Source organism: Gopherus flavomarginatus, chromosome 7, assembly GCF_025201925.1.
Source record: "Gopherus flavomarginatus isolate rGopFla2 chromosome 7, rGopFla2.mat.asm, whole genome shotgun sequence".
NCBI lineage: Eukaryota > Metazoa > Chordata > Testudines > Testudinidae > Gopherus > Gopherus flavomarginatus.
Genome location: NC_066623.1, coordinates 35,605,007 through 35,749,185, shown reverse-complemented (window position 1 = coordinate 35,749,185; position 144,179 = coordinate 35,605,007). Strand labels below are relative to the sequence as shown.

The 144,179-nt window shown below is 47.0% G+C and overlaps 1 protein-coding gene and 1 long non-coding RNA gene across 3 annotated transcripts; one reads left to right on the top strand and one right to left on the bottom strand.

Moving 5' to 3' along the window:
• Window positions 1-59,783: 59,783 nt before the first annotated feature.
• On the bottom strand, window positions 59,784-117,243 carry UBE2D2 (ubiquitin conjugating enzyme E2 D2). Its single transcript, XM_050962886.1, has 7 exons — window positions 117,012-117,243; window positions 101,032-101,095; window positions 92,177-92,208; window positions 92,018-92,095; window positions 91,540-91,645; window positions 63,568-63,661; window positions 59,784-61,422 (listed from the first exon to the last, which is right to left on the bottom strand). The coding sequence occupies exons 1-7, from the start codon at window positions 117,033-117,035 to the stop codon at window positions 61,377-61,379; spliced, it is 444 nt and encodes a 147-aa protein (XP_050818843.1). The 5' UTR covers window positions 117,036-117,243; the 3' UTR covers window positions 59,784-61,376.
• An 84-nt stretch (window positions 117,244-117,327) lies between these two features.
• Window positions 117,328-137,072, top strand: LOC127055682 (uncharacterized). Of its 2 annotated transcripts, XR_007775551.1 has the most exons (3): window positions 117,328-117,514; window positions 119,543-135,536; window positions 135,608-137,072. It is a non-coding gene; the product is annotated as an uncharacterized LOC127055682 (long non-coding RNA). The 2 variants fall into 2 exon arrangements; XR_007775550.1 differs by having other exon boundaries at window positions 119,543-137,072.
• The last annotated feature ends 7,107 nt before the right edge of the window (window positions 137,073-144,179 follow it).

The following is a 144,179-nucleotide window of genomic DNA, read 5'->3' as shown; positions in this document are numbered from 1 at the left end:
CTCCAGCCATGGCTCCACAAACTGGGGTGCCGGCTGTGGATCTGTGCGTTCTCCTGGATGCTGTTACTGGGACCCTTCAGACATGCCGCTGAGCCAGTTCAGGGACTGGCCTTGCTGCAGATATGGCCACAGCAGCCAAGAACTCAAGTGGAACTGGAGATGCTGCTGTCTCAGTGATGAACACGGCTATTATGCCAAATAGTTGTGTCTGCCTCCATCTCTCAGAACTGGGCCTCATGCATTTTTTGCCTGCAAATTCTGCTGGCTACAGCTAAAACGTCCTGCTGTGATAGGTCACAAGGGATGTCATTCAGACAGCTCCGCTCTTTGCGGCTCCCAGAAGATCACCCTTGCCTTGGTCAGCTGCTGTTCCAGGCATCTTAGCTTGTTTGGGCAACATCCCCATTGTAAGATTGCCAGCTCTTTGGGGCAGGGACCATATCTGGGTGGTGTTTGTACAGTGCCTAACGTAACGGAGCCCATAACAGGGGCTCCCAGGTGCTTCCTCACCACATGTAAGAAATAAAACAACACTAATGTCCAAGATCCGGACTCCTGACACGTGGCTAGGGCATGATGATGGCCCAGCTCAGGTGACTGGGACCCAGGTCGGTCCCACAGTGGCATCCTCATGGCTCCCACTCGTATGGCAATCAGCCTCCATTGGGTACCCAGTGCTGCGTGACTGAAGATGGTGCTGATGTGATATGTCCATAGCTATCCTCGTGGGTTCTGAGGTCTCCACAGCTGGGCGCCAGCCTGGACACCTTGCTTTCCAGGGGCTTCCTGCTGGGCCTGCAAGTCTTCCACATCGAACCCCCAAACCAGGCCACTGCAGTGCAAACCCAGAGCTCTAGAAGGTCTGGTGACCCTCACGGAGATTAGGTCCTTCCTCTCCCCCATCAGCCCCACCCCACTTTAGGGTATTCGGGGCCACGCGGCCTGCAAATCCCCATCCCATCTCTGAGTGGCCATTGGTGATGGGCAGCTGTCCCCATGCCAGCTCAGCAGGGCATGTCCTGCACCACAACCCCTGTGTTTCAAGGTTGGGCACTGAGCCCAGAGCCCCCCAGATCTACAGCAGTATTTTCAGAGAGCTCCTTCCCAGCCCCTCAGCAGCAGCATAACCAGGAGCTGGTCCTCTGGCTTACTGAGGGCACTTAACCCATTGTGCCCCGCAATGCCACATGCAGGAAGGGAATAGCCCTGGGTGGGGGGCTGAGTCATGGAGCCGGAACGTTACAGCCCATTGAAAACCTCTGCCCAACACTCCCGTGCAAGGGACACAACGTGATAGATAGCAGGATCCCAGGCCTGCCATTTTGTCTTCCTGTCTGTCCAGGGTGGTACAGTACCTGCAGGCAACACCATGCACCCAGCCACCCAGTTCTGCCTGCTGACATGCCCCCAGCTGCGCCACGCAGGGTGTGCATGGGTAACCCCCCCCCCCAGCATTGTGGGTGTGTTTGGAGTGGACAGTGCAGTACCTCTCACACTGGCAGCCACTGGGAACAGGACTGAGACAAGGACATCAGATCATCCTGTGTTTGGGCCCCACACGGCTGCTGACAGCAGACCTTATCCTCCATCTATGGGGAATTGCTGCAGCCCCCACGGGCCCTTCCCCACCCCTTGTCAGTACACACACTCCTGGCCAGTGCTTACGAGCGATGCTCCATGCGGCGTGATGCCACAGCACCTGGAGACATGGAGGGGCCCCGGGGTGGTGTATGATCTGCTCCTCACAGTGTTCTCCACGACAGACTCCTTCCAGCCCACCTGTATGGCTGTACCATACTCCCAAACTTCCCAACGCTCTCGCCACCACCACCAGAGGAACAGGGGAGAGGAGCAGTTCAGGGCTGGGTGCTGAAGCAACCTTCAGTTCAGCTTCCATTCCCCAGGCAAGCTTCCACGCCCCCGTTCCTCAGCCTCCAGCACCTTCCTCTTCATCTGCTGAGGCTGGCTCATCATCGGGCCAGTGCTCTCGCACTGTGCATTCAACACACCTCCCTGCTCTCCCTTCCCCATGCTCAGCCCTGTGCACCTCACAGCCCCCGACAAAGCCACGGTCAAAACAGCAGGCGCCTCTCCTGGCCTCCGCAAATGGGGCCCAGCAACTTTCTAAGCAGTGGTGCCAAGTGCCACAGCATGCAAACAGCTCCACGCCCAGCCCCTCAAAGGCTTCCCGGTCCTCCTGTTAGTGGGTTGAGTGAATGCTGTCCAGACCACTAGCTGCGAGAGAGCGACCAGAGCTCCCTGACACCACTTCATGCCTGGCCACAGGGCCTGGGGTGACCTGACAGGATCCAAGCGAGACCATCTTGGCTTGGGGACCAGGAAGCCACTTTTGACACTTGACTCCTGGAACAATTTGAGCTGCAGAGGGAGGGAAATGTTCTGTTTATAGTTCCCGTCAGCCGGCTCCTGTTTCAGGGCTAGCCAGCATGGGGCCAGGGGTCACAGAACAGCTCCTGTTTCAATGCTGAACATGTGGTGGCGGGTCAGAGTTCACAGTGCTCTCTGGGAAGGGTGGGTAGCAGAGCCAGGGAGCTGGCAGCTTCCACAGAGCAGTCGATTGTGCTGGTTTTACCTCCTATACCACAATGGGGAGCAGAGAGGCAAAGCAGTTATGCAAATATGTGTGTGAACAAAGAGACAGCACACTGTGATGCTGACCACAAATAGCAGGACAAACTACACCCCACAGACACAATCACTGACACTACAATGTGCACTCATCACAGACACAACCCCACGCCCACCACGGAGACAGACACATGCCACAAACAACACACCAGACCTCACGCACATGGATACCACACGCACACACCCCAGACACCCACTGCAGACACTAGAACTCACATACACATATCACACACACACACAGATCCCACCGACACAAGAACCCACACACACATAGACACAACAATGCGCATGCTTCCCAGACTGTAGAATTCACACACAGATATCACACACACAAATAACACTCTGGCAGACACTAGAACTCACACATCGCACACACACCTCAGACACACACCATAGACACTGGAAGTCACAGACACAACACACACACACACACACTGCAGATGCACACTGCTGACACTAGCATTCACCCCCTCCAGACCCTTCCATTCAGCAAGTGCCAACACCAAGCACAAAGGCACCTGCCCAGCAGCTCGGCTACCCCCACACACCACAAACCCGCCCTCCACAGACACTCACGAGAGCACACACAGCTCTGAACAGGATCCTCGCTCGCCCACTTGTGGCAGGGACAGGGTGAGAGAAGCCAGGCGCTCCGTGGCTCAGTGCTCAGGTGCACCACAGCCCACTCGGTCGGTGTGCCAGAGGGGACCCTTTGGTGCCCGGTGTAACTTAGAGCAGCCTTGGGCCTGCTGTACACTTTACTAGCATGTAATGGTCCCTAAGGCATCATTACATTGATAAGGGATTGCACTGTGCTCTGGTCATTGTCCCTCCCTGCCCCACCCTCAGCACACTCCTTGCCCCAGTGGTATGAGGAACGCAGGGGTACCACTCAGGACAGCATCAAGGCCCCATGACACCTGCAGAGCAATACAAAGGGACTTTAATATGGGCAGGATCCGGCCCTGTGTGTTCACTTTGGAGGTGCCCAGATACTACGGTGATGGGCATCAAATTATCTAGCTAGCTAGAGAAACAGACAATATAAACACAAATGTGCACAAATTCTACAGATGCAAAAGGGACACACACACACACACACACCCCTGAACCATACAGGTTCTTCAGTAGTTCTGTAAGCCGGGCTAGCAGCACAAGGACTTAAGGAGTTCTCTGCTGATAAAGAATCTCTGCATTCATTAACTTCTCTTGCGAACTTTTTGTTCTCTAGAAACCCTGTAATTTTTCCCTATCCTATGTAGCTGGCTGTACTGCACTCACACACAATCCTCGTATGACAGGGTGATCGCATTCTCTCACACACAGCCATATGTGACAGGCTGCATTGCATTCAGATACACTCTCCACGGTCACTGATGCTAGCTCTGATCTGAGGAGATATGGAAGCTGATAACCAACCAGCTGGGGCCTTGGGACTCCCCAACTCTGCTTAGGGGTGTCAGGCTGTGCCTGTGCAGTTCCAGGAGGTGGGCATGTTCCCGCTGCAGGCTCCTGTGGGCTGCCTCCTGAGTACCCAGGGCTGGACTGTGAGAGGTCCCTTGTGTGCCCTGCCTCTGCACCCCCATCACCCTCATAAGGTACAATCACCACTCAGCTGGGGGCCCAACATGCATTGCAGAGAAGTAATGCAAAGCCTGGCTGTGCTGGGCGAATTCCACTGCCACAGACTCGTCAGGGTTGGGTTTTATCCTCACGCCACTTCGCCGACACACTTCAGACTGGAACATCTGTGCTTTCTCCAGTCCTGACCTCGCCCGGAACAGCGCCTGCTGCAGCCACCGCCTAATTGCGCTGCAGTTTAGTGAAGAGGAAAAATGTCAGATAAGGGCTAAGCTGAGAGCACCAGCTCCTGTCGTTTGTAGCCTGCGCCAAATTCAAAGCAAGGCCTGGTAGAGATGAAAGGCTATTGTGTGAGCCGCCCAGCCCCTGTGGCAAGCAGGCTTCTAAAATATTAACCAGGCCCCAAGCCTGCAAGGTGCTGAGCTCTCCTGAGATTGTTTGAACCAGTCAGCGCAGACAACCCCGGGATTCCACCCTGGGAGACTGAATCTCTGTGAGCATTTTTTGCTGTTTGCTAATTTTATTCTCTGGTTTGTACCAGGAAACACTTCCCCCCATTAATAGGTTGCAGTTTCTCACGCGGAGAGCAAAAGGTTGGGGAATTACAGCTTTGACACTAGGTTAGCATTTTAGAAAGCGCGAATCACTTCTCCTGGTGCCAGCAGGGTGAGTGGAGCCACACAACGGGGAGAAGTGCGTCAGCGCTGAAAGTTAGCAGGTTTTACAGCCAGTTGCTTGGGGCTTGTCCATGAAGCAGGGCATGGGGCCAACTATTAAGATAAAATAACCCTAGCTCTGGCCTCACGTATCTGTGCACCTCACCCTCATTAATGCATTTATCTCCCTTCCCCGGGAGATAGGGTAGCGCTGTTACCCCATTAGTAAAACTACAGCACAGAGGGTCTGGCTACACTGCGGCTGAATGGATCCTTCCAGCCCAGGCACACAGATGCATGCTAGCTATGCTTGAGCTAGTGCACTGAAAACAGCAGTGTGGATCTTGCCACATAGGTGGTGGCTCGGGCTAGTCCACAGAACTTGGACCCAGAGGGTCAGGCAGGTTTGGACTCAGGCATCTCCAGTCCAGGTCTAGCATCATAAGAATGGCCATGCTGGATCAGACCAGTGGTCCATCTAGCCCAATATCCTGTCTTCCAACAGTGGCCAATGCCAGATGCTTCAGAGGGAATGAACAGAACAGGGTAATTACTGAGTGATCCCCTGTCATCCAGTCCCAGCATCTGGCTGTCAGAGATTTAGGGACACCCGGAGCATGGGGTTGCCTCCCTGACCAGCTTGGCTAAGAGCCACTGACGGACCTATATTCCAGGAACTTATACAATTCTGTTTTGAACTCAGTTATACTTTTGGCCTTCACATCATCCCCAGGCAAGGAGTTCCCCAGGTTGTCTGTTCATTGTGGGAAGAAGTCCTTCCTTTCGTTTGTTTTTACACCAAGATCTTGGGGACAACTGGCCCCCTTGCCCTTCAGCACATGATGGCCCTCCTGCCCCTCATCCTTTGAGAAGCACATGGGAGGGAAAGATCCTTGGCATCTGCAGATGAGTGAGCATGAGCACTCTGCTACACAGGCTAGGCCTGCAGGAGGTCACCCCTCGGGGCTCTTGCTCCTAGCCTGCCAGGCAAACATGCCAGATTAAGCTGGTGGCTGAATTGCCCTATGCTCGTCACCACCCATTCACTTCAGCATGAGATCTGACTGGACAAACCCCGGTCTGGTAACAAAGGCCCATCAGCAGGGAGCCTGATCTTGCACAGTGCAGCACCTATGGCCTGGAGCCCCCCACCAGCTGGTCCCGGTTCAGGTGCCGGTGATTGGGTGCTGTGACTATGCCAAGTCTCATGCTTCATCTCCCTGATCAGTGGCATGGCAGTGGGCTCTATCCCCGAGCCACCCCTGGCCATTATTGGGAGGCACAAAGATATGTTGGGGTCTATGGACTAACACAGGAGAGGGCAGAGACCCTGGGAGGTGTCTACCGCCTATTGCCTTGTTGTCCTGCCACCCATGGGAGCCGCCCCCGAGGACACATTAACAACAGGAGCTTTGTGCAAAGAAGGATTTCATGCTGCGGAAAGGTGCTGGCTTGCCAGCCCTGCAGACCACTGTCCCTGCTCTACCACCCTGCCTCCCCTCCGACCCTGAGACACCACTTCTGGGTCAGCCCCTGTGCCGGGTCAGCCCTTGGGCTCTGCGCCAAGGCTGCTGGCAGAGTGAGGGGTCTTGGGCTGCTAGGCCATGTGCTCAGATCCCCCAACTCGCTGCACATGGGCCACTCCACAGCTCAGCGCTAACTGCAGCAGGACCAGAAGCAGGATGTTCTGCCCTAGAGTTCAAGGGGGTGCAGACCCCACATTTGGAGCCTAGCAGCTGCTCTTAGACCAGCAGCCTGGAGGTGCTAGTCCCCTGCCCTGTCCCCACCCCCGCACCCACCAGTCCCCTGGCCCCAGCGTCTGTGCAACCCAGGCAGCCTCACTTCTCCGCGGCCTAGAGAGAGGTTTATATTTTAATGCCGCTTGGCACTTTCAATTGCCTCCCACCCCTCCTGGCGCTGCAAGAGAAAGAACAAGATAATAACAGCTCCTGTCGCCGGGTCCGGAAGCAGGTCCACACGCAGCCGTCAAATTGAGGTATTTGCATAACCCAGATGGCAGCCCAGGAATTTCAAAGAATTCCCTCGTGATGAAACAGCTGAGCCTCTCCCCAGCTCCGCTGCGCAGCTGCTGAAGGCGAGAGAGACACGCCGCACTCGCAGCTGCAGCGGGGAAGCCCGGGAGAAGGGCGCGGAGGGGCACGGCTCTGCAGACGGCTCCATGCTGCGGGGGGGTAGGGGGAGAGGGCAGGGAAAGGGACGCGCTGCCTTTGACGGCTGGATCCAGCGCTGGGGAGAAAAACTAGAGCTGCCCTGCCCGAGGCGCTGGATTCACTGCACGTGCGTCCCATGGGAGGGAATCAGGCCGTGGGACCGGGCAGATCACACGGGGGTGTGTGGGGAGATGACCCCTGAGTGGCTCTGACCTCTGGCACCACTGTGGGGAGGAGAGAGATGGGGCCAGGGCACCACTTTGCCCCATCTAGAGCAGTTTGGGGTGGATGGGGGTCACCGAATGTGGGGGTCAGGCTGCATGGTGCCTCCCCATCTGGGCCCCCTGCAAGGGAGCAGGAGGCCAGGCCCCTGAGCAGCTGCTCGCCCGGCCAGCCCTGGTCCTACATGTCCCATTTGTCAGTGCAGTGTCAGGGGGCAGAGTTGCAGGGGGAGGCAGCAGCTGAGGGGTGGGGGTGGACATTCCTGCTTGGCATCGCAGGCCTTTGTGTCCCATCCCCCTGCCGGGCTCTGGGGTGCTGACGACAGTGGCTGCCCCTTCCCCACGTGCCTCTGCGTGGCTGAGAGCAGGCTGGCCGCCCAGCCGACAGGAGGGCTACCGACTTGGGAGAGGGGGTGTTGCATGCTGAGCCACTCGCCCAGGGAGGGAGGGCTCCATACACCAGAGCTTTGGTGGGGGATGCACCCCCCAGCCAGCCCACCTGCTGTGCACCCATTGAAGGGCTGTGCTAGGACCCTGCAGCCTGCCCCAGGTTTGTGTGATGAGTGGGAGGGAGGAGGGGCTGGCTTAGGCCCTGTCCAGCTCTGCCTAGAGCAGCAGCATAGGTCCACTGGTGGGGAAGCAGGAATGGCACCCCTGGCACACGGCTTTCTGCACAGAGGGGCGTCCCTCCCTCTTCCTGCGAGCCCTGGTTACAGCAGTGACTCCCCCCTGGTGGAGCAAGGCACAGCTGGGGTTCCCAGGGGAGAGGAGGCCGGTCCGGGCCAGGCCTAGGCCCATGACTGCTGGATTGGGGGGCTCAGACTGGGGCTCCCATGACAGTGCACCAGGACTCCAGCCGAGGGGCTAGCTGAGCATGGGAGCGCAGCTAAGAGCCTGTCTCTGCAGTGAACCAGAGTCCTCGTGGAACCAGGCCCCCGGCTGCGGTGCAGATGGGTCTGCACAATGGCTCGCACCCCGAGGACTGCAGGCCCAGAGCTGTGTAGCGCACAAGGGCGTGCGTAGGACTCAGGGCTGATGAGGGTAAATGGCCCTGGTGTGTGAACCCCATCCCAGCCCCTATGGGGCCCCTTGGGATCTGAGCCCCCTCAGCTAGGGGCTCCACACACCCAGCAACACCTAGTCTTTGTGCCAAAAGCTTACAGTGAAAACAGACATGCCAGCCAAAGTGGGGAGGGGAAGCAACTCACCCCATGTCACCAGCAGGGCCAGGAGCAGAGCCCAGCTCACCTGCTGCCCCTCTGCAGGGGAGCTGTAATAATTTGCAAAGTGGGGGTGCTGAGAGCCATTGAACCAAACTGTAAACACTGCGTATGATGGAAACAACTTCAAATCAGGGGGTGCTGCAGCACCCCTTGTTCCAGCACCTATGCCCCTCTGGGGAATACCCATTTCTCTACAGAGCTGTGTCCTTTGCCAGGCCTGCCCTTCCGCCACACAAGATCAGGCTCTTCCCTTCTGCACCCACTCCAACCAATCTGACGGTGAGGGGAGCAGGGCAGCTCTGCCCTCCCCTGCTCAAGGCAGAGAAATTACAAGAACTGACCTGAAGCCAAACCTAAGCTGCCACCCCCAGTGCATTCCCAGGTTCACCACATTTCACCAGATGCATCCCGGAGGCACCTCCAGGCTAATCACAGGGCTAGATTAATTATGCTAATCAACCTTCCCAGCCTGACACCATTAAGACTAATTAGCTGGTATCTTCCTTTCCAACCCTCCTCCACCCCTCCCCCCAGGGAGCCAGTACCTTTGGGATTTTAGGCTAGTTAAAGCAGCCAAGGCCTGTTGCAGCCTTCACGGGTTAGGGGGCCCAGGCCAGTTTCCCCAGCTATCCCTGCAGCCAGCATGATCGCAGCACCGGCAACTCAGAGCCCCTCTTGCCTTCCGGGGGAGGTACCACCCACCCAGCCTGCCAAGACCTAGTGTGCAGGGCAGGCAGCCGATCCCCTCTCTAGCGTGGCAATGCAGCCTGCAGTCTCCTTCTGGCGGGCCCTGCTGTGCCATGCTCCGTGCTGTGCCCTGCAGAGGAAAGGCTGTATCTCTGGGGGCTGGACAGGCCACCCCACACTGAGCCTGCGAAGCCCAGGGACTGTGTCCTAGGAGTTTATGGGCCCCCCCTTTAACTACAAAAGGCCCAGCCCCACTGCTATATCCCCAGCCCAGCCCTGTGGCATTCAGAGGGCAAAGGTCACCTTAGGGGCTTCACAGGGAGCTTCTGCCAGGGCTGGGGCTGCCCCCAGGAAACTGGAGCCGGGGAGGGGAGCCCAGTGCAGGAGGCCACAAAGACACTTACCCATGAGAAGTGGCCACTGGCTTTTGTACTGCACTGCCTATAGTCTGGCTTGACAGGACTCCCACTCCATGCCCATTGCCCTCACCCCAGCAGGCATCTCTGGGCTCCCGGTACCCAGATGCACCCAGCATGGAGGATAATATTGGGGGTGCCTGTGGTGCTGCCCAGGCCCAGGATCTGCATGCACAACCCTGCCAGCAATGCCACGCAGCCTGGGGAACATGCATACCCTGGCACAAGGCATTGATTTCTTGCACCGTTTTTTAAAGGTACAGCTGGAGAAGGAGGATGGGCACACTGCTGGGCACCAGCCCAAGACCCATGTTTAGTGCCTGGCTCTGCCCCACACTCCCATCTGACCTGGGGCCCAGCCACAAAGGGGCTGAGATCCCTGCCCAGCCTCCCAGGGACACAGGGAGGAGAAATACCTCAGACACCGCGAGGCACCAGCCCCTATGGAAATGGGGCTGGGCATATACCTAGCATAGGTGCCCAACCAGTGCACTGGGTACCTATTCTATAAGAACGGCCATACTGGGTCGGACCAAAGGTCCATTGTGATGGGTTGGATCACAGAAACCTCCTTGGGAACTGCCAACTGATGTGCCAAGACTACTTCTGCCCCTGCCTTCCCTGCCAGCCTGGGACTCCAGCATCTAGTCTTGTTGAGCCAGACATTCCAGTCTGCTTCAACACAGACCCAGGGTCTGAACCATGTACCCCAAAGCTGCAGACTTAACTGAAAGCAACTTAAGAAGTGTTCCTGTCTTTAACACTCAGATGCCCAGCTCCCAATGGGGTCCAAACCCCAAATAAATCCGGTTTACCCTGTATAAAGCTTCACCCTCTAGAACACTTATAGAGAGATATGCACAGCTGTTTACCCCTCGCCCACCGCCCCAGGTATTAATACATACTCTGGGTTAATTAATAAGTAAAAAGTGATTTTATTAAATACAGAAAGTAGGATTTAAGTGGTTCCAAGTAGTAACAGACACAACAAAGTGAATTACCAAGCAAAATAAAATGAAACATGCAAGTCTAAGCCTAGTACAGTAATAACACTGAATGCAGATAAAGTCTCACCCTCAGAGATGTTTCAATAAGTTTCTTTCACAGACTGGATGCCTTCCTAATCTGGGCACAATCCTTTTCCCTTGTTCCAGCCCATTGATGGACCTATCCTCCATGAATTTATCTAGTTCTTTTTTGAACCCTGTTATAGTCTTGGCCTTCACAACATCCTCTGGCCAAGAGTTCCACAGGTTGACTGTGCATTGTGTGAAGAAATACTTCCTTTTGTTTGTTTTAAACCTGCTGCCTATTAATTTCATTTGGTGACCCCTAATGCTTGTGTTATGAGAAGCAGTAAATAACACTTCCTTATTTACTTTCTCCACACTAGTCATGATTTTACAGATCTCTATCCTATCCCCCCTTAGTCTTCTCTTTTCCAAGCTGAAAAATCCCAGTCTTATTAATCTCTCTTCATACGGAAGACGTTCCATACCCCTAATCATTTTTGTTGCCCGAAGGGCTTCATCTGGGCATGAAAGCTCCCTGAATACAGACCTGGGGCTCTTATTACAGTCACACTTAGAAGCACTAGCCAACCAATAGCCCCACTGCGCTGGGTGCTGTGCAGCTACAGGCCAAGAGATCCCCGCTGGGTGCTGGCAGCCTGAGCAGACAGCGGAAAGGTTCTTGTCCCATTTCACAGATGGAGAATGGAGGCACAGATCCACCAGTGTATTTAGGCTCCTAACTCCCCCTGAAATCAATGGTTTGAGGGTCTGGGTCTCACAGGGCATCTGATGCCAAGCAGCATTGCACCCAACTCTCCTAAACCCCACGTCAGGGCCATAACCCCAAGCCATGCTGCCTGTACTGTTGTCATCCCACAGAGCCACAGGCTCCAGAAAGGAGCTGTGACCCCTTCACGGCAGGGTATGGTTTGAATGGTGAGTATTGGGCACTACAGCTGAGCTCTCAGCCCCGGTCCTGCTCTGATCCATGTGGGTTCCTCTCCTTGAGCAGTGTCCAGCCCATTCCACACAGCACACACAGCCCGCAGCTCCCCTGGTGCTGAGTGTGTCATGGCAACCTGGATCAATGTTGCATGGTCCCCTCAGCTCCAGGGCTGGGGTGAGCGGATACCACATCTTTGGGCAGCTCCTTCCATTTCTGTGGCTCAAGGTCCCGATCCTGTCGGCCTGCACAGAGCCCTGCTAGCGGCTGCTCGTCAGCCAGCCTGTGAGGCAATGCTCTCAGTCACCTTCCTGACACACTATAAAAACCAGCTCCCCCAGTAGCAGCATCCAGAGGCCAAAACCCCAGCGGACTTTGAGCGGGAGCCGGTCTGCTGAGCTCTAGAGCCAGGGTACCTCTAAGGCTCAGCTTCTCCAAGGTTTTGAGGTACCTAACTCCCATTGGCATCAGTGGGAATTGGCACCTATATCCCTTTGAGGATCTGGGCCTGAGTGAATCAATAGAGCAAGGATACACCTGTGCCTGTGCTGGGCACTCTACATTAGTCTGGTCAGTCAGCCAGAGCCTGCCAGCATTTTGGCCCTCAATCCGGCACCTTTCACTTGTACTAAACTCACCTACGTTTTTCTCCAACTTGTTTGCGTTACAGCTGGGAAGCAGTTGCCAAGTGTTTCCAGTTTTCCCCCCTCTCAATTCAGGCCATAATGCCGAAATCTCAGACATCGTCATGACCCCAGACGTTTTTGTTTGGCTTTTTTGGTTTGCGAATATTTTCAAGAGCTCAGCTCTTCATCCTAATTCGAGAGGTTCCATTTCAACAAAAAAATGATTGGTCGAAAAAGTCCCGCTCAGCGCTCGTTACCCCAAACGTGCTGTGCAGAGAAGGCTTTCCACCCACAGAGCCCAGAACACTTCTGAAAGGGGAGGGACAGCTTTATGAACCCATCTTATGGGTGGGGAAACTGAGGCACAGTACAGGGCAGCTCCCATCCCAAGTCTGTGCCACCTGTGGAATGGAAGGCAGCTGTTGTAATGCCCAGGCTGGCCACACTGTCCCCTGCAAACCAGGCCTGAGCCCTGCTGGTAATGACAGCTTTTGGATGGGACACCCCCTCAAGGGCCTGTGCACTGGGCTCATTAACAATCACTTGGCACTTTTTTCACAAAAGAGATTTCAATTTGGGTAGCTACATTCGCCCAGCTAGCTTTCCCCATTAATTTAATTGGCTATTCATCACTTCCTGTCCCACACTGTCCTGGGAATGTTAAACAGCTGCTTTGTTCCACCCCAGAAGTGGCTGCATTTCAGTTAGAACTGGGAAAATATGTTTATTTGTCCAATTGCCCCTCCCCTTTCTGTCGGCGAATTGTCTGTGAACAGATTGCGAATTTCTCAGATTCATTCAAAGTTCTCTGGTGACTTTCTTCAGCGAATCATTCTTATTCCACAGCTTGTTAGCCAGCAGCTCGTGGCAAATATTCACAACTGCCACCCGGTCGGCCAGGTACGTCTGTCACTGGTATTATTTATGTTCCTGGATAGGGAGATGTATAGGACTGGCCAATGAGAGCAGAAATGACTTAGCGGACTGTGAAATTCTCAATTTGTTGGACATTCACACTGAAAAGGAGCTTTTTGTGAATATTCGCACTAGTAACGTTTGCCCACTAGAATATGCACGGGAAGGGAACGCATGACTGGTGTGAACAAAGGCTGGGCTGTGACTGCGCTGCCGATCTGACGCATTACTCAGTGCTAGAGCCCCAGACTCAATGCTGTCCTTGCCCTCTGGCCCTACTGGCTGGGAAGGCCACAGGGAAGCCAAAGGCAAATACAAAGAAGGACAAAAAACCCCGCTGCAAGGACTAGAGGGTAAGGCATGTGAGAGACTGCGGGAGCTAAATTTACTCCACCTAAGAGAGCACCGCAGAGGAGACATGATCACAGGCTATAAATACCTGCAAGGAAACAGCCTGGCCAGAGGGAGTGAATTATTCACAGCCTCGGAAGATGACAGGCCACAGAGCTAGCCAGGCCAGTGGGAGAGAGTTTAGGAAGAGGGCAGCAAGTGGGCGGTGGGACAAATTCCCAAGGACAGGGTTCGGGAGAGGCAGCTGTCACTGCTCTCCAGGATCAGGCTCCCTGGGGCAGAGGGAATGTGGGCGTGGGCAACACCGTGCCAGGCTCAGAGACGTGCTTTAGAAGGCTTCCCAGACCCCGTTGCTCATGCTGCTTTTCCCTAGAGGATGCTTTTGTGTCCTCAGCTCCATGGAGCTGCAATGAGGTGCTCTGGTCAGTAGATGAGGCTGAACCAAAAACAGGAAATCCAGTCTCACCCCCTACCTGCCGCCCTGCAGCCATCTTACAGGAGAAGCCCTAACACAGCTCAGTTTCACTGCCCTTGTGGGCCCCTCACTCTCCTTCCAGGAAGCGAGCTCTTCCCTCTTCCTTCTCCCCGCCTAAAAGGAAACAGCTAAACTGGCAGAGCATGGAGGGAGGAAAGCCACAGCCCACGTATGCGATTGCCCTGCTGCAAAGGCCTGTGAGGGCGGTGGGAGAGGAATTGTCTGCCCAGAACGTCCTTGCACCAAGAGATGGACCCACTGCACAGACTGGGAAAGAGCCAGTGATGAGCCTGGAGGGAGGACCGAAGGGCACAGAAATGAATGGCAACCTCCCCCTACTACCATCACCACTCTAGGGCAAACCACCCCCTGCCCCAGAGCCACGCTCACCCACCTCAAGTCCACACCCTTTCCGGAGCCACACTCACAAGAGGAGGAGCCAGGGAAAGCAGCATGCCAGCCAAACCTTTCGCTAGCTGGCCAGTTGTAGGCAGCCTGGTTGCGTCAGTCATCATTAAAGCAGGCAGCACCATGAGCCACATAGAGAGAGGCATGTCATGAGACAGCACAGTAAGTAGTCCCAACAGGAGAGGGAGACGCATGCACGCCCACAGGGATGGCCTGGTGGAAAATGGTTTTTGGCCTCCACCAACCAAGCAGGCCGGCCAAGCAAAAACCAACCACCCAATAAACAGCAGCTGAGGCATGCGACTCCCACCCCACCCCCAGATTCTGATCTGGTGCCCCTGGAAGCTGGTGCCCCGGTGACCCCCCTGATGGTCCACCCCGAGCCTGGCTCTGGACACACACAGAAGGCACAATGGGCCTTTGCCTTTAGCCTAAGGGTGAGGCCAGCTACTATCATGGAACATGAGTGTGAGCTTCACCCATAGGGTTGGCAGGTGTCCGGTTTTCAATCAGAACTCCTGGACAAAAAGGGACCCTGGGGGCTCCAGGCAGCAGCACTGCTTCCTGTGGCGCCGTGAAGCTCCTGGAAGCAGCCAGCACATCCGGCTCCTAGGTGCAGTTGCCATCAGGGAAGCTCTGCTCGCTGCCCCTGCCCTGAGCGCCACCTCTGCAGCTTCCATTGACTGGGAACCGCAGCCACTGGGAGCTGCGGGGGCAGCGGATTCGGGGGCAGCGCCTGCGGGTGTGAGCAGCACATATCGCGCAGAACCAGCTGGCCATCCTGCCGCCTAGGGTCTGGATATGCCGGATGTTTCTGGGAGCCTTGTGGAGCCAGGGCAGGCAGGCAGGCTGGGAGTCTGCCTTAGCCCTGCTGTGCTGCGCCGGGGAGCCGCCTGAGGTAAGCGCCGCCTGGCCAGAGCCCACACCCCGAATGCCCTGCCCCAGGTCAGAAGCCCCTTCCACACCCAAACATCCTCCCAGAGCCTGCACAGCAAACCCCCTTCTGCACCCCAACCCCCTGTCCCAGCCCTGAGCCTTTTCTTCACCCTGAACCCCTCATTTCTAGCCCCACCCTGGGGCACAGAGCCCCAGCTGGAGCCCTCGCCCCTCCTACATCCCAATCCCCTGCCCTAGCCCAGTGAAAGTGAGTGAGGGTGGGGGAGAGCAAACAACAGAGGGAGGGGGGCCGCAGTGAGTGTGGGCGGGCCCTCAGGGAAGGGGCACAGCAGGGAATGGGTGCTCAGTTTTGTGCAATTAGGAAGTTGGCAGCCCTATGGCAGGGAATCAATAGCACTGCCCCAACCTTCCCCAAGGCTGGCTCTGGCTTGTTGCCCTTCTGGGCAAGGGCTGGATGAAATCAGGCCTGCTGTAACCCAGAGGAGGACAGTGTAGGGTGTCCCCCTCTCCAGTGGGCAGGCCCGTGAGGGGTCGTTGTCCATAGTGTGAGTGGTAGCGGCTCATGTCTTTTACTTCCCAGGTGCCAGCATTCAAACCCCAGGGCTGGCCCTAGCTGGGCTGGTTTTACCAGTACCTGCCCTCAAACCAGTCTGTTCCCACGGCTCAGGAATCGCCACTTACCATTTTCCCAGCCCGTTACTTTTCATTTTCCTGCGTCTCTGGCCCTTGGGTTCCCTCCCCTCTGACTCTGGGGAGAACAGCAGCATCGTTGCCCTGCTTGATGACGCCAAGTCATGCCACATTTCCTAGCGGGAGAGCTGAGCTATTATTATTCCCTGCTTCGATGCTGCATGTGCAGCTACAAATACGCCCAGAAGCCAGGCTGGGAGGCAGACAACTCAAACAGCACAGAACCACACTGCCACTGCCCGAGCCCCACTTTGCTCTCCTGCTGGACCATGGGGTCAGCTAGTCCCACTACATGGCAAAGGGACCTGCCAGCTGCGCAGCAGGAATGCCAGCAGGCTGGTCCATCAGGGCCTGGGGGTGTGAGCTGGCCGGGGCACCCACCCGCTCCAGCAGGGAACCTAGTGGGTTTCAAACCCCAAGATGAGCCTGTTGTGAACTGCAGTGAGAGCCCTGCCCTGCCCATGGGGAATATTTCCCAGATCCCAGCCAAATGGCTCAGAAGCTGCACCCAGCCCTGTCAGCCCCATTCCTGGCTCTCTCAGGACACCAGCTAGTGCCCAGGTGTTTGGGGATTGGCCAGTTCTCAAGGGCTGCAGCGTCCAGAGGAGAGCGCTGTTCTGGGAAGGACGGAGTGTTTCTGGCCCGGGAAGGTGGCATCAGGTGAAAGCTGGGCTTGGAGGACATCCCAGCATACCCAGCGTGTCTTGGCTGTTGGAGCTACCTGGATGGGGGAGATCTTGCCCTCAAGTGGCAGGTAAGGGCCCTGGGGCTGCTAACAGGCTGCGGTTTGGGGAGTGAAGGCCCAGGGCTGCAATGCACATCCCCAATGCAATTTACAGAGGGCCCATGTGCTGTGGTTTGGCTGCATGTGATCCATTCTATGCCATCTGTCACAAGCTTCCTCCTCCGCCAGCCTCTCTTCCTGCCTTGCCTCCTGCCACCCCGTCGAGGCAGGAGGCAGACCAGCACTGATGTCAATGGGAGCCGGCCCATCATTGGCACTAAGATGCCCCATGCAGGTGGCATTCAGGAACACTGGGTGCCTGGAACTGCTGCTTCCAAATGGGACCAAAACAGAGACCCTGCCCACCTGTGGGTATTAAACAGCTCCTGTTCATTACTGCATATGCAGGGGATCTGCTCCACTGTGCTGGGTAATGAGATTTAGCCTGCCTAAATGTGCACTGCAATCCAGGCACACCACAGTGTCCTGAATGGAGCATTGCTGGGAGCTGTTAAACAGCTGCCAGGTTCCACTGCTGAGGAGGCTGCATTTCAGTGGTAGGTCAATTGTGCATGTCACCATTTTTAAGCTGTATAGGGAGAACTGGAGCTCCCCCAAGTCAGAACTGTACATGGCACCTTACCTCCGCCCCCTGGCATCTGACTGTTATCCACCAGCACTCAATTCCAGCATACATGCTACACCTCATTTAACAGGAACTTACCAGTTTTAAAGCTGCGCGTGAGGTGCCCCACTGCGAGTGAGGTGGACTGCACCTGCACAATGCACAGAGCTTGCAGCTGCCTCTCTTCTGCCCCCACAAGCCCTATAGGGTCTATAGGAGACCTTTCTGCAGGCCTGTGTCCCTGGCTGCCCTGGATGTTTCAATGTACAGCTAAGTCAGTTACGGCTGCACAGGCAGCGGATCCATTGGTGCAAGCTTCATAAGCCAAGGCCCACTGACCTCAGAGGAAATCTTGACCTGGACTTCAGTGGGCATTGGATCTGGCCACTGGAAACCTCTAGCATGCAGGCTAAGCCCACAAGTTGCCAAGGTTCATCCCTCAGTCAAACAAAACCAGTTTCCTCTGGAGCGAAGCTGCAGCCTGCTCCTCACTCAGGACTAATTCAACTCCAAGTGGCACCTTTCAAACCCAGCCTGCTCAGGCAGGTCGCTGGTCACCATGGCAGGCTGCAAGCATTTCATTTGTGTAATAGGGTTAGGGTTGGGATTTGTTTGTTGGGGTTGGTCCTGCTTTGAGCCAGGGCTGCCCAGAGGATTCAGGGGGGGCTATGGTCTTCGGTGCACTTCGGTGGCAGGTCCCAGAGTGGAAGGAGCCCCGCCGCTGAATTGCTGCCGAAGACCTGGAGCAGAAGAAGCTCCGGGTCTTTGGCAGAGGGTCCTTCACTCTCATGGGAGCCCCTGAAAAATCTCATGGGGGCCTTTGCGGGGCCTGGGGCAAATTGCCCCACTTGCCCTCCCCACCTCTGGGTGGCCCTGCTTTGAGCAGGGGATAGGACTAGAGGACCTCCTGAGGTCTCTTCCAACCCTAATCTATGATTCTATGACTAGGCAGAATGTATCCTCCCCCCCGCCCCGTTCTTCTCCTTTGCAAAAAAAAGAAATGGCAGAGCCTGGGCCACATCGCCCCCCAATGTGAGTGGAGCAGGGCAGGAGGAGAGCTCTAGCGTGGAAGCTCCCATGCACTGTGTGATCAGAGGAGCGGTGCCCATGCTGGCTGGACCGTGATCCTGCCATTGGACTGCTGCTGTGGTGGGCAGCCCTGCATCCTCTGAGATACCAGGCAGGCTTCAAGCATAGCTGAATCACCATTGCATTTACCCCATGGGCTGGTGAACAAAGTCACACCCATCTCACCCCAGCCCAGCTCCAGCACCTACAGTGGAGTCACTCTGAATCACAGCTGAGGTAGCAGAGCCACTAACAGCCCAGCGGGCTTATAGCGCTGCATAAACATTGCTCCCTGCTATTTCGCCAGTAGACCCCTCCTGAGCAATCTTCAGCTGACCTTTCTAGTTCTGGCCACGTCAGCTCAGCTCCCCACCCCCCTTGCCTTGTTTTCTGTGACTCCCTTGGCCTTTGCATCCCTCTGCTGGGAGTAAAACAAACAGCTTTTCCCTGTGAAGGGATCAGTCCTGCAGTTGCATGTGCTGGGTAAGGGGACCGAATAAGAGGCGGATTGTATCTTCATTGTCCTAGTGTCCTGATCCACAGGAGGATGTTGGAGTACAGCTCATGCGCCCACTCTCCTAGACCTCGCCTTACAGCTGGTGGATCCCACAGTCATGGGCCACATTGTCAAACAGCTGGGAGCAAAGTGTAGCCCCCTGGCCAATGGAAACACTCAGCCCCACCTGAGTACACAGTTCAGGGGACACATGCACACCTAGCTTGAAGGCTGCCCTGCAGCCACCTCTGAGCTGGCACGCAGGGGAGCTATAACAGCTGACAGGAACACAGGAAGTGAGAGGAGGTAAAAGGAAAATGCAGGTGTAGCTGAAAGTGCAGGGAGGCAGAATGTGACAACAACAGCCGGGCTGCCTGCGTGTGACTGACACTGCGGGCTGGAAGCAGCAGGCTCTTCACCTTTCAAAAGGGAATCTTCAGCAAATGCAACATGAACCAGGGCTGGGAACTTTTCCCAGCCTTAAATAGAGAGACGCTTTTAATTTGGGGCGCTGCTGCCACCATGTGGGGCCCGTTAGAATGACACATGGGCTGAGGCCTGTCATTTGCCATGGCTGGCTGGGCAGTCAAAGTGGTCTCAGGCTCCAGGAAACTGAGACTAGCAGGATACCGGCCTCCCTGCACGTCCACTGATCCAAACTGACAGGCAGGACTGGGCTGGGGCTGAGGCCCAGTCACCTGGAAGAGCCAGCAGCCAAGTGTTTGCAGAAACCCCGGGCTCTAGCATATCCGTGCTCTGACGTTGCCAGAGCTCACCCTGCGGGCCCGGTCTGGGTCCACCCTGCATTCCAGCCCATTAGAGCCAGTCCTGGCTCCCAGAGAACAGCTGAGGCCAGCAACGCCTGTCAGCCTGAGCTTGGAGGCAAGGCCTCTCCTCGCTACCCCCATCACTCTCATGGCTTGTGAGCCAGTCTCCTCCACCCGCCCTTTGAGCCCCCTCCCTTCGGCTAGGAGAAGACGGTTACTCACCTTTGTAACTGTTGTTCTTCGAGTGATTGCTCACATCCATTCCAGTTAGGTGTGCGCGCCGCGCGTGCACGTTCGTTGGAAACTTTTTACCCTAGCAACTCCAGTGGGCCGGCAGGTCGCCCCCTGGAGTGGCGCCGCCATGGCGCTCAATATATATCCCTGCCGGCCCACCCGCTCCTCAGTTCCTTCTCGCCGGCTACTCCGACAGTGGGGAAGGAGGGCGGGTGTGGAATGGATGTGAGCAACACATCTCGAAGAACAACAGTTACAAAGGTGAGTAACCGTCTTTTCTTCTTCGAGTGATTGCTCACATCCATTCCAGTTAGGTGAATCCCAAGCCATACCTAGGCGGTGGGGTCGGAGTGAGAAGTCGCGGCATGGAGCACTGCAGATCCGAAGGCCGCATCCTCTCTTGACTGCTGGCCCAGGGCGTAGTGGGAAGCAAAGGTGTGGACCGATGACCAGGTCGCTGCCCGACAGATTTCCTGGATGGGCACACGGGCGAGGAAAGCCAGCGACGACGCCTGCGCCCTGGTAGAATGCGCAGTCACACGGCCCGTAGGGACGTGGGCCAAGTCATAGCAGGTCCTGATACAGGACGTTACCCATGAGGATAACCTCTGGGAGGAGATAGGAAGCCCCTTCATGCGGTCCGCTACTGCCACGAAAAGCTGGGGGGATTTGCGGAAGGGCTTGGTCCTCTCCACGTAGAACGCGAGAGCCCTACGGACATCAAGTGAGTGGAGCTGCTGCTCCCTGCCTGAGGAGTGAGGTTTCGGGAAAAAAAACCGGAAGGAATATCTCTTGGCTGATGTGGAAGGACGAGACTACCTTGGGGAGAAAGGCAGGGTGTGGCCTCAGCTGCACCTTATCTTTGTGGAAGACTGTATACGGGGGGTCTACCACAAGAGCCCGGAGTTCCGACACCCGCCTAGCTGAGGTGATAGCTACTAAAAAGGCAGTCTTCCAAGAGAGGTAAAGCAGGGAGCAAGTAGCTAACGGCTCAAAGGGGGGTCCCATGAGCCGAGACAACACCAAGTTAAGATCCCAGGTTGGAGCAGGGAGTCGGACGTTAGGGTATAAACGTTCCAGTCCCTTAAAGAATCTAGACACCGTCGGGTGAGAAAAAACAGAGCGACCATCCGCACCCGGGTGAAAGATGGAGATAGCTGCCAGGTGGCCTCGCAACGACGATATCGCCAGACCCTGCTGTTTGAGGGACCAAACGTAGTCTAAGATATTGGCCACCGAAACTTCCATAGGGCGGAGATTTCTCTCCACGCACCAACAGGAGAAACGCTTCCACTTGGCCGAATATGTCGCTCTCGTGGAAGGCTTCCTGCTGCCCAAAAGCACCTCCCTCACCGGTGTGGAGCAGCGCAGCTCAGAGCCGGTCAGCCACGCAGGAACCACGCCGCTAGGTGCAGCGACTGCAGGTCCGGGTGACAGAGGGTCCCGTGCTCCTGGGTAATCAGGTCCGGGTGAAGGGGCAGGGGAACTGGGTCGGCTATGGCCAGGTCCAGCAGCATGGGGTACCAATGTTGCCTGGGCCACGCCGGGGCTACCATGATCACGCGAGCCCTGTCCCTGCACACCTTCAGAAGGACCCTGTGGACCAGTGGGAACGGGGGAAACGCGTAGTACAAGTGGGTCGACCACGGAATAAGGAAGGCATCCGCTATCGACCCGGGCTCCCTGCCCTGAAAGGAGCAGAACGCCTGGCACTTCTTGTTCCCCCCGGACGCGAAGAGGTCCACACGGGGATAACCCCACCTCTGGAAGATGGAGAGGGCGACGTCCGGGCGAAGGGACCACTCGTGCGACAGGAAGGATCTGCTCAAGCGATCCGCCAGCGTGTTCCGTACTCCGGGGAGGAAGGAAGCCGTGAGGTGAATGGAGTGGGCTACACAAAAGTCCCAGAGTCGCATCGCCTCGTGACACAGGGGAGAGGATCTGGTGCCGCCTTGCTTGTTGATATAGTACATGGTCGTCGTGTTGTCGGTAAACACCGCGACACAACGACCTTGAAGCTGATGGCAGAACGTTTGACAAGCAAGGCGGACCGCTCTCAACTCCCGCATGTTGATGTGCAACCCCACCTCCTTCGGGGACCACAGGCCCTGCGTTCTCAGGGTTCCCAGGTGGGCCCCCCAGCCTAAATCTGAGGCATCCGTTGTCAGGGACACCGAGGGCTGAGGTGGGTGGAAAGGGAGCCCCGCACATAGCACGGACTGGTCTAGCCACCAGTCGAGAGAATCTAACACCCCTTGGGGGATCGTGACCAGCATGTCTAGCGGCTGTCTTGCCGGCCGGTAATGATCGATGAGCCACAACTGGAGGGGCCTCATGCGGAGCCGCGCGTAACCGGTCACAAAGGTGCAAGCCGCCATGTGGCCTAACAGGGTTAGACATGTCCGCACTGATGTCAAGGGGGCTGCCCGCAGTCGTTGAACGATCGCCGACAATGCCTGGAACCTCTGCAACGGCAGCAGAGCCCTGGCCACAGTGGTGTCCAGGACGGCCCCGATGAACTCCACCCTCTGCGTGGGGATCAGGGTGGACTTGTCCATGTTTATCAAGAGGCCCAAAGTAGCAAACAGGCCGGTGATCACGCGGACATGGCTGCAAACTTGCCGTTCCGACGTGCCCCGAATTAACCAATCGTCTAGGTAAGGGAACACGTGGATACGACTGCGTCCAAGATGTGCCACAACAACTGCCATGCATTTTGTAAATACCCTCGGGGCCGTAGAAAGGCCAAATGGGAGGACTGCAAACTGGTAATGAAGGGGGCCCACCACGAAACGAAGGAAACGTCTGTGGTGTGGCCAAATGGCAATGTGAAAATACGCGTCCTGCATGTCGAGGGCGGCGTACCAGTCTCCCGGATCCAGGGATGGGATAATGGTCCCCAGGGATACCATGCGGAACTTCAACTTCACCAGGTACTTGTTGAGCTCTCGCAAGTCGAGGATAGGCCTGAGGCCTCCCTTGGCCTTGGGGATCAGAAAGTAACGGGAATAAAACCCCTTGCCTTTCTCGTTTTCCGGAACCGCCTCTATAGCTCCTTTGCTGAGGAGCGTCTGTACCTCCTGCCGAAGGAATTGCTCGTGAGAGGGGTCCCTGAAGAGGGACGAGGAAGGGGGGCGGGAAGGAGGAAATGATACAAACTGCAGGCGGTATCCCGTCTGCACCGTGCGTAAGACCCAGCGGTCCGATGTTATTTGGGTCCACGCCGGGAGGAAAACGAAAGGCGGTTGGAAAACGGGGGGGAAGGATCCGTGGGGGAAACTGTTACTGCGCCCTCGGGCGCACCTTCAAAATGAAGGCTTGGGTCCAGGCGGGGGCTTAGAGGAGCCTTGGTTCTGCCCCCCTTGGTTCCCCGAATGCCTGCGCCTTCCATTCCTGCCACGGCGCCTATTAAGGTCCTGCCGTTGGCGGAACTGGGAATATGGCCTGCGCTGCTGTTGTTGCTGTGGCCGGAAGGGTCTGCGTTGCGTTCCCGGTGTGTGCATCCCGAGGGAGCGCATAATGACCCGATTGTCCTTCAGACTCTTAAGTCTGGGGTCTGTCTTTTCGGAAAACAGGCCCTGGCCTTCACATGGGAGGTCCTGGATGGTATGTTGGAGCTCCGGAGGAAGGCCAGAGACCTGCAGCCAGGAGATGCGGCGCATCGTTACCCCCGACGCGAGGGTGCGGGCAGCCGAGTCTGCAGCGTCCAAAGAAGCTTGCAAAGATGTACGTGCAACCTTCTTGCCCTCATCTAAGATGGCTGCAAATTCCTGGCGGGCGTCTTGCGGCAGCAGCTCTTTAAATTTGTCTGCTGCCACCCAGGAGTTGAAAGCGTACCTGCTGAGCAGGGCTTGCTGGTTCGAAACCCTGAGCTGCAGCGCCCCAGCCGAGTATACTTTACGTCCGAGGAGGTCCATTAGCCTGGCCTCCCTGGATTTGGGGGCTGGAGCTTCCTGCCCATGACGCTCTCTGTCATTTACCGATTGTACCACCAGGGAACACGGTGTCGGGTGTATATGGAGGTACTCATAGCCTTTAGAGGGGGCCATGTACTTCCTCTCGACGCCCCTCGCCGTAGGGGGGATGGAGGCCGGTGACTGCCAGATGGTATTGGCGTTGGCCTGGATGGTCCTTATGAAGGGTAGGGCGACCCTGGTGGGAGCATCGGATGAGAGGATGGTAACAATCGGATCCTCTATTTCCGAGACCTCCTCGGCTTGTAGGCTCAGATTCTGAGCTACTCGCCTGAGGAGGTCTTGGTGCGCCCTGAGATCCAGCGGGGGGGGGGCTACTGGAGGAGGTACCAGCCACCGCTTCATCAGGGGAGGAGGATGAGGAGACCCCCGGCAAGAGAGTGTCTAATGGGGGGTCTCCCTAGGCCCTCGCCTCTGTCTCAGGAGCCAGAGCGGAGTCTTGCTGCTTGGACCCTTCCTCCCCATCCGGGGAGGGAGGGGGGCGAGACAACGAGGCTTCCGGCACCCTGTGCTCCGCCGTCGCAGGCCTAGCAGGAAGCTGTTGGGGCCCCTGGGCTTGATGGTATGCCCAGGGTGTCCAAAACCCCCACTGCTGCGGGCCTTGGTCGTGTTGTGGCGGGTCGTGAAAGAGCGCCGCCTGCCGGTCGGTGCCCAGCGCATACCCGCTGTCCGTTTGTGAGGAGACCGACGGCTGTCTAGAAGGCCACGGCGGGGCCAACCCTGGCTGGTAAGGGTCTGCTCGGGTCGGCAGGGACGATCTTCTCGGTGCCGGGGATCGGTACCGGGAGTCATAGCGGTGCCGGGATCGGGACCGGGACCGGCCGCCGCTTCAGTGCCGGGATCGGGACCTGCCACCAGCTCGGTGCCGGGAGGTCGACCGGGACCGGGACCTGCCACCAGCTCGGTGCCGGGAGGTCGACCGGGACCGGGACCTGCCACCAGCTCGGTGCCGGGAGGTCGACCGGTGCGGCGAGTGACGGCGGGACTGGCTCCTGGAGTCACGGTGCCGGTATCGGCGGCTGGAGTCCGACCGCGACCGCCTTGAGGTCGACCGGTGCCACGAGTACGACCGGTACCGCCGAGGAAAGCGGTGCCGGGACTGCGAGCGGCGATGAGATCTCGACCTGCCGTGACGTCAGGACCTGGACCGCGAGCGCGAGTCCCGAGACGGTGCCGACATCATGGGCTTGCCTCTAGACGCGACCCGCACCGGAGGTACCGGGGGTGGCAGCTGAGTAGGCTCAGTCAAGGCAATGAGGTCCCGTGCCGAGGCGAAGGTCTCCGGCGTGGATGGGACCAATATCTCAACCCCAGATCTCATGGGGGAGCTTGGCGGCACCGGACTCGACGGACCCGCCGGGCCCGGAGTCGACGGTGCCGGCGGCGCCGCGGCCGATGTTGAGGCCGGGCGCTCCAGTCGGGTCTGCCTGGCCGGAGTAGCAGACTTCGACGGTCTTGGTTCTGCCCCCGGTGCCGGAGAAGGTCGGTGCCGGGGAGTCTTTTCGGTGCCGGTGCGATCCGGTGCCGGCGCCGAGATCACGGCCTGCGAAGCCGCCGGGTCAAGTGCCGCCTCCATAAGGAGAGTCCGGAGTCTTTGATCTCTCTCCTTTTTTGTCCTTGGCTTAAAAGCCTTGCAGATGCGGCACTTGTCCGATCTGTGCGATTCCCCCAGGCACTTCAGGCACGCGTCGTGGGGGTCGCTGGTAGGCATAGGCTTCTTGCAGGCCGCACACTGCTTGAAGCCCGGCGAACCAGGCATGAGCCCGGTGCCGGGTGCCGGGAAGGGCTAAAGCCCCCGGCGAACAACTATTTACAACCTATTTACACTTAATTACTACTATCTATACTTAACAATCTAACTAACAACTATAACAATAACGAGAGATAACGAGAGATAACAAGGAGAGCTAGGGACGTGGAGGACAGCTATGCCGCGCTCCACAGTTCCAACGACCGACACGGCGGTAAGAAGGAACTGAGGAGCGGGTGGGCCGGCAGGGATATATATTGAGCGCCATGGCGGCGCCACTCCAGGGGGCGACCTGCCGGCCCACTGGAGTTGCTAGGGTAAAAAGTTTCCGACGAACGTGCACGCACGGCGCGCACACCTAACTGGAATGGATGTGAGCAATCACTCGAAGAAGAACCATCAGCTCTCTCCCACATTCCCACACAGATCTGGAGTCCCCACCCTGCATCACTGCTCCTCATCCTGCCAAAGAGGGAAAAGGCTCCTCTGCATTCATAGCTAGGTGGGTGCTTTTTTCCCCAGGGGGCCCAATCCTAGGCATGGGCAAAACCAGGGCAAAACTGTCCTTGGTGGAACTGGTGCAGGAGCAGAGCCCCTACACAGAAGGGCTGAAACACACCCTGGCAGCAGGAGACCTTCCAGGTACTCGGTGTTATGGCTTCTGGCGCAGGGGAATAAAGAAGGGATGCCAACTTTCTCATTGCAGAAAACCCACTGCCACACCCTTTCCCTGAAGCCCTATCCCTTCTGAGGCCCCACCTCCACTCACTTCATCCCCCTCCCTCCATTACTTACTCTCCTCCACACTCACTCATTTGCACCAAACTGGGATGTGGCAGTTGGGGTGCAGCAGGGGGTGAGGGCTCTGGCTGGGGATCGGGGACTGTGACTCCTAAGCACAAGGGCAGCCAGGGAGGCTCCGTGCGCAACCCTTGCTCACAGGCACCACCCCTGCAGCTCCCTTGGTTGCTGTTCCCAGCCAATGGAAGCTGTGGAGCCAGCACTCAGGATGAGGGTAGCACACAGAGTCCCCGTGGCCACCCTTGTGCCTAGAAGCTGACATGCCAGCTGCTTCCGGGAGCCACAGGGAGCCTGCTTTAGCCCCACTGACCAGAATTTTAGCAGTCTGGTCAGCGGTCCTGACTGAAGCCACCAGGGTCCCTTTTCGACCTGGCATTCTGGTTGAAAACAGGACGCCAAGCAACCCTAGGACAGAGGCTAATCCGAGCATGCCACTAACCCATCAGGGGGAGGCGGAGGGAGCACATGGAGCAGCCCAGCTCGCTGGCAGGGGCAGGGAGATCGGGCCCACTTTCAATAAGTGGTTGAATCAGAGACACAAGATGAGTGAGGTAATTAGTGGACCAGCTTCTGGTGGTGAGAGAGACAAGTCTTCAAGCTTATACAGAGCTCTACCATTTCCTCAGAGTGTCCCAGCTAAATCCAAGGTGGAACAGGATGGTTAGCATAAGCAGAGACCATCCAAGGTGAAGTAGTCTATTAGTATGCCTCCAGGTGTAGGGAAGAAATGGGGGGAGGGGAAGCAGCTTGGGGGCTGTTAGTGTTATACATTGTTGTAGGAAGCCATAGAGCCATTGCCTCTATTATTTATTAGTGTATGGAGCTGTGATGCTGAGGATGTTTCTCAGGCCTGGAGAAGAGCCCTGTGGGGCTTGACAGCTCCTCTCCCCACAACAGAAATTGCTCCCATAAAAGCTATTACCTCACCCACCCAATTTCTCTAACAGCCTGGGACAGCTACACCACCACATACAATTTTTGAATCATGTCTTTTTTTAGTGCAAGTCAGCCTGCCTGCAGCCGGGGAGATGGGCTGGTTTCCACTGCCTGGAGGGGAGAGCAGGGTATGAATCAAGAGAGCCAAGGAGTCAGCCGATGCGTGGCGATGAATACAAAACTGCTTCCAGGTTATTGGGTCCTGCAGGGCCAGCCCACAACATTTTGGCACTTGAGGTGGGCAGCTCAAATGAGGCCCTCAGGCCCCATCGCTTAAGCCAAAAATTTGAAAGGTCTCAATTCTGCCTTCTTCCTGTTCTACTCCTCTCATGGTACTGCTCTGCTACTTACCCCAATAAAGGAGAACTAACAACTTAAAATGCCTTGTTCAAAAATTTTAAGTAACACTTAACTTTCAAACACCTGAACAGCAAATGTAACTTTTGTCTGCATAGTAAACACTGGCATTTTTATCTGTTTGATTATTCAAAGTGGTGCTTTCCGTGCCTTCTTTGTTGCAAAGATTTGAACTGCTTCCTGAAGGTCCACAGTTGGGGCCAGCTCATGCTCTGTTGAGATGGTTGCAAGGCTGACCAGCCTCTCCTGTGTCATTGTGAAGCGTCAATGTGTTTTTATTAACTTCACCTTGGAGAAACTGCATTCTCCACTGGCAACTGTTACAGGAAGTGTTAGAAGTATGCACAGAGCAACAAAAGCATTTGGAAAGAGGGTGGTCATCTTATTTCCGCACATATATTCCAGAACAGCCTTTGGAGTTGATCCTGCTGATATGTATCTTGAAAGGGCTTTCAGTTCATCACCTAAATCACTCTCATCAATATCGCGCATGTCAGCATGTGTCAACACTGTCCCTAGTGCCCTGCATTGCTGGTGTAGGTCTTCTCCAGGTATAGTGAGGAGTTTTGGAATATCATACAACATCGCAAATATACTGCTGTGTTCCTTTCTTCAACTGACTGTATTGCACAATCTAGCACCTAGTTAAAGAATTCAACTTTGAATTGTTGTTTGGGGTCTCTTATGGGATTATCTCGTGCCTTGTAATCAAAATGTCGTCTTCTTCAGTGACTCTTGTATTCTTGAATGGGTGGGAAAATAGCTTCAGTGTGAAGTTCCTCTGTCAACTTCCGTGCACTTTTCCAAACATTTTGAAATCCCTCATCTGACCGGTAAGACTGTAGGTATGACTTTGCTTTGTCCAGTTCTTCCATTGCTCCAGATATATCAAGGTCAACACCTTGGAGTCTCTTGATTGCAACATTTATTTCAAACAGTATGTAATGCCACAAACACTAAGCCACACAGACATTTGAAGTTATGGATGTTTCTGGTGATTCCATTTCCCTCTTCCACTGTTCTTCCATGAACAGTTCCTGTCATAGCATTATTCTCCATAATGGCAACTATGGCATCATCTATCTTCCCAATTTGGTGTTTGATAGGCTTTATCACCTCCACTCGACTTTCCCATCATGTGGCACTCAGTGGTTTCAGTGTCAGAGAGGATGTTCTCAGATGTTGCTTCAAAATTTGCCATCAATGAGTTGATGCAGAGAAAAATACGTAGGTGCTTTGAATTATATTAAAAAATTCAGCAGCCTCACTAGAAGCTGATGCTGCATCACTGACCAACATGTTCAATGAATGAGAACTGTATGGGACAAGAAGAGCTCAAGGATTTAACTCTCAGATCCGTGTCTGCACTCTTCTGTTCTTTCCTCTCATGTTGGCACCATTATCGTAGCCCTGACCTCTCATGTCAGCTATCGCAATTCCCGTATCTTCCAGCTTTTTAAGAAGCACATTTGTCATACCAGCTCCTGTAGTATCATCAGTGTCAATAAATTCTAGAAAATGCTCTCCGACAGTCACCATTGCATGGACATTTTCACTAGGTTCTGTTGTTGTTACAAAACACACCATTAAAGTCATTTGTTCCATATGGTTGATGTCAGGTGTGCAGTCCAGAATAACAGTAATATCTTGCTGACTTCAGATCTGCCACAGGTCTTCTGTTTGACTTTTGTTGCCAGTAACTGTATGATCTCATTTTGAATTGTTTTTCCAAGGTAGTGGTGTGTGTACATTTCTTGAGTGGTGACTCTTCTTAGATGCTCCTGGAGTACAGCATCAAAGTCAGCCATCAGCTCCACAATTTTAAGGAAGTTTCCATTGTTTGGCACATACAGCTGATCTGAAGTGCCATGCAGTGCTAGGTTTTGGGTAGCAAGCATTCTCACAATGGCAATGAGCCTTTTCAAAACATTTTACCAGTAAAGAGACTCTGATGCAATCTTGATGCTGATCATCTATGGTGGCCTTTAACCTTAGTCTCATCTCAAGCTCTTTCCACCTATGGAATGCTGTCTGGTGATTTGCTGCCTTCTCATGGCATGCCAGATTTCTAGCCAGATTTTTCCAGTCCCCTGTTCCTGTATAGCCCAATGTGGCTGGAACATTAGACTGGAACAAAAACAGTATGCAGCATTCTGGGTTTTTGAATACACATAAGCCATGGCCTCTCCACTTTGTCACCATTGGGGATTTCACGCCAGTAATGTGTTGGGATGGAAACTTCTATTTTCATTGTCTTTGGGGAACATGAAGTTTTTCACTTGCTGTGGCCCTTGCAGTACAAAGAAGTCCCTCAGGCTACTGCTCAAGTGGGTCCACAGTCCTGGATGATCTAGACTTAAGGAACTAAACTCAGCAGCAGCTGTTTCGTGTGCTTCCACCACACTCTTCTCTGATCTACACTTTTCTTCAGGAATGTGCATGGTTACATCCATTTGAGATGGAGATATGGATACTGCTGCAGCTGCCAGGTCACCTGCACTCTGACTAACTGGAAGATCAGGCATCTCCTCACCACTCACATCCTCAGTGGGGCTGGAAAGCTCACTGTGAACATTTGTGTCTATGTATCTCAGGAGAGCTCCTTCCTGCTTAGATAGAAAAGCTTCCTTTGCTTTCTTTCTCTGAATGCTGCCCTAGAGGGAAGATTTCTTCTTTCACTCATGATTGCTGTTCTGTGCCAGCTATAATGACTCTCAACACTCAGTTAAGGGAACAAATAAGCAGGCTGGTAGCAGGGCCTGAGCGAGGGAAGCTATCTGTGTCTCTTAAGGGCCTAACTAGCTCCTACTACTTCTGTTGACTGCCCCGTTCTCAAGTGGGTTCAGGGAAGCGGCAGGAAACAGGAAGCTCCCTGAGAAGCTGGTGTTAATCAGTCCAGTCTCCTGGAGGTTCTAGAGAGGTACATAAGAGGCTCCTCCTCCTCTCTCTCCCTGCAGCTCCTGCTGCTTTTTGTTATTCCCTCTCACCTTTTCTCCTGCCTGCCTGTTAATGTCTCTTGTGTGCTGCTTCCTCCAGCACAGGACTCCACTGTCTCTGTGCATCTAGAGCAAAGAATACATATGTACCAGCAGCAGACACAATTTTCTACACTCTGGGTCCTAGTGGCACGCCTCTTGCCCCATCATCTGGGATCTGAGGCGGCCGCCTCAGTTCATCTCATGGTAAGGCCAGCCCTGGGATCCTGTTCCCCTTCCCTATCTCCGGGGCAGATTCCTGAGCCTAAACCATAAGGACCCCAATAGCTGGAGTTCTCTCTCTCTCTTTCTTTGGATAACAATCCAAAGCAGTGCAAACCAATGAATGTTCATTTTCATCATCTGAGTCATGCTACCAGCAGATTGATTTTCTTTTTTGGTGGTTTGGGTTCTGTAGTTTGCACAGCAGAGTGTTGCTCTTTTAACTCTTCTAAAAGCATGTTCCACACCTCGTCCCTCTCAGATTTTGGACAGCATTTTAGATTCTTAAACCTTCGGTCGAGTGCTGTAGCTATCTTTAGAAATCTCACATTGGTACCTTCTTTGTGTTTTGTCAGATCTAGTGTGAAAGTGTTCTTAAAACGAACAACATGTGCTGGGTCATCATCCGAGATTGCTATAACATGAAGTATATGGCAGAATGCGGGTAAAACTGCAGGAGACGTACAATTCTCCCCCAAGGAGTTCAGTTACAAATTTAATTAATGCTTTTTTTTTTTTTTTAAACAAGCATCATCAGCATGGATGCATGTCCCCTGGAATGGTGGCCAAAGCATGAAGGGGCATATGAATGTTCAGCACATCTGGCATGTAAATACCTTGCCATGCCAGCTACGAAAGTGCCATGCAAATACCAGTTCTCACTTTCAGGTGACATTGTAAATAAATGGACAGTATTGTCTCCCCTAAATGTAAACAAACTTGAAGCAGGACTGAATGAACTTGTAGGCTCTCAAGTTTTACACTGTATTGTTTTTGAATGCAGTTATGTAATAAAAAATTCTACATTCGTAAATTGCACTTTCATGGTAAAGAGATTGCACTACAGTACTTGTATGAAGTGAGTTGAAAAATATTTCTTTTATCATTTTTACAGTGCAAATATTTGTAATAAAAATATAAGGCAAGCAGTATACACTTCATATGTAATTGAAATCAATATATTTGAAAATGTAGAAAAACATCCAAAATATTTAATAAATTTCAATTGGTATTCTATTGTTTAGCAGTGTGATTAATCGCAATTAATTTTTTTAATTGAGATTAATTTGAGAATTAATCACGAGTTAACTGCAAGATTAATCGACAGCCCTATTTATGAGCATTAAAAATATCATCATGCAAGCATGTGGATGATATGATTGTTATTTGCATCACTACAGCACCCAGGTAGCACCAGTCTCCTGGTCACAGCCCAGTTGGGTAGCTACGGGTGATCACCTTCCATCTACTTTAATGCCCCAACAGCATCAGCTGCCTGTAGTGTTCACTGAGGGTGAGCCAACTTGACCAGGGAGCATGGAATGCACTTGGCCTAGCGCATGCAGTCAAATCTCGCTTTCGTGGCTGGTCTCTGCAAGTAACTGGTTTACAAATATCGCACTGAGCCCAAGTTTGCAGCTGTTCACTGCTGCGCCTTTAGGTGCCCAGCTGAAGACCCCAACACTCAAAAACTGGGAGGCAGGCCCTCTTAAAAATCACAAGACTTAAATAATATAGCATGGGTTCACCTTCAGGTGGTTGAGCTTTTAGGGCACACACTGGCTGCAGTTTCAAGCTTTTCTCCACAATCAATTTCCTTTAATAGCAAAAGTCATGATTCTCACCTAAGCACAGCCCCCTGGGAGCTGGGACTTCAAGAAAAACATCAAATATCACAAGACTTGCAATAAAAATCACAAACGTTAGGAACACTGCCCTTTGGCCTATTCATTCAGAGCTGCTGAGCGCTCCCAGCCCCCATTGACTTCATCTGGAGCTACTGCTCTGCACCTCTAGAAACCAGCTGCTGGGTGGTATAAGGTGGGCACCCAGACTGTGTGGGCTCTTTTGAAAACATGTCTTCTGTGTCTCCCCTTTCCCCTCTATAACGTGTGGATAACATGGATTACATGAGGTTCTTCTGAGCTTTAATTGTAAATCACTTGGGGACCTTAGATGTGAAATGTTATATACATATCCAATAGTATTTACTTGTGCGGCAGTGACTTCTTGCTTGTTGTGCTTATGAGCCCCAGTAGTTGAAGTCCACAGATGCTTGAGGCCAAGTCACTTAAAAGTAGAGACCTTGTTACCCAGAAATGCCTTATGTCTGGGCACACTTAGACAATGGAATGGCCAGGTGTTTGGCCATCATACGGTCTGGAGAGCCCCGGAGCTGCCAGGGGCTCTAATTCCCACTCACACCAGCAACCAATGAGAGCAATACAGTGGTACATGTACAGCAAAAACGTTGAGCTGTCTGCCACTCCTGCTTGTCTGAGAACTCTGAGCGCTAGCCCTCTTGCGGGATAAACTCCTTCTCCTTCCTAGCAATGACTCATCCTAGCAGAAAAACTCCATGAGATCCAGACCCTAAAAAGCATTCCTTTCCTGCTGCTCATTGATCATACTACCTCAGCCAAGAGGATTTGCAGGTGTTTCAGCTCCATCTGCTGGTGGTTACAAATCCCATTGCCTTAAGGTGACCTGAAAAGGAAGGAAAGTGTTTATGCTGTGTGTACACACTCTTGGTTTTGATGTATCAAGGAGGACTGCAAGTTTGGCATTCTGCTTCCTTCTTTACACCCTCCCATCCCCCAGGTTTCATTCTTTTACTGCTTGGTTTTTAATGTTAGAAAAATAAAGCCAATTTCCCAATCTTTGCTGGAGTCTGTGGGAGACCAAGTGTGAGATTATGACATCACAAGAGATTGAAAATTTAAGAAAAGAGATTTTAGTCATACTGCTTAAAACTCATTGAAAGTGGTTAATGAAAACAAAGAAAACAATCAGCTGCACACAGAGAGGAGAAAAGCTCTCTGTGAAAGGTTCAGCAAGGGCTAAGGGAGCTCCCACTTCAATTCCTCTAAAAGGAGTCTTCCAGCAAGAACAGGAAAGAATAGACGTAGTATTCCTGAGCTTGGGAAAAAATACCAAAATAACATTTCAGATATTCATGAAATGGGGGTGGGTGAAGGGGAGGGGAAGGAGGTGAGGAAGGAACAAACAGATTTTGCTCCTTAGCAGGTCACCTGCTGGACAACTGATGGCTTAATTCTAGAGCTGTATTTCTCTTTGCCTGTGGCTGGATCCATCATTTTTTGCTTTGGAATGTAAGGTTCAAATTTTGAACCCGAATCTCAAAGCACCAAAAACTGCAGAATTTCCTTTTACTTTCCACTGAAAACCACAAGCCAGCAAAGCACATGAATGTGTGAGTGTATACACGCACTCCCTCTCTGGGTTCCATTACAGAAAGGTCCTCGCTGTTCTACTTGAAATAGCCTGGGAACAGTAGAAGACAGAGCTTTAGGCTTCAATTCAGCATGAGAAAGTTGAGGGGTGACTTGATCACAGTTTAGAAGCACCTGCATGTGGAAGAGAAAATTGATAAGGGGCTTTTCAAAGGTCTGCTAGGATCCAATGACTGGAAGTTGAAGCTAGACAAATACAGACCAAAAAAATTTATGTTATTTCTAAACAGTGCTGGTAATTAACTACTGGAACAGTTTACCACAGGTCTTCATGGATTCTCCATTGCTGGCAATTTTTAAATGAAGATAGGATACTTTTCTGAAATATCTGCTCTAGTTCAAACAGGAATCAATTCATGAAAGGTCTATATTATGCAGGAAGTCAGATTAAATGATCACAATGGTCCTTTCTGGCCTCACCTGTGAATAAGATACTTAAGATCTCAAACAGCTTTAAAAGACAGGGCTATTAAGAGCACAGCCCTGGGATTCACACCATCATCTATTGTTAAATAAGGCCCCAATTCAGCAAATAAACTTAAGCATCTGCTGAACTCCAAGCACAAATCCCATTGAACACTACTCACATGCTTAAAGTTAGGCACATACTTGTCAGTTTCTCCTTGGACCCATTCCTGAGCCACTACAACTCCTTTGAGGCTAGTTGCTGCTCTTCTACTTAAGGTTCAGCTGAAATGAGCATTAATCAAATCTCTTTCACATCCTCTTTTTGGTATTTCCCAGGGAAGATGTGAGCACTTGAGACACTTACCCTCCTAAATGTAAATGTAAGATAACTTCTCTCCCCAGCCAGCTGAGGGATTTGTTCCTCCCCTTCCACACAGTTTAAGTTTAGACTCCTATGGGGAGAGAGCTGGCCTCAAACTGCTCAGGGAACAAAAGGTCCTGTGGTGGCTTCTGCTCTTACCTAACCCTACTACAGCAATTAATCTGCCAAGCCTGAGCTCTCCATGCTGGTGTTGCTCCCACTGAACCCTAAATCAGGACAGGAAGCATCACTCCTCAGCCCCAGGAGGAGTTGCGGGCACTCATGTAGAAAGGACAGTGTCCCTATTTAAATTTAAAGACATGTCCCGTATATTTATACTTAGCAGATAGGAGGGGTCTTTGGCCTGGCACCTGGGCAACTCCCATCCAAACACAGAGTGACTCAGGCCAGTATTAGATGTGATACTGAAGAGAGTGAGTAGAAGAGCCTGACACTGCATCCTGAATGTAGCCATGAGTGGACTGTCCAAGCACTGGGCAGTGCAACTCCAGGCACGAACACGGCACTCCAGCAAGCATCCATTCTTGGGATGGAGGGAGGAAGAGAAGTGCTGTCTGTTACCAGGGCTCAGAGTAGGTAGAGGCTCACAGGCTCTGGCCAATACCTTACATTACACCCTGACATGCAGTGCCTGGAGCCCTGGCATTATGTGCTGCTTCTAGCTCGCTCTGCCCCAAAGGCAAGCAGATACGGTTTCCCTGACACTTCAGTGGTAGCCAGAGGTGTAGCCAAAGGTGGAACACAGTGCAGTGACCCAGCTGCAGGGGTAACAGACATGGGTAACTGCAGCAGAGAGGAAGGAGCACTGCCTCCTTGGCCCCCACCCCCACCCCGAGAGAAAGTAGGCATCTTGGCCACTGTCAATACAGAGTCCTGTGGCTGAGAGCTATACCAAAAAGGGAAGCCATACAACCCCCAAAGCCAGTGCAGATCCAGCTCTTGCCCATCCCTCTAGATACTCCCTCAAACAAGTAGCATCACTTCTATCTCCTCTAGGCTGGGCACCTGTCATGGTGTTCTGTTCCCAGTGCCCAGTCATGTCACTAGGAAAGCACAGAGACCACATCCTATGGGTTTGGTGAAACATCTTCCCATTACACCCCCATAACCTTACCTATATATTGGGCAGGAAGGGGCGGTAAGATCAGACCTAGTGAATAGTCACACCAAAGTCTAGGGGAACCAGCCTTCTAGGTTGTCCCTGAGATGGAGGCAGGTGCTGTGTTCTCCCTGAAGAGCAGCGGTGTCAGCTCAAGAGCTTATCTCTTTTCACCAACAGCAGTTGGTCCAATAAGAGATATTACCTCACCCACCTTGTGTGTCTCTGATATTCCAGGGACTAACACAGCTACAACACTGCAAACTCCTCAGCAACCTCAGGTGAGTTAAACTCCCAGCTAGTCACATAACAATGAGTGGCTACTTAAACAATGTCTCAATTGAAGCAAGACAAGCCCTGAACTTGGTCTTGGTAGGTAGATAAAGGAAGTGACTTTTCCCCTTTTCCAATTCTGTTGTGAAGATGTATGTATTTAGAAGCAATGTCCAGTTCTATCACGCTACGTATGTACATGTTATGCTTTGGGATATTAAATAGTCAATGTTGATTATTACGAGAGAGCATTGGGATGGCAACTGACCTCATCAGTTCCAATCTTCTATCTACATGACTGGTGTGCGGCTCTCAACCCCGAGGATGCTTATCTTCACATATTTCAGAGTGGTAGGTGTGTCAGGCTGTATCAGCAAAAACAACAAGGAGTTCTTGGGGCACCTTAGAGATTAACAAATCTATTTGGGTATAAGCTTTTGTGGGCTAAAACCCACTTCATCAGATGCATGCAGTGAAAAATACAGAATACACACATACATACACACACAGCACATGAAAAGATGGGAGTTGCCTTACCAAGTGGGGGGACCAGTGCTAATGAGGCCAATTCAATTAAGGTTGAAGTGGTCTAGTCTCAACAGTTGACAAGAAGGTGTGAGTATCAGCAGAGGGAAAATCACTCTTTGTAGTGACCCATCCACTCCCAGGCTTTATTCAGACCTAATTTGATGGTGTCCAGTTTGCAAATTAATTCTAGTTCTGCAGTTTCTCATTGAAGTCTGTTTCTGAAGTTTTTTTGTTGAAGAACTGCCACTTTTAAGTCTGTTATTGAGTGCCCAAGGAGATTAAAAAAACAGTAGGAGAGCACTCCAATCTTACAATTCTTGACGTCTGATTTGTGTCCATTTATTCTTTTGCATACAGACTGTCTAGTTTGGCCAATGTACATGGCAGAAAGGCATTGCTGGCACATGATGGCATATATCACATTGGTAGATGTGCAGATGAATGAGCCCGATAGTGTGGCTGATGTGGTTAGGTCCTGTGATGGTGTCCCTTGAATAGATATGTGGACAGAATTGGCAACAGGATTTGTTGCAGGGATTGGTTCCTGGGTTAGTGTTTTTGTTGTGTGGTGTGTAGTTGCTAATGAGTACTTGCTTCAGGTTGGGGGGTTGTCTGTAAGCGATGACTGGCCTGTCTCCCAAGGTCTGTGAGAGGGAGGGATTGTCCTTCATGATAGGTTGTAGATTCTTGATGATGCGCTGGAGAGGTTTTAGTTGGAAGCTGCAGATGACGGCTAGTGGCATTCTGTCACTTTCTTTGTTGGGCCTGTCCTGTAGTAGGTAACTTCTGGGTACCCTTCTGGCTCTGTCAATCTGTTTCTTCACTTCGGGGGGTCTTGTAGTTTTAAGAATGCTTGATAGAGATCCTGTAGGTGTTTGTCTCTACAGCGAATATGGTTGTATCTTAGATCTTGACTGTAGACAATGAATTGTGTGATGTGGTCTGGATGAAAGCTGGAGGCATGTAGGTAGCAGTCAGCAGGTTTCCGCTATAGGGTGGTGTTTATGTGACCATTGCTTATTTGCACTGTAGTGTCCAGGAAGTGGATCTCTTGTGTGGACTTGTCCACGCTGAGGTTGATGGTGGGGTGGAAATTGTTGAAATCCTGGGGGAATTCCTCAAGGGCCTCCTTCCCGTGGATCCAGATGAGGAAGATGTCATCAACGTAGCACAAGTAGAGTAGAGGTGCTAGGGGACAAGAGCTGAGGAAGCGTTGTTCTAAGTCAGTCATAAAAATGTTGGCATATTGTGGGGCCATGTGGGTACCCATAGCAGTGTCGCTGACTTGAAGAAACCGCAGAACTGGAATTAATTTGCAAACTGGACACCATCAAATTAGGCCTGAATAAAGACTGGGAGTAGATGAGTCACTACAAAAAGTAATTTTTCCTCTACTGATACTCACACCTTCTTATCAACTGTTGGAAATGGTCAACATCCACCTTGACTGCATTGGCCTCATCTACAGTCCCCACCCTCAGAGTATAAAGCTTGATCTGTTTTCTCATTGAGAAAGTTCACAGCCCTCAAATGGAAGATCCCCCATTGTACCTTGTACTTCCTTACAGATCCCTTGTGACTGAAGCCAAGAGGGTCCCCTCATGGCAATTGCGGCAGCCATAGATCTGGAAGCTATGGCCACAGAATCAAGGACTGCCCTGGAGGAATGTACACCTCCACTTCCCACTTCAGAGATTAAGGGTTTAAAGTAATTTCTGCTTTCTTGAGGAAGCCTATCTGCAAACTTTACCTATGGAATCCTGATTATTGCACTTCAACAGGTCGTTGGCCATTCTTGTTTGGAGACTCGATGTAGAATACTATTTCTAAACAATCTAATTTCTTGGGCCCCTTGTCTTGAGGTGCTCCTTTCTGCAGACTGTCTCTGCCTCTCTCCTTAGCCACAGTGACAATGAATGATTTCAGTGAAGGGTGCATACAGAATTGCTCAAATTGCTGGGAAGGCACTTGGTACTGCCTGTAATTCCTCCTGTGAGCCTTGACCAGTCTGTTCAGTAGACAGTGCAGCAGATTGGACTGGTTGTAAAGCCTCTTTGTGAGGCTTTGGAGCAGGGGATCTAGCTATAGATTGGGGTGCAGACACTGGCCGCCTAGGCTGGTGCAGCCCTGTAAGGCCAAGGGTGTTGTAAGCATAAGGGGCAGGTGGCTAAGGGGGACACTAATCGGGAGCAGCCTCCCTGTTCGGGCTCCTGTATCTGAGGTAATAGAGATTAGCCCTCAGCTCCCCTCTGTACATGGGCTCTGAGTATCCTTGTCCCAGGGAATGAATCAGTGATACTTCCGTACTGTCAGAGCTGCAGGATGGGAATGACTACTCCTCTTGGAGAGGGGGAGCCGATTCAGCTGGAGTGCCACAGAGTGTGCTTGGATTGGTATCATTGATGTGGTCAGTGCTGATGTAGGAGCAGTGAAGGCTGGTACTGGAGACGGTACCTTTACTATTGCCAACAGTGGGAAGTCTGATAACGAAGAGACAGATGTTTAGATGGCGTGCAGGCTTTCGGCACAGTGTAAGTTGATGCTGTAGTCAGGCGGTTAGATGACACTGGTACTAGGATTGTCAGTACTAGGGGCCTCGGTGCTGAGAGGTGGGTGCCAGGCAAGTTTTGTAGCACCTAGGACACCAGTTTAGTGGCACAGCAACTGGTGCCTGAATGGGAACCAGAGGGACCCTTTTGGGGCCTTGTGCTACCCTTTTCAGATGAGATTTGATAGGATTTGTGGCTCCTAGAGCAAGAACCTGGTGAAGGAGACCTGGCTCTCTTCCCTTTGTGGGCTCAGGGCTCTTTTCTCCCTGTCCCCTGAAGTTTCCTAAAGGAGGATGGGTCTTTAGGAGCCGCAATCACAACCCCATAGCAGGAGCACTTTCTGATACATGCCCAGGAGTTTCTGCTCCAGGCATCTCTGGGTCTAAAGAGAGATGCATCAGCATCTCTAGTAGGAACATCTGTAAGAGATTCCCTAGCTCTCTGGATTCTCTTAGGAAAAGAATTTACATATGGCACAGCTATCTACAGTAACCATCTGGCATGCCCATCGTTGGGAGGCATTACTGCCTCGCATGAAAGGCAATTTTTAAAACCTGGAGATTTGAGCTCAGTCATAGTGCTTGGTCTCAGTACTAGGGTAAACTCGCAGGCAAAACAAACAAGTTTCCTTTTAAAAGAGAGAAAGGAAAGGCTATCAGAAAATCTAACACTACGGACAGTCTCAAGGATAAGTATCTACAGTACAAAAGGTAAAACACAACGTGAGCCAAGAGACAGACACTGCAAGTTCCAACCAGGGCCGGCTCTAACTTTTTTGCAGCCCCAAGCAAAAAAGAAGAGCGCTGCCCCACCGTACCTACCCCGTGAGCGCCATGCCACTGAAATCCCCCCCAGTGCCGCACTGCCGAACCCCTGCACCGTGCTGCCTGAAGCCCCCGCCTCCCCGAGCGCCGAGCTGACCAAAGCCCCCGCCCTCCCCCGAGTGCCGAACTGCCAAAACAAAACAAAACCCTCCAGCGCTGCCCCGACGAACCAAAAAAAAAACCAAACTAAAAAACCCCGAGTGCTGCCCCACCCCAAGGTGCCACCCCAAGCACGTGCTTGGTAGGCTGGTGCCTGGAGCTGGCCCTGGTTCCAACTCACAGCTATGGGTGGCAAGAAGGAACTGAGGGGCAGTTGGGGTTGCCCCACCATTTATGGCCTTGGCTAGAGGCACACGAACAGTTGGGGTGCAGGCACAGGCCCAATGGACAGCACTGGCCAACAGAATCCGAACTCAGCCAGCAATGGAATCTGGATAAGCACACAGAGGAAATCTTCCAAATGTAACTTGAATATAAACCACTATAAAACGCTATCTGCCTGCAGCTATAGACAGCTTGAAACAATAGTTCTAAGAGATATAAACTGCCCTTCCACCTCCCACCACTCTGAACTCAAATCTAATCAGAGTATGGCTAGAGGTGCTGATTGTCTAAAGCTACATTCTGATTTGGCTGGCTGGGCCTTTTGAACGTTGTCACGTCATGCACCAACTCAGTGGTGTAAAGGTAGGACCTTTGACTCAAAACATACAAGGGCTAGTCTACAAAAGAGGGGGGTCGAGTGGAGTGTGACAGGGAGCATGGGGGGGGGGGGGAGAGAAAGAGAGAGAGTGTGGATTTTTGGAGCTGATGCTGTGTCAGCTCCATGCCTTGCAAGTTCAATCCTTGAGCGGTCATTTAGGGAACTGGGGTAAAAATCTGGGGATTGGTCCTGCTTTGAGCAGGGGGTTGGACTAGATGACCTCCTGCGGTCTCTTCCAACCCTGATATTCTATGACTGCAAGTTCCGACCCCTTCCCCCACCCCTCTCATATTCACTAAATGCAAATAGCCTTTTGTTTTTTTCCCCTCACAGACCAGATAAGCAGCTGCTCCGAAACGGAACCCCCCCACCCCCCGCAAATCGTGCTGCTTCTCTCCTCAAGCAAACACTAGCTGTGGACATTCATCCCCCTGCCTGCCTCTGCTCGAGCAAACAGTAGCTGTGTTTTTTTTAGATAAGCAGCTCTGGAAGCCCGAGTTCACAACAAAACAAAGTGTTATCTGTACTTAAAAGCATTATGGGAAAATTCTGGAGGTCAGTTACGACATAGTAAGATTAGTCACTGTTTACACTGGCACCCCAGCGCTGTTCTCTCTATTCCCTTGTCGTGGTGGAGTACAACCAGCGCTGTAGCCAGTGTGGACGGGGAGTCAGTTACAGAGCTGTAAAGCCACCACCAGTGCTGTAACTCTCCAGTGTAGCCAAGCCCTTATTCCCAACAATTCAGGATAGCACTTCTGCATGCGTTTAAAAGCTACCCTGAATAGGGTTTCTGGAGTCTGAGGCATTATATTTAATGAGGGAGGGAAGAGGAATGAGGTCACAAGTTTTTAAAAAGGAAAAATACTTCCCTCTGTATTAATGAATTAAACAATTAAACATTTAGCTGCTTCTGGTTTCCATGAGGGCACTTCTCATTTGGTTATTAGCATCCACTAATTTTTGTCCTTTGCAATACTGGAGACAAAGTAACACTGAAGGAACAGACTAAACTGTTCAGTTTTTAAGCAAATGTGTGTTAACAGGGTAGATTAATTTCCCACAAATGGCATTTGGAATTTCCATTGGCAAGAGCATGGAGTCAGTGACAGGGCACAGCTGGAAAAAACAAATATTCTCACTTGTAATATCTCAGGCAGCACCCAGTGAGGATGGGGCTGAAACAGCAGGTGACAGGGCTGGAATAGTGAGCAGCTGGAAGAGGAAAATAGAGCTTTAAAATGCTCCCAAAATGCCAAGTTGCAACGGTATGATCCTTGAGCCAATTCAAACTCCTTTGCTAGAGTTAAAGCCAAAACCTGGGAGCTGTTCGTTGTTCTAAATTCAGGCCGAGATTTAGAAAGCATCTCAAGGGCCGTAGATATCCAATTTCCAGGCATCCAAACCCTTTTGGCAGCTTTGAAAAAATCAGCCCGAACTCGTATAAGAGACAGTGAACTACAATCAGTTGCTGGATTACTGCTGAAAGGGGCAGCTGGGATTATGGATACAGAGTGGTGGGATGGAAGGGGGTCCAAGTAATACAAGAAATCCTAACAAAAGTGAGAAGATTATAAAACAAAAATGGGCCAATATCTCTAAATTAGGAGGAAAATTATAAATAGATTTTCTCTGCAATGATTCTTCAGCATTTGATTAGGAACTACTTTTCAGACTGGAAGTATATTGCATATGTTGCATAAAAACCATGCAAATATATACAATTAATGAACCACCTAATGACGGTATTGCAGGCTGTGCATAAATAGGCTCCTTCCGCCTTCTCTCCCTCAGCACACCAATAGCATACAACTCTGTCCCACTACTTCCACACTCAGAAGGGCCTTATGGCTCTATTTAAATAGCTCACCATTGTTAACTATTGCATGGCTGTTCATTTAAATAGTACCGGCCAGGGACCATCTTTACTCATTGCTGCTGGACACTGTGACCAACTGGGGTGGGAAACAACTGGTTGCTGGAGTGGGGAAGAGGACTTCTACACTTGTCTGAAAATAGGAATCTTAAAGTCACCTCTGCTCTGGACTACAAGGTAGAATGAACAAGGAGATGCATCCCCTCCTTAGAACCAAAAGCTTCGATTCCTGGGTACCAAACAACCAGATCACCTTCCCAGGCGCCTTCTGCCACTGCAGGGGCCTGAGGCTCTGGTGCACCTTTTGTCCTCCCTGTTCTTTTCTAAGATACACAATAGTTTAGTCTCTAGACTGAAATACTTTAGTCTAATTCTGGTTTTGGGGGGTGGCTGGTTGGGGTTTGGTGGCCTGTGATCTACAGGAGGTCAGATTAGATGACCTGGTGGTCCCTTCCACCTTAAATTCCACATACAACTTTACTGTTCCCCATCCAGCTTCCACCATTCCCAAACTTCCACAATACAGTTGTACATTGTCAATATAAAATTCTGCTACACTTACAAATTTTATGGACCAATGGCACTGTCCAGTTTTCATGCTGGAGTCAACTATTACCTTGAGTTTGTTTTCCTAAATCTGTCACAATTTTCAATCTGCTGCCCCCAAGTGCAATGGGAGTCTAGGGCTCTGCAGTAGGAGCTGGGTTTATTTTGCCAAAGAGAACATGGGACTTTCAGCATAGCTTGTAAGCGAGCTGAATGATCTCTAACAAAGTATGTTACTACTGATAAGGAACAAAAAAAAGCCAGTTTAAAAGAAAAAGTATCAGAGGGGTAGCCGTGTTAGTCTGGATCTGTAAAAAGCAATAAAAGAGTCCTGTGGCACCTTATAGACTAACAGATGTATTGGAGCATGAGCTTCTGTGGATGAATACCCACTTTGTCAGATGCTTACACTCCAATACATCTGTTAGTCTATAAGAAAAAGATACTGCAGCAAAAAGGAAGCGTTGGACCAAATGCACTGAAATCTGAAAGTGGACCTTGACTTAATTTTTTTAAGACACTCCTAAAGCAGAGAACTTCACACCACAAAGAACCTGTCAAACATGGGTTGGGAACAGTGAACTGGGGTTCAACGAGAGCCCACTGAAATCAAAGGAAAGATTCTCATTAAGCACTGGATCAGGTCCATCCAGGGAATTCCACATTACTCAACTTACCCCTGGAATCCTTTCATGACATAATGGGTCAATTGCCATTAGCACTGGTGCTGGAGATGCATTGTAGGCATGGGATGGAGCTGCTCTGCGAGGTGTCAATGCAACGACTCTGGACTTCGCTCATTGCTTGCTCATCAGAGCTCATATTTGTCAGCCTTTCAGACACTGCACAGCCCCTCTCTTCTCTAGAGGATTTGGAGTGTTTGTTCTTGGGAGCAGGGGGTTGTTCCTGACATGCTTACTGTGCAGAGAGTTCTATTATGGGTGTTCACAAAAGCCAATTGTACATCCATTATATGGAGTGAGATATTTGAATATCACAAGATTAACATAGGTGAAGGCTCCACAGATTCAGAATTTAAGGCCAGAAGGAATCAGATCATGTCTGACATCACAGGCTATTAAAATTTCACTATTACCTACAGATCCCAGTATCAGTATAGCTGTAGTCCTAACAGCCTTAGTGATGGATCAGGACCCCTCTGGCTAAAGCATATCTTCCAGAAAAGCACTCAGTCTTGATTTGGCAACCGAACTCAGAGGCTTTACATAATGTTTATAGATCAACAATGCTAGTAACTGATACCATGAAATTAAATAGCTACATTTATAGTCAACAGCTACCAGAACTTATTAGAAAAGTAGAACCATCTATGCTATAAACACCACCTGATCCTCGTAACCAGATTGACTCTCACCTGCCTGTGTACAGTTGAGTTGTGTCCATGCCACAGGTTTAGGTTGCAAAAACCACACACACACACACCACAATACAGTAGCGTCACCTGTGCTTGTGCATCTACACCAGCCACTCTGCTCAACTGTGTGCACGCATCTTGGGAAAATCTAAGCTATCCTATAGTGCCTCAGCCCAGGAAAAAGTGCCTGCAGGCTAGTGGGAGAATGCACACAAAGTAGCACCAGTAGCATATCAAGTCACACATTCTGGATGCCCTTCTTCATAGGCAGCTGGGTGCACGGGGGACCAGCCAATATGGTTACAAAGACCCTCACTCCTTGAACAATGCCTATCTACACTGCAAATCAGTGAGACAACCTGTAAGATAACCAAGCTGCCCAGGAGGACAAAACTGTGAGCTGCCATGATTACAAAGGCCCCTACAAAGTTATCTACATGCTTCAGTTGCCTCTGTAGTCCTTTTGCACTCAATGGAACTATTCAAATGTATAAAATAAAGCAGGTGCAGAACTCTTTGCAAGTTTGAGGCCTCTGAGTATTATCCACATTGCATGTTGCCACATTTAAAGCTGACCACAACACTAGCTGCTCACAAACGCTGTTAAAAGCTGCAGTGTAGACAGGGTATTAGCAAAGATTCAAATGGGGGAATCCCCAAGCTATAGGAGCGCTTTGATGCAATATGATTTTAAGCCACGTTAATGGAAATTTAACACCCTAGACTACAGAGCTACTGTGGAATTTTCAAACCAACCAATTTGTCCGGTTAGAGACATCCCAGTTTCATGCCCAGGGGAAAGAGCATTAGTACTCTCCACAGCTATGAACAGCATTGCGTCAGACTATTTTTTCAAAAAATATTATACTCTAAAGAATCTGAGGCATATTGATCCCTTTTACATGCTAATTTGTTTTCTGTGTTTAAACAGAACAGACCATAGTATTGCCACTTTCCCTGGTTAGGCAGCCAGTCACAAAAGCCTCTATACCACTCTCCCGACCCTAGCTTGCTTCTTTCCTGTTTCCCCTCACGAGCCCAGCTGAATCCTGTACAGCTGAGAGAGCCCACAGCACCACACCCAATCACCCTAACAATGATCAGGCTGCTAACAATCTTTAATTAGTCTTGTGAGTCATCCTTCAGCTGATTTCAGGGGCAGGAGTGCCTGTAACCATCTGGGCAGCACCAAGACCAAATATGCAGTTAAGAGGGGAAATTAATTGTACGATATCTTCTCAAATCAAAGAAAGGGAAAGAAAGGTGTATGCTAATACCAGAATACGGAGAATGTATCCTGAGTAAGTTTATTGGTGAACCTTTGCATTGCTCTCAGATGCAAAAATAGAGAAGCCACAGGAGATGCCCATTGGTCTATTGGGGCTGGACTCCTCTGTTCATTGCTTTCAAGAAAAACACTCTGCTTCTGAAGACTGAACTTTCCAGGACCCAGAGAGCCTCAAGGTATTTGAGTTTGGCCTCTGCTAACCTAAACAGCAGACCTGTTTATTTCATTAAGTTCCTTCCTCATGCCCCAGTGTCAACTGATAAACAACTATCATGTTGGCCAATCTCACCACAATGTCCAACTTCTAGGCAGAGATCCTTTAGGACAAGCACCAGCAATATAATAGCATGCAGCTACAGGTTTGAGTGACAACCCTATACAGTGTGACATGCCCCAACCCTGACAGACCAGCACCTGGGGCAGTTCAAATCATGGTGAGGGCTTACTGAAGGTCATGGGTAAGTGTCCAAAATACGGGTGTTAGCATGAAAACCTCCAAGCTTAGTTACCAGCTTGGACCTGGTATCGCTGCCACCAGCTAGGAATTATACAGTGCCTAGCTCACTGTGGTCTCCCCAAAACCTTCCCTGGGGGACCCCCAGACTCAGATGCCTTGAGTCTTACAACGAAGAAAAATAACCCCCTCCCCTTGTTTCCTTGTTACTTCCTCCCAGGCTCCCCTCCCTGGACGACCCTAGGAGATTCCCTGCTTCCAGTCCTGGAAACACAAGTACCAAGAGATCTAATCTCTCTCGCTCCTCACCTCGAGGGTATGCAAAGTCAGGCTTAGTAAATCTAACACAAAGATTTTCCCCCTGACTTCTTCCTCCCACCAATTCCCTGGTGAGCTGCAGACTCAATTCCTGGAGTCCCCACTAAAGAAAAACTCCAACAGGTCTTAAAAAGAAAGCTTTATATAAAAAAGAAAAAAGGACATAAAATGATCTCTGTATTAAGGTGACAATATACAGGGTCAATTGCTTAAAGGAAAAAAATGAATAAACAGCCTTACCCAAAAAGAATACAATTTAACGCATTTCAGCAACTACTCACATGTAAATACAAAAAAACAATATAAACCTATTGTCTTACTATCCTTGTACTTACAACTTGGAAATAGGAGATTAGAAAGCCAGGAGACAGAAAGATCACTCTCAGAGGCGAGAAAAGAACAGACCAAGAACAAAGGACTCACACTCAAAACTTCCCTCCACCCAGATTTGAAAAAGTCTTGTTTCCTGATTGGTCCTCTGGTCAGGTGTTTGGTTCCCTGTGTTAACCCTTTACAGGTAAAAGAACATTAACCCTTAGCTATCTGTTTATGACACGCCCCCCAAATTGAAGACAGTGGGGAACCTCACTGGCGGCGATTTCCTCCTAGAACTTTAAAATAAACAGATTAATACAACACATGCACCTTTACATATACCACTAAGTATATAACTAACAGATTTTTACATTTTAAGAACACTTTTTAACTACTGGATTCTGGGAAACTCTCACGGGAGAGAGCATCGGCTACTTTGTTAGAAGCTCCTGAAATGTGCGGAATTTCAAAATCAAAATCTTGGAGAGCTAAACTCCAACGAAGAAGTTTCTTGTTGTTCCCCTTGGCAGTATGAAGACACTTTAGCGCAGCATGGTCAGTTTGTAGCTGGAACCGCCGTCCCCAAACATATGGGCGTAGCTTTTCCAGGGCGTACACAATGGTGTAGTATTCCTTTTCACTGACTGACTAGTGACTTTCCCTCTGAGACAGTTTCTTGCTGAGAAACACGACAGGATGGAAGTTGTGATCCATTGCTTCCTGCATGAGAACTGCTCCTATACCACGCTCAGATGCATCCATGGTTACTAGGAATGGCTTGTCAAAGTCTGGGGCCCTGAGCACAGGTTCAGACATGAGCATCGCCTTACGTTGGGTAAAGGCCTTTTGACACTCATCAGTCCACTGAACTGCATTTGGCTGGGTCTTTTTGGTCAGGTCGGTCAGTGGGGCAGCGATTTGGCTGTAGTGTGGTACAAATCGCCTGTAGTACCCGGCCAAGCCTAAGAAGGATTGGACCTGTTTCTTTGACTTTGGGACAGGCCACTTTTGGATAGCATTCACCTTGGCCTGTAGGGGGTTTATGGTTTCTCAATCCACCTGGTGTCCCAGGTAAGTCACTCTGTTTTGGCCTATTTGACACTTTTTGGCCTTAACAGTTAGTCTGGCCTGCCTGATGCGCTCAAAGACCTTTTCCAGGTGTAATAGGTGTTCGGGCCAGGAGTCAGAAAAAATGGCCACATCATCGAGGTAGGCAACTGCATATTCTCCCAGTCCTGCTAGTAGACCATCTACCAGCCTCTGGAAGGTGGCGGGTGCATTTCGAAGCCCGAAAGGAAGGACATTGAATTCACACACCCCCGCATGGGTGACGAATGCTGACCTTTCCTTGGCAGGTTCGTCTAGCGGTACTTGCCAGTACCCCTTGGTTAAGTCTATTGTAGAGATGAACTGGGCACGTCCCAACTCTCCAATAGCTCACTGGCATTGGATAGTTGTCTAGACGAGTTACCGGATTTATCTTACGGTAGTCCACGCAAAAACGTATTTCCCCATCTGGTTTGGGTACCAGAACCACTAGAGATGCCCATGCACTGGTAGATGAGCGGATTATACCCATCTGTAGCATGTTCTGGATCTCCCGTTCTATAGCAGCTTGGGCGTGAGGAGACACCCGGTAGGGTGGGGCTCTAATGGGGTGAGCATTACCTGTGTCAATGGAGTGGTATGCCCGTTCAGTCCGTCCTGGGGTGGCTGAGAACAATGGGGCGAAGCTAGTGCACTGCTCCTTGATTTGTTGCCGCTAAAGACGTTCCAGGGTTGTGGAGAGGTTCAGCTCTTCCATGCCACCGTCTTTTTTCCTGTCATAGTAGACACCTTCCGGCCACTCAGCATCATCTCCCTGGACTGTAAACTGACAAACCTGTAAGTCTCTGGAACAGAAAGGCTTGAGAGAATTAACATGGTACACTCTGGGCTTTAGTGAGGAATTGGGAAATGCTATGAGGTAGTTCACAGTTCCCAGGCGCTCTTGGACTGTGAACAGCCCTTCCCATGATGCTTCCATCTTATGGGCCTGTTGCGCCTTCAAGGCCATAACCTGGTCTCCTACCTTGAAGGAACGCTCTCTAGTATGTTTGTCATACCAGGCCTTTTGCTCTTCCTGAGCATCCTTTAGGTTTTCTTTAGCAAGGGCTAAAGAGTGTCGGAGGGTGCTTTGGAGGTTGCTTACAAAGTCCAGAATGTTAGTTCCTGGAGAAGGCATAAACCCCTCCCATTGCTGCTTCACCAACTGTAATGGCCCCTTAACCTCGTGACCATACACAAGTTCAAATGGTGAAAACCCTAAACTGGGATGTGGTACAGCCCTGTAGGCAAACAGCAACTGCTGCAACACTAGGTCCCAATTATTGGAGTGTTCATTGACAAATTTACGTATCATGGCCCCCAAGGTTCCATTAAACCTTTCCACCAGGCCATTGGTTTGATGGTGGTACGGGGTGGCAAACAAGTGGTTCACCCCATGAGTTTCCCCCAGTTTTTGTATGGTCCCTGCCAGGAAATTAGATCCTGAATCTGTAAGGATGTCGGAGGGCCAACCTACCCTGGCAAAAATGTCTGTTAGGGCCTGACACACAGTGTTAGCCCTGGTGTTGCCTAGAGCTACTGCTTCCGGCCATCGGGTAGCAAAGTCCACGAAAGTCAGTACGTACTGCTTTCCTCTGGGTGCCTTTTTTGGGAAAGGACCCAGAATATCCACAGCTACTCGCTGAAATGGGACCTCAATTATGGGGAGTGGCTGGAGCGGGGCCTTGACCTGGTCTTGGGGCTTTCCCACTCTTTGGCATACCTCACAAGACCGGACATACTTGGCAACGTCCTTGCCCATCCCCTCCCAGTGGAAGGACTTCCCCGATCTGTCTTTGCTTCTGTTCACCCAAGCATGGCCACTGGGATGATCATGGGCTTAGTTTAAGAGCTTTCCCCGGTACTTAGTTGGAACCACCAACTGTTTCTGCGGCTGCCATTCTTCCTGGTGTCCACCAGAAAGAATCTCCTTGTATAAAAGTCCTTGGTCTATAACAAACCGGGATCGGTGAGAAGAGCTGAGAGGCGGTGGGGTGCTCCGTGCCGCCGCCCCCGCTTTCTGAAGGCTGTTATCTGCTTCCTGTTCAGTCTGGAACTGTTCCCTTGAAGCTGGGGTCACCAGTTCTTCCTCAGACTGTGGACTTGGGCTTGGTCCCTCTGGAAGCGATGTAGGTGATGGGGTTGTTTCCGTTGCTGGTGAACCGCTCTCCACTGGTGCACCTGAGGGTATTTCAGCCTCTGGTTGAGCCTTTTGGGTATGGCTGTCTGTTGCTTCTGCCAGTTCTGGCTCGCTGGCGCCCTCTGGCGTTGAGTTTGAAGATGTGGTTGCAATTGCTGGTGCTGGTTGCTGTTCCAGTTCCGGGCCTGGGACTGGAGGTGCTGTGGCTGTTTCAGTGTTTGGCATGGAATCCGGGTCCACTACCTCTGTCTGGGTCTCTGGTAACACAGACGGGGCGTCTGTGGACGGCTCAGGAACAGGAATGGGTCAGGAAGCTTGCCTGGTTTGGCTGCGTGTAACCATTCCCACTCTCTTGGCCCGCTTCACCTGGTTGGCCAAGTCTTCCCCCAGTAGCATGGGGATGGAATAATTGTCAGACTGCAAAAGTCCACATTCCTGACCAGCCTTTGTACTGGACAGGTAGTTTAGCTGTAGGCAAGTCTACAGCTTGTGACATGAAGGGGTAAATTGTCACTTGGTCCTTTGGGTTGATGAATTTGGGGTCGACGAAGGATTGGAGGATAGCTGACACTTGTGCCCCTGTGTCTCTCCACGCAGTAACCACCTTTCCGCCCACTCTCAAAATTTCCCTTCGTTCTAAGGGTTTTTGAGAGGCATCTGGGCCTGGGGATCTTTTGGGTGATGGTGGTGTAATGACTTGCACCCGGTTGGGGTTCTTTGGGCAGTTGGCCTTTATATGTCCCAGTTCATTACACTTAAAGCATCTTCCAGCTGACTGGTCACTGGGTCGAGGTGAGTTACTGGAGACAGGTGAGGTGGAAGAATAGGGTGTCTGTGGCTTTCCTTGGGTTGTAGGTGGGGTCTTTGGCTGCCCTCGGTTGTAGAGTTTATTGTCGGTGTGCCCTCTGGGGTATTCGTTCCCCTTGACAGTAGCTTTCTTGCTTTCTGCCACTTCCATCCATCTGGCTCCAATCTCCTCCGCCTCAGTGAGATTTTTGGGTTTTCCATCTTGTATGTACCGTGTTATGTCCTCAGGAACACCATCCAAGAACTGCTCCATTTGTATGAGGAGGTGCAGTTCGTCCAAGGATTTAACATTGTTTCCTGATATCCAGGCCTCATAATTTTTCCCAACGTAGTAGGCGTGTTTGGGAAATGACACATCTGGTTTCCACTTTTGGGTTCTGAAACGCAGACGGGCATGATCCGGGGTTATCCTCATTCTTAATCTGGCCTTGTTTTGAAACAGTTTATAATCGTTCATACAGTCCTTTGGCATTTCAGCCGCCACCTCTGCTAAAGGTCCACTGAGCTGTGGCCTCAATTCCACCATGTACTGGTCTTCAGGGATGCTGTACCCAAGACAGGCTCTTTCAAAATTTTCTAAGAAGGCCTCGGTGTCATCACCTGCTTTGTAGGTGGGAAATTTCCTGTGCTGTGGAACAATCATTGGCGCAGGGTTGTTAGGATTGGCTGTGTTTTGTTGCTTAGCCTTTTCTAATTCCATGGCCTGCCGGTGGGTCTCCCTCTGGAGTTCTATCTGTCTTCTGTAGGCTGCCTCTTCTTCTTCTTGTTTCCTTCTGTGTGCCACTTCTTCTTCTTGTTCTCTTTTGTGGGCTGCCTCTTTGGCTGCTTGTTCTCTTTTGTAGGCTGCCAATTTGATGTTTTCTTCCCTTTCTTTCAGCTCCACTGCTTTTTCTCTTTTTTCTATTTGTCGCCTGTGGTCTCTTTTTGATTTGTCGCTCTGCCTCCATTTTTGCCTTGGAAGTCATGGTTCCTGTTTTCTTGTGTTGGGGTGCCCTCCGGCAGTCTGAACTGCTGGCTTTCTGTTGTCTCCTGGGGTTTGCCTAGAAAAAAAGCACTGTTGCTTTCTTCCTCTAGCTAATCTTTTAAATGTAAAGTAAACCAGAAAAACCACTTTATTTGCATGTGTATTGTGCTGGGTACTTGACTCTCAATCGGAGTGCTATTGTGTACAAAAGACCCTTTGTCACAGCTTAATGGTTCCTTGCTTAATATGCAAGGTACTTCCAGGAGAAAACAGGAAAAAAAAATTCTCTCTGGTTCCTTTTAAAACCAAACCCTCTCTGCTTAAAAGCCCCTAGCAGAGAAAAGAAAAATATAATATTCCTACTGGCTCCTGGATTCTATCTTTCCCACAACGCTGCACACCATGTCATAACATTTCTTCCCAGATCTGGACCTTAGCGTCCAAAATATGGGTGTTAGCATGAAAACCTCCAAGCTTAGTTACCTGCTTGGACCTGGTATCGCTGTCACCAGCTAGGAATTATACAGTGCCTAGCTCACTGTGGTCTCCCCAAAACCTTCCCTGGGGGACCCCCAGACTCAGATGCCTTGAGTCTTACAACAAAGAAAAATAACCCCCTCCCCTTGTTTCCTTGTTACTTCCTCCCAGGCTCCCCTCCCTGGACGACCCTAGAAGATTCCCTGCTTCCAGTCCTGGAAACACAAGTACCGAGAGATCTAATCTCTCTCGCCCCTCAACCCGAAGGTACGCAAAGTCAGGCTTAGTAAATCTAACAAAAAGATTTTCCCCCTGATTTCTTCCTCCCACCAATTCCCTGGTGAGCTGCAGACTCAATTCCCTGGAGTCCCCACTAAAGAAAAACTCCAACAGGTCTTAAAAAGAAAGCTTTATATAAAAAAGAAAGAAAAAAGGACACAAAATGATCTCTGTATTAAGGTGACAATATACAGGGTCAATTGCTTAAAGGAAAAAAATGAATAAACAGCCTTATCCAAAAAATACAATTTAACACATTTCAGCAACTACACACATGTAAATACAAAAAAACAATATAAACCTATTGTCTTACTATCCTTGTACTTACAACTTGGAAACAGAAGATTAGAAAGCCAGGAGATCGAAAGGTCACTCTCAGAGACGAGAAAAGAACAGACCAAGAACAAAGGACTCACACTCAAAACTTCCCTCCACCCAGATTTGAAAAGTCTTGTTTCCTGATTGGTCCTCTGGTCAGGTGTTTGGTTCCCTGTGTTAACCCTTTACAGGTAAAAGAACATTAACCCTTAGCTATCTGTTTATGACAGTCATGGGGTTCAGCACCACATGAATTAAGTCCAAGTTCCTTTCTGGTCTGAACTCTAAGGACTAGATTTTCCTCAATATGTCTCGCACCATAAAATGCTTAAATCCATTCATGATATGGGCCCAAAAGCAGCAGGTCTAAAAGGGAAATCATTATGCTTCCCCACCAAGCAGGGAATGGACAACTAGCCTCGGTCTATCTTTTGGGTTAAACTGTTTCTCCAGACTTCACCTTCAATACAAAAGAGGAAAGCCTTTCAGCTGATGGCTCAGACAGATTCATAGACTCTAGGATTGGAAGGGACCTCGAGAAGTCATCGAGTCCAGTCCCCTGCCCTCATGGCAGGACCAAATACTGTCTAGACCATCCCTGATAGACATTTATCTAGCCTACTCTTAAATTTATCTCCAGAGATAGAGATTCCACAACCTCCATAGGCAGTTTATTCCAGTGTTTAACCACCCTGATAGTTAGGAACTTTTTCCTAATGTCCAGCCTAAATATCCCTTGCTGCAGTTTAAGCCCATTGCTTCTTGGTCTATCCTTAGAGGCTAAGGTGAACAAGTTTTCTCCCATCTCCTTATGACTTATATGGAAAGAGTTCCCTAAGTGGGCCATTAAGAGCCACAACTACCCAATGGGAAATGCAGAGACCATTTTGTCAAGAGCAATGTGACTATTGCCAGCCCTCTGAAGGCTCTTGCAGCTGACACAAGGCCAAGTGGGAACAAATGATACAGGAAATTCAAGTGGCCCAGAGAGAACTAAAGACTTAGTTTGATATTGCAAAATTGGGGTATGAAAGTAGGGATCCTTCTATGTAGATACAAAAAGATCACCTCTCTCAGCCTGACACTTCAGATGGTGGCACAAAGTCTGCATCCAAAGATTCCATTTGGAGAGAGACTGCAGATTTCAGGGACTAAGTAGCACTGGAACATATCCTCAGGAATTTGAGATACACTCATTGCTCTAATTTCCAGAAGACTAAATGATAGCTTTTTTCCCCCATCACAGATGAAGGGATTTGGGACACCAGTATTCTAGGGGTGAATAGCGTGTGCACCATGTAAATGAGTTCTATAAAAGCAAACTTGACCCATTAACAACGTCCACTGGCCCCAAAAGAAACAGATCTGCCTCCACAAGAGGTACCTCCCCCAGGGGTGGGCATGGACAGTCAAAAAGACAGTCTAACTTAAGCAAGGGAGAGACATGCTAAATTAACTATCAGGCTATGGAATTATCTATTATGCTCATGCTAAATCTCAGACTGAGGCCAGTACACAAAATTGACAGCAAACTTTTCTTTGAGGAATAATGGGAATCTTCAGGCAAGAAGTCAAACTGTGGTTGGGTCTGCTGGGGGCATCAGCGATGCCACAGATAGCTGTGCTCCTAGGCACGAGTTTACTGCAGTAAGTGAGCCTGTAAACTTTGCCTTATGCTGAAAGGAGAAGGCAGCTATCAGCTTTGGCCGCTCTGCTGCTCTCTGCAATATGAGGGGTGGTACTAGGGAGTGATGCTGCTCTCAACTCCACCCCCTTCCCAGGGGGAAGGAGAGCACAGAATTGGAGGGGATGCCTATAGTAATTCTCCACAGCACAGGGAGCAGGCAGAAACTAAATTTAGAGGCAGCTAGCTAGTGCTACTGAATTCAGCCCTGAATTCAGCCCTGGAAGCACTATATGTCTTTGAAGGACAGCCTAGATTAGGGGAGCAAGTGGAACAAGATTAGGACTGATGGAGAGGGCAACACCATCGATGATGGATGAGAGGAAGGAAGGGGCTTGTGATTAGATATAAGTGAATGTAGACAAGTGACTGGATTAGGTAGAACAATCTAGTCAGACAGAAGAAATGAAAGACCAGTTTAAAAAAGGAAAACAGCAAAGTTAAGCAAAAGAAGCAGTCAAGCCACAGTAAATTTAATGTAATTATTTAATGGAGAGGCATTGCAAGACATTACAATCACACATGCAGATTTATGAACATACTCCCTGACTCAGAGAGGCAGTGGCAATAGGGATTTTCCCCCCAATTTCCCTCTGCGGCTGCTGTTATTCATATCCAGTTTGGCCTCTGCACCTCCAGAATGCTCAAGATTGTACTAAAAATGGCAGGTTCTCTTTAAAACTCCCACAAGAATAACCTTAGATCCTTCAAAAAAACCATTTCTTGCTCCTTCTTGTAGCTTTGGCAGAAGCTGTCACCTGGAACAACTTCCATCTACAACCTCAACAGTGAAAAATGCTCAGAACTCACAGAAGGGATGGAGGGGGAGAAGGATCAAACGTGGGTAAAAGTATTAAAGACAGGGGAAATGTATAAGGTAGGGATCTAAAGGCTGAGGGAATTTGAGAGCTTCAGAGTAACAAACCTAAGCAAGGGGTGAGGAGAAAAAAAAAGAAGACAGACTTATTATCCAGTGTTTAAAAATTATGAAACCTGGATGTTACTGAAGATAAGTTTCCATCCTTCTGCTAGGATAAGACATCACCCACAGGCTTCAAGGCCTACACCACAGGCCTCTGCTAGCTGCAGTGTAATTACGTTCACTGTCAGCAGCAGTGAAGCTTGTGTCATGTCCTTCAAACTCTCTACAGCAAAGCAACATTTTGACAGATTCTTAACTACTCTGAGCAAAGATGCAGACTTTTCCACTGCACCCTGGGCCAGCTCCAAGTTCTTTTGCTGCCCCAAGCAAAAAAATTTTCCTATGCCCCCCTGACCCCACCCCCCAACTCTGCCTATTGTAAGCCCTTCCCCAAATCCCTGGCCCCACCTCCTCACCCAGAGCCTGGGAGGGAGGGGGGAGAAGTGGAGCAGTGGCGCACTCGGGAGGAGGTGGAGGTGAGTTGGGGGGGGGAGGAGCGGTTCCTCTGCCCCCCCAGGGTTATTTCCTGGGGCCCTCCCCACACCTCTCACCACTGCAGCTCACCTCCACTCTGCCTGCTCCCGAGTGCGCTACCGCTGCTCCACTTCTCCCTCCTAGGCTTGCCACGTGAATCAGCTGTTTTGTGGCAAGCCTGGGAGGGACGGGGAGAAGCACAGCAGCAGCATGCTCAGGGGAGCAGGTGGAGGTGGGGGTGGGGGGAGGGCGGGGGTTCCTCTCCACACACACCCCCCCAGGGTTACTTCCTGCAGCCCTCCCTGCAGCAGCTCACCTCCACTCAGGGCCAGGTCCCAGCTTCTTGTGCCCCAAACACAAAAAGAAAAGCTGGAGTCCTGCCCCAGGCACATGCTTGGAGCGCTGGTGCCTAGAACTGGCCCTGACTGCACCTCCCACATGCCCAGGTGCCAGAGCAGGAAGCTAGTGCTGCACCCACAAGGGCGTGTCAGGGAATAGCAACTGGACAAAGAGGTCTATGATCCATTCTCCACGTCATCAAAACGCCAGGTCAGCAGGGCATCACTGGAGCTGCTTAACTTCTCTAAATAGCAGGAAGATGATTCGGATCATCAAGAGAAGGCAAGCAGGGCAGGACACGTGTCTGTGATTGGCTGCTGAAGTAGCAAGGGAAAGACCGCCATTTGCTTAACACCTAGGCTAATACAGTGGTGGATATGAGGAAAGAACCTAGATGGACACTGACAAAGACATTTTATCGTACATTACTTGACTAGCGCAGACAACACTAACAGAAAGTCTCTAGACACACACACAAGCATGCAGTTCCTTTTAGCATATCAGCCCAGTTACTGAAGAGTTTCAGTTTTAAGTGCTAGAGCAGATTATCCTTTAGTTACTGCTTGGTAAGAAGTGCAGCAGTGTCCTCCAATTCAGGAACACATTGGAGGATATACCGGATACATTAACTGTGTTAAAGTTTGGAACCTACCCTACAATATCTATCTAGAGACAATCTGATCCTGTTACATTCAAACCCTATCCTCTCAAGTTAAGTAACAAGGAAGATTTCAAGAGATTTAGGCTAAAATTTGTAAGTTATTTAGGCACTGCAACAGCTACACCTGATTTAGATGCCTACATCTCATTTCCAAAAGAATTTAGGACTATATCCCACTGAAGTGCCCAAGCCCCCTTTTTTAAATGATTGTAGGCTCCTAAATCAGTTAGGTGTTGCAATGCTATATTTAGCAGCGCCTAGATACCTTTAAAAATCTAGGCTTTAGTTATTAAATATAATCCTTTAAAAGTAAATCCCAGTGTGAAGAGGTTTAAGAATCAGAATTGCTTTAAGCTATCCCCACCCCTAAAAACCCTAATAAAAACCATCAAGATTCATTTAAAGACAAGTTTTCCAAACTGAAATTTAGACAATTATAGCCATTTAATACAACAGACCAAGTAAGTGGAGTTCTTCCGTAAAGCGAGTTTTCACAGTCCAGCATCCAGGAGTGTATGATTTAGGCTTATACAGAAGTGACAGAATAAAGCACCAATTTGACTGAATTCTCAGGAGCTACAATTATAGAACATAACATTGTTAAAACTACAGGTAGAGCATTGGCAGATAAATTTCATTAAGCTGCTGGAATTAAGATAGCTGGATGACATTTTAGTGACAGTTCACAATCTGAAACCATTTATCCTTCCATCTGTCTAACTGCAGTATATCCTAGTCTTCATAAAAACATTTAAGCGATTAGCTCTAACATCAGATATCTTTACAGCCAGAGTTTTCAAGAAGGCTCCGACACCCACAATGAGGCCAATTTATTATTTTTTTTATAAGTAGACATAATTAGCACCCAGAAAAATGGGAACTATTAGATGCAGAGTGCTGCTGAAGGTACAACCCTGTAAGTCACAGTAGTAACAGTTTAAGTGAACTAGTTAACTGAAACAACTGTAAAATAAAGACAAGCTCTCTGTTAGCTGCTTGGTTGGGTAACATTAGCAACTGTGCAAAGAACCCAGAAACTAAAGCTTCTTGCAACACGTAATGTTTCAGGATATGTCTACATTGTAGTCAGGGATGTGAATGCAAGGCCATGTAGACAGACATTCTTGGGTATCTGTATTCCAATTTGCAGCAAGCTAATTTAAGTGTACGTCATGGAATGGGCTTTAGCACAGGCTGCACAAGACTGCCTGCCTGCCTGCACAAGTACATATGTAACTGCTAAGCCCTGTGCCATAGCATCCTCACTGCTATTTTTAATGAGTTAGCTAGAATACAACTAGTATGCACACATCTATACAAGGTGCTATTCACACCCGCGGTTGCATGAACTCCGGTCCCAATAAATTTAAAGTCTTCACTTCACCTACAGAGGGTAGAAGTCACTTTACTACAAGTGATGACAGCAATGTGTAAGCTGGAATTATGCAGAAGATGGAACACCCCTGTCATTTTGCATTAGCTTTTAGCTTAGATCTTATCTATTCTTACCTAGAACAGACTTCTGACACCCTTTCTATCACAAATGACCATGCAAGAGCCTCATCCACAGCTTTGAAACAGGCTCCTTTTGTTTCTCCATCTCTTCTTATAACACTCCTCTCTACCCTTGCCTCTCAATCTCTCCCCCACCACACACACTTTGGGCCTTATGAGTATGGTAATTTACTTCATGACCTCATACAAAACGGATTAATTTAGATTATATATTCTGCTCTCTGGTACTTACAGCAGACTATGGAGACTTTTTACACAATACTCAAAACAGATGTGCAGTTAAAGGCAAGTAATAGTTTAGTTATGCTTATCACTGAAGGTGGCAAGGAAGATCAAACATGGCATAGGATGTTGCACTGGTGACTTCACAGTACCTTGTTCTTTCCCCAAGTGCCACAGTAGGGTACCAGCGCATTTAATACTGTAGCTTTTTTTAATTACTATTAAATATAAGGCCTGATCATAACTGTTAGAAGTTTAACTAGACTGCACGGAAGTTCCTACTAAACTACAGCTGCAAATTTAGGTACAAGTTATTAAATTCCTGTTCTATGCGGCTGTATCTTATTACTGGTAACAGTATGCATGGTAGGTGAATCAAACCAGTCTGTAGGCCCCCATTACGGCTCATTTTTCTATGGCTATAATATTATATGAACATAGGCAAATACAATCATGCTCTTAGAGAATGCTTCAATAATGCAAGCCTTTCCCAAGTTCATTTGTCCTTTCAGTACAAGTTACTTTACATGATTGTACTTTTTCCAAGCAGCGTTCTATATTCTTAGCACATCACCTGTTCAATATATGGCCATACATTCTACAGTTCTTTGTAAGTGAAGCTCTGCTCCGTTTCAGAGCCATTTTAATCAGAAAACTTTGCTTTTCCCTCATGCAATAAGTATAAAAACCCCCAAGTGTAAACCATAGCAGTTACCATGTGTCTGCTATCAAGACTCATTTGTATATGCAAGTTTTTCCTATAGCCCGCTGCACAGAAAACTCAAGGCTGCTAACATTTACATGCAGAGATGCATAACCAAGGACACTGAGAGATGAGACAACTGGAACAAATTTAGACCAAAAGCAGTGGACATTTATTCCTCATTTGTGCAAGAGTGTAAAGATGCATTTGAAAATGGATGGGACAGACCCTGTGGCTGGAGAGTTGGAGGCTACAGCCTCTCCTTCATTTTGATGGCTTGGTTTACAATTATACTAAAGGAGATAAAACTGCAGACTCACCTACTTCACATGAATGTTGCTGGCAAATACACTTGTTTACAAAGTAAAATTTCAAACTACATTTTCACTGAATTCAAGTGAAGACTTTGTTCAAATAAAAGACATACAAGTACAATTAAAAACCATATGAACATTTGCAAATGTTTAGTGCAAAGTAAGCATGTAAAACCTACATTTTATGAACATTTGTGCTGATGTGTGGGATAATTTTTACGCTTTTACATCCATTACTTTTAGTTACATAAGGTTTCACTTACCTACATATGCATTGTGTTAAGTCCCATGCAAGTGGGAATAATACCACTAGGCTTTGTAAAATTTTGTTGCTCAGATCCTCATTAAGTAAACTGCTTTTTTGGTTTAACAGTCAAGTAGCTGGCACACTACATATCTTGAGTTCATGTAAGTGCTTTAACCTTATGTTTGTCTTGTCCAGGCACATAGCCTTTTCTGATGCAAACTGAATTGCTTCATGATTCTGAAATGCAACTGTTTGTGAATGCAGACATTTAAGGACAAGCCACCATTAATTTTAGCCTGTAACAAACTGGTTTTAAAATTAAAAGCCTATTCACACAAAGTTATATGTAATGACTGTAGTAATCAGTTTATTACACAGATTAATCATTCTTGAACGTACAAGCCCCAGGGGAGCAGTTGGGTCTTTAAATATACAAGAGTTTTCTGTCAAATGAATTTTTACCCTTACATCCAGAAAGACCTAAGCAGTTAAAAAAACTTAAGAAAAATAAGAGCTATTAGCTATGTATTAACTGAGAAACCACATACAAACCAAAAAGGTATGAGGGAAGGGATAGAAAAGTTGAAATAAATCAACGTCACTTGATGCACTAATAGCTCCAATCCATTTAAATGTTGACCATTTGAACTTAGATCTTAAACACAGGATGTGGGTACGGGTTAATCTTGTTGGTTGTAACTTTTACCTAAGATGTAGATCCTTCAGAATAAAATGAATACAGAAACAGCTTTGAGTTCTTCACCTTGGCTTTCCATAACTGTTATGAGTTTAAAAGGATTCCATTTAAAAAAAATCCTCCCACAAGTCAGTGAACTGTCTCCAGAGAACGATGAAACCCACCACTCCTCCCCCCCCTCATTTTATTACTCAATTTAAATCAATAAGGAATGCTTTTAGGCTCACAACTAAGTTATGACTGAAGAACTGGCTTTTCACACACACTTCTTTGCTAGGAGTCAATGTTGGTATGGAGAATACAGTATTTCTATTTTGTTGTTCCAAGTATGTACAACACGCAGCACTGCTGTATCAGGTAAACATGTGCACAGGGGAAGATGAGGCGTGGGCTCATAGAAAGCAGTCAAATGGAAATCAAAAGGACTTTCTCTTTCAGAGTTCCCCTATCTTTATTTGTAGAGGTTATCCAATAATTTCTTTAATTACATCGCATACTTCTGAGTCCATTCCCGAGCTATTCTGTTGTACCTGTATGTATAAAAAGAGGATTTGTTTAACATGCATCATCCACTCAAATGCAAGAGATTTTTAACTCCAGTGGAATGTTCTACACATGCCTTTGAGCTAAATTCTCTTCAGCAACATCAGAACTTTCAGTCAGGTAATTTGAAGAGCAAAATAAAGTTTCATGCAAATAAGTGACACAACTTAACCCTTTATCAGGGCAGGGAGAGTAATCTTTGCTGTGTTTATAATTATTTCAGCAAGCAGCAGCAAAACGAAATCTTTGGGGCAGAATTACATAAAAGAGCTAGTGTTTTGACATGACTTAAATTTACATGTTTTCTAACCACCCTCTCTTTAGGCAACTGTGTTACTGTTGTAAATTTTATCTTCATAATAGACTGAAAGCTCTGTATGATGCAATAACTTTTTGGCAAGGTTTTGCTTCTGCTTTCTCTTCAATCATCATCAGTTGTAAGGAAGAAGTAATAACAGTTTCCCATAGATGCTGAGCTGCAAGATATTGCCAGATTTAGAATAGTGTTACAGCATTTGTTTATTTTGGCTCCAGCTATTATGGTTGACTATTTTGACAGAGCAAAAAAGAGGGATGAAATCTGGGCCATGACAACTTTTTAACTTCTAAGGAGCAACCTGCTCCTTACAGACCCAAGCTAGTCTTTTTGCACCCAGTGCACCCATTGGGATCAGAAATGGTGCACACGGGACATTTTGACTAGAGTCTCAAGTAAAAACTGCAATATCACCATAATGTTTGATGCATTACTTATATTTGGAACATCTCCCTTCCACCTGTCACAAAAAAGGGAGATACATTTCTTTTGCAAACACTTCACTTTGGAGAGTACATTCTACTAGCTACAGGATACTTGGCCACCTTATAATACAGAATTCCAACTGGATCTTTGTCCAATAAAGCTATCTAGTCAACTTAAACTAAGAATGGTTCTTTGCAACATAACAGGTTTTACTTAGACAACCCATTAACTTCAACATTGTTTAAACTCTTCAAAAGCCAAGTTCAAATGTGTTGATAGCACAAGACTAATATATTTGCATACTCATTTCCAGAATATGAGAACTGAATATATAAACTCTGTGGATTTGACAATTTTACAGTTGTACCTCGTGCCGAACTGAATACTAATCATGCAGCTCTGATGGCAGACAAGATGCACTGACTTTCCCCAGTATCTGCTCCTGAATTACCAAACAATATTATCCAGAAACTTGCTTAATTTCACCTCCCTCCCTACTCACAGGTTGCTGAAGTGCTGTCTTGACTTCATTAGATGGTCGTGTAAGGGAACTGCTGATCAGTTCTGGAGTGGGAACAGCTCAAGGTGGGGAATTAGTTTACAATCATCATCATCAAGCAATTGCTCAGACAAGAAGTTCCCTTTTAAACTGAAGCAGTTTGAGTTACATTAATTCAAAAGTTTTTCTGATTTTTGCAATATGCTCCCTAAGTCTTCCTCACATCTCTACCACTCTTATCCTTCCCTTGCACCCTAAGTATGCACTCAATGAAGCTGAATCAGAGGTACTGGTTACCTCCATGTTCATGCCCCACCATTTAGAACATTAGCACTCCCTGTAATAGAGTAACTTGTTCTCCTTCTGCTGACTATATAGATTGAAGCACAGATAGTGAAGGGTTTTTAAAGTGTGTAACTCAAACAGATGCTGCAAAATCTGTATAAAATCTGGTTCTTAGTACAGATTACATTTGGGAGATTATCTCAGGTTTATCAGGGTATCGATCATGAAGGCAAACCTGTAGTTAAAGCAACTAAACAGATATAGATTTGCTTATAGGCTGAGAACTTGGTTCATGGATTTGGGGGCGGTGGGAGGAGGGGGAGGTATGGCTTACTTAAAAGTCCCTCAATACAGACTTCCCTATAGCAATGCCATTAGGTACTACTATATGAAGACTAGTGTCAGTGTACACTGTATCTACAGTGCTTCTTCTAAGCAATGTCTTTAGAAGACCAAGGTTCCCAACTGATCAAGGCAATTTTAACAAATTCAGAGATTAGTTTTTTATAAAGTAATCCCATTTTCTTTTTACCTCTGGTTCTGAATATAGATTCTGCTGTTTTCAGATTAACAAGCATTTAACAGGTTTTTGGCTTCCATACTCACTTTTCTCTATCTGTTTTGTAGATCCGTGCAATCTCAGGCACTAAGGGATCATCTGGATTGGGATCACACAACAGAGAACAGATGGACAAAAGTACTAGAGAGAGAGAAAACCATTGCATTAGAATTTAAGTGCTGCTGAAAACACCTGCAGGAAATAAACCTACATTGCTATTTTAACCCTTGATGTCTGGAGTCAAGATGCAGTGACCAAAATAAAACAGACAACATTAACACTAATGAATAGTAAATTCGAGAAAATTTAGCCAAATGACTTTAGGATATAAAGTAATTACCATTTCACAACTGAATTACGGCTTTGCAGGATCATAACACTTATTTTGAGTACACCATGCCAGTATGGAGACAGCGGGACAGAACCGTTCAATTACAAGTTGGAATCACCTTTAAAAAGGTGTCATTCAATTAAAAAAATATCAAGTATTATGTATAAAATTGCCTGAAGGGTTTTAAGACAAGATTTAAAAACAAAAAAATGTTTTAATAGAAATTTAGGTCCTGATTTGCCTGGAAGATAACTGGAGAACTAATGTTATGACACAGTCAAAGAGTGAAAGAGCAACTGAGAAGGGGAAGAGATTTTAAGATCAACTGTTCACAGCTTCATTTTAATGCTTTAATATTCTTTGTCCATATTACTATTCATTTAAAGTTAAGATTAGACAACTGAGGCCATGTCTAGAACAGGAAGAGAGATCACATTTGTCAACATGTTTTAAACAGTTTTAAAACACTGCTCTGCATCTAGCGTAAACAGGGAAAGTCATATTCAGAAGGTAACACAACCTTCCCTGTTTGAACTAAGTGTAAAGCTGTACTTAAAGCCATGTTAAAACTTTCGGTAAGTATTTTTAAATAATATGACCAGTCTTCCAAGACTGGACAGAGCCTGAGACATTCAATAAGCCCTCCAGCAAAGCCAGAAAAGAACAGAGTTGACATTCTTATATTTCTGAGGTTTAAAAATAAGGGGAAAAAAATCTTGATCTTTCATACAGAGGAGCAATACTAAGCACATCTTTAAAAATATGCATCTTTACATCTTGCTGTGACCTTGTCCAGCTTATCCTTTGATGCTGCCATGGTATTATAGACAAGGGCTCTCCCTGCCTCCCAAGTGTCCCATAATTCCTACCACCAGCTCAGCTCCATTCATGGTGTCAACAGAAGGAGTCTTAGCACACACAAGGCCTGCTCTGGGCAAGTTTATATACATGACATTAGCAGAGCTGGGAAATCTTAAACGTATCTACACTAGCAGCTCGGATTCAAAATTAAATATTTGTCTAATCATACTATTTGATGTTTGCCCCATGATGGTTTTGGAAACTCCTTGTACAAAAGGGTCTTCTACAAGACAGGGCGTACTGTTGTCCCATATGCTGAGTGCAAGAGTAGGATGCATTTCTCACATTCATCTTTAATTTGTCATGCTAAAAAGAACTTCAGAACTAGAGTGAAAAAAGAAATGATACCAGGTACTTGGGCCAGGTGCTTTCACTAGCTAAGTTGTATTGGGTGGGGATGAGAGAACAAGAAGTGATTACAGATGCTTGATTTAATGCAGTTTTCACTGTATTACAGTAGACACTTTACTAGTGAGGTATATTAGTGTCAAACTATAGTTCCAGGTTTCTAGAACTACTTTAGGGAAGAACAAAAATATTGATCGGTGTAAAATTCAGGTTCTGCAATGGATAAATTCCTGCAGATGTAAGGTCTCTGAAAAGGTCAACCTATTTCTTGTTCTGGGTTAGATTAGTGCCTCTTTTCCTCCAACACCATGTTACTAGTCTACTAAGGTTATACCACCTGTGATATTCCAACAGATTAGTTGAATTTTCATTGGACAGACTAGGTTCAGGAAACAAAATCCTTAAAATAGTTGTCAGGGAGAAAAAGTATGACAAAACAGTAATCTGCGTTAACAGAATTTCTGCACCCTCATCAGTATCTGTACACACAATTTTAGAGAACTTTAAAAGTTCAGGAATGGTCACACTGTTTCAAACTAGTAGTCCCAGTGGTCCAATATCCTGACAGCCCAGTCAGTACTAGATGTTTGGAGGAAAAGTACAAAAAATTCTGTAGCAGGTAGTTATGGAATAGGAAAAATACTTCCCATACAAGCAGACTAATACTTGTCAGAGGTTAGCTTGACGTGACAGTGTATCCTTTCCAAAAACACTTAACATCCCTATTATTGTAAGATTTGGATGTTATGCATAAAACATCCAGTCCTTTCAGAAATCTGCTAAACTCTTTGGCCTCAATACCTTGTAGTTCCACAGACTAAATGCGCATTATGTGAAAGCATTTCCTTTTATCAATTATTCTATTTCATTCAATGTTCCCTTATTCTGCTATTATAAGATGGTGAAAAGCAATGCCAGTCCCATCTATGCCATTGTTTTGAATATCAAGCCCTTTAGTCACCTCTTTTCTGAAGTAGTTTGTCTTTTCAATCTCTTCATATGAAGTTTCTGCTTGGCTGTAGTCAGTCACTGTCGCAAAATATTCTACTTCCCCAGCACCCTCCTCCTCGCCCCCCCCCTTTTTTTTAATAAAGTGTGACCTGAATAGAATATAGTATTCCAGGTGAGATCATCTCATTGGATTTATATAGTAGCTTTATTTTCAGTGCTCTCCATCCCTTTCCCCTAAGGATTTTAACATTATCTTTTAATCCGCACAACAGCAAAGGTTTGATTTGAGCTGTCCACAATGATGTTCAGATTTCCCCCTAAATACCTAAGTTGTTAGACAATTTAGAACCCAGCAAGGTTCATGAACAGTTTTTCCATTTTGCACCACTGTGCATTTGTTAAGACTTTCATCTGCCATTATGCAGTCCGTTCACATCGGTTGGTTAGGTCTTTCAAAGATATTTGCAAGTTTTTCTCCCTTATTCTGTCTTGATTTTGTAGATCATTCATTACTACAGACATGTGTCTTTGTATAGAACCTTAGGACACTCTTGTTAGCTAGTTATCCATAGTAGTTTACTATGCGGCTTTACACTTCCCTTCCTTCTTTTTGTTAAGTGTATGCATCTTTTATGACACTTATGGAGATTTCTTAAATGAACCATATCAGTTTCAAGGATAAGGGTTTTCTCTTTTTGTTTGGAGGGAATTAAACTTTTTTAATCCCCCTCGCTCCCCTTTCTAACGTTTACCATGCCAGTTTCTGTCATTTTCTTTGCTAAAGAGGAACTTAATTATGCTGCAGTCATTATTACCTAGTGCTCAACTCCAGTTACTTCCTGAACCAATTCTTGTGTATTACTTTGGACTAAGGAGCAGTTTCTCCTCATACTCTGGAACTAGCTGTTCTAAAAAATCATTTAAGGTGTCATAACATTGCTTCTCTATACCATGTCCCATTCGACCAGCTTATATGCAAGTAGGTGAAGTCCTCCATTACTACCATTTTAGACTGCTGCCTATTTAATCGCAGTATTGTGCGCTCACTTTTTTCTGATTAGAAGGCCAGCAGTGTAACCTTAAGTAAATTTGTATTCTGACAGCTTTGCATTTCTATCTATAAAAGTTATCTGGCTTTTCCATTCAGAATTTCTCACTAGATTTTATGGAATGTTTAGATATAGTACTACTCCTCACCTTTACAGCCTAATCTGTCCAGTTTAGTTTATGATCAGGTGTTAATGTATCCCCTTCTCTCCCCCCCCTTCCGCCCTCCTCGAATGTTAGGCAGTGTTGAAATATGGTGGAATACCAATTTCAAGATCCTCTTCCATTGCCAGGCATTCTAGTTCACCTGGACTTTAGTCTTAACTTTCATGGCAACAGTGTAAAGAGGTCAAAGATCCTTCTCCCTCTAAAGTGTAATGGTTAGAAGTTAGAGAACCTTAACAGATATGCTTCTTAGGAGGGTGTGTGCCCCTGGATACAGGGCAGTACGGCCTAATGGTCAGAGTCTGTATGGTCATCCCGGGTTGCCAGGCAATAGGGCCTAATGGCTGGGGTCTATCCCACTCCACTGGGCCCCGTCCTCCGGCCCTAACCGCAGTGTAGGACATTGCCACTAGCTCAGCGGGGGTGGGGGTGGGGAGTTGGAGTGTCCTACCAAAACACGCTGAGGCTTGCTGGGGGCAAGGTACCAGTCCATGACACACACACACCCCCGAAGTTGCTTCCTACTAGCTTGAGTGTTGAGGTCTCCCATGAGTCTCTAGGGCCCCTGCGGGCCTCCGAGTCAGTCGCCTCTCTGGGTTCCTCCCATAGCAGGGCTTCGAGCTGGCCTGGAGAGGCTTCAGCCCCCTGCGCCTCTGCGGGCGGTGGCTGGTGCTCCGCAGGAGCTTCCCAGTCAGGTCCTTCCCTTGAGTCCAGCAGCCCAGACTGAGCTGGGCTCCCTGCTTTTATACTCCCAGAGCACTTGGAGCATGCCCAGTACGGACGGCGCGGGAATTCCGCCATCAGTGCTACTGGTCTGACACTGCTGGGGCTAGTGCGGTACTGCCCCATCACACACCCTCCCCCTTAAGAAGGATCATCCGGGTTGGTCTGCCTCCTCCTCCCCCTCTGTTTAGAGAAGAAATGTGCATTAGCGTGGGCCTTACCTGGGCAATGAAACACACAGAAGTCATAGGGTTGGAAGGAGAAGTACCATCACATAATCTGGGGGGTTGTGTCCTTCATTCTATGTATCCACTGTAAGGGGGCATGGTCTGTGATCAACCTCAAGTTATTCCCCAGCAGATGATGTAGGGCGTCAATGGCCCATCTCACCACTAGGATTTTTCTCTCTATTGTGAAATAATGTTGTTCTTGGGGGGAACAATTTATGACTTAGATACAGTATTGGATGCTCTTCCCTGTCTAATTCCTGGGACGGTACGGTCCCCAAGCCTACTTCAGAGGCATCGGTTTGAAGTATAAATTCCTTTGAGAAGTCTAGGTGTTGCAGGACTGGTTCTTGCATGAGTCGTTCTTTCAGGGTTTCGAAGGCTTCCTTGCACTGTTCCAACCACTGCACTTGTCGAGGCTGTGAGTTCTTTGTCAGGTCTGATAGGGGGCCAGTGATAGATGCGAAATCTGCAAGAAATGGCGACAATATCCAGCTAGGCCCAAAAACTGGCGCACCTGCTTCTTCGTCTTGGGGACAGATACGTCTATGAGGGCTTGCAACTTGCTGATATGAGGCATCAGTTCCTCCACACACACACCCCCACCATATATCCAAGATAGGTTACCTCTTCTTGCCCGAGGTGGCACTTTGCCCGAGGTTAGCTGTGAGGCTGGCTGTCTTGAGGGCCTGCAACACCCCAGCCAGATGGCATAGGTGATTCTCCCAGTTGTAGCTGTAGACCACGATGTCATCTATATACGCCGCTGTATACTGTTCATGGGCTTGTAAGACCTTATTCATCAGCCGCTGGAATGCAGTGGTGGCTACACATAGCCCGAATGGCATGGTTATAAACTGGAAGAAGCCGAAAGGTGCTGGGAAGGCCATCTTCTCCCAGGAGTTGGGGGTAAGGGGGATCTGCCAGTATCCCTTGGTTAGGTCTATGGTTGACAAGTACCTCGCTCCCCTGAGCTGTTGGAGCAGTTCGTCCATCCGTGGCATTTTCAAAGCGGGACATGGCACTGACCTTTCAAAAGTCGATACAAAAGCAAGTAGTCCCGTCAGGCTTCGAGACTAGGACGATGTGGCTGTGCCACTCACTCGATTCCTCCACAATCCCCATCTCCAGCATTGTCTCCAGCTCCTGTCAGACCATGTCCCAGATTGTCTGGGGCAAGGGTCGGTTGTGGTCTCTTACCCTCTGTTTGGGGGTGGTTTGATGTGATGACTCATCCAGGCAGTCAGCCCTGGGTGGGCAGAAAGGACGCCAGGGAAATCCTTTATCAATTGTTGTAGTTGCTCTCACTGTACAGGGTTGAGGCCCCACCCCGACCCCAGAATGCCACTGGCCTTGGGTCTGGGGGTCCTCCCCACTTAGGGCCCAAGTTCCAATTCTGGGGTCAACAGGCCAATGAGCAGGGCTTCCCTGGTCTTCCAAGCCTTCAGAAGGTTCACATCATAGACACGCATCTCCCTCTGTCGCCCTGATAGTCGGACCTCGTAGTCTACTGGCCCAACCTGCTGGATTACCTCATAGGGTCCCTGCCATTTGGCCAGAAGTTTTGATTCAGCTGAAGGCAACAAAAGCAACACCCGATGCCCTGGGGCGAAACTCGGCCCCATAGTTCTTCGGTTATAGGTGGCATTCTTGGTTTGCTTGGGCCTGGATCAGGCTTTCCTGGAAGAATGCACTTAGTGTCCGGAGCTGTTCCCGGAGCTGCAACACATACTGTGTGGACACGAGGACTCGTGTCTTCTGGGCTTCCTACTCCTCCTTCAGGAGGTCCAGGATCCCCCTGGGCTGCCTGCCATACAAGAGCTCAAAGGGTGCCAACCCTGTCAATTCCTGGGATACCTTCCCTGATGGCGAACAGCAGGGCTGGCAACAAAGTATCCCAATGCCTGGGGTCCTCCTCCATGAACTTCCATAACATGGCCTTTCGGGTGCCACTGAAACGTTCCACTAGGCCGTCTGTCTGGGTATGGTAAACTGATGTCCTGAGTATTCATATATGGAGGAGGCGGCACAGTTCAGCTATCAATTTACAGGACCCATTCGTGCCCTGGTCAGTCAGGATTTCTGCCGGTATCCCAACGCTAGCAAAAATCTTCACCAGTTCAGTAGCGATCGCCGGTGCTGTTGCTGTCTGCAGGGGCACGGCTTCAGGGTAACGTGTCACGTAATCAACAACCACTAGGATGAATCAGTTCCTCATCTTGCTTCTTTCAAGGGGGCCGATTAGGTCTATCCCAATCCGTTCAAAGGGTACGCCAACGACTGGCATAGGAATCAGGGGTGCCTGGGATACCCCTTTCAGTCCTGCCAGCTGGCATTCTGGGCAAGATGTGCAGTAGTCCCAAACCTCCCAGCATATGCCAGGCCAGAAGAACTGAAGAGTTATCCTGTAGAGGGTCTTTTCCCGTCCCAGGTGCCCAGTCCAGGGGTTTGCATGGGATAGTTGGGGGCGGCTTCGTCGCAGCCTCTGAGGGACCAATAGCTGACAGAACGTCTCCTGCATCTGCAGTTCCTGCACTACCCGATATAGGCAATCCTGCCATATCTCAAAGCGGGGCCCCTGTGGGGGCCTCAGGGTCAGGCCTTTCTTGCACAAAGTCCACGTCCTGTTCCAGGCCTGTTTGTGTGTCTTCCACCAGAAGGGGCCTTACCGGGGGTGGGGGGTGTCACAGAGGTCTCCCACTGAGCCGAATCTCCCTCCCCGGGTCGACCTGTGGTGTGTGTCCAAGCAGCCCTACTCACAGTAGCCTAGTCCCTTCTGTCTGTGGGTCGGCCAGTTGTTACCTCCGGAGGATCTCCCCAAAGCCTGGCCACTCTCATCCCAATGCTACAGGGTAGGCTAACCTGGGGGCCACACCCATGCGGAGCCCCCCCTCGACAGCCAACTTCTATCCTCACCCAGGCCGTGGGGTAGGGGTGGGTGTCAAGAGAGTTTAAGGTCTGGGACCAACCCCTCCTGTATGAGGGTGTGACTGTACCTCGAGTCTACAAGGGCATTCACGAGGATCCCCTCGATCCGGACAGGGATCATGAGCTTTCCCGGTCCTCTCTTCCAGGCCCTTCATCTGGGGACCCAGGCTTCTCCGTAATTGCCGTCCATAAATGGGCAATCCCGCCAAAAATGCCCTTCTTGTCTGCACTCCCAGCACCCCTCTCGGGCCTCAGCGGGTCCAGGGCCTCCAACCAGTGGGCTCCCTCTCTCCCGTGGGTGTTGATCCCTTTGGGTCAGTACCCGGGTGGCCCTGTGTCTGGACTCGGGGCTAGGGAGCTTCAGCGGTACGGGGCGGCTGCTGGACGAGGGCTCCCAAGCCCTTGCCCCCTTGGGATTTCCTTTGCCTGGCCCGCCCCTTTGACTGGAACTCCCTGCTGTCCGGGGTGGTGCCTCGGCCCCCTTGGTGGACAAGTAGTCCTCCATCAAAGCCACCGCCGCTGACAAGGTCGCCAGGTGATGTCGGCGTACCCAGGCCTTCCTCCCGGGGGCAGGATCTGGGTGAACTGCTCCAGCACCACCATCTCCACTACCTGGGGTCCGGTCAAGCCCTCTGGGTTCAACCACTTGCAATAGTGGTCCTGTATCAGCTGGGCCACTGCCCGGGGTTGGAACCCCAGGTGATACTATTCTTTGCAGAGGCACTGATGATAGGTCTCCTGGCTAATGCCGGTATGGTCCTGTATGGTCACCTTCACCCGGGGATATTCCAGGGCCTCTCGGGGTTTGAGACTATGGTAGGTGGCCTGGGCCTGTCCCGTCAGATAGGGGGCTAGTAGGGTGCTCCAATGCTCTGGGGGCTATCTGGTGGTCATCACCCATTCAAACATCACTAGAAACTCCTCCGGGTCATCTTCTGGCCCCATTTTAGTGAAGCATAGCAGTAGTTCCCCCAAGTTCTTCCTGGGTCCGGCCCCAGTAGGTATGGTGGCTGCGGCTCCCGCCAGGCAGAATAGAGTGGCCATCTGCTGGACCAGGCATTCTTGTTGCACCTCTTGCTGGACCGCCAATACCTGGAGGAGCTGCTGGTGGTGGTCCTGATGCTGGGTTATCAGTAGCTGCTGCTGGCTTGCCATCTGTCGCATCATCTGCACGTGCTGCTGTTGGGCCGCCTGCTCTTGCTGCCGTTCCAGCATCCATTTTAGGAACTTCTCCATCTCCCATCATGGAGGTTGATGGGGTTCCCATAGTTTAACTCCCTTCCCCGAACCTTTCAACAGGTCTGAATCGTTGCCCGCATTCTCCAGCACATGTGAGGGTTTGTGCCCCTGGATACAAGGCAGTACGGTCTAATGGCAAGAGTCTGTAGGGTTGCCCCAGGTTACAGGGCAGTATGGCCTAATGGCCGGGGTCTATCCCACTCCACTGGGCTCCATCCTCCAGCCCTAACCATGGCATAGGACCTTGCCACTGGCTCAGCAGGGGTGGTGTCCTACTGAAACATACAGGCTTGCCAGGGGCAAGGGGGTACCAGTCTGTCCACTCCCCCTACCTCTCCCCCGGTCACCTCCTACTGGCTTAAGCGTTGAGGTCTCCCATGAGTCTCTAGGTTCCCTGCGGGCCTCCGGGTCAGTCGTCTCTCCGGGTTCCTTCTGTAGTAGGGCTTCAAGCCAGCCTGGAGAGGCTTCAGTCCCCTGCACCTCTGTGGGTGGTGGCTGGCCCTCCACAGAAGTTTCCTGGTCAGGGCCTTTCCCTGCGGCCGCTAGCCCAGACTGACCTGGGCTCCCTCCTTTCATACTCCCAGAGCACTTGGAACATGCCCAGTTCTGATGGGGCAGGACTTCTGTGGTTAGTGCTACCGGCCTGACGCTGCTGGGGCTGGTGCTTCCCCATCACACTTCCCTATGTAGTTAGTCATTCTAGTTACAATTTCAGAGTTTATTTTACTGTTGAAATAGAATCCAGCTCTCAGATTTATCATCTCCGCAGTGCTGTCTTGCATATCAGCCACAGAATTAAGGGTGACTGCAATTTTACTAATAATGAGAATCCAATTCCTTCTATCTTGTGTATATCTCAGGAAGGTGCAAATTTGATATGGAAATCCATTACAGAAATATGAACTCCACTATACTTGTTTAGGACTACTTTAATGAGCATAGAATCATAGAATATCAGGGTTGGAAGGGAACTCAGGAGGTCATCTAGTCCCCTGCTTAAAGCAGGACCAATCCCCCACTAAATCATACCAGCCAGGGCTTTGTCAAGCCGCGCCTTAAAAACCTCTAAGGAAAGAGATTCTACCACCTCCCTAGGGAACCCATTCCAGTGCTTCACTACCGCCCTAGTGAAAAAGGTTTTCGTAATATCCAACCTAAACCTCCCCCACTGCAACTTGAGACCATTACTCCTTGTTCTGTCAACTGTCTATATCCATTCTCTTTGGAACCCCCTTTCAGGTAGTTGAAAGCAGCTATCAAATCCCACTTCATTCTTCTCTTCTGCAGACTAAACAACCCCAGTTCCCTCAGCCTCGCCTCGCAAGTCATAAGCTACAGCCCCCTAATCATTCTTGTTGCCCTCCACTGGACTCTTTCCAATTTTTCCACATCCTTCTTGTAGTGTGGGGCCCAAAACTGGATACAGTACTCCAGATTAGGCCTCACCAATGCCAAATAGAGGGGAATGATCATGTCCCTCGATCTGTTGGCAATGCTCCTACTTATACAGCCCAAAATGCCATTAGCCTTCTTGGCAACAAGGGCACACTATCGACTCATATACTGCTTCTCATCCACTGTAACCCCTAGGTCCTTTTCTGCAGAACTGCTTCCGAGCCATTCGGTCCCTAGTCCGTAACAGTTAATGGGATTCTTCCGTCTTAAGTGCAGGACTCTGCACTTGTCCTTGTTGAACCTCATCAGATTTCTTTTGGTCCAATCCTCTAATTTGTCTAGGTCCCTCTGTATCCTATCCCTACCCTCCAGCAAATCTACCATGCTGCTCAGTTTAGTGTCATCTGCAAACTTGCTGAGGATGCAATCAAAGCCATCCTCCAGATCATTAATGAGGATATTGAACAAAACCGGCCCCAGGACCGACCTTTGGGGCACTCCGCTTGATACCAGCTGCCAACTAGACATAAAGCCATTGATCACTACCCACTGAGTCAGATCTAGCCAGCTTTCTTAGCCACCTTATAGTCCATTCATCCAGCCCATACTACTTTAACTTGCTGGCAAAAATACTGTGGGAGACTTTCAAAAGCTTTGCTAAAGTCAATGAATAACATTCACTGCTTTCTCCTCATCCACAGAGCCAGTTATCTCATCACAGAAGGCAAGTAGGTTAGTCAGGCATGACTTGCCCTTGGTGAATCCATGCTGACTGTTCCTGATCACTTTCTTTTCCTCTAAGTGCTTAAAAATTGATTCCTTGAGGACCTGCTCCATGATTTTTCCAGGGACTGAGGTGAGGCTGACTGGCCTGTAGTTCCCCAGATTCACCTCCTCCACCTTTTAAACAAAACAAACAAAAAAAAAAAAAAGATGGGCACTATATTAGCCTTTTTTCAGTCATCCGGGACCTCCCCCAATCGCCATGAGTTTTCAAAGAAAATTGTCAATGTGCCTGCACTCACATCAGCCAACTCCTTTAGAACTACACCTTCAAGAAGTTGATGAAATTGGGATAAGAGTCTTGGCTCCAGCAAGATCCAACTGCACCATTCTAGAAGCGGAGAGGACCTGTAGCCTAACTGGTCAGTTGAGGATCCTTCAGCATGGGGAAGTCCCCAGGAGTAATAAGTGCTTGAAGTGCCCCAGCAACCTGGTTAGCAGACTTCACCCTTGGGGCTGTTGGCAGCTTTGAGACAGCACACTCCTGAAGCCAAAATGGCCCCTGGGTCTGGGGTAGGCATACATAAAATTACCTCTTCCCTTCATCCTTCCAGTTCTGCCTCAAGCACAGCTGTACCAGATCTAATAATCAAGCCACGCAGTACCCGAGTTAAAAATACAAAGGTAAAACTTTACATGGATTTTATGTTGGGCCCTAGCTCTCATCTCCCTTCACAAAGAGGCCAATCAACTCTTATCTACATCCCTTGTCCTGTTACAATTTGAGTTTGGCTATACATAGTTAGGATACTCAATATGCTAAAAATAGGCTGCTATTTACTAAGTCATGAATGTATTCTAAGTAGAGCTTTCAGCCTGACATCATGGGCATATCGTCTCCATCCACCATTGAAGCCATCACAGGTTCTTAAAGACTCTTTGTATTTTCTAACTTGTCTTCCTACTCTAATGGGCACTGAACTATGATCTGCAAAGTTTTCAAGGCTCATGCACTAAGGAGACTAACTTCCATAAGAGATAAGCCTATACGCTGTACATAGCCTAAGGGACAGAACTTTTACTCCTAGAAGACACTACATATCCCAACTGTCATGCCACAAATACAGGACACAGTGCCCAACAATGGGGTGATTATCTAAGTGTCTTTATTTTCCTTAGCTAATGTGCAGAACTTGTTTATGCCTCCAATTTTTAGGCTACACGGTAATCAACAGGCTCTTTTTGTTCTAAAAAAGTGAGAATGGGGAATACTGCCTAATTTTCTGAAGTCTAAAACAATGGTTCAGGTTCATTCAGAAAGATAACGGGTTCCTATAGACCAACTTCACTATATACTGGATGTAGGCTAAGACAAAGACAAGCTACCTATACTCCCACCATCAGTTAAAGAGGTATTCTTGATGCACCTGGCAGAATTCAGTTCAATATAAATGATTTTTTTTTTAAACAAGACCTAGTTGAGCACAGCAAAGAGACTGAGTGTTAAAAATTGCAGTTTCTTAATTTGAGGGAATCAGCTCAGTTGTGAGGACAACTTAATTTCCTGACTTGAAACTTTCAAGAGTCACATTAGAAACTGGCAGGCTATGAAACTTAATATTTAAATTGGAATGTAGTCTACTTTAAATTTGGTGTTTTTTTTTTAAAAGCTAGGAGAAGAGTATAGTAGGCTTAACCTATAGATGAATCCAGATATTTTAGCTATGCTTACTCAGAGCAAATTACCATCAATTGAGTTCTCATGTATAGGGATGGTACACAAAACAAGTCTAATGATATTTTATTATTGTTTTCATAAGGAAAAAAGAGGCAAGAGTTTGTATCATCCAGAAGGATTTTGGAGCTGTTATAGTCACCAGGAAAAAGGAAAAACAGATTCAAAACAACCTTCCACAAGCCTAGCAAGCACCAAATTTGAGTATGAAAATATTCAGGCTTTCAAATTTAGATTTACAAATTTAACCATTTCAAGAACAATTTCAATTTCATGAGGAGATTAACAAGAAGCCCTCTGAACTGGAATATGGCAAGATGAAATCACCGTCAACTAGGGTTGTATTTCTGCACTGTGATGAGGAATAAAATGAAACCCAGATGGATATATGATTCAGGAAAAATTCTTTCAGCTCAGAGTGAAAGTGCTTCCATTTAAAGTACAGGAAATACTTTGTAAAGAAGGTCCTATTTCTTGGCAATGACAACCTGTTCAAGGAAGAGACTCCTCCAGCACCATAGCAATCGATCTATGGTGATGAGGGACTTCAACTACTCAGACATCTGTTTGGAAAATAACACAGCAGGGCACAGATTATCCAACAAGTTCTTGGAATGCATTGGAGACAATTTTTTATTTCAGAAGGTGGAGAAAGCTACTAAGGGAGAGGCTGTCCAAGACTTGATTTTGACAAACAGGGAGGAACTGTTTGAGAATTTGAAAGTGGAAGGCAGATTAGGTGAAAGTGATCATGAAATGATAGAGTTCATGATTCTAAGGAATGGTTGGAGGGAGAACAGCAAAATAAAGACTATATTTCAAGAAGGCAGACTTTAGCAAACTCAGGGTTTTCGTAGGTAAGATCCCATGGGAAGCAAGTCTAAGGGGAAAAAACAATTGAAGACAGTTTTTCAAAGAGACATTATTAAGGGCACAAGAGCAAACTATCCCAATGCATAGGAATGATGGGAAGTACAGCAAGAGATCACCCTGGCTTAACCAGGAGATCTTCAATGATCTAAAAATCAAAAGAAGAGTCTTACAAAAAGTGGAAACTAGGTCAAAGTACAAAGGATGAATATAAACAAATATCAGAAGTACATAGGGACAAGATTAGAGAGGAAAACCAAGGACAGGATAGGCCCTTTACGAGAGAGAGAGAGAGAGTGTGTGTGTGTGTGGGGAGAGAAAATAAACCAAGAATGTGGACATGGCAGAGGTGCGTAATAACTTCGTTTTGGGTTTCACAAAGGAGGTAGGACCAGAGGCAAAAATAGGGAAAGAACAAGTTAAAAATTACTTAGACAAGTTAGATGTCTTCCAGTCACCAGGGCCTTAGTAAATGCCTCCCAGAATACTCAAGGAGCTGACTGAGGAGATATCTGAGCCATTGGCGATCATCTTGGAAAAGTCATGGAAGATGGGAGAGATTCCAGAAGACTAGAAAAGGGCAAATATACTGCCAATCTATAAAAAGAGAAATAAGAACAACCCAGGGAATTACAGACCAGTCAGCTTAACTTCTGTACCCGGAAAGATAATGGGGCAAATAATTAAGAAATCAATTTGCAAACAAATATCTAGAAAATAATAAGGTGATAAGTAACAGTCAGCATGGATTGGTCAAGAACAAATTGTGCCAAACCAACCTGATAATCTTCGACAGGGCAACAAGCCTTGTGGATAGGGGGGATATGGTATATCTTGACTTTAGTAAAGCTTTTGATACTGTCTCACATGACCGTCTCATAAACAAACTAGAAAAATGCAATCTAGACGGAGCTACTATAAGATGGGTGCAAAACTGGTTGAAAAACGGTTCCTAGAGAGTAGTTATCAGTGCTTTACAGTCATGCTGGAAGAGCATAAGGCATGGGGTCCCACAGGGATCAGTTCTGCATCTGGTTCTGTTCAATATCTTCATCAATGATTTAGATAATGGCATAGAAAGTACACTTATAACATTTACAGATGATACTAAGCTGGAAGGGGTTGCAAGTGCTTTGGAGGATAGGATTAAAATTCAAAATGATCTGGACAAACTGGAGAAACAGTCTGAAGTAAACAGGATGGAATTCAATAAGGACAAATGTAAAGTACTCCATTTAGGAAGGAACAATCAGTTGCACACGTACAAAATGGAAAATGACTGCCTAGGAAGGAGTACCATGGAAAGAAATCTAGGGGTCATAGTAGACCACAAGCTAAATGAGTGTCAGCAGTGTAATGTTGCTGTAAAAAAGCGAACGTCATTTTAAGATGTTTATAGCACTCCTGCTAATACAAGACACAAGAAGTACTACTTCTGCTCTACTCCATGCTGAGGAGGCCTCAACTGGAGTACTGTGTCCAGTCCTGGGCGCCACATTTCAGGAACGATGGGGACAAATTAGAGAAAGTCCAGAGAAAAGTGACAAAAATGATTAAAGGTCTAGAAAACCATGACCTATGAGGGAAGATTTTTAAAAAAATGAGTTTGTTTAGTCTGGAGAAGAGAAGACAGAGAGAACATGATAACAGTTTTCAAGTATATAGAAAGTTGTTACAAGGAGGAGGGAAAAGAATTGTTCTTCTTAACCTCTGAGGAGAGGACAAGAAGCAATGGGCTTAAATTGCAGCAAGGGAGGTTTAGGCTGGACATTAGGAAAAACTTCCTAACTGTCAGGGTAGTTAAACACTGGAATAAATTGCCCAGGGAGATTGTGCAATCTTCACCATTGGAGATTTTTAAAAGCAGGTTAGACAAATACTTCTCAGGAATGGTCTAGATAATACTTAGTCCTGCCATGAGTGCAGAGGACTGGACTAGATGACCTCTTGAGGTCCCTTCCAGTCCTGTGTGTGTCTATTTCTATTCTGGTGGCACAGAAATCTCAATCAATATTTCCCTCTTTAGTCACACCAGGCAATGTACAAACACATAGAAGTAGCAGTCCTTGCCCCCAAAGAGCTGTTAGGCCAAACAGAAAAAACGAAGGGAGTATTAGCCACATTTTACCAGACAAACTCCAGCAGAGATTATGTCATGTGACCATAGTAACAAGTCTGACAGCAGTAGGAAATGAACACAGACCTTTCAAGTCCCAATTTAGCACTTCCAACTTGGAAAGGAAGGTCAGTGTTGCAATTGAGGAGACTCCTGGAGAGTTTGAATTCACAGAAGACACCCTCCTGGAATCTGAAGACAACCCTAGTTGTCTAAATTGGCAAGGGCTTTAATTTAGACTTTTATTCGGAAGCAGACCAAGTAGCAAGTCACTTTGGCTCAAGCCTTATTTTTAGAGCTTCATGCCTTGCTAATAACTGTAGGTGTATTTTTAGACAAGGAAGGTGGAACAGTCTCTGCCAATTATATAGTATAGACAAAGTTGCTAGCAACTCCCAATGGTGGTAGTATACTGAGTGATTGTTTCCCACTCTGAGCCAGAGGAACTTCCACAATGTGTTTGCTTATTCTTGGGGCTAGGCCATCAACATTTCAATGAGTGCTCAAACCAATCCCGAGAGTTTAAGGATACAATCTGCCCTCCAGAGAAACTACAGAACTTTTTGAATACTTTTACCTCCTCTGGAAATTCTGGAACTGGGACTAATTTCTTAACTGGACTAGGAAGGTACAAGAAATTAAGCAAAATCTTCCCCTGCAAGGTACTGCCACTCATTCTATAATCCATATCGGCGCACTGACTTCCTGTATAGGAACTTTTCTGAAAGTTAGCAAAGTGGGGATAATGAGTTTTGGCATAACAAACTGCACAGTGTAACCACATCAAGATCCATCAAACTGGAGATTAAATTTATGCCAGGAAAAAAATGGAGTGACAACCAAATGATCTGAGGTCCTCCAATGAATCTTCCAGGTCACTCTTTTGTAGGAACAGGTGCTAAAGCAGATACCTTTAGCATAGATGAGAACTATTTCCAGCTCCTGAAGAAATTACTCCTCAAAACAGCAGAATAATAACCTAAAATTGAACTGCTGCTTGTCAATCCAGAGTTCCATATCCAAGAATGTTTTACCAATGCTATTCTAGCCATTCTGACATCTGTATCATAGGCATCCTAAGTTTCTTGATACCTCTTGGCCTTCTTCCATGATTACTAGGATTAATATCCTGTATTTTTTGGACTATCACCTGTCCAAGACAGTTTGGCCAGGAAAAAAAGAGGCCTGACAGCTTTGACCTTATAAACTGAACATCCTAGCCTTTTCCAAACATTCAGTTTCTTTGGTACTTTTTGTCTCCCAGAGCTAGAAAAGTGGACTTCCCTGAACAGACTGGAAGCTTTAGCCTCCCTGAGGAACCTAAGAAGTTTCCAAGGGGCAAAGTGTTTCTGCAGTACCCCTACAGGGTCCAAAGCCCCCCTTGGTGAGAAGATCCATGTGCCTTCTCCCTCATTTAACATACAGTAGAACCTCAGAGTTACTAACACTCAGGAATGGAGGCTGTTTGTAACTCTGAAAAAACATTACGATTGTTCTTTAACAAGTTTACAACTGGACATTTACTTAATACAGCTGTGAAAGCTTACTATACATTAGAAAAATGCTGCTTTTAACCATCTAAATTTAAATTAAACAAGCACAGAAATTTTCCTTACCTTGTCAATTTTTGTTTTAAACTTGCCCCTTTTTTTAGTAGTTTACATTTAACACAGTACTGTACAGTATTTGCTCCTTGTTGTCTCTGATGCATGATTGCATACTTCTGGTTCGAAATGAAGTGTGTGGTTGACCGGTCAGTTTGTAACTCTGGTGAACTCTGAGGTTCTGCTGTTATCAGTTTAAAAAACTGATAGTCTCAAATTGTCTAAAGAGGTTTTTAAAGCTGCCATCACCCATCCTATTAAAGCCCTTTTCCTGCTGCTGTCCACTAAAGAGACTGGAAACAAGTTTCCCCAATACAGAGAAGTATGGTGATAATGTAGCAGAGCACTATTACATTCATCAGCTTTTCTCAGGACAAGCTATTTTTATTCTGCCTATGCTGAATTACACTTGCCTGCTATTGACAGTCACTGAAAAACATCCAAGTCCTCTTGAATGTGGCTATGGTCTCTTACTATTTGTTCCACCTCCAGTATCAGTTATAAGCTTACAGATTCCATCCCCACATCCCAGCCAAACAGTTGCATGATATGAAGGCTTCTCTTGCAATTAGATTTTTAGCTATATTTCCAAATATTCCTACACCCAGTTAAGATACATTTGTGCCATTCTGGCCATCTCCAAGTTACATTCTGAAAGTGAACAGGTTTACGGACCATAGCATGAATTAAAAGGATTTGCAATCAAAGATAACAATCCTGGATTCATGGTCTTGGAATTTAAGGGGAATAGATTTTTTACGGTTGCTGGCATACTATGCCATTTGTCTAAGGTGAGTATCTAGCCTCTTACGTGTGTGTCCATCAAGCCCCAAGTTAGACTATTGTAATACACTGTGCCTGGGGCTAAAAGACAACATATAAGCTCCAGTTTGTACAATGCAGCAGCTTTTGCCACTTCAGAGGAGAGCTGCTAAGATTATCTTACAAGTGCTCCATATCTCCCACCTCCCCCAGAGGCTTCCCATTAGTTTCTTGATAATAATTTAAAAAAAACTTGATCCTATTCTTGAGGGCCTCAGTGGGCTCTGAATTTCAATGTCAGACCATCATCACATTCATTCCCTACTGTGACAGTTGCACCCACTGCAAATGCTGTAGCAATCAGGGTACAAGGGTGAACGTTTCAGGAGACGTGAGAGAGTTTTCCTGAAGGCCCTCAACTTCACAGAACTCTAGTTGAGAGCCTTAGCTAAATTCGTAACAGAATGATGAAACAAAACAAAAAAACCTCATGAATTCATGCACCCGATAACTCAAGCCAAAGAAAAAGTGAATAAAAGCTTAGATCATTACTGAAATTCTGTTATAGGTGGCACAGATAGTAATGCCTATAGTAAAGGTTGCCCAGCACTTTCAGTATCAGAAATGGAAAACAGAGTCTTAACTTTGTTAAACCAAGCATTTAGGCTGAAGTTTTTGCCTTACAGGTATCTGCCTCAAGATCTGAATGTATTTTCAGTGAGAATGTGAGATCTCCAGCTAACAGTTCAGCTATTTATGAGAATGAGATTAGGGTAATGTTTTTAAGCACAGGCAAAACTTCCAACTACCTCACTGAGAACTGCCAGTGTCTCCATACTGAAATTTGGCAAGGGATCACTGTAATGTCAGAGAAACACCTTTCACCATTCCTATAAAAATCTTCCCAAATTTTGCTGAATTATAAGCCTCTGAAAAAAATCAGCTCACACATGCTCAGTAGAAACTTGTTAAGAGTATGGCAACTAAATTCTTCAAAGATTTATCTGCAGTGAGCATGCACATTCCCTAGATCAGCTTTTTCAAAGTTCGGGTCGCGACTCAGTACTGGGTCACAGCATATAAGGCACCGGGTTGCTCTGGTCAGCACCGCCGACTGGGACGTTAAAAGTCCCATTGGCAGTGCTGCCCAGCTAAGGCAGGCTAGATGCCTACCTGTTCCGACATCGCGCTGCACCCCAGAAGCGGTCAGCAGCGGGTCCAGCTTCTAGGCAGGGGGTCATAAGGCTCGGTGCACTGCACTCACCCTGAGCACCGCATTCCAGTTCCCGATCAATAGGAACTGGGGGGTGGGGGGGGGAGGGGAGAGTATCTGTGAGGGGAGAGCCGCGCAGAGCTGCTTGCATGCCTCCGCCTAGGAGCTAGACCTGCTGCTGGCTGCTTCAGGTGCAGCGTGAGGCCAGGACTGGTGGGAAACCTGCACTCCAGCTGCACTGCCAGACGTAAGTCTGTTCCCCAATCCCGCACCTCAATCTCGTGCCCCAGCCCTGAGCCCCCCCCATCCCCTTCCTGCACCACAAACCCATCCCCCAAAAGCCTGCACTCCCAGCCTTCACCCCCTCTCACGCCCCAATGCAGAGCCCCCCCCATCCCTGGCCCCACCCAAGAGCTTGCACCCCCCTCCCACACCCAGGCCCCTGTCCCAGACATGAACCCCCTCCCCCAAACCTGGAGCCCCTCCTGCACCTCAAACTCCTCTTTCCTAGCCCCACCCCAGAGCATGCATCCCCAGCCCAGAGCCCTGACCCCTCCTGCACCCCAACCCCCTGCCTCAGCCATGAGCACCCTCCCACACCCTGGACCCCTCATTGCTGGCCCCACCCTGCAGCCCTCACCCCTGCACCACAATCCTCTGCCCCAGCCTTGAGCCCCTCCCACATCCCAAACCCCTCATCCCCAGCTCCACTGGGTCACAGGCATCAAAAATTTTCTTCAACTGGGTCCCCAGGGAAAAAAAAATTTTGAAAACCACTGTCCTAGAATAATTGATTACACTGGTCTACAATTTTGAGAAGTCGTCTGCTTCAGAGATAAAATGTGATATTTATTATGTATTTTGATGTGCTGAATTCAAATATGACAATTAAAACAACTGATTGGCTACTGTTTAAGATATTAAAGTTTTTACATTTTATGTCTATGTATACTGTGTAGATAGTAGAGTTTTAATCATAAATTGTAAACCTAGGTTTTCTCATGTGTTTATAGTTGCTTTACATGATAATATTTCACCTGTCCTGTTTATGTAACACTTTAAAATCAGCAAAAGGGTTATATAAATAACATTTATTATGAAACAAAAGGCAAAAAAACTATTATGTACATAGTTTAGTCCTATTCAGTGTCTACTCGGCGCTTCTTGGCTTGTCTCTTGTATTCATTAAATGGAGCATCTCTTGTCACTGTCCAGCAATAGTCTGCAAGCATTGATGGGCTCCATCTGCCCTGATAGTCTGCCAGGAGATTCCACTGCTGTAGTCTGGAGCCCAACAGCTCTGCCTTACTCTTGGGTAGTTCCAAATCCCTGACAAGGTCATTCAGTTCACCTTGTGTTATGAGGTGTGGTTCAGAGGAGGAGGAGGAGGAGGAGGAGGAGAGAAAATGTGGGTCCTGTAACATTGATGGTTCAGGACCAGAAGTTTCATCCTCTTCCTCGTCTGACTCAAGTGAGAATGATTCTGGTGCATCAGGAACCGGCTGTCCTTCTCCGTGGGGTACTGGGCATATAGCTGATGGAATGTTTGGATAATGCACAGTCCACTTTTTCTTCTTTGACACACCTTTCCCAACTGGAGGCACCATGCAGAAGTAACAGTTGCTGGTATGATCTGTTGGCTCTCTCCAAATCATTGGCACTGCAAAAGGCATAGATTTCCTTTTCCTGTTCAACCACTGGCCAAGATTTGTTGCACAAGTGTTGCAGCATATGCGTGGGGCCCACCTCTTGTCCTGATCTCCAATTTTGCAGCCAAAATAAAGGTGATAGGCTCTCTTAACCATAGTGGTTATACTGCACTTTTGTGATGCAAAAGTCACTTCACCACAAACATAGCAGAAGTTATCTGCACTGTTCACACAAGTACGAGGCATCTCTGCTCACTTTGGCTAAACAGAAATGTGTCCCTTTGCAAAATCAAACACTGACAAATAAGAGAGCACAACACTGTATGATTTCTAGAGCTGATATAGGGCAATTTGTTCAGCAGAGTGATGTAAGCTTCGTTATGATTGCATCATCCATGACTTCTAGGAATAACATGATGCAATTCATATCATGTACGACGCAATACCAGCTTCAGATTGCATCATTCATTGTTTTGCCTAAAAAGCAAGTACTGTCCAAACCCAGTCATAGATTTATTCATAGATCCAATCAGATGTATTTTAGTCATTTCTGGTTTAAATTGAGATCCCTTCCCTTTATAACTCACTTATCCTCCGCCATTCCCAAGTCAAGGGTCGTATATACTGACCCAATAGCATATCCTGAAAACTAGAGCCAATCAACAATTTTAAGCATCATTTTCATTCTCAGTGACCCAGAATTAGTAAAGTTGGACTACATTTATTTCAGAAGCATTTTGGCTGTAGAGCAGTGTTATGCTTCAGCCCACGGATGGGATACTCCCCACAACTGCTCCTCCACACCACTAGGGGCACTGTGCACAAGAATGTGCAGTGCTTTCAATGCTTCCCATGCCTGCTGGTACACAGGCAGCACCTGACTCTAATACAGAGGAGGATTGGGGCAGAAGGGACTCTACCTCCCATGAGAGCCCACTCCCTTTCAGAATTTGCAACCAAACCCATCACAGTTTAAACATTCCTCTGCTGCTATCAAGCAAATAGCTGTGAAACCCACTGGCAAAGCGAGAGCACGCACACGCACAAGCTCAATGCAGAAGATAAGTTTTCTCCTGCTATCAGTTACTTTAGTTAGCTCACATGGTAGAATGCTGTGCTGAAGAAATAAAGATCCCAACACCAATGATTACTCAGGTGAAGGAGAGGTCAATAAAACTGATTTTCTTTTAACTGCGTAGAATCTTCTTTTCAAGTTAAGTTTAATACTTAGGAAATTACACAAAAAAACTACAGTGAAACCATTAAGGTTGCTAAATCAAGCAACTCAAAAACTAAGAAATGCCAGAGAGTTAAAGTTGCCCATGCATTCTTAGTTCAGCTTCCTTGCACATATGCATTATGCTAGAGTCTTTATTACATGATCACAAAGTACCTCTCCCCATGACCCCTGCCTAATTCAGTGCACAGGCACTGTCCTCTGGGAATGAATCAGGGCTGTGTAATGAAGGAGACTGTAGGACCCCCTCATTCTTTTGATGAAGAAACTGGAAGATGTGTAGTGAATTTGGCAGGATATTGAAGGCAGAGAGGATGATCTCCTGGTTAAGGCAGCTGAATGTTACCTTGAGGAACTGGTTTCTATTCCTGAATCTGCCACAGAGGTCTTCTGATGCTGGGCAAGAGAAAGTTTTGGTACTTTACAGGTGGCCAATAATTGTGTGTTCCTCATTTTCTGGGTGCCCAATCTGAGATTTGAATTGCAAAAGTGCTGAGTGAGCACTCACTTGCAACTCCCATTGGCATCAATAGAAGCTATGAACATACTTATATATAAAAATTCCAGGACTGTCACTCTGAAGCCTAGACTGACTGGTGAATCAGCATGAAGCAATGAAAACAGCTACAACAGGGGTTCTCAAACTGGGGGTCGGGACCCCTGAAGGGGGGTCATGAGGTTATTACATGAGAGTTGCAAGCTGCCAGCCTCCACCTCAAGCCCAACTTCGCTTCCAACATTTAACAGTTCTAAATATATAACAGAAGTGTTTTTAATTTATGGGGGCGGGGGATGTCACTCAGTGGCTTGCTACGTGAAAGGGGTCACCAGTACAAAACTTTGAGAACCACTCAGCTACACACATGGCTGAAAGCTCTTTGTTTAGAATATCACCAGGTTCAATCAGTGGGATTCAAGATCTGTTACCATCCAATTTTTTAATTCTCAGACATTTTAAATTTACAAAATTATACCTGTGACACAGCACAGGCTTTCAACTAATTAGTAAAACCATAAAATGTCAAGTATTCTGAAAACCCTAGGTTTCTCAAATGGAGCACCCAAAACTAGTGGGCATTAATAATTTTGGCTTTCGTCTTCATGCCTCAGTTCCCTATGTTGTAAAATGTGACTGTCTCACTTCACATGAGTTGTGTGAAGATAATTCATTAAGATACTAAGACACAGAACTTAGTACTCAGTGCTGGTTTTAAACGGTGTGAAGTAATGTGCAGAGCCACACTGAATGAGGTTAAAGAGAAATATTGAATAGCTACTCATTTAGTGGGCACAGTCCCTACCGTGCACTGCATTAGGCAAGGGTCCTGTAGGACAGTATGTGATCATGGTAAAGACTAGCACAATACATACGCACAAGGGGACTGAATTAAGATTGTATGGGCAACCTTCACTGACATTTGCCTTTATAAAAAACCCATACATTAAAAGAATGTAATCTATATGTAATTTTGCAAGTGAATTCATTGCACATAGCACACGCAAGCAAAAGCCACAATCCAGAAGTGGTTAAAGGATAAGTTGCATTAAATTTGTCCAAAATAAGAGGGCTTCATTCATCCCTCCCTTATATCATTTCTTATTAGCAATTCCTTTCACTATAGGGGTTCACTTATACAGTAGAACCTCACAGTTACAAACACCAAAGCTATGAACTGACAGGTCAACCACACACAGACACAGACACACACACACCCCTCATCTGAAACCAGAAGCATGCAATCAGGCATCAGCAGAGACAAAAAATAAAATGCAATACAGCACTGTGTTAAATGTAAACCGTGTAAAGCGAAAGTTTAAAAAATATATATTTGAAAAGGAAACTTTCCATGCTTGTTTCACTAAAATTAAAATGGTTAAAAGCAGCATTTTTTTTCTGCATAGTAAAGTTTCCGAGCTGTATTAAGTTAAACTTCTGAAAGAACCATGTTTGTTACGAATTACGAACATTTCAGAGTTACAAACCTCCATTCCCAAGATTCTCGTAACTAAGGTTCTACTGTAATTGAAGTCTACATATTGTAGATGTAACATGCAATTTAAAGAACGCTCAGCCTGGTTCTTCAGCTACCATTGTTAGTAGACCAAATATCATTACAAAACAGCTTACACAAAGCTTCTCCATTTCAGTTTATGAAAAATTAAAGAAAGCTATACAAACAAGGAAGAGAAATTAAGACAAGCCACTGCCCTGCAAGTTGGCAAGACATCTCCAAGGGTACATCTATACTACCCACTGGATCAGCAAGTAGTGTTTGATGTATCGGGGAACCAATTTACCGCATGTCATCTGGATGCAATAAAAATCAATCTGCTAATCGACGCCTGTACTCCACCTCGGCAGGAGAAGAAGTGCAGTCAATGGGGGCGCCACGGCAGTCGACTCATCACTGTGAGGACGGCCAGGTAAGTTGAACTAAGATACTTCGATTAGCTATGCAAATTAGTCGAACTAATGGCTTTAGCCGATTGTTAGAGCCAAACAATCTGATAGAACAGTTCTGTCGAAAAACTGAAGGTTGTGGAAGTGTCAATTTTGACAAAGGTTGAGAGAATAAAGGCCAAACAAATTGTGTAATTATATAGTTAAGATAGTTAATATTTTTGTATTCTGTTTTAAACTTATTTTAAGGAATCAGTTTTTCCAAACAGATTTCCTTTCTTTGGTAAATGTTAACTTTGTTCCAATTTGGAACAAAAACTTCAGGAAATAGAAGGTGTTCCATGGAAATTCCAACATTTTTGATGAACTCTATGTATTGTGTACTACGAACAAAGTTTCTCTAAGATCCCTAAACTACTTCCAGGGAACTTAGTTGATTCCCCATTCTGCCTCTACATTGAGAGCTGGCATTCAGAGATGACATGGCAGAGCTAATATTTCCAATGCCTCCTTTTCAGTAGGCATTTGGTGGTTTGTCCTTGTATGACCATTTGGGGAATGTGTGTAAATTTATGAATTCCAGTTTGGGAGGATGAGCTCTTTATCAAACAACTCCATTTTGACTGTGAGGCTGAATGTTTTGTTGTATTTTTACTTCCATGCTAGGCTGAATTTCCAAGGGATAGTGACAGGACTAACAAGAGAGGATCACTAAACCTTGATGACCTCTAGCCACATGGAGGGCCTCTTGGCCAAAAAAAATAGCTACCACTCAGCAAACCCCAGTTTAAGTCCAGACTCCAGGAGAACATAACTAAACAATGGATCGGGGAAAGGGGTGGGGGAAGAAGGGACGGACTCATGAGACTGATAAGAAATCCTCTGACAAAGCGGACTGGAAGTTATCAAAGAAAGGATCTCACTGGCAATATTGGAAGGAGATGGAAAAGAGACCAGAGAAATTCCATGTTCCAGAGAAGAAGCCATCTACAGGAGGGCAGGGGCGATAGAAGACTGACTCAAGTCCCAAACAACACAGAGTGGTGAGGAAATTGAGGAAGGGAAATGTATACACAAGCCTGTTTAGAAACGTATATTTCTTGTACTTATCAATGTAATTGTGTTTGAAACCTTTGCAGGGCCTGTGTATTATGTGCTTCACTCATGTGCCCCTGGAGAGATACTGTAAACTAAAGTGTTCAGAAGGCTGGATCTCTGAAGGGTATGCTTGAGCTACTGTGGTATCTTGGGGGTCAGAACAGGACCTGGTGTCTAGAGCTGCTGGACCTAGAGGATTCACATCCATGAAAGATTAACTGTATGAGGAAGTGTGCAAGGGAATATGGAGCCAGAGATGATGGCTGGAGCAGCCTGGGGAGTTTTACCAGAGCTGTCACACCCTGCCTTGTATTTTGTACCAAATAAAACACAAACCAGCCATCTGCAATTGTCCTGTTATCTTATACTTTGATTTTAACTGTTTTGTTTCCAGCTTCTCTAGTTTCCCTTTTTCTACTTTATATATGCATTTATACTCTTTGCTCATTGTTCCTTTTAAAACCCTCCCTGTATAGAGAAAAATGTATTTGCTTTGGAGAAGGCTGAGTTCCGTGTGATAAAGTACACAAAAACTAGATGGTGATCAAAGTTTCTGTAGGCAAAGGTCATAAGTAAGGAAACTGGTATCTTAATCTGACAGTCAAAGGACTTAAGATCTAGTTTATTTTCTCTACTGATGCTGGATCTTCACTTCATAGCAGTGACAATTTAACTTGCAGCTTCATGAAAGAATAGTCATTCCTAGTCGAGCTCTTTTGTTTCTAACTGCTTCGGCAAACGTACAGGTTCTTTAAGGCCATACTATATATTATAGAGTATCTGGAAGTTAGCCAGCCTAACTGCCCCCATTAGGAGCTTTAGTACACAAGCAGGAGGTAGCAGGAGCTGCCTTCATGGAAAACCACCAGCTTTAGGTGAACATCTAACGAGAAGGGAAGAACCTGGAAACCCATGTAGTGGCATAGGAGAGAAAGATTATGTCAAATTGGACATAAATGGCCCTTTAACATGGTGTGACACGGTTGGGACTCACCACCACAGCACCTCCTACTGGTTGTCTCCGGGAATTAGCTCAGTCCAATGGAGTGCCCTCTCCTCGTGGTGTCCCGCCCACAGTCTCACCCTTGGTTGGCATCTGAGCCCACATCGCTCTGCAGCTCATGGCGTCCTCTTCAGGACCACTGCCCTTCGGTGGTGCCCCTTAGTCCATCCACACCCCCTTCCGGGGGGGGATGTCTGTGCGTACGTGGGTGGGTGATCAGCAGTCTTCCTACGCCCCAGCCACCATGTTCAACCACACCCCCAAAGTCTAATCCCTCCTGTCAGGGATCTGGAATAGTCTATGATGGTCGCTTCCCATGGCTGATGGCTAGGTGTACTGCAAGGGTAGAAGGGGGGACCCAGGCCCAAACTCTACTCTGGGTCCTGGCACAGGGACCCTCTGGCAGCAGCCTCGCTGTCCTTCTCTCGCCTTGTCTGTCCACTTCCCTGGTCCGCTTCCCCTCCAGACCCTTGCACCTGCTAGGCCCTTCCCTTCAGGGCCTGCAGCCTGGCAGGCTACAGGCAAAAGCTCCCTTCTGCTTCCCGAGCCTGGCCAGCCCTACGTTGTCCATGGTGCTAGTCTCCCAGCTCTGGAGACAGACCTTCCCCTGTCGAAGAAAGGTAGCAGTCTGTCTGTTCCAGGCCTGGGCAGGCTGTATATAGGGCCAAGCTGAGCCCTGATTGGCTGTCTCCAATCTTGGCTCCGACTGGCCCCCTGTAAGCCCTTCTCTTATTGACTATTGGTCTACGCAGACCCACACTCTCAAGGAGTGGGGCCGCCGCCCCACTACACACGGGATATATTGCATGTCCAATACTTCACAAATTATGATCCTCTAGTTTGAGAATAAAATAAAATGTATCCCACACAATGGCATAGAATTAGTCATAAAAACAGGACATACCAAGTTGATTTTTCAGGGCATGTAGTGCAGTAGTTGAGGATATTGCAAGACAATTTGTTTGGAACAATGTGATCTTAGCAAGTCCATGCCTCCATGGTTTTATCATTCAGTCCCACAAAAAGAATGAGTTTGTCCCTATGAATATTTTCCTCTGAATAAAGTAAGTCTGCTTTAAGATGTTTTACTTGTGTAAACTGACTTAGGCCTTGGCTACACTGGCGCTTTACAGCGCTGCAGCTTTCTCGCTCAGGGGTGTGAAAAAAACACCCCCGAGTGCTGCAAGATACAGTGCTGTAAAGCGCCACTGTAAACAGTGCCGCAGCGCTGGGAGCGTGGCTCCTAGCACTGCAAGCTAATCCCAATGGGGAGGTGGAGTACGTGCAGCGCTGGGAGAGCTCCAGCGCTGGGACCACACACACTTTTCACATTAATAAATCCAAATCAATAATTTAACAAAAGTAAGATTACCTCCAGTGCTTATTTAGTTACCTTTTGAAATAGTTAGTGCTGGAGACCACTGTGACCGTAGAATATCAAGACAAATGCTGCCATTACTGTTAATATTTGGATGATAGATTCTTGTTGTAAATGCAACCTGCAGAAGAGGGGAAAATTTCGGTTTAGACTCATAGAGGTAGGCAACCTGCGGCACAAAAGCTGATTTTCAAAGGCAATCACACTGCCCGGGTCCTGGCCACCGGTCCGGGGCGCTCTGCATTTTAATTTAATTTTAAATGAAGCTTCTTAAACATTTTAAAAACCTTATTTACTTTACATACAACAGTTTAGTTATATATTATAGATTTATAGAAAGAGACTCCTGAAAAGATTAAAATGTATTACTGGCACGCAAAACCTTAAATCAGAGTGAATAAATGAAGACTTGGCACACCACTTCTGAAAGGTTGCCGACCCCTGATGTAGGTTATATAACACAACACTATGTAGATTTATACAAGCCACTCACCTTAGGTGGTTTGAAGGGGTAATCTGTTGGGAAGTGGATTGTCAAGAAAAATACTCCACCCTGATAGGGACTGTCATTCTGTTAACATAAAGAATCATTATTAGAAGAGAATCAACTTCAAGGGTTCTTTACATGAAGATGTGAAATTAATATACTTACTGGTCCCATTATTGTAGCTTGCCAATGGAACACTGAAAAGAGGAAAACACAAGTTACTTACTATAATTTCTAATCTGAAAAGTCGAAAAGTATTTGCAGTTATCACCAAAGCACTGGTCAGTAAACTGTATGCATATGTAAAACAACCCTTTGAAAAAGGGGTAGAGCAGGGGTGGGCAAACTTTTTGGCCTCAGGGCCACATCTGGGAATAGAAGTTGTATGGTGGGCCATGAAAGCTCACAAAATTGGGGTTGGGAGTGGGAGGGGGTATGGGTGCAGGTTCCAGGGAAGGGTCAGAAATGAGGAATTCAGGATGCGGGAGGGGGCTTGAGGCTCAGGAATAGAGTGTAGGGGGAGGACTCCAGCTAGGGGTGCAGGTCCGGGGTGAGGTTGGGGATGAAGTGTTTGGAATTCAGGAGGGTGCTCAGGGCTGGTAGAAAGGGGTTCAGAAGGGGAACAGGGCTGGGAAAGGGGGGTTGGGGCACGGGGAGAAGCTCAGGGATGCAGGCTCCAGGAAACACTTGCCTTAAGCAGCTCCTGGAAGCAGCGGCCACGTCCCCACTCTGACTCCTACTTGGAGCTGTGGCCAGGCAGCTCTGCACACTTCCCTGCAGTTCCCAGCCAATGGGAGCTGGGGGGCAACAGTTGGGGCGGGGACAGTGTGCAGAGTGGAGTCCCCTGGCTGCACCTACACATAGGAGCTGGAGCAGGGCTGTGCCGCTACTTCCGGGAGTGGCGTGGGATGGCCCCAGACCCTGCTCCCTGGCTGGAGCAGCAGAGCGCTGGAGCAGAGCAAGTGCCAGACCCCACTCCCCAGCGGAAGCTCGAGAGCCGGCTTAAAATGTCCCATGGGCCGTAGTTTGGCCACCCCGCGATAGAGTGTAGTAAGCCAGGAAACTCCTACACGAAGGCCCAAGACTCCACACTTACACGATCTGAAATACGTAATACTACACCAACATCACTATCCCTAGAAGCCTAAATCAAACCATTCACATACCATCTATCCATACTCCCATCCTATAAGACACCATACAGTATATTCTGCTACAGCACAAATCTACACTGCCACAAATACTCAACTACATAGGGACAGTTGACAGATCTTTTTAAACTAGTTTTTAAAAACTTCTTGTAAGCTACAAGAGTTTATAATCTTTAAAAAAAAAAAATCTAAGAAAACATTTGAGCAAGAAAAGAGCCTGACCAAGTATACAGGTGAAGAGTGAAACTGACTATCCCAGTTATCAACTGCACAAAGTTAAAAGTTGGTGCTTTCTGCTAGCTTTTCAGTTCTAATGATACGAAGGTATTAATTTTAGTATCACAGTATAAGTACAAGTAACAACTTGGAATACAAGATTTAGACAGATGCAATCGTGATATGTACTACCTCTCTAATTCCTACTTTTACATACTTGGATTTTTAGAAGAATTCTGACTTTCATAAATGTCTGTTTTAAACTAGGAGAGGAGGAACAACGTATATATTTAATATGAAGCAAATAAGGCCCTAATTGTGAAACTAGACCAATTCTGGATGTGTAGGGAGGAATGTGGGAACACACTACCTGCACAGAAGCCATGGGCGTCCATGCAGGCATAAGGGTCTGCCTGCATGGGTCTATCTGCAAGATCTAGGTCTATGTTTAGTTTAAAGACAATGGCCACAAACATGAAGAGTACAATGAGTATACAAAAGACTGATATTTCAGAGAGATTGTAAGTTGGCTGTAGATCAAATAATGTATATAGTTAGTTAAGGTTATGCACTTGACAAACTGGCTGTAAAGTATGTAGTGTCTAGAGCAGGGGTTCTCAGACTTTTGTACTGGTGACCCCTTTTACACAGCAAGCCTCCGAGTGCAATCTCCCCTTATACATTAAAAACACTTTATATATTTAAACACTATTATAAATGCTGAAGGCAAAGCGAGGTTTGGGATGGAGGCTGACAGCTCGTGACCACCTGAGGGGTCCCGACCCCCCGTTTGAGAACCCCTGGTCTAAAGCAGGGGTCAGCAACCTACGGCACGCATGCCAAAGGTGGCATGCGAGCTGATTTTTGATGGCACGCAGGGCAGGCTGAGCTGCTCACCCCAGAGTGGCAGCAGGGTAACCCCTGCCAAAGCCCCACTCAGCACCTGCTGCTGGCATGGGGGAAGGAACCCCAGGCTGGAAAGGGGCTGAGAACCCACCTGACAGGAGCCAGCGTCCGAAACCCCAGAGTGCGGTGGGCTGAGCTGCTCAGTCGCTGCTCTGGGGTTCCAGCTGCTGGTCCCTTGCCAGCCAGGGTCCCCCCCGCAGCAGCCCCACTCACCTTGTGCAGGCCCCTTGCCAGACAGGGTCCAGGCCTCCAGCCATGCTCAGCCCTATCATCCGCGACCTCCACTCACCTCCACTGCCGATCTAGGGTTCCATCCACTGACCTCCTGCCAGCTGGGATCTGGATCTCTAGCCTTGCTCAACCTGCTTTCTGGCCTGGAGTCCCACAGGCCACTCTGGGCTCTGCTCCTGGCCTTGGATCACTGCTCTGCAGCCTCCCCGCTGTGGCCCACTGTCCCTAGCCTGGGACAGTGAGGGTTGCACACAAGGCAAGAGTGGGTGCAGCTCAGCACTCCCATCTTAAAATTGCTTATATCAGACCACACCACGTTTGACCTTGTGCCTGCCTTCTATTGCCACTTTTCCCCCACTGAGAGTTGAAGGGAATATTTGTCAAAATGGCAGCTCCTAAGAAAGCGAAGCTAGATGTCCAATCATTTCAGCCTGCTTGGACAGACGCATTTGGATTTATTGAAAAGAAGGACTGTGCTATTTGTGCTTTCTGTTATGAAAGTGTTGTATGTCGCACATCAAGTGTTCAATGACATTTTGAAACGAAGCCTGAGAAAAAACTTTTCTTGACGAAGCAGACAAGACTGAATCAAAAAGGCAGTAGCAGCCTATGAGAAGCAAAGCAGTGTTTTTTAAAGCTTAAGTGTAAGTAAAAATCAAGCTACAGAAGGAAGTTACAAGACTGCACAGTGCATTGCAAAAAATAGAAAGCCGTTTACAGATGGGGAATACATAAAAAGTTTTTCTCAGCATTTTGGAGATTTTGTTCAATGATTTGCCAAAGAAAGATACAATCATATCTAGAATAAAAGGTCTGCCCATCTCTGCCAGAATAGTTGAGAGACGCATAAGTGAAATGGCAGAAAACATTAAGGAAAAGCAGATGAATGCACTAAAAGACACAACAGCGTTTAGTGTTGCAGTTGATGAGAGCGTGGATATAAACGACATTCCACATTTGGCAGTTGTCGCAAGATATTGTGCTTCCGATGAAATCCAAGAGGAACTTTGTTGCCTAAAACCCCTGCATGGCACAAGGAAGGGGGAAGATATACTGGAAAGTTTTGTAAACCATTTTGAAGAACGAGGAGTTGACATCAGAAAAATATTGTGTGTGACAACAGATGGTCCTCCTGCCATGGTCGGAAAACAGAAGAGATTTGTAAAGTTATTTGAAGATCAAATTGGCCATCCGACAGTCAAATTTCACTGTATCATACATCAAGAAAACCTGTGTGCTAAAACTTCTAATTCAGAGCTTAATAATGTGATGAATACAGTGGTGCGAATTGTGAATTTCCTTGTTGCTCGATCTGCTTTGACACACAATTTCAAGCACTGCTAGGAGAGATGGACAGTGCTCATAACGACATCCCACTTCAAGCAACATTCGGTGGCTAAGTCGTGGCAAGGTTTTAGTGCGCTTTGTAAACTGTTTTGATGCAATCAAGGCCTTTTTGTCGGGAAAAAAAACAAAGCTATCGCAAACTGGATGATGACAAATGGCTGTGTACGCTCATGTTTCTAACTGATATCACCGCTCACCTAAACCAACTCAACCTCTGTCTCCAGGCAGGGCAAACAGTTCTGGATCTTTATGAAGCCTGGAAAGCATTTGTTGTGAAACTAGCAGTTTTTCTCACGGATATTCAAACTTCTACCTTCCACTACTTCCAACTCATAAAAGAGCTATCGACACATTGCACTGTCAATGTCGATGAGATTGGAAAGTACATGCAAGAACTGGAATCAGAATTTTCTGGCTGATTTCAAGATTTCCAGCAACTTGGCCCAATGCTTTCTTTTCTAATTAAACTTGAAAAGTTCAACGAAAGTGACTTGGATTTATCTGTATTTCAGTGGATGGGTGTTGAAAATTTTAAAATGTAACTCATTTAGTTAAAAAGCTCAGAATTGTGGACATTAAAGTTTGTGGATTCGCGGAGCGCACTTGAAGCTACTGAGAGAGATCATGGGGCCTCTATTCTGACCTGCTGGACATCCCTGCCAGTGAAATTTAACTGTTTGGAGAAAACTGCGTTTGCAACGCTTTCAGCATTTGGATCCACATACCTGTGTGAACAGGCATTTTCACATATGAAATCTGTCCTCTGTCCCTCTCGGAGCCAGTTAACAAGTGATCACTCAGAAGCCTGTGTGCAGCTGAAAGTATCCAAATACGTGCCAGACATTGGAAAACTCAGTAAGGAAAAGCAAGGGCAAGGATCACACTAAACTGATAAGATCTGCATTTTAATTTAATATTAAATAAAGCTTCTGAAACATTTTGAAAAACTTGTTTACTTTACATATAACAGTAGTTTGGTTATATATTATAGACTTATAACATTAAAATGTATTACCGGCACGCGAAGCCTTAAATTAGAGTGTATAAATGAAGACTTGGCACATCACTGCTAAAAGGTTGCCGACCCTTGGTCTAGAATTACTCAGGATAAAAGACTGCTAAAAAGTCAGCAAGTCTCAACCTTTGGGCTCAAAATACATTGGTAAACCTTGATGGCTTGTCACAACCCAGAGATTTCTCCCCTGCCCATGCTTCCCCAGACCTGATGCCCGCCCCCCACAGGGGTCCATCAGGATGCTCAGAGCTAAGATTCCAGATCCTCTGGCCAGATGCAAACAGCTGAGGACCTCATACAGTGGCAACTGGGAGTGGCAAACTGAGATACCCCCAAAACAGCCTCTCCCCCATAGCCCAGGGAGGCAAATGGCACTATGGGGCTGTCATAAACAGATAGCTAAGGGTTAATGTCTCTTTCACCTGAAGCACCTGACCAGAGGACCAATCAGGAAACCGGATTTTTTCAACTTTGGGTGGAGGGAAGTTTGTGTCTAAGTCTTTTGTCTGTCTGCCTGCTTTCTCTGAGCTTTGGAGAAGTAGTTTCTACTTTCTAGTCTTCTGTTTCTAAGTGTAAGGACAAAGAGATCAGCTAGTAAGTTATATGGTTTCTTTTCTTTGATATTTGCATGAATATAAGTGCTGGAGTGCTTTGATTTGTATTCTTTTGAATAAGGCTGTTTATTCAATATTCTTTTAAGCAATTGACCCTGTATTGTATCATCTTAATACAGAGAGACCATTTGTATGTATTTTTCTTTCTTTTTATATAAAGCTTTCTTTTAAGACCTGTTGGAGTTTTTCTTTACTTCAGGGAAATTGAGTCTGTACTCACCAGGGAATTGGTGGGAGGAAGAAATCAGGGGGGGAGATCTGTGTGTGTTGGATTTGCTAGCCTGATTTTGCATTCTCTCTGGGGGAATAGGAAAGTACTTTTTGTTTCCAGGATTGAGAACAGGGAGGGGAAGTTACTCTGTGTAGTTTCACAGAGCTTGTGTCTGTATATCTCTCCAGGAGCACCTGGAGGGGGGAAGGGAAAAAGGATGATTTCCCTTTGTTGTGAGACTCAAGGGATTTGGGTCTTGGGGTCCCCAGGGAAGGTTTTTCAGAGGGACCAGAGTGCCCCAAAACACTCTAATTTTTTGGGTGGTGGCAGCAAGTACCAGGTCCAAGCTGGTAACTAAGCTTGGAGGTTTTCATGCTAACCCCCATATTTTGGACGCTAAGGTCCAAATCTGGGACTAAGGTTATGACAGGGGCAGGTGAGATTTGGGGACCTGGAGGTAAAGTGGGGAGACCGTGGTATAGTGTGGAAGGAGTTGTGGCTTTGATGAAGGAACTGGGGGCAAAGAGGTGGCAAGCCAATACTTCCCCAAAAAATACAGCCCCCACATAATGCCCATGGAGGGAAGAGGGTAAAGGGGTGGTACAACAGAAGGAATCATCCAACTAGGAGGGAGAACCGCCTCAGGGACTTGGGATGGGGGCAGGAAGAAAGTATGGAAGACGGATTGAGTTGCAGGGCAGGGGTTACATTGGGGGCCACTATTTCCCAACTGCCCTCTCCTTGCTCTTGTCCAATGGGTCTGGGTGGGCTCAGCTCCCTGCTTCAGGTATCACAACCTTTAAGATCACAGTGCCACTCAGGTTTGGCCCAGACCCCCTGACAGGAGCTGGCCAGGCCTGGATTGGTGAGTGGCATTGTGACCCGGCAAAGGGGGTCAGAGCACCACTCACACAAACTTGGCCTGATTGTCATAATGATACAGAGCCAGAGAGGCAGTTTGGCCAAACCCAAGCACCTCTGCAACTCCATATAACAGGTCACAATGCTCAGAGAAGGGAGCCCAGCTGGTTCTGAGACCCTTTGATACATTCTGGTGACTCAGGTTGAAAAACCCTGCTATATATGGAATATAAGACCTCATGCTGCAGGACACGCAGAAAACTTTGTGGGGTTAAGAAGTTTCTCCTACACAGGAGATTTAATAAAATATTCACTTTGAGGTTTCTTGCTTCCTGTGCAAGATCTGATGTTAGTCAGAGTTCAAGACAGGACACTGGACTAGTCACCACTAGTCCAATATCCTACCTTCCTATGAATGTGTACATTTGTGTGGAAAGGAATATGTCCAGGAGTCTGTCCTGCCCCCATTGCTCTTCTGCTGGGGCGGGACGAGAGGAGTCGCTATATGGGGAGCTGCTCCCCCATCCACCCAACCTGTGCATCTGGACCCATCTCATACCCAGATTGCCCAGTCAAGCCTCATGCCCTGCACCCAGAACCGCCACTGACTAAAACTCACACCACAACAAGCCTCATCCTCTGCATCTGGAGGCCCCCTGCATCCAGACCCCCCAATCCCTACTTTCCTGCATCTGGACCTCACCCTGCACCCAGACCACCCCCCACACTTAAACCCCCACTCCAAGAAGTCCCATCCCACATGCACCTGGACCATCCTCACTAGCTCCCCACATGCAGACGCCCACCCCACTGAACCCCACCAAGCCAGCACCCAGAGCAAGCCAGCGCCTGGACCCCGCGCAGCTGAGCTCTCCACACCCAGACACCACCTCTCAACAAGTCCCAACCACCTTCACCTGGACCCTCCTGCAGCACCCCTTTGTGTCTGCACTCAGACTCCCCCCGCCCCCCAAGCCCCTGTTCATCCAGATCTCCCTCACACCCAGATCCCCACCATCACCAAGCTCCCCACACAGAACCCTATCACCTCATACCTGGATCTCCCTTCACTAACCCCCTCCATACTTGGATCCTACTGGGCTGAGCTTGCCTGCCTATATCTAGTGTGCTTGGCACAGAAGGGCAGGGCCCCAGGGTGTTTCTGGGACAGTTCTGGTCCTTGCACTGTGTCAGAATCGGATACAACTTTACTGTTGAGCTAATGTTGGCGGGGGAGGGGGACAGTGCCACAGCACACAGGGTGATCTACCTGCGTGCAGTCAGTGGCCTGTGCTCCCCACTGCCATGCTGGAGCCTCCACATTTATTTACTGACCAATAAAATTTGCTGAATTTTAAAATAGTGTGCAGAATTTTAATTTTTTTTGGCGCAGAAGACCCTCAGTATATAGAGCAGTATAAACAAGTCATTGTCTATATGAAATTTTAGTTTGTACTGACTGCTAGTGCTTTTTCTGTAGCCTGTTGTAAAAGTAGGCAAATAACTAGATGAGTTGACCCCGGAAGACCTCTGCCCCCACCAGGGGTACACATACCCCTAGTTGAGAACCACTGCCCTAGAAGAAGTCAGACTCCTAGATGTTAACACTCTGTTTTGATACATATGGTGGATCCCCAATTTTTCTTCCCTACTTTAAAAACAAAGACCCACAAGTATGACCCAGATCTCCCCTTAATACAACCATACTGATGCTGAGATTGAGGACGGAGATTCTTTCGGTGTCTAAATTGTCTGACCATAGTAAGAATGTGCCCCCATATTCTTCCTCAGAGAGGATGATATGGCGCCTTCTTCAAGACTAAAGTAGAGATAATTGGATTGTGCAGTTTATATCAGACTACAACAATTAATTTCTGTTATTAATGCTTTAGGGATTTTTTAAGCTAAGGTTCTTGTCATGTATCTTTTGTGCAAAGGGTATATTATTTTATGTAAGGGTTATATTTAATGTGACAACCTTATCTCAACCCTGCTCCTGTATACACTGTAGTCCTGATGGCATCCTCTGTATAAAGGCAGATAATGCATCACAAGATATGTTAAGCCTGGGTATCTTGCTGGTTTAGATAGGAACTCTGATAGCTACACCCTAGCATTTTACCTGCTGTTGTAGCCGCAAGCCATGTGTACCACTGTTCATACAAGAGAATACGTAACAGAAGGTAAAGAGAGTTTAAGATGTCTGCAATAATTAAGAGCGACTGGAAGATCTCCACTACCAGGAGGAAAATATTAAGGTGTTGGGGTAACATCTGGAAGCGTACATGGAGTAATATCTAGCACTTATTTAGGATCTTCCATTCAGATAAGACTTTACAAATATTTCCTGAAGCTGGAGACTCCTGTGAGTTCGGTATTCCCATTTTAGAGATAAGAAAGTGGAGGCCAGTGCCAGTATTGCCTATGAATGTGCATGCTAGATGCCTTATTACTCAGGCAGTACTTACTGTCATCTCCAACAGGCCCTGCTGAACACTGCGCTGGGGGATCACGTGCCAGGTCATTCAACTCCTAAAAAAAAGAATGGACGGACAGTTGATGTTTCACTTAATCCAAAAATCAAATCACATTTTGCTTCTCACAAAAAACTGACAGTGGTACTTCAGCGGCACTTTTCCCTCAGTGGTGTGTTCCTAAATCTCAAATGGAACTTCATTTATCTGGTGAGGATCATTTCTTACTATGTGAAGTTAGTTTTGAAGTTTAATCAAAACCTGTACTTATGACATCAATCTTTTGTCCCCTGTAAGCAGTGCTGAACTAGCTTCGCTTTCAGCCAACATACCTAGAAGACCCTATGTTCCATCTTAGCCTTAAATTCCTTGCACTTGCATCTTCAGTTACTTCCCTTTAGACTGTTCTCAACTATATTAATAAATTAGGGATAGGATCTCAGACAACAGAGAAACTAATCTGGTCTGAAAAGTCTATTATCCTGCTTCAAGTTATTTCCATTTAGCTATTTGTGCTTTTATAGTAAGGTATTATTAAATGTTCACAAAATTAAGACAGGTAACATTAAATCCCACTTTTTAAGCCTGGGCCATGTAATGAAGATGAAGTTAGGAATATAGCCTTAATCCATACCAGAACTCCCAAAAACCAGACCTTTACCCAAAGGTAAAAATGGCCTATGAATAGGGAAATGCAAGTTACCTGCATGCTTCTGCTGTAGCGACCAGCAGCTATTAGTTCAATGTAGGAAGTAGCATTGGCCTGCTAAACTCGAGGTTGTGAGTTCAATCCTTGAGGGGGCCACTTAGGGATCTGGGGCAAAAAATCAGTAGTTGGTCCTGCTAGTGAAGGCCGGGGGCTGGACTCAATGACCTTTCAGGGTCCCTTCCAGTTCTATGAGATATAGGTATATCCCCATATATTTTAAGGGGAGGGACAGTGGTTTGAGCATTGGCCTGCTAAACCCAGGGTTGTGAGTTCAATCCTTGAGGGGGCAATTTGGGAACTGGTCCTGCTTTGAGCAGGGGTTGGACCAGATGACCTCCTGAGGTCCCTAGGGAAAGAATGTTATCAGAATTTGAACTTGTTATGCATGGAGTTGCTGAGGAGCATGTAGCACTCAAACTAAAAGAAAGTAGAGAGTGTGTATGTACTAAGTGCCCAACCAATGGTCAAGTTAACTGAGGAATCTCATTTTGGAAGTCTCATACTCCTATGGGCACTGGAGTCAGTGTTTCATGGTTCAGAACATTTCTGAGGAAATTTCAATCCAGTTTTAAGTAGCCACAGAATTTTGAACTTCAGTCCAGAACACACACACACACACACAAAAATATCCTACAAGCTTCATGCTTTATGAAGATTTCCAAAAATGACTATTATAGATTTATATTTTATGTAAGTAATAGATTATCCCTGATAATCCAAATGTTAACAAGTTGGTCCCACTAGTTTTTCTCAGACATTTTACTGTGTTTGAGACACTTTCTCTTACAATTCAGGGTACTGGGGATTTAAGCAGGAAGCAGTGTTGCCCAGTAGATAGAGCTACTGACTGGAACTCAGATGTGGGTTCTATTTCTGACTCTGCCACTGACATGCTAGGTGACCTTGGGCCACTCATGCTGCCTCTGCGACTCAGCTTCCCCATCTGTGAAATGGGGACAGATACTGACTTCCTTTGTCAAGCACTCAGATCCACTGAAGAAAGGTGCTATGAGGTAAGTGTTAGGTAGACTGGAGAGGTTTGTGCCAAAAGGAGTTCTTGTTATGAGTTTCCCTGCATTTATTGAACTTCTTACTTTTAAGGTGTTATAATTAGCTGTTTCGATGAAAGCATTAAGGTGAGTTTGAGAATTTTAGGTTAGGGTATTGTGCTTTAGTTAACTTTTGGCAGCACTGACTCATTGCCTAGAATGCTACATGAACATCATGAAGTTATTTTCCATTTGGAACATCTACCAAACTTGAAACTTCTGTTCTTTCTTGTACCCAAGTCTAGAAAATTCAGAGCGTCCAAGCCCCTACTGCTGAGCAAAATGCAGCATCTGACTCCCATATTGCTTTCTGGCTGACCAACAAATTTGGGGAGAGGGACAGCGCTTCCTTTCCTCCTGACATCCAGGTGTTTATGCCTCCCAACTAGTTCAGTTATACCTCTGCTGCTTACAAATTTACAGAATATAAATAACCTTTTGCTGAAGTATCGTTCAGGTTGTAACACAAAAGAATGAGCGGGAAAGAAGCAACGCCCAGGGAGCATTCACATGGAATCTCAGCTTTAAGAGCCTTCTACTCTTCGCAAATTTCTGGCAAATCTATAAGCATTTTGAGTTTTTAATCTAATCCATATTTTGACACTGGATTAAATGTTTAGCTACAAATGAACTGAAACCAGTCATCTAATAAATTAATAAATATTTGCATTAATCAGTCTCAAAGATTTAATTACAGTAACCTGTTTATGCACGTTTTCTCTGTAAATGTCATTAGAATAGGTCTCTAAAATAAATCCTTTATGATTTAACTTCTACCTCCCACAGCATAGCCTGCTAGGGTTAATACACAAGCCTTAAAAAGAGGCCTTGAATCAAAACTGAAAGTTTTAGTGGAGCCATTCTGGTTCTTAGTACGACTAACCCACATTTGAATATCTATAGTTAGATCACTGACAGTGTTTGAGGCTTATGGGGAAACAGTGGTATTGAAGAGCAAGGATCAAGACAGTTAGTTGTTATTGGAAGAAAGTTTGCAACGTACATCTAATTAAAGGTCAAATATACTCCTTAACAAAAGTGAAGTTAAGTTTTATTTAAATTTACTTGCTGTTTCATTTCTGTACTGTGACTTTTCACCACAAGGATATCGTCTTGAGCTAGACAAAATGGGCAACTAAAGGCTTTTAGATTAGATCTTGTTCTCAGGTATTCCACAGTTTAAGTGCTTCCAAAATTGGATTAAGACAATCCTAGGCTGTATATACATCCCTATACAGGAAGCCCCATGGCTCCACTTGTGCTTGGGGCACTGGTAGCTTGCAAAGGTGATTTTTACCATCTGCTGGGGTGCCTACAACCACTTCTCATGCCAGGCTGAGGGGTCTCCAAGATGTGCTGCTCATCAAGTGAACTTGTGCCAATTCAGGAAGAGCGATGCTTCAGCCCCAGACCACCCCAGCAAAAGGACCTGCACACATCATGGGGCTGAGGTCCCTTCCCTGTCCCTCTATCTCCTTGACTGGACTGAACGGGGAGCAGCAGGGGCTCCAGCCAGCCTGAAGACAAGTGGTGGAAAACCCACTGCCTGTTGTCCTGTGCAAGAGAGGCCCCCTTTATGCACCACTACAGCAGAAGAATCAATGCTTGAATAGTATAGTGTTGACAGCCCTCAAATCAAGCCCTATAAGCATTAGTGGCTGCATGCCACTGCCACCCTAACAGCAGCAGTGTCACCCAACTCTGCCCCAGCCACTTTAACTATAGCAGCAGCCCTCAAAGTCTCAAGTGGTTAGCTAAGTGTCTGAGCCACCCAGGCCTCCTACACTGCAGACTGCTCTGATGCAAGCACTGGGCTCTGTCCACACCACTCAGGCTGTATGTGATGATACCCCATGATCCCAGTCCCAGAGAGGACCCTAGGGGTCAATACAATACTGACCATCTCACTTTGAAATAGATATTAACTCCAAAGACTAAATAAAGACTGAGATACCTTTAAAGTGACAGGGGATCTATATCACGATGGTGTCACTATTTGAGAGAGGTAACTAAACCAATCTATGACTGATAGTACTCAAAATTCCAGCCCCCCAGCCTAGACCTCCCTCTTACCACTCTTCAACACACCCACTCCATCTTAGCTATACACTTGTATGGTTGGACCACCACTACACTCGGGATCAAGACTACTATACCTCCCTCACAAGCTACAATGCTTTGAGTTTTCACATACAGGACAAACTTCCGGTCCACCACCATACTATAGGCCTAAGAACCCATTGTACAGCCTCCTTGCTATAAAACGGAGGCAATAAGTTCCACATACAAACTGACGAAGTGGGTATTCATCCACGAAAGCTCATGCTCCAAAACGTCTGTTAGTCTATAAGGTGCCACAGGATTCTTTGCTGCTTATACAAACTGTAGTTTTAGCATAAAGCCAGTTCACTCAATGCATTATATATAGAGGTGCCACATTACTTTTTCAAACTATGTTATATCATCTTGCAGTGCTGCTGTCATGAGTTTCGCTACAGCACTCATTAGACACTATATATAAGAGTCTGCTACTATGGCTGATGAGAATACAGGGTAGAGTTATAGCTATCATTAGAAATTGAGCTGTTACCACAATGATGCTATTTCCTCTTGCCTCTAATTAATCTCACAATTAATGAAGTTGTGCATAGTAGTTTCCCTAGGAAAGCCACGATTCATCAGATCAAGTCATATGTATGTAGTCATGTTAATGATGCAACTCCTACTCTAAGCTGCAAATTCAGGTTTGGTTTTATAAAGATGAACTTGATCTCTATCAGCCCTTCATCTGAGGGTTTATTACACACAGTGCAGGCAAACTGGTAGAGCTAGTAACCCTCAAGAACCATTTGTCAGGAATTAGTTTTAGAACTCGTGTCAACAAGATGGCAGTTGAGTGGAATGTGATGCATAAATTCACTGAAACTGTTAGCTGTAAGTAACCCAAGTCCTCTATTTCAGACATTGTTTCAGCAAGAAGTGGCATCACACTTCTCGAAGCTTTAGAATGACAAATATGAGGAATTAACGTCCACAAAACATTCTCTTTAGAGCTCTGGTCATAGTAACTTCAGTAGGCAAATGATTGACTTTGAACCCTGAAGAGACTAAGATTACAAGATCTGCTGGAAAAGCAGAGGCACTAGTAATCTTTATGTGCCACTTTGTTTGTACTAGCATGTTGGCAGTTTGATTTTCCCTAATCATTTCCCCATGCAGTTACAATTGCACATGAAACCAGGGTTGGGGAAGACCCATTTCTTAAGTGTGTGCCAAAAATATGTGCACCCACCAAGTGGTTGTCTGCCTTTTGAAAACATGGTCTTGAGATGCACAAAGTACTCAGTTGGTACAAAAACTGTCACCATGTATGCCAGAGACTTCCATAAGATCCACTAAAGCCTCCAGCAGTTTCTAAGCTCCTTGATCCAAGATGAATGAATAATTAAGTCTGCCATCTTTCTGACACTGCTTTTAAAACTAATTCCTGAGGGTTACTAGCTCTACCGAAGAGGTAGCTGTGTTAGTCTTTAAGGTGCCACCAGACTCCTTGTGTGTGGATACAGACTAACAAGATTTATTTGAGCATAAGTGTTTTGGTTTTTTTTACCCATGGAAGCTTACGCCCAAATAAATCTGTTAGTCTTTAAGGTGCCACTGGACTCCTCGTTGTTTTAGCTCTACCAGTTTACCTGCACTATGTGTAATAAACCCTCAGATGAAGGGCTGATGGAGATCAAGTTCATCTTTATAACACCTTTTAGGAACCCTATAGCCTCCAGGAGGAATGCCAGCTCACCTACAAGAGATTCCATGAATCACTAGTCCTAAATTAAATCCTCATAGCTTCTGCAAAACATCAAGAGCATGATCAAGGTTAATGTCTATATCTAGAATGGACGTAAAAAGACTAGACGTATTCTGCAACTTAACTCACTGTTGTACAGTCCTATCCCAAGCCCCAAAAATAGAACAGTGACGTTCCTCCTCAAACTAAGGTGATACGGTCCCTCACCAAAGGCTTTTAAGCAAAGTAACCAGGCATGAGATACGAGGGAAGGTCCTCTTGTGGATCGGTAACTGGTTAAAGGATAGGAAACAAAGGTTAGGAATAAATGGTCAGTTTTCAGAAAGAGAGAGATAAATAGTGGTATCCCCCAGGGGTCTGTACAGGGCCCAGTCCTATTCAACATATTCATAAATGATCTGGGGAAAAAAAAAAGAGGTAAACAGTGAGGTGGCAAAATTTGCAGATGATACAAAACTACTCAAGATGGTTAAGTCTCAGGCAGACTTCAAACAGCCACAAAAGGATCTCTCAAAACTAGGTGACTGAATTTCATCTGCCATTTTGTTGCCCAATGTTGATAAATGCAAAGTAATGTGCATTGGAAAACAATCCCAACTATACATAAAAAATGATGATGTCTAAATTAGCTGTTACTACTCAAGAAAGATCTTGGAGTCCTTGTGGCTAGTTCTCTGAAAACATCCACTCAATGTACAGTGGCAGTCAAGAAAGCGAACAAGATGTTGGGACTCATTAAGAAAGGGATAGATAGTAAGCCAGAAAATAATATATTGCCTCTATATCAATCCATGAGATTCCCACATCTTGAATACTGCATGCAGATGTGGTCGCCCTATCTCAAAAGTGATATACTGGAATTGGAAAAGATTCAGAAAAGGGCAACAAATTATTAGGGGTATGGAACGGCTTCCATACGAGGAGAGATTAATAAAACTGGGACCTTTCAGTTTGGAAAAGAGATGACTAAGGAGGGATATGATTGAGGTCTATAAAATCATGACTAGTGTGGAGAAAGTAAATAAGGAAGTGTTATTTACTCCTTCTCATAATACAAGAACTAAGGGTGACCAAATGTAATTAATAGGCAGCAGGTTTAAAACAAACAATAGGAAGCATTTCTTCAACACAACACACAATCAACCTATGGAACTCTTGGCCAGAGGATGTTGTGAAGGCCACGACTATAACTAGGTTCAAAGAAGAACTAGATAAATTCATGGAGGATAGGTCCATCAATGGCTATTAACCAGGATGGGCAGGGATGGTGTCCCTAGCCTGTTTGCCAGAAGCTGGGAATGAGCGACAGGGAATGGATCACTTGATGATACCTGTTTTGTTCATTCTCTCCGGGGCACCTGGCATTGGCCACTGTCAGAAGATAGGATACTGGCCTATAGAGACCTTTATTCTGACCCAATATGGCAGTTCTTTTGTAAGTTACAGGGTCTACCAGTTTTGCTGCTAAAAAGACATATGCCATCAGCTGGAGATATGAGCTTCTTGGCTTTGCCAGCATACTATTTGTAAGAGTTATGAACCACATTTATTTCTCACAGCAGTTATAAGCTCTGCATGTGCCTAGCAGTGGTTAATCATATCTACTTCTAGGGTGGAAAAAAACCAATTTAAAAAAAATTAGGGTTGGGTTTTTTTTTATGAAATGCTGTTGAGGAAAAAAACCTATCTAAAGATGGTTTTAACTAAGATATCTTTGAGCTATAATGTATCTCATCATGGAATAGGGATTATAAATCCTAATTCTATAGCAGGAGACAATATATTCATGTAATGTTTAAGAAAAGTTTTGTAAATGAGTTCCAATAGTTCATAGACTAGGGACCCAACCTTACGGGGTTCCACATCCTTCTGCATATATTTAGATTAATCTTTCTATTTACCCAATGGGACTCAGTGTTCAGTCTAGAACAGGGATCAGCAACCTCTGGCACGCGGCCCATCAGGGTAAGCCCCAGTGGGCCGGGACTGTTTGTTTACCTGCAGTGTCCGCAGGTTCAGCTGATCGCAGCTCCTAGTGGCCACGGTTCACCATTCCAGGCCAATGGGAGCTGCGGGAAGCAGCGCGGGCCGAGGGATGTGCTGGCTGCCGCTTTCCACAGCCCTCATTGGCCTGGGACAGCAAACCGCAGCCAGTGGGAGCTGTGATGGGCCGAACCTGTGGATGCTGCAGGCAAACAAACCGTCCCGGCCTGCCAGGGGCTTACCCTAATGGGCCGCGTGCCAAAGGTCGCCGATCCCTGGTCTAGAAGATACCATCAGAGATGCTTAGTTTTGCAGTTCTCGAACTGTAGATGTGTCTCCAGGGGTAACATGCTTGTTAACAGCAAAAATATTAAATAAATATAGAGAGATGAGAAACAACAGACCTCAGCTCTATTGTCCCTTTGCAAATTTGTGTACACAGAGTCAGTCCCTTACCTCTCTCTAAGGGCTTGGCTACACTTGTGACTTACAACACAATAAAGGAGCCCCAGGTGCACTAGCTCACTACACATCCACACTGGCAAGGCTCATAGCATGCGCTGACTCCGCAGCTACAGCACGGATGGTACTCCACCTCGGCAAGAGGAATAACGTTTGCTGCGCCTTGGCTACAACGCCCAGGCATCAGTGGGAATGAGGTGTTGCATTACTGTGCTCTGACTGGCCTCCAGAAAAGTCCTATAATCACTTTAAGTCAAGTGGCCACTCGTCACTGTTTTGAACTCCCGTAGGAATGCGGAAATGCCCTTTCAAAGCTCCGTTTCTGAGTTGGCATGCAAGCCGTTACTGTGGAATGTGGAGAGAGAGAGAGGCAGGGGAAGGGGGAGGTCTGCTGCTGTCTGAATTTACAAGACAGCATGCTGACATGCTCTCAGCCCCCCAAAAAACCACTCCCCCTCCCCATACACTGAATACACTCCCTGTCACACTCCACCCCATCCCTCCTCTTTTCAAAGCACATTGCAGTCACTTGCATGCTGGGATAGCTGCCCATAATGCACCACTCCCAATGCAGCTGTAAGTGCTGCAAATGTGGCCATGCCCGTGTGCTTGAAGCTGTCAGTGTGGACAGACTGCAGTGCTTTCCCTACTGCACTCTATGAAAGCTGGTTTAACTTAAAGCACTCTACATCTGCAAGTGTAGCCATGCCCTAAAAGTACAAAGTTTCAAGAAGTTCAATGAATAGAAGAGTGCTGGGGGCAGAACAGATCTAGACGAGGAGAAGAAGTCTGGAAGATAAATGTGAGAAGCGAGGGACATGTGTGTGTTTTGTTAAAAATACTATACGTTTGCCACTGAAGAAAAAAAAAATCCAGAATACTTAACGTTGTTTTAGTTAAATAAAAATTTTACTGTCTGTCTGGTGATGTTCTCCTCCTAATACAGCATGACAACAAAATCCTCCAAATATTAATGACTGACCTGTTGAGTTGGAGATCATTCACCTCTCAATTTCATAAATATCTGTTTCAATTACCTTTGGTAAATGAAATAACCAAACAATCATTCCTTTTCTAATATAGCTGCAAAACTAAATCTGAAAAGTTTTCAAAGTAAATCACTGTTTAAAAATGTATAGTGTGTACCATCTAAAAATGAAGTTATGAAGAATATGTATTAAGGTTATAACAACCAACAAGAATACACTTTTATATAGAAAATTAAATCGAGCCTTCCTGACTAGTGATTTAAATCAAATCCACCCTTTCTACTTCTCAGTGTACTTTCAAATTCTAAAGTTTTGCTGGCAAAGTATTATGTACTATAAACCTCAGGAGATTTACAGTCTACTGTCATAGCTCATAAGCACTATGAAACTTCCCTCATGGGACATAAAGCAAGTTCTCTTTTCACCCTCATCTGTAGCTTTGTCTCACTGAATTTCAGTTCTGCAGATTAAATTCTGTTAAAGTGAACAGTAGTTTAACTAAGTCTATGAAGATAATAGGTGCAGAAGTTTAAAGTTATGCAGCCAAAAGAACTAAATTGTTCCTCACACAGCCTTAGTAAAGAGTAGCTCTCATTAAGGATTTAATATTAGGCAAGTGTGAAGTTTAAGCAAAGTTGCTGGTATGGCAAACAGAACAGTGAATGACACTTGCCTGTACCTTAAAACTGGTCAGAGCAACTTCCAGAAAAACACATTATCTGGAAAGACCAGCTATATTACTTCTACAGAAACTATATTTCATGTGCCTGACCACAGAACATCGACTATTAGTTGGCAGTATATGGGCACGTTCAGGACAAGCCCTACATTCTATAAGTTGAGGTTATAACAAATATCCTACCACCTCCCACTGTCCCATGTTACTCTACACCTGCAAATGCCTTCAGACCTGGATTCCAGAATGGAGGAGTGGGAAGAACAGATTATTTCCATACAGGCATCCTATTTTGATAAGTACTGCTGCTTTGGTCAGTTTTTACAAGCAGGTGATAAAATTTAAAGGTCTCAATATATGTCAAGAATGCCTAGAACTTTATATAGTCTCCCTTTGGTGTCAAATTTTAATAAAATTGAAGTCTAAATAACCAGTTAATGCTTAACCAGTACAGACTAAACTGGTGTCATTGTGGATTCAAATAAGATATGGTTCACCTAGTCCTTCCACTATTGTCCCACAATACATCAGTGGCCTTCTCAAGTCTCCCAAAATGCACTGCTTCTGGAGCAGAGCTGGAGTTGTGGGATAAGTACACACAAATGAAAGTGTGTTTGAGTACAGTGTGAACGCAGGACAAAATTTAAATTCATTCAGCATAGCTAACTCAAACATAAGCCATTCAGTTACCAGTAATTAAACTCTCTGGTTATGACAAGGTCTGATGGTAGCACCTGCCAATTACTGTTGTCCACTTTGAATCTGAACTGGTACTTGAGCCTTTACTTGCTTCCACATGTTGATAAGTCATCTCCAAAGCAGAAACGCCCCAAAGTTGTCCTTCAGGTGGGGTGTAGGAATTATACTCTGCAAAGAAGCTACAGATTTTGATTTATTCAGATGTTTGCAGTGATCCAGAATCAGGCCACAGACTACTGATCCTCTTAAGGATAAGGAAATACTAGAATAGAAGTCTTTTCCCTTTGTAAGGTTCAGGCATCACTTCTACAGTTTGTTTTCAACAGAACTAAGATCTTTTCTCAATCTTTCCCATAAGGAATCCATGAAAAAGCAGATGAGCTGGAATCTGGCATACAGCTTTGAATAGGACGTCAAGCGAAATGATTTCCCCTGCCTGAAAGAGTTGGGACAAGTGTTCCCCAGATAGTGGAGAGGAAGGAGGAGACTCTGGATCTCCTGACCAGTTTGAGGTCATCCTGCATATCCTCAGATTTGTCTGAAGATCTGCTTCTTCCAACAGGGAAGTGCTTCACAAATTTTCTAGATATGTGAGTCAGCAGACACGCAGATAAGGTCTGCTGAGATTGCCCCTTGTGCAACCTGAAGGAAAATTTTCTGCAACGAACAGACTAACACAACCCAAGAGATCTGACAGTTTAATCTTATAGCCTTTAATTTATCCAAGACCTCATCAGTTTTAGGACTAAAGTCTCTTCAAATCACTCTGACTAGAGAATACAGAACTCCAAAGCAAGTCTCTCTCCTGCGGATACCTGCTGAATGAGATGTGGCCACTGTATCAGATTTCATACTTCATATAAGACATTCTAGGAGCATCTACAGCTTGACAGTCAGATTTCAAACAACTTTGCTTTGCCTCTGAAATGACCTGACTCCCAAGAGGCCATCTCAGACCATAATCCCACCAGGGTACTGTCCCTGTAAACTGATCATTGGCTTCAACTTTTGGATCACAAACATAAGTACTTCTGTAACTCCCATCCCCAGTATCAGAATATATCATTAGTGAGCTAATCATCCAGCCCGCCCACCCCCCTCCCCCCAGACCCCTTCAAGGCAAGGACAAATTGACAAACTGACTTTCCCCAATGTCACACAGACATTCTGTAGCAGAACTAGGAACTGAAATTTGATATCTCAAATCCCAGTTCACAGTGCCTTATTCACAATAAACATCTTCCTACAGGCCAGAGACTGATACCCCTATTTCCCTAACATAGCTAGGGAAATTTCATCTTCCCTACCCCATTCTACAAAGTCTATTGGACTGTTGCTACCTTAGCCACTTCTCACAACTTTCTCCTCTAGTAAAGTCTGAGAGAGAGAATTTGCTATTCCAGTTTCTGAGGTGTTTTTTAAGAGAAGTCTTCCTCCATGAAGAATTCTGCTGTTTCTCCAGGACTACTTCAGTGCAAAGTACAAACCTTTAAGTTAGTCTGCAGCATCAACACAGGAGTTACTGCACAGCACTTTAGCGCACACTGCTATTTACTCCGCATAGTCCAAACTGCAAAGCAGTATAGACATGGCCTGTCCAAATATTTTAAAGGGCTAAAAACTTTTTCAATGAAAGCTTAAAATCTGTAGAAATGTATGGCTTAGGAGCCCTTCCCACACAAAAGGATGTGGTTCTCCACTACCACCACCCTGTTTAAAGTTGGCATTTTAGAATGTGAATTTCACTCTACTGGAATGCCTCCAATGTTAGAATAAAAAGGCTGCATGTAGTTTTAGTTGCTATAGCACATGCCACAGCCATTTTTCAAATATTTAGAGATAAATTTTTTACAGCCAACATTTGGATTATGGTTATTTTAAAGTGCCCCATCCTTCTACAAAATTATCATTATCTTTGAATATGGGACTAGCATTCAAGGGCAGCCACCATACCAATACCCTTGTCAACAGATGAAAGAACAGTTATTCAGTGTCAGTCTTCCATCTGTTACAAGGTCTGAAATTTCTTCCAAGTCTTGCATTGTTAAAACACAAAGAATTAAAGGCTGAGTGATTAAGCCGTGTTATGACCTAACCACTTCAGGCTAGACTTGAGCTCTGAAACAAGTGCCTAGTACAAATGGTAAAGTCCATGCTAACCATGCCTACTAGTGTTCTGCATGATATTGACACTACTGCTGTTCTACAGTTGGCTACAACTCCCTCTGGGTACTTCTCAGTTCCTGGCACAAACTTGCAGAGACAGTGGACTCTAGGAGACTTTGAAAAGGCCACTGGGAGAGAACTGTCTGAACCACTTGTCATTTTAATGCTGTCTACAGGGGTGCTAGACTGGTGCAGAGTGAAATGATACCAACTAAACTGGAATTTAACCCAGCTGAAAGCAAAGGTAAGCCAAATGGTATTTGACAGGCATATCAATTTGTTGAACGTGTGCAGATCCAGTGCTACCCTTAGCATATCTGTAAAATCACAGATATTTTCACCACGGGAAATCATCAGCTAGCTATAGTGGTTTAATTCCAGAAGTAGAGAGCCTTTTTCAAAGTTAGCTTAAGACATTTTCAAGTTTGCCAAAGTAACATAAGCTACATCAGAAAAAGGCACTCTTACTCCATAAGTACAGGTCCACATGGGGAAATTACATTGCTATAGGTAACTTGGTATAATTATGCCAATAAATTTCCCCATGTAGACAAATCTCAAGCTTACAAGCTTTATCAGAGTGGTATTTTTTGGCACTCCATGAGCTACTTTAAGTTGATCAATGGAAAACATTAAAAGAAAGCTTCCTGAACACTTACAAATGCCATGCAATCACAGCAGAAAAAAAAATTAGTCTGCATGTGTGGTGCAAGTCCATTGCTGGTGCATCAGAACAGAAATGGCCTCAAAGATCTCCACATCAGCCAGAAGCTATACATTTTATTTTATCCAAATTTTGAGTTAGAATCGAAACACGTAATCCACACCTGAAAACACACAGGAAGGTTGCACACATGGGGCTTGTATTTAAAAGTCAAAGTTCAGGGCTGGTTCTTGTTTTGGAGAAGTATGCCATTTGTTTGGCAGACTAAGCAGAGTAGCAAAAGATTCCTCAACAGTTTACTCTTGGACAGCTGTCCTTTTCAGGTATTTATTAGATACTACGGGGATGACTACTTTAGAATTTCTTATAATGCTTTCCAGAGTACAAGAGAAACTGACAGTCTCCTACAAAAAGAGTAGGAGACAGGAGTCTGGAGACTTTTCTGACCTAAAGTTTTTTAGGTGTATTTTCCTTCAGATGTGTTTTAGGTAACTATGTTCTGATGAAGCTACTTGTAAATAAGCAGTAGCATACAATAAATAAAAAAAATAAATAAATTTGTAAATGAATTGGAGACTAGCTGGTCACAGAGGTGACATGAGTGATGTGTGCTGAGTGCAGCTAATTAGTGTGTATTGTTTGCTGAGGGCACAAATAGGGGCTCCCTGCAGTTGCAGAGGTGGGCACTGGCAGGGTGGATTCGCTGGCAGATGGGGGGATATTGTTTGGGCTCTGACTGGGAGGCATTGAGTTGACCTGGGTGAAGCTGAGACAGGACTAAGTGAGGCACTCCCAAAATTGGAACTAAGGGCTCCCTGAAATACTTCCCACCACAGCTGGCAAGACACACGAAGTTCCCTGGATAAAATCTGCTCTCCCACAGGATAAGTCATAAACTAGGGGCACTCTGCCTTGCGTCCACCTTGAAAAACATCAATTCCACACAGATCCCCCAAGAGATTGATCAGTTCCATACTGTCCTTCCTGCCACCCCATCAGTTCCATACTCATCCACTCCTCAACCACCTGGAGTCGAATCAACTCCATGCCATTCTGAGCATCCCTTCCTATCTGCATTCGCTCACTTGTAAATGAGCGGTAGCATACAATAAATGGCACTGTACTGTTATGTCTAGCTGAATATATTCAGCTAATCAGTTTGACAACTATGGTCACATCACCCTCCACTAACAGACAACCAGTAGTAGCAGAGGGGATTAAAAGGGAAGAATAGATTAGGAAAAATTAGTAGGCACTACCACCTACCAAAATACAAGAATCTGATACAGTGGAGCTTCCAATTAGCAAATATTAAATCTGAAACTGGGCAGAAAAACAATTAGATATAGCAGTTACAAAGGTCAAATAAGGCTTTCACTAGAAGGTTTAAAATGCTTACTGGGTAAATTTTCCAGCTGAGGAAAAAATACAAGCTTATACAGCAAGTACATATGCCTATTGATGTTACAACACTCAATACTGAAGTTAAACAAAAGCAAACTTGCACCTGGGAAGGACTTCCTGAGTTTCAGGATCTGGGGTTAGATAGCAACTCCCACACATAGAATTACCTCCAGCCTCAAAAGAAAACTCCTGGGCAGCACCTTACATGTCCTCCACAGCAGAAGGAAACTTTGGGGGGCTTTGAGCAGAAAGCTTGTTAGGATCTGAGGATTTTATTCCCTATATTAGAGTCTTATTTGTTTAACTTTGATAATCAAAATGAGTTTACCGCTTTTGACTCAGGGATTATGCGGAGACCATATAACTAAGTGAGCAACCAGAACTCTCTTCTGCCTCAGATTTTGTCACCCAGCTTTAAAAAAAGAGTTGATTTAGGTCGTTCAACTCATACAAGATGTAGAGGTTTTTCTGCTTGTTTACCACTACAGATTTCAGCTTCTGTGGGTGCATATTGTGAGCACTAACCCCATGACAGAAGGCAAAGTGTTCAAGATTTAATAATAGTTTTCTTTAGTCGAGAAAAGTTATTGATCTTAAATACGTGTTGATAAAAATCCAGAAGATTTGAGGAGTCTGGTTACAGCACCTCACCCTCAGTTTTTCAGCTTTCACTGTCTGCTCTTACAATGTCACTAATTTCTCTCTCCAGCCTACAGAGCCCACATTTCTCTCGCATGAGACTACCTGGGTCTTTGAAAGGCACCTGCCAGGCCACTTTCGAGCCTCAGAACAACAAAGATTTGCAATCGCCCCAAACCGCCCCGTGCGGGGTCCCTTCAGGCCAGCTCGGCTCGCCCGGCGATGGCTGAGAAGTGACAGTCCTGGGGCGGCCTGAGCTCGAGGGGCTGACAGCGACAAGCAGCATGTCTACCTCGGCCACGCGAGTGGGCTGGCTCCCGATTCAGAGCCGCCGGCGCGGAGCCCCGCTCTGGGGCTGCGGGAAGCCCCTGCCCGAGCAGGCTCCCTCTCGGCCGAGCGCACGCGGGCCGGCGGGCAGCCGCTCGGGGCTCGCCTCGCAGCAGAGGAGCCCCTGCCAGCAAGGTTACGTAAGGGGGGGGGGCGGGCTGCCCCACCACTAAGCCGCCCCCCGCCCAGTACTCGGGACCCGGGGGGCGAGGCCAGGCCCTTCGCGGGGCCTACAGCACAGCAGAGCCCGACCCCTGGCTGCGGCCTGAGCTCGGCCGGGTGCGGACACGGAGGCCGAGGTGGCGGCCGGGAACGGGAGGAAGCCTCCCTCCCAGGCTGCCGAGCAGGAGCCCGGCCGGGCCCTCCCTGCGCGCGACGCCCCGGCCCGCGAGCCCTTACCTTGTGGATTCTCTTCAGCGCCATTGTGTGTGTGAGGGGCTCGGTGCGGGGAGGGGGCGCGCGGCTCGGGCGGCGTGGGGGAGGGAGGGGAGCTCGTTCGGGATTATTTAGCGGGGGGAGGGGCGCGGCGGTGGCAGAGCTATTGGGAGGGGGGAGGTGCAGCGCAGGGAGTCTCGGTGCGGCGGAAGGGCCTCTCTGTTCCTCGGCAGCCACTGGGCTCTTACTCGCTGCCGCAGCTGCTACCGCATCACTCCGCGGGGCCTTTATGCGCTGCTGCCTCCGAGGCCGTATCACTCCGCCACCATCCCAATAGTCACCAGCGGGGCAGCCGGGCGGAGGGGCAGCATCACCTGGTGATGAGGCCCGCTCGGGTACAGGAACTATTTCCTCACTCTCCTTTCACACAGAACTCTCCAGAAAGGGGCTCGGAGAAGCGGAAGGATACGATCGGGGAGAGAAGACGATGGAGTGAAGTAACTTCTCGCGAGAAGAGAAAGAAAGAGGTTCCGGACGGTTGAGGGGCAGAGTAGCAGGGAAACTTGGAGCGGCTGCGCAGTGCGGAGGAGGCCCGGGCCTAGAGGAGGAAGGTTCCGGCTGGCGGCTGTAACGCGTGTCGGGATCTGGCGCTGCATGGGAAGGGGAGAGCCTGTCTCCTTCCCGCCCGGGGACACTTCCCCGCCTTTCTCCGGCCTGGGCCCATAACCCTCCCCGCCTCCCTTTCCCCTCCAGGGGACCCCCTTCCCTGCCTCTCTCCGGCCTGGGCCTATGTCCCCCTCCCTGCTTCCCTTTACCCTCCAGGAGACCCCCCTTCCCTGCCTCTCTCTGGCCTGGGCCCATGACTCCCCTGCCTCCCTTTCCCCCTCCAGGGGACCCCCTCCCCTGCCTTTCTCTGGCCTGGGCCCATGACCCCTCCCCTGCCTCCCTTTCCCCCTCCAGGGGACCCCCTCCTCTGCCTTTCTCTGGCCTGGGCCCTGCCCACCCATGCTGCTCCCTTGCCTCCCTTTCCCCTCCAGGGGACCCCATTCCCTCGTCTCCAGGCTAGGCCTGTGCCCACCCTGCCTTCCTTGGCCTCCTCTGCGCTGCCCCCACTCTCCTTTTCAGGGGGCCCTGTGCTCCTCACTTTTGGATTGTAGGCCTTGCCCCAGTTCTAGCTCGCTGAGCAAGTGCCTGCACACACTAGGGTTCCTTCCCCAGCTCCTACCAGGGCTTGTGCTTGGAGGCACCTTTGGGCAAGGTCAGGTGCACTTTTGCCTACCCCTTAAGGCAGAGGTGGACAAATTACAATCTGGGGGCCACATCAGTTCTCCAGATGTTTTATTCCAGGCCTTAAGCTCCCACTGGGAAGCAGAGTCTGGGGAGCAGGGTCAGGGTCTTGCCCCACTCATCCTGGCTCCCTGGAAGTAGCGGTATGTTCCACCTCTGGCTCCTACATGTAGGGGCAGCCAGGGGGCTCTGCACACTGCCCCCATCCCAACTGCTGCCCCTGCAGCTCCTATTGGCCGGGAGCTGTAGTGACAGTGCTTGTGGACAGGGCAGTGCCCAAGGTAGTCTGACTGAACCTCTGCGTAGGAGCTGGAGGGAGGACCTGCCACTGTTTCTTGGAGCTGCTTGAGGTAAGCGTTGCCCAGAGCCTGATCCCTCTCCAACCCTCCAGACCCCTCAGTCCTATCCCAGAGCACCCTCCTCCACCCCAACTCCATCCCCAAAGCCCATACTTCCAGCCGGAGTCCCACACCCCAACCCCCAATTTTGTGAGTATTCATGGCCTGCCATATAATTTCCATACCCAGATGTGGTCCTCAGGCCAAAAATTTTGCCTACCTCTGCGTTAAGGGCTCAGAATGGTAAGCCTTCGGCTCTGCTTTCCTGCTTGGTGACCCACAACATAATAGCCTCGGCAGTGATAAGGGAAATAGATCCTCTCATGGACTTTCTCTGAAAGGAGAAGTTGGAGGTCTCTAGGGCTACGTCTACACTACAGGATAAATTCGAATTAGCTTAAACCGATTTTATAAAACAGATATTATAAAGTCGATTGTGCACGTCCACACTAGGCACATTAATTCAGTGGTGTGCGTCCATGGTCCGAGGCTAGCATCGATTTCTGGAGCGGTGCACTGTGGGTAGCTACTGTAAAATAATGAGGCCAATAACTTCGATTTGCGTCCACACTAACCCTAATCCAATACAGTAATATCGATTTTAGCATTACGCCTCTTGTTTTGTAGGAGTTCAGAAATCGATTTAAAGAGCCCTTTAAATCGATATAAAAAGCAGTGTAGTGTGGACGGGTGCAGCGTTAAATTGATTTAACGCTGTTAAAATTGGTTTAACAGCGTAGTGTAGACCAGACCTAGGAGTAATGGGCCTCTCCACAAAGGTTGGTCCTGTGAAAGTCTAGACTTTCTGCTCTACAGGCAGTACTGAAAGGACTTGAGGCATAGTTGGAAACGGGGTGGGAGGAGGTTCACTTTTAAATTTCTGTGCCAAAGGATTTAATAATACTTGTTCTTTATTCCCCATGGTTGTAGGTAACCCTGCAGTGGGAGAAGCAGGAATAGGGCATCCTGCAGCCTGTCATCATACAGACCAGGCTGAGAAGCTACCTTTTCTTTGACTTAGCATAATTTCTTGCCACTCAGCTGCAAAAATGTGAAAGTATCTGGAAGAATGCATCTTTTGGTTGCTCCTGTTTGCTGTGCCTCTCCTTTTCCTGCCTGTCTGTTGCTTGCCCTCTTTAATGTATGTTTGCCTTGTTCATAGTGTGCCATGTAACAGTATTTGAAAGTAGTTTAAAATGAGTTGTATGCACACTCAGTATAGTTAAACACATTGGAAAAATAATGCATGTGAGTACCTGAAGGGACCAGTTCATAGCAAAGTTTGAACTGTTGAATACACAGAGAAAGCCATGTGGCACACAGTCTGGCAGATTGTTTTCAGCCATAGTTCTTTATTTTTGAACAGTAATTCATCTTGTTTATTACAGCAGTGCCTTAGGGCTGGTGGTATTGTACAAACACAGAGTAGTCAATTCCTGCCCCTGCAGAGCTAACAATCTAAATAGATAAGATACACTGGGAGGGGAGGGAAGGGGTAGGACACAGGGAGAGTGAACAAGGTGATGGCAGGAAGGGTCATGTTCTATGATTTTTGGAGGGGTATGGGTTTACTTAAGAGGGGATAAGCTAAATGAAAGAGGAATCAGGTGGGGAATGGGATAGGTAAGGGGAGAGTGGAGCTGAGGTGAAGAGTGAGGGATAGGGAGCAAACAGCCAATTAACACAAGGCAGAGAAAGTTGTGTAGAAAATGCTGCTATAGTTTAAATTATAGCATGGACAATTTATCAACTGCAGCTTCAGAGAAGAATAGCTACCACCAGGCATTTTCTCAGCTTTGTCATGTGCTGTGTGGAAATAAAAACAGCAATTCCAGCTATTTAGCCAGCTGCCTAGCTGGAAATATCTGATTTTTTTTTTTTAAACTGATTGTGAAGCAACAGTTATTTTCTGTGATCCCAGCACTTCCACCACTAACAACAGTGGAATTCATGACTTATTACCCATTTGAAGTATAATACATATGAGTCACTACATTTGCATAAGGAAAAGAAAAATTGCTTTATTGATCTTACCACTTGATTTTGTATGATTTCTGGTTAGGAGCATGCAATCCTATCACTACTTACGCTAGTGGTGTGCTTCTGTAAGGGAGCCACCATGATGCTTCCTGAGGAAGACACTTCCCTTGTAAGGATTATCCTCCTATGTAACAATTGCAAGCCATCTGGAGACCTAAAGCTGAGGAAATGGCTCATTAGTTCAAGTGAGCTGGTAGATGAATCATTGTCATGTAATCTACTCTTGCTGACACAAAATTGGGAGGGTTGGACAAAACAATGTGGAAACTTCCTTAGTCACATTCTGCATAATACAGTCCAGGTTAAATATTCAGCACCCTTGCAGGATGGGGTATAACAACTATAACCCACCCTAACTGTGAGCCCCTAGCCACACTGGGCCAGCGGGAGCGGCCCCAACCCTGCGCCAGCTGGCTAGAGCAACCCCAGCCCCGTGCCTCTGAGAGTAGCCCCGGCCACGCCTGCCAGCCCTAGCCCTTCTCTTATATTGGTTCACTGATTCAGTTTTAATTGTTTAAATGGTTAACTTTTTAAACAATATTTACATCCCTATCTGGAACTCCCTCTTCTGGCCTTCAAACCAGCCCCTCCCCCACATCTCCAAGCTCACCAGAAGCAAGCTCCACACAGACCCTGCCAGAACAGATGCAAAAGGTGCAGATGTATATACTCTGCTAGACCAATCAACACTCACGTCAACACACCTTTCAAGTTTCATGGGTCCTACACATGCCAATCAACATGTGATGTACCTCATCGAGTGCATTAAATGCCCCTATAACAACTATGTGGGTGAAACCAATCATTATGCTCTTGAATGAACTCACACAGGAAAATTCTAAAAGACAAAACCCACCATATTTCATATGGGTGAACACTTATCGCAAAGTGATCACGCTATTTCTGACCTATCAGGCCTCATCCTCAAAGGAAACCTGCACAACACTTTTAAAAGATGAGCCTGGGATCTTAAATTCATAACTTTGCTAGACACCTAAAATCATGGTCTTAATAAAGATACTGGGTTTATGGTTTATTACAACAATCTGTACCTACTAATCCCCTTTTTTGTCCTACAACTACAGGAGTGTTAGGCCACTTCCCCTTGAATGGTCCCTTAGAATATGTGTATGTAGATGATGTAGGGAGGAGGGGTTTAGATTTATTGGGAACTGGAGAAACTTTTGGAAAAAGGGGGAGCCTATAGGACAAGGATGGGCTCCACCTAAATCAAAATGGAACCAGGTTGCTGGCACTTAAAAAGGTTATAGAGCAGTTTTTAAATTAAGGGCTGGGGGCGGGGAAAACCGACAGGTGCAAAGAAGCACATGCTTCGAACAGAGACATCCCTTAGGGAGGATCTATTAATGAAGATTCTCTATGTCCTAGTGAGGAGAGGATGGATGATGATAAAATAGAGGTAGGATCTGATGAGAAACAGTCAAATGAAAAGAGTCCCCTTCAATTAAATCATGTAATGGCAGACAGCTAAAAAGTGACAAGTTTTTAAATGCTTATATACCAATGCTAGAAGTCTAAATAAGATGCGTGAACTAGAGTGTCTTGTATTAAATGAGGATATTGATATAATAGGCATCACAGAAACTTGGTGGAATGAGGATGATCAATGGAACACAGTAATACCAGGGTACAACATATATCAGAAGGACAGAACTGATCGTGCTGGTGGGGGAGTGGCACTATGTGGGAAAGAAAAAGTCTAGAATCAAATGAAGTAAAAATCTTAAATGAACCAAACAGTACCATAGACTCTCTATGGATAGTAATTCCATGCTCTAATAATAAAAATACAGCAGTAGGGATATTTTACTGCCCACCTGACCAGGATGTTGCTAGTAACTATAAAATGTGCAGGGAGATTAGAGAGGCTGTTAAAATAAAAAATAATAATGGATTTCAGTATCCCCATATTGACTGGGTACATGTCACCTCAGAACGGGATGTAGTTTCTTTGACATGTGAAATGACTTCTTCTTGGAGCAACTAGTCCTGGAACCCAGAAGAGGTGAGGCAATTCTTAATTTAGTCCTAAGTGGAGCACAGGATCAGATCTAAGAGGTGAATATAGCTGGACTGCTTGGTATTAGTGACCACAATATAATTAAATTTAACATCTCTGTGGCGGGGAAAACACCACAGCAGCCCAACATTAGCATTTATTTTCAAAAAGGGGGACTACACAAAAATGAGAAAGTTAAACAGAAATTAAAAGGTACAGTGAAAAAGTGAAATCCCTACAAGCTGCATGGAAATTTTTTAAAGACCCAATAATAGAGGCTCAACTTAAATGAATACCCCAAATTAAAAAACATAAGAGAACCAAAAAAAGTGCCACTGTGGCTAAACAACAAAGTAAAAGAAGCAGTGAGAGGCAGAAAGGCATCCTGTAAAAAGTGGAAGTTAAATCCTTTAATGAGGAAAATAGAAAAGAGCATAAACTCTGGCAAATGAAGTGTAAAAATATAATTAGGAAGGCAAAAAATTTGAATAACACCTAGTCAAAGACTCAAAAAGTAACAGCAAAAAAAAATTTAAGTACGTCAGAAGTAGGAACCCTGCTAACCAACCAATGCGGCCTCTGGATGATTGAGATAGGAGCGCTCGAGGACAATAAGGCCATTGCAGGGAAACTAAATGAATTCTTTGCATTGGTCTTCATGGCTGAGGATGTGAGGGAGATTTCCAAGCCTGATCCATTCTTTTTAGGTGACAAATCTGAGGAACTGTCCCAGATTGAAGGATAGCACCAACTTTTCTCAGTGCTGGTGGGTGCTCAACCCCCCTAACCCTGCTTTGATTCCACCCTTGCCCCATCCCTTCATGCCCCTGGCCCCATTCCAACCCCTTCCCCAAAGTCTCCACCCGAGCCCTGCCTCTTCCCCAAGCATGCTGTGTTCTCCCTCTGCACCCCCCCCCAGCGCTTGTTGCCACAAAACAGCTGTTTCGCATTGACAAGCACTGGGAGGTAGGGGGAGAAGCAGGGACATGGCATGCTCAGGGGAAGAGGTGGAGGTGAGCTGAGGCGGGGAGCTGCTGGTGGGTTTTTTCCTGTGGGTGCTCCTATGGATTGAGGTGTCATTAGAGGAGGTTTTGGAACAAATAGATAAACTAAACAGTAATAAGTCACCAGAATCAGATGGTAGTCATCCAAGAGTCCTGAAGGAACTCAAATGTTAAATTGCAGAACTACTAACTCTAGCCCATTAGCTATCATTTAAATCAGCTTCTGTACCAAATGACTGGAGGATAGCTAATGTGATGCTGATTTTTAAAAAGGGCTTTAGAGGTGAACCTGTCAATTACAGGTGGGTAAGCCTGAACTCAGTACCAGGCAAACTGGTTGAAACTATAGTAAAGAACAAAATTGTCAGACACATAGATGAACATAATTTGTTAGGTAGAAGTCAGCATGTTTTTTGTAAAGGGAAATCATGCCTCACCAATCTACTAGAATTCTTGAGGGGGTCAACAAGCATGTGGACAAAGGGGATCCAGTGGATATAGTGTACTTAGATTTTCAGAAAGCCAAGACAAGGTCCCTCACCAAAGGCTCTTAAGCAAAGTAAGCTGTTGTGGGATAACAGGAAAGGTCCTTTTATGGACTGGTAACTAGTTAAAAGATAGGAAACAGTGGGTAGGAATAAATGGTCAGTTTTCAGAATGAAGAGAGGTAAATAGTGGTGTCCCCCAGGGGTCTGCACGGGGCCCAGTTCAATATATTCATAAATGATCTGGAAGAAGGGGTAAACAGTGAGGTGGAAAAATTTGCTGATGATACAAAACTACTCAAGATAGTTAAGTCCAAAGCAGACTGCAAAGAGCTACAAAAGGATCTCACAAAACGGTGTCTTGGCAACAAAAATGGCAGATGAAATTCAATGTTGATAAATGCAAACTAATGCACGCTGGAAAACATATTCCCAACTATACATACAATATGATGGGATCTAAATTAGCTGTTAGCACTCAAGAAAGAGATCTTGGAGTCATTGTGGATAGTTCTCTGAAAATATCCAGTAAATGTGTAGCGGCACTCAAAAAAGTGAACTAAATGTTGAGAATCATTAAGAAAGGGATAGATAGTAATACAGAAAATATCATATTGCCTCTATATAAGTCCATGGTACACCCACATCTTGAATACTACGTGCAGATATGGTCGCCCCATCTCAAAAAAGATATTGGAATTGGAAAAGGTTCAGAAAAGGGAAACAAAAATTATTAGCTGTATGGAACGGCTGCCATATGAGGAGAGATTAATAAGATTGGGATTTTTCAGCTTGGAAAAGGGATGACTAAGGGGAGATATGATAGAGGTCTATAAAATCATGTGGAGAAAGTAAATAAGGAAGTGTTATTTACTCCTCATAACGCAAGAATTAGGGGTCACCAAATGAAATTAATAGGCAGCAGATTTAAAACAAAAAGAAGTATTTTTTCATACAGTGCACAGTCAACCTGTGGAACTCTTTGCCAGAGGATGTTGTGAAGGCCAAGACTATGCCAGGGTTAAAAAAAGAACTAGATAAGTCCATGGAGGAAAGTCTATCAATGGCAATTAGCCAGGATGGACAGGGATGGTGTCTCCTAGCTGCTGTTTGCCAGAAGCTGGGAATGGGCAACAGGGGGATGGATCACTTGATGGTGATTACCTGTTCTGTTCATTTCCTCTGGGGCACTTGGCATTGGCCGCTGTCAGAAGACAAGATACTGAGCTAGATGGACATTTGGTCTGACCTAGTGTGGCCATTCTTATGTGCTAACTATTTGTGCTAAACTGTCCATTTAATCTTCTATTTAGCGGTGATACTGTACCTTTTCCAGACCTGAAGAAGAGCTTTCTGTACATTGTGATGGAGCAGTGGGAGAGTGTCCAGGGGAGATATATAAGCCCTAGGTAATTAAGGTATGGTTCCCTGTAGTCTAGGGAAGATTACTACAGGTTAATTGGAGCACCTGTAGCCAATTAATACCCTCTCAGGGACCTAATAAAAAGCCGTGCTTCAGCTAGACAGGGTAGAGTGAGGAAAGAGAGAGGACTGGAGTTTGGAGGTATGTTGCTGAGAATTGAAAGACTAGAGATCTGGAGGAAGGGAGACCCTGCCCTTGCGCAGCAGGGAGATTCACGCTTAGTCCTTGACACTGGGAGAGGAACCCTACCAAGGGGGAAGAAGGTAAGAAACCGACAGAGGTTGGGAGGGGCTGGGGCTCGGAGTGAAGAGCAAACCCAGACCCCTTCCCTCTTTTTCCACCTTCCTGGGCTCCTGGTGGGGGTCCTTGGTGCCCCAAAAGCAGAGCAAGGGATGGTGTTCTCGTCCCCCTGCCAAGAAAATCATGGGACTCCTCCCCATACCAACACTGGCCATTTTGTCACATGATCAAAAGCTTGTCCCTCTCACTCCAACAGAAGTTTGTCCAATAAAAGTTGTTACAAAACTGTTTCTCTAATATCGCAGGACCAATATGGCTACAACAAAACTGCATACAAACACCCTGTGAGTCAAATCAAATTCAGAACCCTTGGGTATGACACACTGTACAAATGTTGCCAAACTTCTAAAAAGGACAGAACTTTCAGATCTCTGTCTGAGTCAGATACAATGCTTCAAGGATTTACCCAGGATAGGGTTTACATTGGGTCTCTAGGTTTAATCCCACATGTCCATTTGTGATTAATGCCCATTTCTAATCCAGTGGCAGGTTGCCAGGTAACATGCTGGAATGTTTGCTGTTTTTCCTTTCCCTCAGGCAGTGGTGAGCTGGAGCCAGTTCGTGCTGGTTCATGCGAACTGTTTGTTAAATTTTGAAGCAGTTTTAGAACCGGTTGTTAACCTGTTTCCCTGCGAGGGGGCACTGCGGCTTTGATGTGCTCCGGCTGGGAAGAGATGTAATTCCTCCTTTAGCCGCCAGGGGCACTGCACTGCAGAATCCATGTGGGCCGCCACCTGGCCCTGGGCACAGGCCCTGTTGCTGCTGGTGCGACCCTGACCCTGGCCCTGAGGCTCCCACTGCTGCCTTGTGGGTCCCTGGCTGCTCTGCTGGGCCTGGGCTGTGTCCTGCTGCTCAGGCTGGTCCAAGCTGCTCTCCCTGTGAGTACCCGCCACCCTGCCTGCAGTCAGCCCCTGTCTCCAGCCAGCCCTGCACCCCCTGCCCGCAACCAGCCCCTGCCGCACCCCCTGCCCTGCCTCCAGCAGCCCCGCCCCCTGCCCTGTCTCCAGCCAATCCCTGATACACACCCTTGCCTGAAGCCAGCCAGCCAGCCCCACATTCCTCTGTCTCCAGTCAACCCCTGCCACACACCCCCGCGGCCCTGCCCAAAGCCAGCCAGCCCCACACTCCCTGCCCTGCCTGCAGCCAGACCTGAACCCCCTGCCTCCAGCTAACCCTGCCCCACACCCCTGTCTGCAGTCAGCTCCACGTCCACTGGTGCCCTGCAGTTCCCAGGGCAGTAACCCTGCACACCTGCTTCAATGAGGGGGACAGGGAGCAGCTGGGACCCACATATGTGCACACCCTAGGGTGACCAGACAGAAAGTGTAAAAAATCGGCACAGGACAGGGTGGGGGGGTAATATGAGCCTATATAAGACAAAGACCCAGAAATCGGGACTGTCCCTATAAAATCAGGACTTCTGGTCACGCTAGCACACCCCCAGGGAATGGCAGGGACCCACACATGTGAAATGGAGCTCATTTCTTGTTCAGGCCCATCTTTTAAAAAAAAACTTTAGGTGGGGTTAACATACATCAATATTTTCCTGGACATGTCAGGCTTTATAGTTCTTAAATCACTGTCCGGGAGAAATTTTTAAAATTTAAAATTCCCGGGAAAATACGGACATATTTTTTATTGTTAAGTATGGCTCTCAATAACTCAATGCATTGCCACTTCTTATGGAGAAAGGTACAAAAAATACCTACTGTGGCACATCCCTTAAATCAGAACTTTTTATAGGGAACCTGTTAAGATTTTGGCAGTTCATCACTGCCCTCAGGTTCAGGTTAAACTAGCAGCGGGAGGACTTACTGATGTCCTCTTAGACTTACCACAATTACTAATTATTTGTATGCTCTTAAAGACCTCAGTTAGGGTGGGGGCCATATGCTAGGTGACATACTGATATATAGAAAGACAATCTCTCTGCCCCAAAAAGTTTACAACCTTTAACCTGAATTTGCTGCTGGTATAAGCAGGGGCAGCTCTGTCAAAAGAAATTGCTCCCATCTGCCCCAGTGTTGTCTTTATCCCTTTGTCTTTGCATCACATCTTACGCATTACCGAAAAAAGAATGAGTCATGGGAAAGGACAATCTTGAGGTGTTATGATCGCTGTGGTATTATAAATAAGCAGGAGGTTAGACCAGATGAGCATGATGTTAAAGTCAGTCTATAAACCCTGGTAGCTTGAAACAAATGCCCTTTGCTGTTTTTAACTCTCTATTATACCTGCACTATAACTTCTGGTTATAGGGTTGTTCTTGAGTGCTGATTTGTTACTTTTTGTGTGTATATGAACATAGATCCAGAGTTTTTACATTGGGTTCTACCTGCACACCTAAAAATGGGCATTGGAGTGGACAGGTGGATTTTTAAGCTGTGCAAATACAGAGCTGCCCTGTCAAGGGATTTAGGGGACTGATCCTTCACCACTGAACTCATTGGGAGTTCTGCCATTGACTTCAATGACAGCAGGGTCAAGCCCTTATTCATCAACACTCAGAAATGGTGGGGAGTGGAGATGATATGGAACTTTGCAAGAAAGTGGTGAGAGCAGCCCATAACAGAAAGTGGAAATACCCCAGAAGTGTGTCAAACGACAGGAAAAATATTTCTGTCCACTCGTTTTAACTGCTAAAATGGCTCTAATGGGCTAAATTATGCCTTTCAAGGCTCAAGAGGCAAAATTCTGTGACTCATAGCAGAGTTGCATTTTTTAACCACAAAGTGACTAGTTTTAAATGAAAACATACCCAGCAGATCATTTTACAGCTATTATAAAGATATCAAGCAAGCCATATTTTACCTACAGTATTAAAAAAAAATCCTAATGTGTCAAGCCTCGAGCTTTTTGAACTTGTCAATAAAGCATTGTTGTAGTAAGGAAAACCAATCATTAAATTATTTAAGCAAATTTAATGCTTGTGAAAAGCACAAGTCTGTTTGAGAGGCCTGGAGAATGCAGTTTTCTATACACAGAGCAGTTACAGCATATATAGCAGTAATGCAAGATTCTCCTAGAGTGTCCTGCCAGCGCTCCTCAACTGTGCCCTAAAGATTAGCACTTTTAGCAGTGAAAGGAAAGTTCCATTCACTTGTTGGCCTCTCCATCAAGAGCACCAATAACAGTGAAGATTACAGTGGTAGTTTTGTGAGTGATATACACATGAAACCTGTGCATTTGATTTCATGTAGGCTGTCATGAAAGAGTCAGTGACTTTTGATCCGTACCACTCAGGGATGGAGTCAAACCAGTAACCATGAGCTGTGTCTTTCTCCCAATCTTCTAAACCATATAATCTCTTCCTAGTTGCATAGCTACAGCATCAAGGCATGAATGGATGATCATCATGAGTGTGATCAGAAACAAAAGAGCAGCCTATGCTGGACTAACTAGAAACAGAGAGAGCCAGGGCTAGAAATAGTGACATGGACACTGACTAGATAAGTATTACATTAAAAACAAAATCCTTAAACAGTCATGTCTATAGTCTCTTAAAAACCTCTAAATCTTACAAATTTCTATGCTTCCTGAATCTGAGTTACTAAAATAGACATTTTTAAATCTCTCTGTTATAATAATCTAGCATTTTCACTGTTTATAATATTTCTTTCTCCTCGGCAATCTTGGCACTGTGGAATGAGACCGTTCAGTTGCAACTTACTGTTAGATTTTCTTTTGGGTTCTTATGCTGTTGTGGTTGGGTGTCCAGCCCTGCAGGCAGGTTTTTCAATTTTTAGCTTTTATTCTTTTGTTTTCTGAACGCTGAAAATGTTTCATATTAATTTTTGTAACTCTCAAGCCCTCCAAAGAAGATATCCGTGTCTGTTCCCTTACATGTGTGGTCAAGCATGAGTGGCATTGTAACTATAAACAGTTCTAAAGAAAATAGAAGAACCTGTGAGCAAGGAGTGAAGGTCCCAATTGCATGTGCTTAACTTGAAGTCAGTGGGACTTAACGTTAAGCATAGTCATGATTAGAGGGTCTAGCCAGCTGAATGGAAAGAACATCTCAGTCCTGTTTACTGATGTTCAGCATCACATTCCGCCCATTCATTTTTAATTTATTTTGATTTAAAGCAATATATGTTCAAAAAAGCACCTATCCTACGCTCCTGGTGCTTCTGCCAGTATTTAAGAATGCAATCAACAAAAGCAGAACCACAGCTGCTGTCTGCTCCCAAGCCAAAAATAACCAACCACAACAAAATCAAGCCTAACAGTACTGTCCATCCCCATACAAACAAGAGCCTCTATTATGACCTCTTTTTCCTTCAAAGGCCGGGGCAAAGAGATGTTCCTTGCAGACGGCCATGAAGGTCACCAAATTCAGGCTAGTTTAGACCAGAAGTAGATTCTATGTTGAAGGCCCTTCACAGAGAACTCCTAGACAGTATCATTCTCTCTTATTTAGTCCAAGGGGGCTCTAGCATCACTGCTTATAACTGTGGCAGTAGGGCTCGGAGGGAAAGGTGGTTCCTCAAGAAGACCAGTCTCAAGTCAGTAAGGGCTTTATAGGTGAAAACCAACATACTAAATTCCATGCAGACACCAAAAAGCAGCCAACACAGCTATCTATCCATCCCTGTCACAGGGCATCTCCATCACCATCTGGTGATCCACAGTGCCTGACTAGTTCAGATGGTTTCAGTCACAAATGTACTGCAGGCTGTTTATCTTTCACCAAGGTGTATATTTATTCCCCTCTTACATAGGAATACCAGGCAATACAGGTGTACACTAAGGATAGGCTTCATAGGTACTAGAACAATTTTTATGGTGGGGGTACTGAAAAGCATTGAACAAAACTGTAAACCCTGTATGTGATGGAAACCACTTCAGATGACAGGGTGCTGCCACACCCCCTGCACCTCTAGTTCCAGCACCTGCAACACTCACTCCCCAGCCCAGGTTCACCCTGTGAGCCTCCTTCTGAGCTATACCTTGCTTCCTGTTTCCTCCCCTTATATTCTCCCCAATCCTTATTAGCCCGGTGGTTGTCATCCAGATACTCACAATCCCCCACCAGAAAGTGTGTAACTGCCCTCAGCTGAGCCTGCAGGCAATGTCAGTGATCAGGGTGCTGCTGGAAGAACCCCATCACAATCCCCATACACCCCAATCTATCTAATAAGATTCCAGTGTTGTCATTCGGTCTGTGTGTCATTCTGAAGCCTAGAATGTCTGTTGAGTCATTGTGAAGTGATGGAAACAACTACAGGCATGGTTGAGGGCTCTTTTTGTTAAGAATATCAGGGATCATCCCTGGGATTCGCAGTCTCTCACCATCCAGTTTTTAAGTTCTCAGCCGTCTTCTGCTTTTTTACACTTTATAAATTACAGCAGTATGACAGCATGGGCTTTCACTTAGTTTGACTTGGAATTGTGGAGAAGACGGGAAATGTTAAGAGGACCAAAGCATGCTAATTTACTTATATGGCCCCCCATTACCATACTATCTCAGCATCTCACAACCTTTAATATATTTTTCCTCACAATGACCCTTGAGGTAGCAAGTGCTATTATCCGCAATTTGCAGATGGAAAAAATTACAGATGGAAAACAGAGACACAAAAGCCCAGATGCTCAAAGGTATTTAGGCACCTAACTGCCATTGAAATCAATTAAAATCACCAAGGAAGTCTGTGACAGCATATGGAATTGAACCCAGATTTCCCAGCTTCTAGGGTAGCTCCCCAACCAGCTTTTGCCCCAGCTATAAGCACCCCAATCACTAACTCACTTTGGAGAGGCCAGGAACCAGAAAAGACCCTCCAAACTGGAGAAGGGAAATTTGAATTTTAAAACAATAAGCACCCACTGTTAACTTTAACCCCCAAACACAGGTTCTGGAATTGCATGTAACCTAGGATTTATGCAATGAGAGTTTGCTAACAATGTAGTTGTAAAATTAATCAGTTTATACCATTAACCTCTGCAACACTTCACCTTTAAAATTCTGTTAATTAACACAACAGACCAGATGAATTCCTGGAATCAATGGAGTTATTTGGGGATGAATCTGGCCCCATCTATTGGAATTGATAAGGGCAGTAAGCTCCGTAATATTGCAGGTATGGTGCCTTCAAAGATAAAATCATGTTTTTCCTTCCCAAAACATTAGATCACTTTTTTCTCATCCAGCCCTTCTGGTTATCAAGTTCAGAATGTGAAGTAAAGTTCTGATGGTGCTTGTCACCATTGTGATAGAAGGAGCTGCTAGTGCTGGTGGAGGTAGTGGCTAAACTGTGGCTTGGTAACTGTCACCTGAGCTGAATGCTGAACTGGCTGCAGCAGTCAGCTGTTCTCTTGCTGCCTTCAATTCCCATCCTTCCTACAATAATGTTCTAGAAATTCTTCTCAGGTGATCAAGTTTAGGGTGAATTTCCAATTAATTCCTGTGCTTTTCTTCTGCATTTGGGTTCTCCCTATGGAAACCCTGTTCTCATTCCCTGTTTTGCCTTCCTTTACTTCCCTGATACTTGATTAAAAAAAAACAAAAACCCACCACCTCATAAAAAAGGTGTTTTCCCTTTCCTGGGATGTTTCTGCTACTTTGATTCAGTTTATGACTATTTGCTGCTATCTTTTCACCCCGTTCTCTAGCCTTTTCCTCCTCTTCACATTGCCATTAAGGAATGGACCCTATTCCCTGCAAAAGAGGAAGACAACAGCCTCACTCAGACTTCTCCATGTATCTCACTCATCCCTAGCTTGCACCCCAATGGGATGGCATGAGTATCTGCTGTCCTTCCCTGCTGCTCCCTGCTCTCCATTGTTCCAAGAGGGAGGAGTTCAGGAGCTGGGAAAGTTCACAAGTGCTAGGTAGGAGTCTCAGCTGTCCCCTGAGGGAGGGCATGATGTTCAGAACTGAACCAAAGGCTAATCCCACCCCTGGCACATCAGAGGAAGAACTCTCAAGTCATGGGCAGCAGGTGAAGCTTCCCCTGGGGGAGGTTAGCTTCCTGTCCCGCTTCTTCCACCCATGGCCCCACCCCTGCTCCAACTCAGCCTTAGCCCCGCTTGCTGCTGCCCACCACATCCCTCCTCTCCTCCACCCTCTTCCCCACAAGGACCCCATCACCCACCACATCCCTTCTCTTCTCCACACCCCCTTCTCATGCGAGGCCCACAGGCACACGGCAAGTGGGAGGCACCTCACAAAGGAGGGACGTGGTGAGCAGCGGGGACCTCCGCAGAGGGGGTTGGAATAGAGGAGAGGAGGGACTCAGCCAGGCACCCCTGGGGACCTCAGGGAAGAGGCAGAGCAGGGACAGAAAGATGCAGAGTGCAGGCAGGGCCACCATGGCCTAGGCATCTGGTGGTAGCTGCACCAGTGGAGGCCAAGCCTTCCTTAGCCTATTATACCCGCTACCTATGTCTCAAGTGCTCATTTTGTGGAGAGCTTATTCTCATTTGTTGCCCAGCCAGCCCCACAGTGATGGCTGCAGCCTGATGTTACCTGGTGGAAGAGTGCGTGTGAACTTCTCCTTACCAGGACTGAAGAATGGGGAGAACGGAAGGCACAAGCTGGGGGGAAGCTGATAGAAGCAGCCAGACAGGGGGAGCCATTAAAGTCCCATGTGGGGAAGGACTGGGGGTAGCATCTAGGCAGGGGGAGATAATGTTCTGAGGTGCCCAACTGTCTCCTAGAATCTCCTTGATTGATAGAGCCGAAGGCTAATCACAGCCCCACAATCTCAGGAGGCAGGACTTTTTGACAACTCTCCTGTCTCTAGATCAGTGGTTCTCAAACTAGGGCTGCCGCTTGTTCAGGAGCTACGATCCGCCGAACCTGCGGACGTGGCAGGTAAACAAACCAGCCTGGCCTGCCAGGGGCTTTCCCTGAACAAGCAGTGGCCCTAGTTTGAGAACTACTGCTCTAGCCAGGGCCGGCGCTACCATTTAGAAACCTCCTTTCAAATGCCAAGCTGCTAAATTTAACTTGCTTGGATCTTTGTGAAGAACTAGCCACTGGGATAAAAAACGTGGCATTGGATTTGGGAACAAAAGTGGATCCACTGACATGCTCATGAGTTTGGAAGACTTCCTTTCTGATCTTCTGTATTATCCTGGTGGTGATGAGCATTGGAGGAAAAGCATAAAGTAAGCCCTCTGGCTACATGAGCAACAAGGCATCTATGCCTAGGGCTCCTGGTTCCCTTTTCTTGCAAAGTATTTGTGAATCTTCCAGGTTTGCCTTGGATGCAAAAAGATCTAGAATTGGAGCTCCAAAACTTTTGATGATCATTCGGAAGGATGCATCCTGAAGAGTCCATTCCACCTGATTTTTTTTTACTTTTTTTTGCTCAGACAGTTGGCCTTTGCATTGCCAGTGCCCTTGATATGCCAGGCCCTAAACTGTAGTGGGTGGAGACATGTTGCTTCATTTTTTTAGATCCCTTAACCTCCTCATCCTCCCTTCCATCCCAAAGGTTTACATTCGTCATTGCCAACGTGTTGTCTGTCATTATCAGAACATAACCATTTTGGCAATGCTGGGGCCAGTTGTTGGCTGGCATACTGTAGTGGGTTGGTGGTAGTGGTCCCTGCTGCCCATGGTCCATGGGTGGCCACTCCGCCTTATGTGTCGCCCACTGTTGGGGAATTAGCATGGCAACACACAGCCTGGGGCTCTGGCCTGCAGTCAGGGCAGAGTAGCAAACACCAGTAGGAGTCCAAGCCCTTAGCAAGGCAGGGTAAGAAGTCTCTAGCTTGGGGCCTGTATTTAGGGTCGAGCAACAAACAGTTCGGAGCCAAAGCCCTTTGTCAAGGCAGGCAACAAGTCCTCAGGCAGGGGTGAAGCACCCAGATACAGTCAAGGAGGCTCAGGGAGGATTCACAGATCTTAGTGTCCTAGCTTGACAGATTGTAGGCTGATGCAGGCCTCCTGGCCTAAAGAGGGGGAGTACTGCCACCCCACAGGTGGGGTGTCTAGTGTTGTCTAGTTTCCCTGGGCTACGTCCTACCTACCCCTCTGGGTGTACCTAGATCCCTAGAGGGTCTCAGGCTAGAAGGCCCATGGTAGTCCCGACAACTCCTCTGTGGCTTGGTCAGCAGGCAGCTCCAGCAGATTTGACCATTCTTCAGCTCTGCAGGGGCTGCGGCAGTCTCCCAGCTCAGGAGGAGGCATCTGACTCCTTCGGCAGCTGCAGCACAACTGAGCTCCCAGACCCGCCTTTTATACTTCCTGTCCCACCCACTGACTTCCAGTGGGAGGGATGAACGTGGCCTGGTTCCGCCTACCAGGGTTCAGTGAGTGGTGCCTCCTCCTTTGGGTCTGTGAGAGGACACTCCTCCTCACTACACATACTTTATTGCCTTCAGCTCTAGAAAAAAAATTCATTCTGAGAAGGACCTTTTTCCTTGGGCTACCAACTTCTCAGAGAATGCTCTACATGTTTCCCAACAGACCTCTCTGGCTCCACCATTGCCATCCCTCCCTGGAATTTCTCTGGATCCATCCACCAAACCAGAGATCTCAACACAAGTGATGGAACTTTCACTATCCAGTATGGAAAGAAAAAAAAATAATCAGAAAATGGTGCAGAAGAGACAGCAGGAAACTCTGGAGAGTCCCATATGCATTCTTGTCCAAGGCACTATCCCTATGCATGACATGATCATCCCTAGAATGCTCATGAAGGTGCTTATCTAATGTCCTCAGGCACCTCCTCAGGGGGGTAATTGTTGATCTGATCTTTTCCCATTTTTCAGATGGAACTGCTCTTGGAACTAGACGGAACAGGTTGCCTAGCCTTCTTTTTCACTGGTGATGTCCATGAAGACAAGGATGAACATAAATGTTATGACGAAGCAGAACCAGACACAAACACCTCTTCTTTTTTTTTTTTAAATGTTTTTTCTTTCCAAGTATAAAAACCTGGTCAGCAGTGCTTTTAGCTCTGGCACCTGCTGGAGAGAAGACAGAGGAACTACTATTCCCAGAAGAACAGGCCAGTTTTCTCCTAAGTTTCTCAGGTAATTTCCTGAACCCATTTTCCCTTTAATTTTACTCCTTAGGGGACATGGGGATTGGGAACTGAGTCCTAAGAATCTCTTCTGCTAACAGGCATTTCTTTATCTTTGCTCCTTTGAGAGTGGTTACAAGGCCTTTAAGGGGACACTGCAGCTGCTGCCTGGGGCTCACAAGATGGTGGCCTCTGACATAAAGGCACTCTTCACACCAAATCTGAGAGTTCCCTAGTCAAGAGAGAATTTCTTCCTCAGGGGAAGAGTCCCTTCTCCCCTCCATGCAGAATTCCTGACTTCCCTTGGAGCTAAGGGCAGGAGACCAACCAAATTGCTCAATGACGGCAAGGCGAGGCAAACGATCAAACTCGTGCTGCAAAATGGTGTTAGATACTGCTCCTTGCTCTGTCTCTGGAGGATTTCTCCACATTGGACCACGGGCCTTTGCTGTAATTGCCTCCGGTCCCCAAAAGGCTCTCAATCTTTCCACCATACTTCATGACATTTGTGGCCCAGCTGTCAGATCCCCACTGGTGAGGAACTCCTGGGGAACCGGCTCCTGAGTCAGGGTATGGCAGCCAAAGCGAAACCTTTCTGGACTTGCGGATGTGGTGGCTGGAGTGCACAAGGCACAAACCAGTCCTGCACCGTCTGGAGGGACACAGTCTGTCTTTCTTCACCAACTTCCTCACTTGTTATCTGAGCAGTGAGTGAGGGGAGAGCAGAGTGGGGATGACATGAAGGTGCTATATTAATTTCATGCAGGAGACCAAGAACCCCTTCAAGGTTTTTTGTTTGTTTTGTTACAAATTCTCTCGCTCATGATAGGTGCTGGATTCCACTGCCCTGCCAATAACTACAGGATGCAGAAAACAGGGAGGGGCTCCAAAATATGGGAGCTAGTCTCTCATCAGCAGTCCAATCAATTCTGATTCTGCCCTTACCTCTACAGCCAGGTGACTACCCTACACTGAGGATCTGTGGACCTGGCTCTGCCTTTCTGAATAAGACCTGTCTCTCGCAAAGGGCAGATGAGTGCAGTAGGTTGTGAAATTATTCACCAACATGATCTCCACCCCTTCCAGAAGTGGAGGGTACTTGCTATAGTGGGGGAAGAGGCCAGCCGGCTATTTCCTATAACGTGAACCAAGATTGAGCAATTTCTCTGTATGAAATTCTACTTTATCTCCCCTGGAGAGAGAGAGAGAGACAGTGGTAAAAAAATCAATAGGGTCCTGTGGTGTTTGAATGGTAGAGTGCATGTTACAGAACATTTATACCACTGTGGAAAGCAGAACTTTGTGAACCTGCTCTGGGCACACAATATGCATGTATATCTCATGTGAACTACGACCACTGACCAAATGTTTTTTCCCGTACTGCTTGTAAAGTTATCTGAGTAAAATATGATCATACAGATCATTGTTGCAACCACTGTTATATATTTGCAGCTAATATTGTACAAACGTTGTCGAATGAGGGGGTCTATGAAAAGGTTATGACTTGCTGATTATGATTATGCTATCTGTATGCATGTATCATTTTTGTATTTGAAGTTATAATTATTGGCTCTATACTTGGATTTCAAATGTTTGCTCCTGGGGTAACGCCCACATGTTAGCTAGCCAGCAAATCTTGGAGGGACTATTCAGATTAAGTGGCTCACGGAGGGAAATTAAGCATGAACACGTGACTTCCCCATGTAAATCCAAACTCCATCTCGTTGCCGTAATTTTCCACAGTAAGAACAATGGGATGCCCTCCACATGGCAAAAGCTATAAAGTGCCCTGGGAACACCTCCCCTTTGTCTTCAGTCCTGCTTCTTACCTCTGGAGAAACTTTGCTACACACTGAAGCTATGAACAATGGACTGAATGACCCATCCAAGCTGTGGATGTACTCCAGAGATTTGATTTAAGCTAGTAGTTTATTCCATCACTGCTACAAGCCTGAACCAAGAACTTTGCCATTACTGTATGTAATGGATTCCTTTAACCAATATTAACTCCCACCTTTCTTTCTTTAAATAAACCTTTAGATTTTAGATACTAAAGGATTAGCATCAGTATGATTTTTGGATAAAATCTAAGTTATAGATTGACCTGGGTGTGTGGCTAGTCATTTGGGATTAGAAGAACCTATTATTTTATTAAACTGGATGTAAAGAACCACTCATCTCTGAATCCAGTATTTTTGGTGGTGATATAAGAACTGGAATGCCTGAGGAAACTGCCTTTGTTTTCTTGTTAGCCAGTGTGGTGAAACATGAGTTTACTTCTGTGTAAGGTGACCAGATGTCCCGATTTTATAGGGACAGTCCTAATTTATGGGTCTTTTTCATATATAGGCTCCTATTACCCCTCACACTGGTCTTGATTTTTCACACTTGCTGTCTGGTCACCCTACTTTTGTGGCTGGTTTTGGTCTATCTTATAAAAGAATAATCACCAGTTATGGGTTATGTTTTCAGAGCTGCCTGGGGGGGTGGGGCAAGTGGAGCAATTTGCCCCAGACTGCGGGCCCCACAGGGGCCCCCATGAGAATATAGTATTGCAACTTTTTTTTAATGGAAGGGGCCCCCAAAATTGCTTTGACCCAGGCCCCCTGAATCCTCTGGGTGGCCCTGTGTGTTTGCCCTATTTCTCAGCAGTTCAACCGGAATTTGGCATCCTCATTTATGACCCATTAAGGCACAGTTACACCACTGTCTCCATGAAGGGTTGATTTCTGAGCAAATACATGTTTTCAGTTTTTGGATCTGCCAGGGGAAAGGGTGGTGGCTGCTGGCCCCCATTATATGACAGGAGAGGGCTTTGCCAGGCAGGGCACCTGAGGGGAGGAAACAGGAAAAGGGGTCAGTGGGTATGTGCCCTCAATACTGTGGGCCTAACAATGGCTAGTAGGCAGGACGTTAGCACATAACCGAGGCCAAGATCCTGGATGGAGCAGCTGTCATCTTGGGAATGTGGATGGGGGGACTGAGCGTGGGGGAGGGAGGCTGCTAGCTCACATCTGGGGCACCTGTAACAGAAGCTAGCACAGTTAATCCTAATAATACGTTGTAAAGATAGGTACTTGCCTGCCAAAGATTCCCTCCAGAGGATCTTCCTCTTTGGTCCTGGCCTGGGTTGCTGGCTGGGGCTTGGGCTCAGCGAATGCAGGGCAGGAATCTGGTTGGCTTTCAAGCTGGTCAGAGTCCCAAGCAGATCTTGGCTCTCAGGGGGACAGTTCTCTGGCCTCGTCCCACTGATGTGCCGGTGAGTGTTGCCTGCTGTCCTGGGGGCTGGCAGGGAGGGAGAGCTGGCAGCAAGATCTAAAAACCTGGAATGGGCAGCTGTATAACTGCAAAATCCTGTCCCATTCTTCATAAAACAGACTATTCCTGTGTCCCCTGCCCAATGTTTTCCTTGCATCCCTCATTTTAATGAAGCCCACTTGAGCTGCTTGGTCTCTGTCTGGCACTGGTGGGCATCCCAATCACACCCCCCACATCTGCTTTGCAATGTCCAAAAACAGGTCTTTATTACAGTGGCAGGCAGCAAGAGCTTCCTGCACCAGCACTTGTCCTGAGATGGCCATGAGATCCAGGGTGTCAGCATGGCTCCATGCAGCAGCATGAGGCATGCTGTGAGGTAGAATTGCTGTAGTATCACACGAATACTGATACACTCGAATTCAGGCGCAAATGTGCAAAAATATGGCCCCAGGCCAGCTTTTAAATGGGAGGGGACATCCTGGGAACTTGACACCAGAGCAGGGGAGGGCACACAGATAGACATCAGTAATAGTCAACCACAAAGCAATGTGGGATAGCATTGATGGCATGGAGACTGTTGCCCCCTTACTAAAACTCAGTAGGGCTTTTTGCTTGGCTAGCTCCTAGTACCAAAAGAAAAGGTGAAGGGGGAAATCAGGACCCTGGGACTGACAGTCCCCGGGGCAATGGAAAGAGGCCAATGCTCCAGGTCAGCCTGATTGACAGGGCAGGCAGGCTAATCAGAGAGTAAGTAGGCCAAGGGGGTTCGATCCTCTCTGTGAGCTGAAATTGCCTGGAACGGAGTGAGGCTGAGCTAAAGAGTAAGCAGGGGTCCAAGCTGAGCTGGGAGCAGAGCCATGCCGGCCAGAGAGAACAAGAGAAGCAGCCCAGGGAGCAGACCTGTGCTGGGAGGGAAGCTGCAACAACCAGGCCAGAGAAGTAGCCCAGGAAGCTGGAAGCAAAGCAGCAGCAACACTGGGTCTGGAGCAGTCCAGATCTGGATGTGGTGAGCATCTGGGGAGAGTGAGGGGGGACCCTGGGCAGAGGGCCCATCACAGGGAGACCCCACCAGCAAAGAAGTCTTGCAGGGTAGACCTGAGGGGGATCATAATCATAACCCCAACATGGGGGCTGATGCTGGGAAGAAAGGTCCTGCCATCTAGAGCCTAAAGGCATGTGGCCACCACTGGAGCAAGTGTCTAACCTGCAGCATCCCTGCAGCACAGCCAGGGCCTGAGCAGGAGGCCTAGGACATGTGAGGAACAGACTGAACTTCCTTTTCATTCCAGCGATGGCTGTTCGTGGTGTCCCCCATGCCACAGAGTGGGGTGACGTGTTTTCCTTTAACCTTTTCCATTTTTTCCCTATTTTTTAAAATTCGGTTGTTGTTTAATAAATTGTATTTGCTATGAACTGTATGAAATGATCAGTGGGTTAGGAAAGCATCCAGTGCTGAGAGAGCACCCCAGAGTGGGAGCACCCTAGCCCCTGTCCTAAGTGACCCTGACAAGGTTGGAGTTGAGCCCCCCGGGAATCCTGGGCCCAGACTTGTTGGGGTTACAAGGACTCAGCCACATCCAGAACCTGTGTTAGCTGGGCCCTACCTTGTGCTCAGGGAAGCCCAGAATCCATATCCTGACCTACTCCTGTACACTTTTCTCCTTCGGCTCACCTGTGCACAACAAATTAGGATTTTGTGCTATATGTGGTGGAAACGGTAACATCCTTATATGCACAGATATAAAAAGGATAAACTTCTCAACCTTAGTGGACAAAAGCCAATCTTTATGGGCCCATGCAAACTGCAGGGCCATTGTTAGAATGCTAAGAAAAGAGACGCAGCGATAAGGTACAATTGGAAAAGGTTATCTCTGTTCTGTGCACACATGAGGTGATCAGCTTCAAAGACACTCGCAGAACAATAGGTATGAAATGGTGGTGAAAGTGGAGTCAAGGGTTAGCAAAAAGAAAGCTCTCTCTCAGCCTCAGAGACAGACAGCAAAGCAGTTTCCATTTCCTTCAGAAGCCAGGAATTGATAGGATTTAACTTGTTTCTGTAACTTCTTTAAGTTTTATGTCTTTAGGGGTATGAGACAAATCAAATATCATGGCTCTCATATCAGCCACTCTTATTTTCTCTATCCTCAGCTATGTGCCATCTCTGTGTATTCCAAGTCATATTTGCTGACCAGATTAGCTCTGCGGAGCAGGGACAATCCTTCACTATTTATTTGTACAGTACATAGAATGATAGGGCCCTGGCCAGGCTCCCCTCTAGGTATTACCCTAATATAAATGTAGACTAATAATAGGAAGATCTTACTACTTTTTAGTCCTGTTACGTTCTGGAGCGCCAACACAGCCGTGCAATAGTGAGCTGGAGTCTATTCTGGTTCATGCATCATCAATAGAATTGTTAACTACAGAAAGTTCCATTGTAGAATCTTCACCTCGTGGTGATTTGAGTTTGAGATCCCTGATCTAGTCTAACCTGCACATTGCAGGCCACAAAACCTCACCTACCCGCTCCTGTAGTAGATCCAGAACCTCTGGCTGAGTTACTGATGTTCTCAAATCATGATTTAAAGACTTCAAGTTACAGAAAATCCACCATTTACACTAGTTTAAACCTGCAAGGGACCTGGCCCCTAGGCTGCAGAGGAAGGCAAAAGAAAACCCTAGGTCTCTGCCAATCTGACACAGGGGAAATTTCCTTCCCGAACCCACATATAGTGATCTGTTAGGCCCTGAGCGTGTTAGAGGTATTTGCTGCTAGTAGTTGCAGATTGCCTACGATGGCATGTAGCCAGTCTCATCATATCATCCCCTTCTTAAATTTAGCAAGGTCAGTATTGAAGCCAGTTAGATTTTTTTTCTCCCACTGCTCCCCTTGGAAGGCTGTTCCAGAACTTCACTCCTCTGATGGCTAGAAAACATCTAATTTCAAGCCTAAACTTGTTGATGGCCAGTTTATATCCATTTGTTCTTGTGTCAGCATTGGAACTTAACTTAAATACTCCCCTCTCTCCCTGGTGTTTATCCCTGTGATATATTTATAGAGAGCAACCATATCTCCTTTCACCTTTCATTTGATTAGGATAAACAAGCCAAGCTCTTTGAGTCTCCTTTCAGAAGGTAGGTTTTCCATTCCTTTAATCACCCCAGTAGCCCTTCTCTGCACCTGCTCCAGTTTGAATTTATCTTTCTTAAACGTGGGAGACCAGAACTGTACATAGTATTCCAGATGAAGTCTCACAGGTGCCTGCTATAACGGTACTAACACTTCCCTATCTCTGCTGGAAATACCTCACCTGATGCATCTTAGGATTGCATTTGCCTTTTTCATGGCTACATCACATTTGCACCTTATAGTCCTCCTGTGATCAACCAATAAACCTAGGTCTTTCTCCTCCTTTGTCACTTCAAAATGATACACCTCCAATTTATTGCAAAAAATTCTTGTTGTTAGTCCCTAAGTATACTGTTAATTTCATCCCTTTTCTATTACTCCAGTTTTCAAAGTTATCCAGATCTTCTTGTATAATATTCCGGTCCTCCTCCATACTGGCAATATCTCCCAACTTTGTGTCATCCACAAATTTTATTAGCGCACTCCCACTTTTTGAGCCAAGATCATTAATAAAAATGTTAAATAAGATTGGTCCCAAGACCAAGCCCTGAGGAACTCCACTAGTAACCTCCTTCCAGCTTGACCATTCGCTTTTCATTATGACACTTGGTTTTCTCTCCTTTAACCAGTTCCTTATCCACTTTTCAATTCTCATATTAATCACCATCTTCTCCAGTTTAACTAATAATTTCCCATGTGGAACTATATTAAATGCCTTAATAAAATCCAGGTAGAGTAGATCAACTGATTTTTTTAGACAAAGGAAATGCAGTAATCTTCTCAAAGAGATCAGGTTGGTCTGGCACGATCTACCTTTTGTAAAACCATGTTATATTTTATTCCAATTACCATTTACCTCTATGTCCTTAACTACTTTTTCTTTCAAAATTTGTCCCAAGACCTTGCATACAATTGAGGTCAAACTAACAGATCGTTTCCCAGATCTCTTCCCCCGACCCCCCTTCTTAAAAACGCAGACTATATTAGCAATTCTCCAGTCATAAGGTACAACTCCCCAATATATAGACTCATTAAAAATCCTTGTTATTGGGCTTGCGATTTCATATGCCAGTTCCTTTACTATTTTTGGATGGAGATTATCCATCCCCCTCAATTTGGTCCCAATAAACTGTTTAAATTTGACTTACACCTCAGATATGGTAATTTCTACTTCCATATCCTCATTTCCATTAGCCACTCTGCCACTACCTCATAGTTCCTCATTACTCTTATTAAAAACTGAGGTAAAGCATTTGTTGAGGTGTTGAGCTATGCTAGTTTATGTTTAATCTCAGTGGCATGGGTTTGTGAGATGTGTTCACCAGCAGATGGAGCCATAGAGTCATCTTCAGAGACTCATCGTCAGTAACATACTTGCTGAAATAGGAAGTCAGGTGATAGCTAGAAGTTGCAAAGAACTGGGGGAATGTGCTGCTGTGCATTTCCACAGGAGAGATGAAAGTCATCAGTGCCACTCGGACAAGTCACAATGACACCCAGATCCTGTTGGTTAAAGGTGTTTGCCTGTTACTTAGAGGCTGGAATCCTGTACCCATTCTTGCCATGGCTTGTGATCCATTTTCCTTACCTCTTTCCACATGTCATGAACACAGATTATACCAAGGACTACCCAGAAAGCTGAGCCAGGTCACTGCACGGCTGGGCGTCTGCTCTCTGCTGGAATACAAACCTACCAAGACCCACTCATTTGGAGAGATCATCTCTTTTGGGAATCATCATAAGGAAGATTTTAAAACATCTCTTTCTTGGCCTGTGTGTTTTAGGAAGACATTATCTCAGTCATTTAAACTGAAAACCTCTCTTGCAACAGGATCTCCACAGCTTAAGCTTTGTTGGAGGCTCAGAGAGGCTTACACTGATCTTTTCTCATGAGTTTTTCACACCTGTGGGTCAGACTCCCACTAGTGGA

Coding starts and splice junctions, on each gene's coding strand:
- UBE2D2 (XM_050962886.1), bottom strand. CDS start 117,035: ATGGCGCTGAAGAGAATCCACAAG. Junction 92,209..101,031: donor AGGGCCTGTTGGAGATGACA/GTAAGTACTGCC, acceptor TCCTCTTTTCAG/TGTTCCATTGGCAAGCTACA. Junction 91,646..92,017: donor ACCCCTTCAAACCACCTAAG/GTGAGTGGCTTG, acceptor CCTCTTCTGCAG/GTTGCATTTACAACAAGAAT.